General features: G+C 45.2%; 1 protein-coding gene across 1 annotated transcript; it reads right to left on the reverse strand.

The window, feature by feature from the left end:
• Positions 1 to 48966: 48966 nt before the first annotated feature.
• Positions 48967 to 87771, reverse strand: LOC147749182 (maestro heat-like repeat-containing protein family member 1). The gene is made up of 14 exons (XM_086936543.1): positions 87711 to 87771; positions 87003 to 87064; positions 86008 to 86127; positions 77100 to 77207; positions 75774 to 75894; positions 73090 to 73130; positions 72659 to 72800; positions 71702 to 71754; positions 70278 to 70385; positions 66860 to 66979; positions 65782 to 65880; positions 52281 to 52364; positions 50648 to 50719; positions 48967 to 49011 (listed from the first exon to the last, which is right to left on the reverse strand). The coding sequence occupies exons 1-14, from the start codon at positions 87769 to 87771 to the stop codon at positions 48967 to 48969; spliced, it is 1236 nt and encodes a 411-aa protein (XP_086792669.1).
• Between the last annotated feature and the right edge of the window lie 56408 nt (positions 87772 to 144179).

Raw genomic sequence — 144179 nt, forward strand, 5'->3', positions numbered from 1 at the left:
AAACATTTTCTCCAGTGCCTCCCAGAGACAGGAGCCTTCTCATCTGTGCCCTCATAGAACACGAGTCATGTGTTCTGTGTTTCCTCCCCACACCCACCCAGCAAAAGCCCTCTTTTAAGTGATCCCACGACAAGGAAGAACTGTGACCACCTGTCTGCTACTTACATGGGCCGTCCGTGAATTCTGTCTGTCAGTCGTCTGTTGATCTTTGAACAGATGTCATTTGTCTGTCCTTTTTGGCACTTCCGGGTCGCATAACAACCAATCCCACTGCTGAACATACTGCGAGAGTCGTTTAGGGGCGGTGGGAAGGATACTGTGTGAGGCGACCTAGGATTGGACCAATGGGGACCCCACAGCCAATCCCAGTGTGCTGCACATAATTGGAAGTGACTGGGTCTTATTGCATCATTCCCTCCAGCTGGTCTACTTTTGTCTTCTCATTCAAGAGTTCTGTGCCAGGGTCTCGCGTGCTTTTTTTTCTTCAGCGCGTGCGCTCACACAACTCCCGGCCCGGGCATGTTAAAAGCTAGGGGACCATTGGTCAGGTATTGTCCTGCTGTTAGGTTAAATTCTATGTCAGTCCACGGAGGCTCAGATTATGCTTCTCTTCACTTTACTGACATAAACAGCAGCCAATAAAAACTTTAAACTGGCATGACCCCGGAAGGACAACCCCCTCCAACAGTATGCACCAATCACTATCAAGTCCAATGTATAACTGTCCATGTTTATCCATACGACCTCCTCTTTCTTTGCTGCTGCAGCAGCGAGTTAAGTGCCCTTTACCTTTCTACTTTATGGTGGTTAATGGTTGGAGGGCGGTGGTTGTGAACGGCGCGGGTTCGTGCCCTTGACTTTGTTAATGTTGATGTGGTTTCATGCCTTAGCGCTCATTGACTGCAAAGTCTTCCGTTGTGCTGTGTACCCCTCGCACGCTACTTCGCGTTGCGGAGGTGTGTATTTTGAATGTTCGCCTTATGACTCAGGTTATTTTGTGACCCGCTCGGGTCTGTGCCGCGCGTTTGTTTTGCCCGGTGACCGCGAGTCGGCGGTGCGCGTGTCTCGCTCGGTAGGGGGCGGTGGAGAAGGAGGAGACAGATGCGAGCCTCTCGCGCTCAGGAGGCAGTCAAGTTCGGCCCCACGAGCGACGCGCATGCGCGAGGAGCCGCTTTCGTTTTCAGCAGTGCCGGCTCCTCGCACATCGCGCGTCTTTCCGACTGCATCAATCCTGGTCTCAGTGAACGCTTACCGGAGCGTGTCCGGATCAGAGCCTTGCTCTAGGGGAGCGTTTGTGTGATAAAGGGGTCTCCTTCCACCTACATCTTGGCCTCTCAACGTGGTGACCTTTCTGGATTACTGTGTGTGTGTGTGTGTTTGAGGCACCCCTGGGCTGCTCCCCCCTGTTGAAGTTCCTCCACACCTCCCTGCTTTAGCGCTATGGCGTACTACGCCGAGGAGGATAACCAATGGGCAGAATATAATGAATACGAGGAGTATGAGCCACAGGAAGAACAATTGGAGGAAAATTTGGTTGAGGCCCTGGATACCCATGTCCAAGGGTCAGTGAATAAGGCATTGATCAAGGCTCTCAAGCCTTTTACTCACACCCTTCAGAAATATGGCAAGAGGAAGTTTAAGTCAGCCCGACAGGGTGATACCTCTACTCAAGCCTCGGCCCAGGTGTTAGCACAGATGGCCAGGAATGTTATGAAGGATCATGGCTAGATGGTTATGGATACATCTGGGGATTCGTCCCCGACCCCGCCTGTCACTTCTGATTCTGAGGTGGACTCGGTGACGTCCAGGAAGAAATCGAAGAAGGTGAAACACACCGCCTATAAGGCTGATGATAGTCAGGCGCCGAAGAACCTTCTGTTTGATCCAAACAACATTGTACACCCTAGGTCCACGGAATGGGTGCCGTGCCCGGACGTGGCACACTATGTGGGTAATAACCTGCGACAGGGTTTCGACAGTAGTGTCAGAGCCACGCTCAGATCTGAATGTCCCAGGCCATCCATGACAGGAAAGGTGGCTGATACGCCGGACTTGGACCCCGCGATGGCGGCCTTTATGAGAAAGTTTTCGAAAGATCCGAAAAAGGGATTAGATAGAGCCTGGCGGGGGTGTCAGGACAAAATGTTGGACGTAGCTGGACCCCTCACAAAGATTCTGGACGCAGCAGTCAAGGCAAAGGATAGGAAGGTGCCACTGGATGTGTCAGAGATCCTTGAATGGGCACAACGTGCCATGTGCTTTTTAGGGAACGCAAATGTGGCCCTGTCTACGGAGCGGAGGCGCACCTTTCTTATGAGAATCGACTCCCAGCTGGCGGAAATGGCCCCTACCGAACCTGGTTCTCTCGCCAATGGTATGCTTTTTGGAGACAAATTTGTTAGAGAAATGGGCAAGTACGTTGCCACCTTCTCCGCGCTGGACCGGGCGCAATCAAATATCAAGAAGGTATTCCACACTGGTGTTTTTGATAGGGCCGGACGCCCACGAGGTCGAGGGTCCGGCCGAGGTTATGCACAGACCTCACGTGGAGCAGATCAGAGAGGCAGAGGCAACAGACGCTCCAACTTCTACCCCTCTCGCGATAGAGGAGGAAGGGGCAAAGGACAGAGAGGAACCTATCGTGGCCAGCAGAGTGGTTCTGGAGACAACTCCTACTCAGGTACGACTTTTGTGTCCGTCAGATCATATGGTGGGAGGCAGACTGTCTCTTTTTCTCCACAGGTGGCGCGCGCTCACGAGCGACCCTTGGGTGTTGCAGACAGTACAGGGATTTCACATAGAGTTCTATGCCTCCCCGATCCAACGGCGGAGACCGAATGCCCTGCATTTTTCCCAGACAGAGCAGAGTTTCATCGACGTAGAGATATGCTCTTTACTCCAGAAGGGCGCGATTGTGGACACCGTTCCGCACGACCTGGGCTTCGTGAGCACTGTCTTCGTGGTCCCCAAAAAGGACCAGGGGTATCGGCTGGTGTTGAACCTCAGGGAATTCAACGGCTGGGTGGTGTATCGACACTTCAAAATGGAAGGTATACACCTACTGCGCGACATCCTACTAGAACAGGATTGGATGGTACGCCTGGACTTAAAAGACGCCTACCTGGCGGTGTCCATTTACCCCCCGCACCGGCGTTTTCTACAGTTTCAGTGGCGCGACCGGTGGTTCGAGTTTTCGGCCATGCCCTTTGGGCTGTCGTCCGCCCCATGGTGTTTCACCAAGTTGATGAGACCCGTGGTACAGCACTTGAGGGAACGGGGCGTTCGCCTCATTATTTACCTCGACGACATACTGATTTTAGGTCGGTCACCGGAGATGGTGTCACTCCATCTGTCCTGGACGATTCAACTTCTTCAGGACTTGGGTTTCCTTCTGAATTTACAGAAGTCCATCTTGCAACCTTCTCAGGTGATGGAATTCCTGGGTTTCCAGGTCGACTCGGTGAAGGCTCAACTACTCTTGCCCCTCAAGAAGAGAGTGGCTATCAGGAAGGAGTTGAGGAGAGCGCTTGCCTCTCCGACAATCTCCTTGAGGATTTTGGCGCGCCTGGTCGGACTTCTAGCGTCATCTATCCAGGCGATATTTCCGGGCCCTTTACATTACAGGGCCTTGCAGCGTTTGAAGGCATTGCACTTGCGCAAAGGTCTGACTTACGCTCAACAGGTTTCCCTTTCGCCAGAGGCTCGTACGGAGATGAACTGGTGGTTAGAGCATATGGATGCGTGGAATGGCAGAGCCATTTTCGCGGCCACCCCGGAGGTGGTGATAGAGTCAGATGCCAGCCGCTGGGGCTGGGGAGCCCGTTGCGGCTCGGTGGAGACGGGGGGTCGATGGTCCAGCGACGAGCTGAGTCTCCACATCAATTGCCTGGAACTTCTGGCGGGTTCCTTTGCGATTCGCACTCTGTCCCCTCAGAAAGTGTCATGCTGCATTCTCCTACGCATGGACAATGTGTTCGCGGTGCGATACATAAATCGCCTGGGATGAACCAGATCTCGCCTCCTGGCGGAGATAGCGAAGGATTTCTGGCACTACTGCCTGGCCCATCAAATTTCGGTGACGGCGGAATATATTCCGGGGTCTGCCAACGTGACGGCGGATTGGAACTCTCGGTACTTGAGAGATGCGAGCGATTGGAGACTGCATCCTCGGATCTTCGGGGCATTGAACCGCAAATGGGGTCCGTGTGTGATGGACCTTTTTGCCTCTCGGCTCAACCGGCAACTTCCCCAATTTTACAGCTGGCGCCCGGATCCCTTGGCGATCAGCTCGGACGCCTTCCTTCAATCGTGGACGACGGGCATTCTGTATGCGTTTCCTCCGTTTATCATGATCCCGAGAGTTCTGGCTCAGGTTCGGAGGCAGACAGCGGAACTGGTCTTGATCTCACCGTGCTGGAAGGCACAAGCGTGGTTCCCGGTGGCAATGAGTCTCACCTGTGCACCGCCAGTGCGGATTTCATCGTTTCCGGATCTTCTCACGGACCCGGTGGGTCTTCCCCACCCGTTGGTCCTTCAGAATCAGTTGTCCCTCATGGCGTGGAGACTTTCCGGCGACGTTGGCAAATGCCGGGAGTTTCACAGGACACTCTCTTTTTCTTATCTCAGGCATGGGCACCTTCCACCCACAAACGATATGAGTCAGCTTGGAGACGATGGGTTGGTTGGTGTAACGAACGGCAGGGAGATCCGGTGGGATCCGATATCACTGTCATAGCGAATTTCTTATCGGAATTGGCGCGATCTGGCCTGGCTTATCGAACAGTGAATAACTCCCGGTCGGCGATCTCTGCGGGACACCCGCATGTGGACGGTAAGCCCGTTGGGGAACACCCTTTGGTGTGCAGAGTTGTCAGGGGGGTCCGCTTAGTGAAGCCCCCTCAACCCAGGTATACTGAACTCTGGGACGTGTCAGTGGTCCTACGTTTTTTGGCGGCCTGGCCGGCTAATGAGGGTCTGTCTCGCAAACAGCTCTCAGCTAAACTTACACTTCTCCTCTGCTTGGTTTCATGCAGGCGAGTGTCGAATATTCGGGCCTTGGATTTATCAGGTAGAGTATTCACTCCCACGGGAGTTTCTTTTACGATCTCTAGACGTACGAAAACTCATACAAAATGTATTGCATATCCTGCATTTCCTCATCACAGTAAATTATGTGTAGTCAAATGTTTGAAGGTATGCGAGGATTGTACTAGAGAATTTAGAACTGGTTTTGGTCAACTGTTGATTTCATTACAGAAACCTTTCCGCCCAGTCACCAGTGCGACTCTGGCCAGGTGGGTTACCTGGTTGTTGGACCTGGCGGGTATTGATACCTCTAAATTTGGGGCTCATTCTGTGAGAGGGGCTATGGCCTCAAAATCCTTTGGTGCCGGCTCTCGGCTTCAAGATATCATGACTGCGGCAGATTGGTCTTCTGATTCCACCTTTAAAGTGTTTTATCATAAGCCTATTGTGGATGTGGCCTCGGTGGTGGTGGATAAACTTTAAACTAGCATAATCTGAGCCTCCGTGGACTGACATAGAATGAAAAATTGTCTAGCAGACGCGACAAAGAATTTTCAATTCTATTAAGGACACGGAGGCGAGGATTATCCCACCCGGGCTTGCAGGATGGTATTTCATGCAATATTGTATGGTTGATGAATTATTGTACCCACCCGAATGATTGTTATTGGCTTGTTGTATTTCCAAGTTTGGGAATGGCCATTACGACTTATGTTCTTGTTTCAGGAGATCAGCACAAGCAGACATGAGATGAACAGTCTATGCTCTGGAAATCTATGACGAGGTGCAGGAGGTGCCTTCCTCGACGTTGGATGCGATGGTTGCCACGTTGGCCTCCGGTCTTGTTGGACTGATGATGTGTCGCAAAGAAAGAGGAGGTCGTATGGATAAACATGGACAGTTATACATTGGACTTGATAGTGATTGGTGCATACTGTTGGAGGGGGTTGTCCTTCCGGGGTCATGCCAGTTTAAAGTTTTTATTGGCTGCTGTTTATGTCAGTAAAGTGAAGAGAAGCATAATCCTCGCCTCCGTGTCCTTAATAGAATTGAAAATTCTTTGTCGCGTCTGCTAGACAATTTTTCATCCTTGACTAGCTCGTCAATGGACAATGAAGTGGGTTTAGCGTACTTGTCTTCGAGTTTGATTATGCCAGCTCTAGTACGGGTTTCAGGCTTTGTTTGCACACTAATTTTCTTGAGTTCTGAACAGAGCTGCAGCAGAGTATCAGGAACATACATAGGCCGCCGTTGTCTTTGTTTTGGACAAGCATTTTCTCCAGTAGTACTTTGCCAATGCTAATAGTCTGGATGGACCCTGCTTTCGGGACCATTATTTAATACTTTTGCCACCAACTGCCTGCCACTGTTAGCTACACCTCTGTATTTAATAGAACAGTGAATATGCTCCGCAGTGGTTTTTAACCAGGAAATGCTAAAATCGCATATTTTCTGTCAGGTGGATATTTTAAACATAAATGAAGGCCCATCGAAAAATCATTTTTTTATGTTTTCTATCTGATTCTTATCACTATCTATACTCGAGTATATGCATGTAGGTATTTATGTATGTTTGCGCGTGTTTGCATGTATATAGTACACACACATAGATGGAGATCTAGATCGATAAAGTATTCGTTTTTGAACCATGTTTATTGACAAATTAAATAGTAATTTGAGGGGTTTCTTTCAGCAAAACGTCAGCAGTTGGAAAGGTTTGACATTCCAGCAGTGCTGTAGTTCGTGGTTTTCCCTCTCGAGATGAGACTGGGTTCACATGTGAGTGAGAGGCATTCTGGAAAGTCAGTCTATAACAACACCTAGGCTGCACATATTCTGTGCTGCTCTGGTTTACACTGACTAGTGATTATTCTGTTGGAAATTGAGATATAATATTGTTCCAGATCGAAGACTACTCTTCCCCAAACACATAGTTACATTTGGTTTAGTGTTAAGTGTAATGGCAGAGGTTTTTTTATTCGTTGAAATTTTTGAAAATGTGACATTTCCACGTTGCAGGCAAGTAAGCCTAAGAGTGCTCTTTAGTATTTTTATGTTTAATGGTTTTACATTCAGTCAGTCAGTAAAGCTTATTACAATGATATTCTCATCCAAGAAGTTTATACATTTGCTGCATGTATTAGATATACTCTAAGGTATTGAAATAGCTAATTGACTTATGGACCTCCAACATTTAGAAATTGGGTTAGTCTGTGATTTCCAGTTGATATCTGGTTTGCATTCTATAAAGTAATTTTTTGGAGGGGCTTCTTGAGAAAGGCGACTTTCACTGAATTAAGCTTGCCCAAACTAGGTGATTACACAAAATTCCACAATAGTGGTGAAGCAAAACAGCATTTAGGGCCAGATGTAGGTCGCCAATTACCGGCCAGTAACGGCCGATTTCGGCCATTACTGACCGGTATTTGGGATTTGGCATGTAGGGGGCATTTTATTTCCAGAATCGGTATATTTACAGATTTGGTAAATTTACAGAATCGGTAAAATACCGAATCGGTAAATTTACTGATTCTGTAAATCAAGATGTAGGTGGCACTGTAATCAGTGCCACAGGCCCTTACCGAATCGTTATTTACCATGGAATACTATTCCATGGTAAAGAACGAATTCCAGTTTACATGCTCCTCTGTGCATGTACACCTGTGCCATGTGGCACACAGACATGCCCTAAGGGCATGTCTGTGTGTCACATGGCACACAAGCCAGAAACAGGGGTGCAACAGGGTGTCAAAGTGACACCCTGTCACCCTTGCAAATTCGGTAATTTTACCGATTCTATAATTACAGAATCGGTATTTGCCATTGATTCCTATGGGCTTCAAGGCCCATAGGAATCAATGGCAAATACCGATTCTGTAATTACAGAATCGGTAATTACCGAATCTTACAGATTCGGTATTTTTACCGAATATTTTACCTACATAGCAATTACCGAATCGATAAAATTCGGTATTTACCATTCGGTAATTTGCTATTACCTACATCTAGGCCTACGTGTTATATTTTAGTGCTGAATGCTTACATTTTGGAGGCAAGTGTACATTTTGGGCCCGATGTAGGTGGCAAATTCCGGTCGGAAACGGCCGAAATCGGCCGTTTCCGACCGGTATTTGGCACTTTGAGATGTAGGGGGCCTGTATTTACCTATTCGGTATATTTACCGAATCGGTAAATTTACAGAATCTGTAAAATACCGAATCGGTATTTTTACCGATTCGGTATCTTTCAGATGTAGGTGGGACTCTTCTGAGTTCCACAGGCCTTTCAGATTCGGTATTTTAACACCCAATCCAATTGGGTGTTAAAATACCGAATCCAGGTGTGCATGCACATGTGTGCATGCACACCTATGCCATGTGACAGACAGACATGCCCTTAGGGCATGTCTGTGTGTCACATGGCACACAAGCCAGTATTGGGGGTGCTAGAGGGTGTCAAAGTGACACCCCCTTTACCCTTGCTGGAATCGGTATTTACCGATTCGGTAAATACCGAATCGGTAATGCCCATTGATTCCTATGGGCTTCAAGGCCCATAGGAATCAATGGGGGATACCGAATCGGTATTTACAGAATCGGTAAATACCGAATCTTACAGATTCGGTATTTACCGAATCTGAAATACCTACATCTCCACCCCTCTAATTTACCACTTCATAAATACCGAATCGGTATGATTCGGTATTTATGAAGTGGTAAATATAGATTTACCTACATCGGGCCCTTTGTGCTTAAAAAAACATGAAAAGTAGAAGTGCCATGAACAACTGCCACTCGAGGTTTGGTCATACATTTCGGGCCAGATGTAGGTAAATCACATTTACAGATTTTGAAATACCGAATATTACCGAATTTTACATATTCGGTATTTCAAAATCGGTAAATGGGATGTAGGTACCAACATCTGGATTTATTACCGATTCCTTAAAAATTCGGTATTTACCGATTCGGTAAATACCGAATCGGTATTTGCTATTGAATCCTATGGGCCTTGAAGCCCATAGGATTCAATTCAAATACCGATTCGGTATTTACCGAGTCGGTAAATACCGAATTTGTCAAGGGTGCAGGGGGTGTCACTTTGACACCCTCTAGCACCCCCCAAAACGGGCATGTGTGCAATGTGGCACACAGACATGCCCTAAGGGCACGTCTGTCTGTCACATGGCACATGTGTACATGCACAGATGTGCATGTACACAGGAATCGGTATTTTACCATAGGATTTGTATTCCATGGTAAAATACCGATTCTGAAAGCCATGTGCCAATGGAAAATTGGCTACCCACATTTCAATCTTGCATTTTCGGTAAAATTACCGAATTGGTAAAATTACCGATTCGGAAAAATTACCGAAAATGTAACATTTAAGGGCCCCTACATGTCAATGGCCATTTATCGGTCGGTAACGGCCGAATTCGGCCGTTACCGATCGGTAAATGGCTATTTTCGCACACCTACATCTGGCCCTAAGTCCTGCGCTAAAACGTTGCCGCAAAGGGGGTATAATTACACCTCGTGGTGTAATGGTGGAATTTTGCGTAACAATTACTTGCAAGATTACGTCTGCATAATAGACATTTTGCCCAGGTGTAGCCAAAACATTTGTTGACGTGTTAACCAAACCCATACAGCTGAATTTGCTGCACAATAGCAGTTAACTGCCTGCTGAACATTTAATGTTTGTGTATGATAAAGATATACATATTATAAGACATTATTTATCAGCCCCCTGCTTAGTTAGATACCATTTTGACACTCCTAGCAAGAAATATACATTTTTATGATGATTTGATTTGTGCTTTATCCTGATTTAGATTGTACTCTGTATACATTGGAAAAACTATTACGTTACGTTTGTGGGATACTTGTGCAGTTTCCTCGTCCAGTGTCATCTGAAATGGGCTGCGTGTAATCTTTGTATACTTTTTGGTTCTGTCACAATACATTGATTACTATGGAACACATACATTTATATTGTTATCTACGTGTTAACTTCATTTGGCTTGGCTGGTTGCTTTGGGTATTGGATGCACACCTCTGGGTCAGACATTTTTTTGGGGACACTGAATGTAAGTGACGGGCAGACTTTGTAGTTGTGTATAATTGAATACAAGTGCTAACAATTGACGTGAGTTGTTAAAACTTGAATGGAGCGCTCCTTTCTACGCAAGTGGTGGTGGCAGTGTTCTGTACCTTCACTTGTGTTGCTTTCTTGGAAGGGACGACTTGTGAAAATTCTGCTCCGGAGTTGAGCAAATGGTTGAGCGTGAACAAGATTACAAGGTACCAAGGAGCTGCATTTAAATTGAATTGTGCAAGTGGAATGGTTTATAGCAGGAGAGCATGCAGCTGGATTGAGAGACTGCTGGACAAGATCTTTGACCAAGCAGCTTAGTTCTGGGGCCATGCAGGGGATCAGGTCGTGCGTGTATTCTAACACAGTCCTTATTTCATTGTGTGAACTAGGCATGTCAAAAGAAACACTCTATCCCCCTTACCCTTCCCTTTTAAAAGTGTGCAGCATTCACTTTTACAACTGTGTGAACAATAAACTGCAGGGCTCTTAGAGTGATGTGGATACGTCCACTTCATTACTGGAAACAACTGGGGTTCTTTGTGCATTTTATAATTTCGCTATAAGATGTGGTTTGCTCTTATATACGTATGTTGCATTTAAAAGGCGGTTAAACATTTTTTATTTCACGAAGTAGGAGGGGAGCAGCACGCATCCATTCTTCCCCTTCATGTGCAGGCCCAAAGAGTGTGCGTCACGCAATAACTCCACTCCACGCTGTTACTTGAAGCGTAAAAGGCCATTTTATTAGGACAAGGTTGCAATCATTTAGACTTATTAACAGTACATCAATGTAAGAAATATACGTTCCCACGCATTCTCCATTCTGCCTTCTCAAAACCATCTCACCTGTTTGACTCTTCCCCATTTACTCGATAACCTCCTTCCTTTCCCCATTCTCACCTTCACTTGCCCTCCAAGCATCCTCTGTTGACTTTGCCTTCATTGCTCATTGCCTCCTGTGCCCCGCTATCAGTCACCTGTATACCATTCTCCCCCCACCCGAGGGGTGGATCCGCCCGTATGTGACTCCCCACCCCTCCAAAGTACAGCCAACCAGGGAACCCCCGTGGGGCGGTTACCTGCCCCACCCCCCACACTGTCCTGTGCACCTTTCGCCTCCTGCCAGCCGACCCTGCGGCCTCCTAGTGGACGACCATCCACCACCTCACCCTGTGTCCTGCAGCAAAGTAACATTCTTGGTACAAACGTGAATCGCGAAAGGTGCCCATCCAAAGCGGGCCCACGTGCCCTTCAGTCCTGTGCGCTTAAAGGCTGCCCCACTCTGCAGCACCTGGTGAACGACCATCCACCTAAACATGCATCCCCTGCAAGTCAGGAACGTTCCCGGGACAAACCCCAAGAAGAAAAGATGCTCTCAACGCGGTGATAGTCCATCACCCCACCTGTACCTGCGTGCCGGGTAAGCAAATAACATCCCATGGGGCCACTCCCTGCCGTAAACGGCACCCCCCAATGTGGTGAACGACCATCCACCACCTGGACCAATGCCCGTATAAACCAGCAACATGTCCGGGCCCAATCATTTGACCGAAAAAAGGTGCCCCCTCTCGCGGTGAACGGCCATCCACCACCTGGCCTGCATCCTGTGGAACTGGTAACCTTGCAGGGCCAATCTCCGTCCGCAAACAGACACCTCCCTCGCCGTGAACAACCAGTCACCACCTGGACCTGTGTCCCATGTTCATGCAACCTTTGACGGGCCCAATCCTTGACCCAGAGACAATTGCCCCCCTCGTGGAGAACGACCGTCCACCGCACGTACCTGTGCCCAGCAAAACAAGCAAACTTTCTGGACCAATCTATTGATCACCCAAGGTGCCCCCCCTGAACCTTCGAGGTGAATGACCATCCACCCCTTGTACATCCGTCCTTTGCGTCCCTTGATAAACAATAAGATTTTAGACCGCTCCTTGTCCATAAAAAAGTGCCCCCCAACGCTGTGTAGCATGTAAGTTTGTTTCCCTTCTATATTTAATTGCATCGCATCTTTAAGGAATGTTTAACCTTAGAAGTTCCTGATGACACAGAAGTATTCTAGAACGTGTTGTGATCTTCAGAGGATTGCAAAGTGAACAAACTTTGGTCTTTGTTAAGAATTAAACTTCTGCATGTTAATCTTTAATTTGTCTCTTATATCTTTGTGCTTTGGATATTTACATTTGGATCCCGCTACACGCAGTGAACGACTATTCACCACCCGGGCCTGCATCCCGTACACAGAACGTTCTCGGGCCAAACTTCGTCCATGAGAGGCGCCCCCCGTGGACGACCATCCACCACCTGCACCTGTGTCCAAATGTAAGTGAGTAACAGTCCCCGACCATTCTTGGACCGTGACAGGTGCCCCCCCTTGAAAAAAGACCCCCCTCAATTTCACCTCAAACAGTCTCATCACCAGTGTGCCATGGCCTAGACCTCCAAATCCATAACCCCCCAACCCGTCCTCTAGCAACCACAATCCATGCGCGTGACCAGGATGCCCCATGCTCCGTTCACTTGAAACACATCCCCAGCTAAGCATCCCAGGATAACGCCAGACCTGACATATCCCAGTAAACTTCTCCCCCGCATGTATTCTCAGATCGGGGCAACCTCATATTTTCTGCGACCCAATGTCAACCGTACTGGCAACAAACATCCCCCCACAAATTTAATTTGACTGGTTCCCCCATCATCTCACAGCCTGATGATTGTGGTCCCTGCCCCAGTGATGTCTGCACACCCACTAATGCGCCTCCTGTGCTGTCCAAATGCCGGGAGAAAGACCACCCCCATCCAGGCGACTGCCCTGGCTCCCGCTCTACTTCCAGATCCTATGGTAGAAAAAGAAAAATTAGTTCTGCAAGAAATACATCGTGGTCCCCAGCCCCCTTACGGCAGTCGTCCTAAACACCTCTGCAAAAAACCCATGCCCCCAGTACCTACGTTGCCACAGACACCATACTGTACTCCTGTCGCCCCGAGTCCGCAGCCCCCCAAAGGATTAGCCTCCACTGCTCTGCTCGAAATGCCTGTGCCTCATTTTTGGCACCACCAACCGCCCAGCGCAACCCAACCTGCCCCCCCTACAGCCCCCTTTTATCCGTAGCTCCCTCTGAACCATAAACTCCCGCCTCCAGGGTGTGCAGTACCAAGCACGCAGTTCAACGAAAAAACTCAGACAATATAACCCAGCGGCTCTATACCTCTACCACAGCGTTCCATCTTCCTGCCCCACCTCGGCCAACCCCGCACAAAACCCCACGTTAACCGCCCTTGTCTGATCATGCGCACTTGCCCAAACAATGGCCACCGAGCCGCCACCTGCACCCCTGCACACATGCCTCGCCTTCAGAATCTCCTCGTTCCCCTGCCAAAAAACACACCTCCCCCTACAATCCCACCAAAATACCCTGCCCATGCCGACGTGTCAGTCACCCGTCACCTTATTACTTTCACCCACGAACCCCTTGCGTAGCACCATCATACCCGTGTTCGCTATCGTAGACTGTGCCTTCCATCCTGCACTCGGCTCACGTGACCCCCACCCCGCCCCCAGGAAACTGCAATGCAACAAATCCCGAATACTAAAACCTTTTATCATCCGTTATAGCCCATCACAACTGCCCCCCACCCTGGTGTGGATATCCCATCTGACAAGCCCCTACCCCGCACATCCGATGAGCCATGATGTGAAGCATGCCACCTCCTACATCGTACACCAAAAAACCTGGCTTCCTCCCAGGAGACATCTAGCGCCATGACCCCATGACCCCCAGTTAGCCAGGAAGGACCCCCCAGGCCCCGAACCTCAACCCGCCTGCGTCACATCTGTGGAATCTGTCCCCTTTGACCCCCGGGGACCTGTCCGGCATAATACCTTCTGCGGAAACCTACTCCCCCTCCCCCAATCTGCCCTGTCCCCTTCTCTGCTACTTCATTGAGCCCACGTAATGCTGCCAAGCTCGCCAGCAAGCCATGCTGTGGGTAGTGTCTGCATCTTGCGAAACACCCCCCCGCCGCAAGGGTAATTGTCCAACCCCTGAGCCCCACCATCATATGAATGCCAATGCTTTGCCACCAAATGACCGCTTGTGAGCCGATCGGCCACCCTTGCTACCCCAGTTGCCATATTATCCTCTCTGACTCATGCCACCCAACGTTGGGTTCCCATCGTGACTCCTGCCACAGCAGCACTTGTATCCCCACAACACCCCCCCCCCACACTCATAGCACACCGCTGCTGAACTGCCAGTGTCCCCGCCAAAAGCTTTCTGCTTTCCCAGGCCTCAGCCGTAATCACGTAGCTGAGGGTTAAACCAGTACATTTTACGTTTGTTCGTAGCTGCCGTGCCAACAGTGGCCGTACCCACAGGTCATTAAGTAGCCGCACTTGACCCCTGCAACAATAAGGAAACAGTCCAGTTACCATGCACCCCCCTCCCCCCGCAGCAACCCACTCAGCCCCAGCCCTTCTCACGACAACTTCCATTCCCCACGGCATCCCCATCACACACCATCCCAGAGCCCACTTCGCCCTTCACAACCACGCCAGCCGACCCCCACTTTTCCCTCAACATCCATGGCATCTCTCACGCATTATATTCGTAACATTGTCCGACTAAGAAAGCGGTATTGGTCGCTGCGCGATCCCCCGACCGAGGGCAGGCCGCCGCGGCCCCCCCTACTGCTTCTGGCCAGCGCTCGGAGGCCGTTGTGCGCCCACTGGCATCACACCTACTGCCGGGCTCGACCTCCGGCCTTGGTTCGCCCACCTGGTCGCCACAACCAGGTGGGCCCAAGCACCACCGGGCCTCGTGCCGTGCTAGCAGTCCCTCAACCTTGTCCCGTATACCCTTCACAGCGCCATCTACAAACTCCGACAGGGACCCGTCGCCCGACCCCCCCTCCATCCCTCCCACGCTGTAAACCCCCAGCTGTCTCCAGTGCACCATGACCAACTAAATGGTGCAGGTTCCAAGAATGGATGGGCTCATACCTCCACCTCGCTGCTAGAAAAAGATAGATGCCTGATGGAACCACTGCCGGCTCCGAGGATTGTCATTAAAAAATGCTCACAGTCCACTACCTAACCACATTAAAAAAATTCCCTCTGCAAAATTAAGGTGCCACTATCTGAATTAAGGAATGGAATGCCACCGAAAGACGGCGAACAGCTACCACAAAAACTCATCCCTGTGCTTAATCTGGGCCCGATCACGCACCCCCCTGGCACCCCGACTCAAGCCCACCAAGCCTGAGGATGCAATGAAACCCCCCCCCTGGCTACGGGGCCCCCAGCAGCCGCGCACGCTGGCTCCAACCCCCCTCCCCCATCCCTACCCCTGCGGGCGAAGGCAGCATGCAACGCAACCACAGATAACACCACAGCAGATGACCGTTCAGGATGACTGGGCACATGTGCAAACTTACTTTATCTGTGACTCCCTGGGCCTATAACAAAAGAGTCACGATCTCTGCGGTGTCGACTGAAGAGATCGCCCGCGTCATCGCAGCTTTTGAAGATAGAGCTGCAGGGGCTGGCCAATTTAATTGCCAGGGCTGTCATTGGTAGCGCTGCTCGATTGATGGCCCGGTGACCCAGTACACTGCAGCCATGTAAGCAGCAGGTGTGCTTGCAGTGCACGTAAACGCTGCAAGTCCATTGCCCAATCATGATGCACAGCCATTCTGCGCACGCTCAAGAGGATTGGAGGTAACTGCCAGAGCGTGACAGCCCACTCTGGTGAGTAAGTGAATTACATTTGGGAGATATGGCACTTTAGGGATTGGGCAGCAGACTAAAATCTTTTTGTATAATAGAAATGTTATTTTCCAAACATGGACAATATCCGAAGAGGTTTCTTTACGCATAGCTGCCAAGGTTTCAGATTGCTGTGTGTGACATTCTCATAATTACAGTGTAATTATGAGTGACATTTCAACGAGTACAAGTGACACTTTCTTACAAGCAAAAATCAAGCAATGACGACGAAGTAACTATAAATATCAGAAATTAGACTCATTTAGGCATAGAGAAACTCTAAGAAGATCTTAAAACTAGGCCTGGGCAAAGCACTACGCTACGCTTGCGTTGTTTGCGAAGTTTTTGCTACTTCGCCCTACGCATACTGCACGTAGCACAGTGCAAACACCCGTAGCGGTCATTTTGACATGCCGGCGAGACTTTTTCCTCGTTCGCAATCAGCAACATCAAGTTGCTGAATGCGAGTTTGGAAAATAAACCTCCCGGCAAGATTCTCAACGCGGGGAGGTCAGGTTTCTCATTGCAAGTGGTCACGTATGCTCGCGACCGCTCACGATGAGAAACTACCAGTCCTTGTTGAGAAAGCTGCCGCTCAAGTAAAAATCTACTTGAGCGGCAGAAAACTACAGCTCGCACTGTGCAAGATGCCGTTTTCTATGATTGCACAGTGCCGGATGCTTGTCCGCACTATGCAATCATTGAAAACGGCATCTTGCACAGTGCGAACCGGCTACTATGCAGTTCACGTAGTGCTACGCGTAGCTCGCGAAGTGCACTTAAAACTGGTGCAAACGATGCGCCCGCTGATGCATGATTGCAATGAAATTATTAAACTGTCACACATAGCAATCTGAGACCATGGCAGCTATGGTGATTTAACCACTCAGTGCATTCTGGGAGCTGTAGTCTTGACATGCCTCAGTGGAGCGCTTTGTATAAACACACTTGAAAACAAAGATACCTAAAACGAAAGGCTTGGATTGTAAACATGGTGTGCTGCTCTTTTTTAGAGGAATGGGACACATTTTTAATTATTCAGACAGGGTACGGGATAAAGGCGGAAGAAAAAGGGGGGAATAGGAAAACTGTAAAAAAGGAGAAAGCATAAACAACTAGCATTGGCATAGCCAATAGGTCTCGCCTTTGGGACCTTATAAGTGTTTAGGTATCCAGCACAATATCCTTGGTGCAACAACATCAACTGTTGCATGGCTAAATCTTATAAGGTCCCACAGGGGCGACCTATTGGCTATGCCAATGCTTGTTGCCCTTGCCAAAAAGACACACACATTGCTTGAAACGTACTGTCTGGTGTGGCGGAGGCGGTGGGTACCATGATGACAAGGGGCAACACTTTGCCGTTGTAGAGCAGGCATGGGGTGCATGCTGTCTGCCTGGTGGCCCCCATGCCTCCCATTCTTCACGTGCAGGCTGCTTCAAGTCAGCTGAACTGGACTGCTTTTGAGGATGTCTCACTGAAGAGAAGGCTCCTGTTTCTGGGACAGTACATGTGCTCTTGTGTCAGCCCATGCCAAGGTAACTGGTGCGGGTCCTCCAGAAACACCAGAGGACTACCCCAACAAAGCGATCAGATCAACCCCCCGGTCTTGCTTCCACCAAAACCACAAAAAAACATTTTCTTCCCCACCCTCGCTGTCGATTTTTGGTGCAGTCAGAAAGGAAACACGCCAGCCGCTGCCTTTTGCTGAGGTGTGCACAGGGGGCATCGGCCAAACCATTTACAACCCCCCCTTCAAACACAAGGTGAAATCTCCACCTGCGACTACACAGCACCACCCACTTTCCATTTCACAGGACAGGACCCAACCTGGTCCAGACTCTTATTTACCTACCCTCAGTATGCCCCGCCCTGGCTCCACCTCCCGCTATACATCCACCGGCGGAGGAACCTGTCAATCAGTGATTCCTAGAATGTGTGTGTGAGTGTGTGAGAGAGCGAACGTGAGCTGTCAGCTTTTGGCACCTGCATATCTAAAACAAGGGGCAAATGTGTTTTTTGCTTGTTCTGTTTTGGGTTGCCTCAATTCAAAATATTTATCCTGAAAACTAAAATGAGACAGATCTTGCAGCACTGGTCGAAGAACAAGTTTCTTTTTCGTGTTTGGGAAATAAGCGATGCTAGGGCAGGTACACCCTGGAAGCCCAGCAGACATGGGTCGCGTGCCAAAAGGGTGGGTAAATCTACTGCAGAACAGTTCAGAAATTGTTACATGTCCCGCAAGAATAAATAACTATTTGAGCCCAGGTATTTACCTGGTCCAATTACAAGTTTACTGCTGATTTAAAACAGGTGGTGTGGTGTAAAGAATGGCCTCACAGCAGCTCCTTTGGAAATTCCGATGGCGCTATACGGAAGAAAATGTACGCCTAAACAATGAAAATGTTAAGTACATTTGCACCATGTATAGGTCCGGCTTTACTACGTTCTGCGCGACAATAATTACACTACCATCACTATAGTCTGTATTTCAGTAGAGATAAAAGGAAATACTTTCCGGCGTACCTTGAGAATGAAAGCAAGTGTACCCCTCGCACGGCAGCAGGGGAGGGGGCCTGCGCGATTCCCTTGCGGGAGCGTGCAACCATATGGCGCTGCTCGCTCCCTTAAGGAAATTGCCAGACGTGCACGCGTTGCCATTGCAAGCAATGCAACACGTGCACGTATTTGCTCCCCAAAGCGGTGCCGATGGCATTGGGTCTCTCTCCTATGCAGTGCATGTGCGTTGCATAGGCGAGACCTAAAAATGAACCTATAAATGAGAGATAAAGAGACACGCAGGGTTGGGGTGGAAAAACAGGCATTAGTTATCTACAAGGCACTCTAGCATATTACTGCTCCTGCAGTGGGCCCCTAAGAACATCTTTGGGGCCCTGTGCTTGTTATTTTTTAGGTCTCGAACTGATCATGCGCTGGTCTGGCCGAGACATTTAGTAGCTGCTTTTAAAAGTGCTACCAAAGCTGCCACCAGCTTACTGTCACGGGCACAAGCGTGCGAATCCCTAGCGTGCTTTAGCACGTCATCGCGATCGTGATCACCTGCGCTATCAGAGTGATCGCGATGACTTTCACTTTCACGGCCGCGCAGCGTTACTTTTACTGCTGCGCAGCCAATGCTCGTTTGGTTATCCTGTCTCTGCTCCTGTTAAATGCTTAGTTTGGTTTACTTCCTATAAGCCTTCCCAGCCGCTTTATTATTCTGCTTGCCCATGACTCATCTTCCCGATCTCCCGTGCCTTGCCCAACACCATCTCACCGCTCCCACTTGCCCTCCGAGGTCACTGCGTTCAGTGACCTCTTTCCGCTCCACTGTGTATTGATTTCCTCCCTCCCCTTTTGCAGTTTTATACAAAGCGATCTCGGCCCGTAGGTATTGGAGCGCTTTATACAAGCATCAGTTTCATAACACACGGTAACATTCATTTTTTGGTAGGGCCGGTATTGTTTTGTGTGTGCTGAATTGTTTTAACAATCAATGTTGGAGGGCGTTTCGACAGACCGGTAAATTGAGGTCTTCTTCAATTGTTGGTGCTTGAGGTTAGAGCGTGGGTTTGCTGGCAGAAGCCACTTGAAAGCTCAGTCTCTGTCTGGAGCTTTCCGTGGCTCCGCCACATATACTTAAATTGCACAGGATGTTCCAGACTTAACAGAGTTCTTGTAAACAGGCACCTACGACAGCACATACTTGCAGCACCGATAAAGGACATTGTTTACAGAATAGCTCTAATAAGTGACAGCTCACAATGTTCCACTTTGATAGCTGCATCTAATGTTTCTCACTCGGCACCTCTTATAAACGCCCCCTCTGATAACTTTGTGTGATGTTAATTCTCACATGCCATTGCCTATAAACAACCCGTAATGTTTTAACTTCTCCCTCGCTGTCTAATGTCACATGCTTCAGCGCCTCTTCTAAACAGTCCCTGGATATCAGCCCTGCCCCAAAGTACATTCTTGCAAAAGAGCTGTATTTCATGTATGGAGCAAATGTAATGTTGCTGCAGTCTTGCTTAGCACTGTTTCTTATGTCTCTTTCCCGTTTGTTTTTTGGCATTGTTTCTTATCTCTTTTTCCCGTCTATCTCCACTTCACTGGCTCCCCACCCTCCCCCTTCACTCTTCCTCTCTCTCCTCCCTCTCTTAAAAACCTGATAAAACACTACAGTTTACTTTATCTGCATATATTTTCTTTCGTTATTATTTTTCAGGATCCCTGCCCGTGCTTAATTGCGAACTCGTACTTAAAGGCACATTTCGTATCTGTGGGGGAGATCAGCACCTAAAAAGGATACATCAAATCCATTTTGTGCACCTCAATTAGTGAAACCAACAAATGGATCACTAGGCACTTACACAGCCCCCGCTAAACACACTACCATTGCTGAGGCTTACAAACCATTCATTCCTGCTCTGTAGGCTGTATGTCAGGAGGCTCGATTTGCTTAAAGTACTTTTTGGAAATATAAAAACTGGTGTGAGTAGCTGTGTACAGTACTGCACAAGTAACTAATTGCCACCACTTTGGTGCCAGCTTCTCAACCATTACATGTACAGACATCACACTGTACAAAACATTTCTAAAAACAGTTTGAAGAGTTTGTGGAGGGGTGCAAGAGAGTAGAGGTGGTAGGGTTTTTGTATCAGTGAAATCTAGGCACCAGCTGCGGGGGCCACTACGCACTAAGAACACTTTGTCATAATTAAAGCTCAAGTTAAAACCCGCAGCTTCACTAAGAGGTTTACCTTGAACATAAGGGTTAGTAGCAGCATCAAAACTATAAATTACCTTAAAATGAGAAACCCACTGAGGGTCTGTGGTTTGAGTACTTATTATAGTTAAAATGCAATCACTTACCCTAATTGAATTGATCGTCTGCTAGAAGATATTTGGACTGCGCCTCTGTAAAACCTAAAACCACGATCCCAATTCTAATGCTTAAGCTCTGTTTTGGCCATTTTAAGGGCAAGTTTATAATGTGCTCAACCATCTATGTTTCTAGGTTTTGTAAATGGTCCCACCCACAAACGCCTACTGGCAAGGGAACATAAGGCATCATACCATCGAGCTGTTGCCTAATTGCCTTATAGGTAGGGCCACTGGAATTATACTGCAGGAAAGGCCAAATTATGGGGCAGGACTGAGTAAATTATGCGGCAAGAAAAGGCAAATTGTGCAGCTTAGTGCTGCTTATTTTGTAATAGTATTACTTCATTATTTAGTGAGGTCAAAAATAACAAGCATTGGTATAGCCAATAGGTCTCACTTTTGGGACCTTATAAGTATTTAGGTATTCAGCACAATATCCTTGTTGCAACAACAGCAGCTGTTGCATGGCTAAACACTTATAAGGTCCCAAAGGCGAGACCGATTGGCTATGCCAATGCTTGTTTAATTAGGCACTTTCTCTCTCTTTACCTCTCCTTTTCAAGAGTTGACAATCCATGCTTCCCTAGTTCAGACCGCCCCTCCCATGTGGATAATTTGTCCTCGCTCCCTGGGAGACCTGGCCTTCACAGGTGCTCTGTGAGGGCTCCCCGACTCCTTCCCTTCCCGAGATTATATTGGGCTCCCTATCACTGTCTTTACCCGCTGATCTTTTAAGTACAATGTGGAACGCCTGGAAGTTCTGGAGCATCTCGCCCCTGGGTTTGTTGCCTGGTTTTGGAGGCCTCGTTCCCTGGCTGCAGCTTCCAACTCGGTCTTCAAGGCTCTCTAGGATTGTGGGAAACACGCCTGCCAGCTCGTGGCCTTGCTGGTGCCGTATATAAGGCCACCTCAAGAAGCATACAAAGCAGGAGAGAAGGAATGTGCGGGAGGGGAGGTCCAGACAAGGAAGACTTCGGCAGAGAGGACACAATCCTGGGACTGTATGCCATGAACATCCCCGGACACAGTTCTGGGAGTGTCTGCAATGGCTGCCATGGATGGACATCCACACAGCGGACGCCATTGTGCTGTTTTTGCTGCAGCTCAGCCTCACTCGAGCAAAAATTAGCTATTGCTCAGTCGCCCAAAAATGAGGAATTTCAGCCATGCCAAAACTCTGTGGCTAACTGCGCCGAAAACAGTCGAACAGCAGCATAAGCAAGTAGGATTTTGTAATGAGACACTTACTTTCGCAGCAGTTGCTGCCAATGAGCCTGCTCCTTGTAGCCGCAACTACACGGACTGCTGCTGGGCCACCCTGCTGCGATGACTTTCCCCTGAAACAGCTCCGACCGTGGTCCAGGCCTCGAGTCGAGGACAGTGCCAACGCAGCATTGATAATGGCCTCAATGCTGCTGGACACGCTACAGGTTGCAGTGTCTGCTGATGCACTGTCACTTTGGTGGCAGACGGGTTGGTGATGACGGCGTGGGCATGTTATGGTACATAATAGTCTGACGCAATATGCGCAGTGTGAGCACTCAGCAGAAACGGTCTGCGCAACCTCGCGCTCGCGGCACAGGTGAATTAGTTAAGTTGTAACCCCACCTGCTTGAGCCTTGTGCGAGTTGAGCCAGCCCCCCCAAACAAGCCTGCAAGCTGCGCGCTCCGAGTGCTGTCAGCTTTCTGCCTGTAGTGTTAATTTACAGCGCTCCTGTTTGTTTTGAGAGCCCAGGAGACGCTATATAAATGCATGACTTTCCATTTCAGTGCGGTGATGCGCACCACACTGAAATGCATTAGTCTAACACCTGATGCGTGATACTTAGCAGGCCTGCAGAGTTAGTCGGACTATTGAAGGAATAAGATTGATTCATGGGTCCTTTCTTTTAAGGGATGATCTCCTGGTTGCTGAAGTGGTAGAGTTCTATATTCTGTGGCATGTTTTTGCTGGTTAAAGGTTTGGTTGTAGATTCAAAATCAATTGTGCTGGAGGTTTTTTTACCCTGGCGAGTATACTTCAGTGACTGTGAGACACGTCCTAGGGTAATTGGTATTATTTGTGTCACAGAGCTTCCAATTGGTGCTCTTGCCTCGAAATGACCTTGTAGATCGAATCGGTCACGTTCATCACCACAAAGCCACAGCACTGTTCGTTTGTCCAGTTCGAATCCCCTCCGAAGTGATAAAGATGTCTTTTAATTGAAATCCTATATCCCAATATTAACAGATTATTTGAAACAAGCAGCTTTAATATAGCTCCGCGATTATGCAGAATTGTGTGGGGTTGCAGTAGTCTCATATTGGTAGACCCTTCTATTGCATACTGAGTGGCACCAGCAGAATTCAGTTTTTTCAGGTCTCCTTTGGCAGTGCAGCATTACATCTTGTGGGATCAACCGAAATAGCTTTAAGAACGCTTCTGAGAGTGGTGCTTGGCTCTCCCATCCATATTGGTTACCTTGAGTTCAGTATTTGAGTTGTACTTCAGAAGACACCAAAAAACAGTAACTTGTCAACCTGCAGAAATGTATCAGGGAAAAATGTCTGGGGGAAAAAAGGCAAAGCGTTTGCAATTTGGTGTGTTGGAGGCTAATTATGTTGGGCGTTGTTTTCTTGTTGAAAACTAGAAATAAGAGGCATTTACCCTGAATGGTAAATACCTAACCATACGATAATGTTATTCACGTGTGGTAAGTATGCCGCCCAATAGCTTAAGACGGTCTTCCTCGATTCAGGATGGCTCCATTTGAAGGTCTTGCAGAGTATGCAGAGGGTGTTGAATCATGTGTGTAGATCTGTCAGTTCATGGTCAGGGAGGAGTTGAGTATGATGGCGAGGTTGCGGGTATGGTCCACGGGCATGGGAGTGTTTTCGAGGGCGGCGGGCCTCCAGGTGTCGTCCCACGAGGAGGGGGTGGTTTTGAGGATGATGACTTCTGTTTTCTCAGAGCTGAGCTTCAGGCAGCTACTGCTCATCCAGGTGATGCTCATCTAGTATTCCTAACACTTATATTTATGTGACACAGTTTTCAATAAAGCATTGATGTTTTGAAGTGCTTGATCTGCTGTGATTTATGAATATCTAAAGAAAAATGTTCCTTAAATGTAGCTATCAATGAACCTGCTTCGTGCGTATGGGTCTGCTGCAAGTTAAGAGCAAATTAAATATTGTAGGGGTACGTGCCCACATTTTTGCAATGTTTTACCTGCGCCTGATAATTTGCAGCTTGTGCGTGTTCAGAAAGCACAAGCTGGGCTGGATGTCTGGAGGCGCCTCCATGGGGATAGTCGGGAATTCACCTATTTATCCGCAGTACATTACCCGTTCTCCAGAATTGACTATCTCTTTGTCCCCAGGGTGACAGTGAGTGCAGTGGTGTCAGCGGACATTCTGCCCCGGGGCCTGTCGGATAACTCCCTGGGGGCCCTTACACTTCAGATGGTTCGAGGGCGACAGCCGTTTAGGTGGCCTATGTCTGTGTGGTACCTGTAGAAAGATGACTATAAGGAGAGCATGAGTTAAGCTATCTATCACTACATGACTGTTAATGTGGGGTCCGTTTCCTGTACTGAGACACTGTGGGAGGCACTGAAACCCATGCTGAGAGGGGTGGATATTTAGTGGTGTGCAGCAGCGCGTAGGGAGCGTAAGAAGGAACTACTGCAAGTGGAGGCAGGAATAGAGGTGCTTGAACGTAGGAGCCGGGAGGTAGAGGGGGGCCCAGTGAGGTGGCAACTGTTAGTGGTACAACAAAATTATGCGGCCCTCTCAATGGATGAGGCCCACCAAGCCTGGCTGGCGATGCGTAGCAGAGTGTATCAATGCGGCCCGGCGGGAGAATCAATTATCGACTCCGCGGCTATTGCCGAAAGCTTGGCTCCTTATTCTGCTGAACTTTACGCTTCAAAAGAATGCTGTAATTTATGAATTAGCTGCCGTCATAGGTAAATTTATCGATGATTTACCGTCTAAAGATGTGTTGGTTGAGGTGCGAAAACAATTGGAGCTGCCACTGACAGATGAGGAGTTGGGTACTGCGCTGGGAGAACTCAACCCCGGGAATTGCCGGGACCCAACGGATTCCCCATTGATGGCTCGCTCCCCCGGACTGGAGACATGTGGAGGTGGTGGTATTCCACAAACTAGGTAGGCCCCCAGAGCAGCATGCTTCATACCGTCCCATCTCCCTCTTGAATGTGGAGGCGAAGGTTCTGGCCAAGGCTTTGGCCAACTGTCTTCTGCCCCACATTTCCACTCTGGTGCACCCCGACCAGGCTGGGTTTATGCCCCAGAGGGCGACCAGGTAGGTGGGCACATGTGGCGGCCAGCGGGCAACTGGAGGAGCCAGCTGCACTGTAATTGGCCAATATGAACAGGTGTTTGACTTCCTGAGCTGGGTGTACCTTTTTGCCTTGCTGCGAAGGCTCAACTTCGGCCCGCGCTTTCTTTCCTACCTAACTCTACAATACGCAGACCTGACGGCGTCGGTGCGGGTGGCGGGAGCACTTTCTTCATCCTTCTCTATTAAGCGGGGTACACGGCGGGGCTGCACCCTGTCCCCATACTTATTTGCGCTAGCCATGGAGCCGCTGGCAGCCTGGGGGCGCATTGACGCTCAGATCTGGAGATTTGAATGGGCGCTGGACCTGTTCGATAGGATTGCATTATACGCGGACAATGTCCTTTTCTTTCTCACGGCTATAGATAGGACGGGGCTGCGGCTATTGCGCATTCTGCAAATCTTTGGGGACACTCCAAGACTCTATATGAACCCTCATAAGTCAACACTATGAATTTTAGGGGATCACACTGGAGTAGGAGCGTGGGAGTCCTCGGTCCAGCTGGCGGCGGGGGAGCAGCAATACCTGGGCATGTTTCTATCAGATATACCAGCAATTTCCTGGGAACGCAATCTGGTCCCAGTGTGGGAACGCACTCGGGAAGATCTTAAGTCCTGGTCCCATATGCCTCTGTCCCTATACGGGATGGTGGTGCTTCCTCTGCTCCTCTACCAATTGCAGAACCATCCATACCAGATCCCACCCCGATGGTTTAAGCAAGTGAACGCACCACTGGGTCAGTTCCTGTGGGAGGGGGGAAAGGTGCGGGTGGCCTTGCGCAGATGTTTCCTGTCCACCTACTGTGGAGGGCTGGCGTCCTCGGATGTCCTCTCTTAATATCAAGCTTCACACTTGCTGGTTCTTAATGAGTGGTGGTACGGTGACCAGGGCGGCCCGGCATATGCAGTTGAGCGGCAGCTCATGGAGCGCCATTCCCTACATATGATATTATATTTGTCGCTGCCATCAGTCATGCGAGCAGTTTTTCTGATTTTGAGGCAAGCTCTACGCCACATGGGGTGGTGGAACATTTTGACTCCTGAGACCCCCCCTCTGGGACAATGGGCTTCTGCCTCAGCTAGCGGCCTTACAGGGTTTCCGGGGTTGCAACGCAATAGGTATCTCGGTCCTTGGTGATGTCATAAGGGGCCGGACTCTCAAATCTTTTAAAGACCTGCAGAAGGAATCTTCGATGCCGAAATCCCAGTTTTACCGCTACTGCAATTTAGGCATGCCCTATCCCCTAGTTTAGAGGGCCTGGAGTAACTGCCGGAGTTCAGTCCATTAGCGGTGAAGGTCTTCATGGGAGATCTCACTGACCTGAAGATCTCTCGAATTTACCAATCCCTGGTCAATCACTGCTACCCCACGCTACAGAGGCTTCGGAAGGCTTGGGAGGAGGATGTGGCACATTGGAGGAGGAGGATTGGACTGAGGCCTTAGCAGCCCCGCGGGGGCGGCAATAGCGATGCGCCTTCGGCTGGTGCAGTTCAAGTACCTACAAAGGGTCTACTTCACCAAAGTGCGTTTGGGCACATTTATTCACACGTTCTGGAACTGTCCGTCTCTTAGTCGCTTTTGGAGTTGGGTATATTCCAGCCTCTCTGAGGTTCTGGGATGGGGGCTCCCCCGCATGCTGCAGCTTGCCCTACTGCATGTTCTGGAGGAGGTAGGGGGTAATAACTATAAGCGACACCTCATGCAATTGGGCTTTACACTGGCAAAAAGGGATATTGCCAGGACATGGAAGGCACCTAGGGCCCCATCGGTGGCTGCATGGAAGAATGGGCTGGACTTCTGTATGGGGCTAGAACAACCCATTTTGATTGCTAGGGGGTGCCCGCGCAAACACTACAACATTTGGAAACGGTTGGGAGATTATCGGGGTCTGATGTTGGAACCGCCGCCGGTGGTAGAGGCACATTTGTCAGAATTATACATATGCATACTTTTAGACCAGGGGGCAAATTGTGGGAGGGCTCAGAGGGGCTAGCATTTCCTGCTGTGTCTCCAAGTGGTGGACAGGTTTATGTGGAATTGGCGCGATCTGGGGGGTGGAGGGAGGAGGGAGGAGGAGGTAGTTGTTAATATGTGTTTGGTTATTAAATGTCAAAGTCATTATCACTGTATGGTTGAATTGTGCAGTTGTCTCTGGGGTGCAGAGCCCTGCAATATATGTGCAACTTGACAAATAATATTTGTTTAAAAAAAAAGAAGGCACAAGCTAGTTCAAATGGTCAAGCCAAATAAATATTATAGCACTTAAGGGTGACAAATGAAGGTGGGCTTCTATGCGTCTCAGTCATTGTATGTGGAGATTGTTCAATGTATTACTGATAAAAATTCATATACTTTTACTTTATTGTAATCTTAGGACTTTTGAAAATAAACCAAATAGTCATATGAACAAACGGTCATCAGTGCTGAAATACTTTGACCATTAATTCATAGTAATATATTAATTGAGGAAGTTGTGAGATCCTCCAATCTATGCATGTGTAATTAGAAAGTATCTGCTAGTGTACCTGTTTATTTGTAAATATTATGATATATTATTAACCTAGCCATACCGTTCGGTTTAGCTTTAACAGTTTGGACACAAAATGCTTTGAACATCTTTTTAATATTTAATAACTAATAAGGTTCACAATCTGCTACTATTTAGCATGCAGCTTGATTAGAATGTTAATAGTAGTCTGGGTAAAGTCCAGTAGTATTCAAATTGTTTGTATTCACTAAATGTTCTGCATTGTAAATGAAGACTATACGGTTAGCAAATAAGTATTTGCTTAGTATTCTGTTAGTGTTTAAGAAGTATCACTCACATATCATGCCACTATGCAGACTTTTTCAGATCTCCGTGCTCTGTGCGGAGCTCAGAGTGGGAAAAACTCAGTAAAAAAACTCCTCAAGTGCAGCAAAGTTTAGTGCCCAGCTAATAAACAGAATTATTTTCTTCATGTTACTTCTCTTGCCCATGTCTGAGCCAAGCAAATTCATAGACGAGACCAGTGTGTCCCTGTGTTTCAAATTTGTGAATGTGATTTAAGGAACATGTTCCATCCAAATCTTAAATTCTGCATAAAAACCTTGCTTAGAGTGATTTTTCAAGAGTGATGCATTGTGTTGCAATATGCCCCACACCTACTTAGTTTTGAAACTCTATCTTGAAGGATTATGCCAGTCATGTAGCCAAGAATATACGATAGCTCTCATTAAAGGCAAGAGTATTTGTTTTCTTCATTTTTTTTATTTAGTGCCAAGGGTGCTTAAAATGCATTAAAAAAAACAAAAAATGTACAATGTTTACATTCAGTGGTCTGGGTAAGAACATTCACATTACATTTATTTTAAAGAGTCAGATTTACTTTACAAATAGTAAGCAATTTCATATTCATCATAGCTGTACAATAACTATTTATTAACTGCTTAATATTGCTCAAGTTGTGATGAACCAATGTTTCATGGCTGATATTGGAGAATGATTTGATGTAGGAGCCCCAGACTCGAGGAAGCAGTACTTCATTGTCATTGGAGGTGATTCTAAGCCGTTGAGATGCTGTCGTCATTCTTCGCCAAATCACAAAAGTCGAACCTTCATGTTTCTCTACAGCTGGTGAAGCTTTACTATTCAATGATTTCTAAATGTTCTCTGCAAGTCCTCTGGTGGGACATGGCATTTCAGCACTGAATGCTTCTCAGAAAGGAAATGGCGAGGGATCCTCCATAAATGTTGTCAGTGATATCAATCACAGTGGTCAGAATCAAAAGCTGAAGAGATGGAATTTAGTCTGGAACCTGAAAGTTGAAAGGTACAAGGTCAGATTGGTCAAGTAGGCAATTTCCCATCCTTACAGTCTAGCAAGCAACGTGGAGGTACCATGGGCTCATAAAATATCTTTTGCCTTGTTTTAAACGTTGGCTTGCAAAGAACCTGAATAACTTTAACCAATGTAAAGGGGGAGTTAGCTGGGAAGAGATTGGGCCTCTTTAAACACAACAAGAGGTAAGACAGTTCATAAAAATGTGCTGCCATACAATATTGTACTCCAGTAGCTGCGTCGTCTCTTCTCCAGTGTCACAACCTCTCCCATGCAGGAGCTACTCCACAGAATTCTAACACTCTTGGAAGTCTTTAAACAGCCAGTAGGTGTTTTGTAATCATACAGATTATTTATAACAATGTGACCGCGACCTGATAACCACCAGTCTTAGACTCTAGGGGGCAGATAATGTTACTTACCCATTGTGTCCCCCTTGCATCTGACCTAGATTTGCAGAATTATTTTGCTCTTCTGTGGCAATCCCAAAGCATCCATAGTGGGATGACAGCCAAGCTCTTGGGGGTCCATTCCCACGTGATGCACATAATGAATTCATATAAACAAAGTCTTTCTCTTTTAAAAGGTTTTGCACCCAATCTTAATCAACATAAAAGTGTTTCTTTGATGATGAGGACTTGAATGACCCTACCCCAGAATCGCTCCTCCTCAAGCACCAATGGGATTTGAGCCTCAATCTCTCCATGTCGTATGTTGATTACATTTTTCCCCATGACTCTTAAAAACCTTTGTATTTCGTTCTTTTTCTACACAACCAACTGTAATGTAATTTAAAACATTAATCAAAGGTCTTCTATCAGAAGTGGCTCTGGAATTCTGAAACTATGAAGGGGCGATTGTATTTTTGAATATATAGGACAAGAATATTGTGGCACAGTAAAAGAGTGGACAAAATATCGAGGGACAACATAATGAATGGTAAATGCATAGAGGAACGTATACATTTGCCATTCTTAACGCCACATAAATGAAGATATATGTGTATGTTTTTTTGGTACACCGATGTGGAATTAGGTGCAGAAAATCTATACACATACCTTTTGATATTTTGTCTCTCGATTTTTTGTCAATGATATTAGTGCTTCACAATATTGATATTCAGAGACACATTTGGAAGGCCAAATTATGGAACACAGTGAAAATGATGCAGCAAATGTAGTGCATTCTGTGACAATAATATTTTGCTGTTTCATCACACATTAATGCTATTCTCGCAAGATGTTCTGCCTCTCTAGTACCAATTTAACACGGGTGAAACAATCAGGCGAGTAGTTAACGTTTGCCACGGCGCAGCACCATGTGTGATTTTTGATCCTTCTAAAGTAGCAAAACAATTCTTTGTGGAAAACTGCAAAGTGTGTATCATAGGGTGGATTATTTGGCAAGTAAAGCAAACCCATTATTGTATGGAAGAAGCCCCTGGATACCCTCTAGGGTGACAAGCACTGCTCTACAAATCCACCTTACATTTACATTACATTCCAGCGACCTCATTGAATAGTGACGGTTATTTGTGTGATTCTTTCAATTAGATAGTACTCACGCTCTCTCTTTTTGACAGAAAAAAGCATCAAAATCTTACCTCGCTCTATGTAGAAAGTATTAACTCATAAAACCTGAGAGTGCTTTTCATCATTTTGATCATGTTCTCAAGCTGATAGATAGAGAGAATGGAAACAAGAAGGCTATTTAGACATGTAAAACAGTTGATTTATTTTTCTCTAAAATAGCAAACTGTGGGCATTACCAATAACCGGTTGATCCTAGGTAATAGGATAGGATAGTATTTATAAAGCGCACTTATACCAGCTGATTTCAAGGCGCTAAGTGAACAGGGAGAAGTAAGCACCAACAACCTGCTAGGAGGCAAATAAACAGGGGCCTGGTGTACGACCCGGGCATTTAGTGACTCGCAAATTGCTCTCAATTGCGAGTCGCAATTTGTGAGTCGCTAAATGCCATGTACAACAGTGTCAGAGACACTGTTTGTCATTCCCAATGAGGTTGCACATAGCATGCCTCATCAATATTCATGAGGCACTCATAGTTTGCAACCCCAATAGGAATGGCTGGCCTTCTCAGGTATGGCGGCCTGCTCAGCTCAACAGGCCTCCATGCCTGAAACTGCTTTTCAATAAAGCATTTTTTTAATGCAGCCCGTTTTCCCTAAAGGAAAACTGGATGTATTTTAAAAGAACATGTAACGTTTTCATTTTCCCCTGCAATTGCAAAGTGGAAGGGGTCCCCTGGGGACCCATTCCCATTTGAGAGTGTTTTATCACCCTCTTGAAGAGGGTGGTAAATTGTGAGTGTTTTGCAACTGCAATTGCAGTAGCAAAACATTCTTACATAAGGTAGCAAGTCGCAATTAGGAAGGGGCACTCTTGGAATGCCCCTTCCGATAGTGAGTTGTAAATCCTATTTAGCGAGTTGCAAATAAATTGCAACTTGCTAAATAGGGTTTGTACATGGCCCTATTTGTTTTTGCATGCGCAAATGAGTCCATAACCCGTTTGCTCATGCAAAAATGGGTCGTACACCTGGCCCCATTACTTTAAGAGCTTCTTAAAGACCGGAAGTGAGTCTGCTTGGAAATCGGAAGGCGCAAAGATTTGCAGAGTTTTACGGCTGCCAAAGAGAAGGAGCAGCCACCCCACTTGCACCTGCGAAATCTGGGAGTGACCAATTTTTTAAGAGAAAAAGATTTTTTTATTCTTTGCTCAAAGCCAATGCCAGCCGAATCTTTTGCTTAATTTAGAAGTGGGGCTAAATTTGATCCTAGAGTGAAATGGAATTTTTGAGCCCATAGTTTTTTGCTCGTCCACAAGTAGGATCAACCCTGTGTTTTTTATTCTCGTCTCGCACAGAAGAGGTTAGTCTAGTAGTCAGAAGGATGATTGTTTTAATTAATCCCTGTTTCCAGCAGGAGATAGATTCCACCTCTGTCTGTTTACACTGTGCACTAAAACCAGCTTTGAAATTAAGAGATCAGCTGTAGCTCTCTAAGGGTTCCAGTGGATGAGAGACAGATTGAGTTGCTACACCATTCACTCATTGCTAGTACCGTAAAGAATTCCTTTGTTTCTGAGAATGGAGCGCATTTTCCACAGGCAGTTATTCCTGTGATATCTTGCAAATTTACTTTGATTTGTGAAGATAGAATGGAAGAAACATAGTTTGAGAGAGAAGGAACATGAACATGATGGTATGGTATTTTAAAGAAGACTCAAATGTTTCTCAGCTGCTAAGGTGGGGATGTTGAAGACATCCCTGTGTTCCGGTGGTGTTACTTCTTCAAGTAGTTTATATGGATACTGAAAATATAATAAAAAAGATCAGCATTACCAAGACCATTGTCAAAAAATGTAGACTGTCATGAGTTTCACAGAGACGGAAGTCATGTAACGCTGCACATCTCAAGGTACTAAACATTTTAAAAACCATTTGTACAAGTAACTACATGCTATGCTTGCTTACCATTTTGGCATTTCACATCCATAGCACTTTGTGTTTATCACCTTCTAAAGTAGAAGATAGGTGTGAGTGAAATATTTCTATCTGTGAGTAATAGATCAAAGATGCAGAAACAGTGAATAAGGGTGAGCTGGCTATGTACAAGTGTGCTGCTACCAGAAGTGCTCACTCTGCTCTTTACCCAAGAAATCTTGTGTGACTCCTTCTAAACAATACAGTTTCTACCTGAAATGAGGCGCTAGGGGGCGCACAGCGGAATGGATTGGTGAGACCGCAGCTCCGCCGGACAACCGAAGGAAACGCGGTCTGTGCTCGCCCCGAGGCCTGCAATGTCGCCGACGGAATATGGCCCCGACGTGTGAATACATCAGGATGGTGAAAAAGCGAGTTTGAACGCCAATATCACGAGTGGAGTAGAGAAAACTGCGGACAAAAGAGAGTGGGACTGTGCGGCGATTCAAGATGGCGGTCGCCGCGTCTGCTGCCGACTCGTACAAGCCCAGAACTCCGAAGTAAGCAACGCGGAGACCAGCAACACCGTTAGCGCTGTACGTGTGGGCTGTGACATGCGGGCTGAGACGAGCACCGGAAGGTATGGATTCAGTGCCGGACCGTAATGGCTGGGGTACGGCTCCTTTAAGCGCCCGGGAATGCACTGAGGCAAAATGGCAGCGCCCGTGTAACCTGTGATCCGCAGGCGAGCATTGCACTTACTATACGACCAACGTGATATGTGGGACTGGGGGAAGACTGCTCACTGTAAACCAACCCTTGGATGTGTAGGCGGCAGTGGCGTCCAGAGCACGCGTGGTGCTTCGCGGCCCAGGAGGCGATACTTCGCCAGGCGCTATGGCAATGAAAGGGCGCGAAAACGCACGGACTGGTCAACCCTGTATGCAAGCGAAGCCTACGGACTAGGACGATTCGCTGTGGTGCCATTGGGAGGATACGGACTTGCAGTGGCTTTTGATGCGCCGTGTCGCTCCATTCATGCACCTGATAAAGCCAACACTGTACTCAGCGTCCAATGATTCATCAGGGCTGAAGGCTGCTCGCCCTTAAACAAACATCGTGGGGATCAGCCATCCTGCTGGGTATTGCAGTGGTGCCCCCCTCAGCCCCATTACAAGATAACACTTTGCACCCCACCAGGCAGCTCAAACCACGCCTCGGTTGGACATCGGGAGCGGCGGTGCTAGGGACCCTGATTTGCACGCGGTGCACATAGTTAAATATCGCTTGGCAGCAACGACGGCGGCATCAACCAGGATCACCAGGTCCTCGCTTCAGGATGTGGAACCAAGACCACCACTGCCAGTGAAGATGGTTAAGCCAGACAAACAGCAGCAAAAGATTTCATTTGAAAGCAAAAAAGCACCTAAACCCACGGAGCAGATGGCGGACGGCGAGGTGTCGACCGACCTGGCGCCGAGTAACAATATGGAGAAGATACTGCTTTCCATTCAGGCGAACTTACTGGACATTAACGGCAAATTGGACAACTTGACATGCACGATGGACGGCATGTCTGACAAACTGGAAAAACATGGCGAGAGGTTGGAAACGGCCGAAACCAGGATATCAACAGTAGAAGATGAGTCGCGCGCCACGACCAACAAATGCGCCGGCATGGAACGCATGTTGGAAGTAATAAAGGCGAAGGAGGAGGAATTGGAAGCGTGGTCCAGGCGCAATAATGTGTGTATCACTGGCCTTCCTTCCGGAAACAACAAACACCGGTCGCATGGAGGTATACATAGAACAGTGGTGCAAAGATCTCTTCGGTGCAGACGCGCTATCTCCGATCTTCATAGTTGAGAGGGCTCACAGATCCCTCGCGCCTCGTCCACCGCCGGGAGCTCCACCACGGCCCATAGTGGCGAGAATTCTTAATTATCGTGACAGGGACACCATCTTGAGGCTCGCACGTGAGAAGGGAACGATCACCCATCAAGGTAACACTTTAGAATTCTACCCGGACCACACTGTAGCGGTACAGCAAGCAAGGAAAGAATTTGCGTCTGTGAAGGCCAAGCTCCGAGATCTCAACATCAGTTACTCCATGTTATACCCGGCAAATTACGTGTGTCTTGGGAAGGTAAAGCTGTACTGCTGTCGACCCCTAAGGCCGCGCAAGAATTTGTGAAAAAGGTGATGAAACAGAATAAACTTAATGCACGAGTGGAACAGAAACCGGATTCCGACTGAGGGGGATGGACAGATGGGCAGTACTCCCGCGAAAATTGTGGTAAGACGATCTCTGATCATTTGTGGTTTGATGTTCCCAATAACTGGTACGGTCATGTTCACGGCGTGCAAACCCCAGGTGGCATCGACTGCCAATTTCCGTGGCCTGCACTAACTGTTTCAAAGGGCTGTCAGATATGCAAACTATTGCTTTGGGTGTAATCGTTGGAGGCCGCTGGGCGTGACAGGACTAGAGACTGGCCCACTGTGTAGCCATGAGAACTGTATCATTGCTACGCTCATTAACAAGGCGTTGTTATGCATTAATCCTAGCCTCCAGAGGGCCCTTTATCGCTATGGGTTGCACATCACTGGCATATCTGCATTACGACCCTAACTTACTTCTGATGTAATGAGGAAGTGCCTTGCTGGCTGATTGTTAGTGCTGGCCAATGGGTCTGCACACGCCCTCTATACTGTCCTGCTCCACTCGGGACTGTGTCACTCTGCATGATAATGTTTCACGCTCCTATGCGTCCTGTAGACCACTGCCCGTTTGACGAAAGGACCAGGGTGAACAATGGCAAAGGAGCACATGACCTGTGATTTGTGGTGCGGCCATTACGGCCTCACGCAGTGTCATAATACGGAAGGTTCGATATGACCGGGTGAGATATATGTGCACACTGTATACCTTGTTATCAGCCTTACACAAAGCCCCCTAAATCGCTGGCATCTTCATGCTGGACTGTCATGCTCTACGAGGTCACTGATGTTGCTACTCAAGACTGTATCCAGGTTCCTGTTGGTGGTGGGTGGGATAGGGGCAGCCAGCCATACCACACATGTGTGAATCGATCGATAAGTGAGTCGTCCGCATCCATTAAGTTGGGTGTTGAGTTGTGCGCCAAGCGGACCTCCGCAAGGGTATCCCCCCACGTAAGTTCTGTTAAGATGGGAATTGTTCTGAAGCTCTCTAGGTTGAAGGGTATGTTTCAGAAGGGCAGATTTGGGTTGCTGGAGTGGGTGGGGGGAAGGGTAGTGGTATTTTTCATGACAATGTCAAGTTCCTGTGTTTTGTATGGCAAGGGGCTAATAGGTCACACGTGACCGCACACATTGCAGTGCGTATGGATTCTGATCATGATTGTAAGTTGTTGCTAGCTTGGACTCAATGGCCTTATCGATGACTCCGGAAGGTAGAGGTACAGGTAGAACACATTTAAATTTCCTCACGTGGAATATCAGAGGCTTTACACAACCAAAGAAAATAAGACAGGTGTTTGCCTACCTAAATAGATGGGACATAGATGTGGCTGTGCTGCAGGAGACACACACATCGCACCTAACACACATCAGCACATAGGCAAACGCTGGGCGCAGTCGTCCTACACTGCTACTTACTCCTCTTATTCGAGAGGGGTGAGCACACTGATCCGGAGGGGTGTGAACTTCACAGTACACCAATGGGAGATATGTTATTGTGTCCGGCACATTACGTGGGCAACGACTAACGCTCCTTAACGTGTACGGTCCGAATGTGGATGCACCCGAATTTTTTCAAGAAGTGTGGGGGCATTTACAGACACTCACAAACACACACATCATATGCGGGGGGTGACTGGAATGTGGCTATGGTGGATGGTGTAGACCGTTCCTTACACTCCTCGGAACAGCACAAGCAGGCAAGGACGAAACTTGTTCATATGCTGACGGACCTGTCGTTAACAGATCTTTGGAGACACAGACACCCTGACACACCGGGGGCCACACACATTTCAGCGATCCACAATAGTTGGTCACGTTTGGATTACTGGCTGGGCACGGATAGCATTGCACTGTGGGCACAGGACTTGCGCGTCCTACCTAGAACACTGTCAGACCATAACCCTGTATTGTTAAAACTCACGATACCGCATTACGCACCACCCCCGTTTCACTGGAGGTTCAACTCACGTGCTCTAGCTGATAATGTTTACGCTAAAACCATCAATAAAGCGATTAGGGAATATTTTCAGATAAATGCACCAGTGGTGGAGGATCCAGGGCTGTTATGGGAGGCATTTAAGGCCACAATACGGGGCGTGTGCATGAGCACTACAATAGGCATATTAAAGGACATTAGGCAACAGATAAAGCGCTGTGAGACGCGCATGAAGGAGCGAGAAATGGCCTTTGAGACCACTCACGATATCACCCTACTGGGGGAACTGCGTCTAATACACACAGAACATAAAACATTTGTTGACGATGAAATAAAGTATATAGATCGAAAACACACGGCTAGATCTTTCGGTGAGGGCGGTAGACCTGGCGGCGTACTGGCAACCAAAATATGCGAGGGCAAGGGACACACGGCTATACTGCGCATCAAGTCTAGGGATGGTACATTACAGACACAAGCCACGGACATTCTGAATGGCTTTGTTGACACTCACGGGGCACTATACAAATCACAACCGATAGCATCGGCGGAGGAGATTTTTAGCTATTTGGAGGATGTGGCAATAGGTTGGCTGTCGGACGGCCAGTGTGGTACTGAAAATTCTGGACCCCGCTATTGTGTGGTACCGAAGCTCTGCATCCGTGTCATAAATATCATCGTACCATGACGATTTTGGTATCGGCAGACCGGTAATGATTGGGATACTATACATCAACATTTGCGTCATGATCGAGTGATGCAATCACCCTGAAATCGTAGTTTTCCTCTTTGAACCCTCGGGTTCCATTTTGTGAGCAGCATCCATTTTGTGATTGCCCTTACCTAGTCAAAACGACCAAAGGCCGAATTCGATCTAAAAGGACACGTACACCTTTGCTGACTCCTCTGTGACCTGGGCGAGTTGACTCCACTGCCTCAAGCCAAACCTGTTCGGGCAGTTCCTTTCCCAATGGCCGAACAAGATTAGTATCAAGGCATAACATGTCATAAACCGTTCATCGCATACAAGCTATGTTTTATCTCACACACACCTTTCCCTGTTTCTTCTTTATGACCTGTTTTACAAGGAGGAGGTGCCCGATTTTATTAGGGGTCTGTCGATATCTGATGAAAGTTCTGGGCCTTGCCGGGTAATCTATCACGAACTGGACAGACTGAAATGTGGGCTTGTCATCGTGACTCTGCTTTTTCTTTGCAGTGAAAATATGTATATGGTCAAACTGTAAAACAAGGAGTTCTTGCCTGAAGCTCAATATTTTGTATAAAAAGAGAAGGCTGGTTCTGTAAAAACGAGCAGTCTCCTGAGAACATACATGCGCTTCATGCTATTGTACTTCTAGGATACCTGTTACTGGTTGCAGCCAATAAATACGATCTTTGCCATCACCTAGAAGACTCTGTGTTTCTGTGGTCCAAAACAGGAGGGACTCGAGGTCTTTGGGTGTTTCCCCCGGCACCGCCGGGTCCATAAAAACCCGGTACCTCACCAGAGGGAATATTTGGCGTTACCCATTACGGTAGAGGAAGTGACTGACGTGATCAAATCACTTCCGAACGGGAAGGCACCTAGCCCAGACGAGTACACAAATGAATTTTATAAACAATATGTAGATGTGCTTGCGCCTTATATGGTAGAAATGTACGGTGCAGCTTTCGACCGGGCAGAATTACCCCCTACACTTCGGAAGCTGTGATAATCGCCCTTTTAAAACCCTCCAAAGACCCGGAATTGTGCAACTCTTACAGACCGCTATCGCTTATCAATACTGATTCCAAAATACTCGCGAAATTACTGGCGGTTCGGCCAACTCCACTGATGACGAAATTGGTCCTCCCGGACCAGGCAGGGTTTATCCCTACGCGGGCAACATCCCATAACACTAGGACACTGTTTGCCCTCTCGCACTATCTTCAGCCTTCCACGAAGGCAGTGGCAGTCATGCTCAATGCCGCCAAGGCTTTCGATTCTATTGAATGGAGCTATCTGATTGCTATTCTGCAGAGAATGGGCTTCCCCAAACGTTTCGTACAATGGGTATCGTTGATATACACCAATCTGTGCGCCCGAGTTCGAGTGAATGGTTACGTCTCTGACATCTTTAATATAGAGCGAGGTACCAGGCAAGGGTGCCCGCTTTCACCCTTGCTCTTCACGCTAGCACTGGAGCCATTGGCCTGCCTGATCAGACAGAAATACAAATCGTCGGCCCTGCAGTTCCCTTCCAGACCACTTCATATCTCGCTGTACGCAGACGATATGTTGTTATACGTTCGCGATCCCAACACACATTTAAATCGGCTGCTGTGAGAGTATATCAAATTCGGGGGACACTCGGGATTGGCCATAAACTGGTCCAAATCCTCCATTATCCCTCTAACGGATACGACGACTCCCTTTGACACTGAATATCCGCTAGAATGGCAGAAAGATCCCATACGGTATCTGGGTGTGATGTATCATAGAGGCCCTGAGGTGATTATCAGGTCGAACTATGGGTCAGCGATCTCCAAATTGGAAGACAAGGTACAGCGTTGGATACAATTGCCACTATCTTTGGCGGATCACATAGCGATCGTGAAAATGAATGTGTTACCTAAACTATACCTTTTTAATAACATTCCTATCACACCCCCTGGAGAGGTTTTCCGCCGCATAAAATCACTCGTACTAAAGCTCATATGGGCAGGCAAACAGGCTCGCGTGGATCTAACTCTTCCATATATCCGGGGAGGTTTCGGGGTGCCGGACTTTCTATTGTATTATTTATGTGCCCAGGCCCAATATGCTGCTTATTGGTACCACGAGTTACCGTACATCGCTCATACTGCCATTGAGGAAGGGGACGGGGAACCAATCCCATTGACAGCAATCCTGTCTCATGTCAGACAACCCCTTCATGCTCAAGACATCAACACTATCGACACCACAGTCAAAGCCTGGCAGAAACTCGGGCAACTGGCGCATAAGACCCCGCTATATGCACCTGCAATGCCATTACATCACCATCAGGCGTTGTCGGTCACAGGTGAAAAAGTGGGCATGTCACTATTACAACAAGTGGGCATAGAAAGAATGGGTGACCTGTTTCATGAGGGCACATTTCTTGACATTGAGGACCTAACATATATTCAAAACAAGTCGCCCATGTTCCACTTCACGCACCTCAGATTGAAACGCGCACTGAAAGAACTTTATCCTACATTCCCCAACGAACCAGATAGTTTAGACACACTACAGCTGCTCATTGAAACCCAAGACTTATCGCACCTAGTATCAAGACTATACTCCACAGCACAGGCTGAGATACCACACACCACTGAGAAGGCTAAAGCAAGATGGGACACGGTATTAGAGGATTCACTGACAGACCAAGAATGGCAGCAAACTTGCGCATTAACACAAATCCTCACTCCTAATGGCAACCTCAGAATTATCCATTAAAAGTTTGTACATCAGGCGTACTACACGCCTGCGCGTATGTGTAAATTTGGCCTACAAGTAGAAGACAGGTGTAAGAGATGTGGGGTGGAGGGCGCAGATTTCGCACACTTGGCTTGGTCATGCCTAAAGGTCCCAAACTACTGGGCGGAGGTAACCACAACACTCTCTACTATGATAGGGGTAGAGGTAGAATGCACAATACGGTCCTGCCTGCTGGGAATCGTACCACATCTTAAAGCCGCCAAACGCAAATTTTGTGTGATTTCCCTACTGTTGGCCAAAAGACAGATTGCACAATGCTGGCACAGTAGGAAAGTGCCAAAAGCATCCAGATGGCTACACGACATGTCCAGCTGTAGAGATAAGCTGTTAACATACGAGGAAGAGCTACCGGTGAAATCTAGGCCCAAGAACTTTTGGGACTACTTCACGGATTATATGGGTACACTGGATGTGGACGCGCGTGAGTGATCCATATACATGAGTTACAATGTAAGGGTCGATGTTGTGATGGTTGTGTGCCGTACTGTTCCGTCGGATTGTACATGTCATGAATCATACAGATTACACTGTTGTGACAGCTGGATTGTAATGGTCTCATTTTCAGGTTTCTAAGTAATTGTTTTCTGTTTGTCGTTGGACATCTACAAAAGAACCATAAAACTGTAAGACTTCATGTAATGCATTAAGCCGCCGGACCTAGCGTTGTCGGCTGAAGGGCTGTGTAACTCCTTCATTGGCTTGTCCTATTTCTTACCTCGCAGCCGGCCCCAGGGTTGTAGGCTCCTGGCTGTGTACGATTATCAAATGACAATAAAGGTCTTGCAAAAAAAAAAAAGAATACAGTTTCTACCTTATCTGATAAATACCATCATGTTTGCAAAGGGCTCACCTACCATTATATATCACTCTCCTCCCCTACATTGTAAAGAGCATCAGGAAAGAAATTACTGGTGGGCGTGGCCAAGCAGCCTAAAATGGTGGCCGAGTTTTAAGCAAGCTGGTGTCAGCTCTGAGAATCCTGCTGAATCTGACCCTTAGGCGACCTTTTTCGGTCGCAAGCACCCAAACAATGGTCCTTATTTTCACCCCCTTTGACTCACCTGAGCCCATCCAGGGAGCCTGTGATGAGAGAGATAATTTCGGTGATCGACAACATGGGTGTGCATATGACCTGCCGGAAGACTGCCTGCCGGTGGCTAATACCACCTGGAGCTGTGAACCCACAGTGGCGAACACCCCTTTGCATCAACTCCTGGATGAGCGAGGGAGAGAAGACAGCTGATTAGCCGGGGTGTGGGACAAAGCTGTTTTCACTTCCAAGTTGTAGCCCGTAATACCGGAACGGGTACATTAGAGTGGAGGAGATGGGCTGCCTGGACGAGCCGACTATGGGGCAACCTTTTCTCTGATACAAAAATCCATAAGGTGGCTCGAACCCTTGTCCCCTTTGGCTTACCCAAGTCCATGCTGGGAGCCGGGGACAAGAGAAACGCATTAGTCCATACAACGCCCTGCCGTGAGACTGGCATGCCGGCAATGGACACAACCTGGAGCTGCAATCGCACAGTAGAGACCCACCTTTACCTCAGCATTGACTGTTGGGGCACAGCGAGGCTGAGGAGTCAGTCTCAAGAAGAAGAGAGATAAGGACCCCCTTTCACCTTTAGGCAACCACAAGAGTTTGTGACAGCCCAGCTGAGCTGATGGACAAGGGTAGATGAGACAGACTGAGCAGCATGAGACTCCAGGACTACGATTGCAGCCTGGGTGGGTGGAAACCCACACAAGACATCTCGCCCCAAAGCCAGAAGACCTGCACACAGCTTCCCCCTCAGGAGGTGACCACCCCAGGAGCCCAAAGGGCCTGCGACACTACTACAGAAAACACTGGGCTTTGACGGTCACACAAGTACAGCAATACTCCATCTCCCCATGGTGTCTCAGGAGGATAGAGGGGGTGGCCCCTGTCCTGGACCCTCAAGACATGGCATCATAGAGACAAGCGTAACCAGATGTTCCCTGTATCTGGTGTTATGGGGGGACCCTCCTGTGCCCTTATGGCTGATGGGCCTGCCAGAGGACACGTAAGACCATCACCTGGAGAAATTCCTCATGGAATAGTACAGACCCTGGATCCTGGATTGTGAGTATTTCCCCTACTTTGTTGTGCAAAGGGCACACAGGGTGCTTGCCCTAAGGCCTCTACCGGGGGGACCTCCTAGAGCCATTGTCATCAGGGTACTGAATTTGTGAACTGATAATCTATCCTGTGGCAGGTACACCAACATCTAGACATCCATTGTATCAACTCCAGGGTTATGCTCTTCTCCGATTACACAACTAAAGTGCAGCTGCTTTGTAAATTATTCCTAGAGGTTAAGTAGAAAGTCAGGGCTGTGGACATTCAATATATACTGATGCAACCTGCCAAACTGAAATGAATGTCTCAGTGGAGAACCATTTTCTTTGAGAGCCCGGAAGAGGCATGGGACTGAGCAGCGGAGAGGAAATAACTGCCCATATAAACATAGGAGCCAATGACATCTCGGGAGACCGTAGGGGGTCAACCATCCCACCCTAGAAGGAAATGCAGCAGACTGATAGGAGGGCAACTCTGGTCACAACCAGAGGACAGACATAGGGCATCCTCTTCATAGAGCTCGGGTGATCACCGGGAAGGGGACCCTACTAGTAGATGATGAGAAGTTATTCAGCGTTATAGAGGGGAAGTTTGGTCCCCTTCCTACCTTTCCTCCATGTATAGCTACAGATTTCTTCTCATTCACTGATGGAGAAGAGACACATTGCCTCCTGAGAGAGGGGCTTGCATGCGGTGAAGCTATACAAGACTATGGTGATTACTTTCTGCCGACTTCCCCCCTCCCACCCCGTCCCACCCCACCGCTGTTACCTGTGCCAGCGAACCCTGAAGTTGGGTACTTTAGGGCTGATTTCAGTTGCAACACTATGCCTCACGCAAGACACATTACACGGCCACGGGCCCTAGTCAAACGGGCTCAACGACTCGCCTTTACCTCTGACAACAACACCATTACAATGGGCTTTGCACAATGCATTTCCGTGGCGGCAATGCCACCACGGAAAGGCATGCGGAGACTCCCTGCGGGGGCCCCTTGCGGGCCCCCTCGGAGTCCGTGGCTTGGGGGGTGCACATGGGGGGAACCATGTGTGCAACATGGCAGGCACCGTGCGGTGCCTGTCATGTTGCGCTTTGCAAAGTACAACGTGCACTTTTACCATTGCGGTGGGCGGAGATTCCTGCTCCGCCCGCCGCAATGGTAAACATACAGGATGCGCCCGCCTGTGTGGCGGGCGCATCCTAATGCCATTGTTGGGACCCCCGCACTGTGAGCGGGCGGTCCACTTCTCCGTTAGGGTGGCGGGCGGCCAAAGCCCGCCCGCCATCCTAATGGACCCCTAAAGGTTTTCTCCATGTACAACAAGAATAAATCCCATATATAGGGGGATCTATTATCTATTATAAGTTATCTATTACAAGGTCTAGTCTTTTAGCAATCTAATGCTGGGCAAGGTCGTATTACAACCATCATATTACAGCGAGTTCATATGGGGACCTAGGGCAACATCCTTTTGCGGATTAACACTGTTTGTGAACAGACCATAGGTTTTGTATATTGTACAGTTCTCTGTAAAAAAAACGTAGCACTATCATATTGTTCTACAATTTGCACACAATCAAATCTCCTTAGGCCTTAAAGACGGGTGCCCCAAGAGGCAGTTATAGGCCTTTAGTGAGGCACTATGCTCTATAACATGAGTTTTCATATATCAAGTAAAGACGAAGTAACAAGGTGCATCATGAGGATAGAAATCCCTCCCGAGCGTGCTGTATTAAGCCTGCCATAAAAAGCACCAAACCCTCATTCTGCTCATCAGATCCCATCCCTCCCAATTTTATAAACAACAAGAAAATTCTCTATAAGTGTTGGACTTGGCCCTTTTTGCAGGGTCATCCCTAAACTTTTTGCCTTCCTCCTCTATTTTTTCTGACCTGTTGTTGGCTGTTTTTTGACTCTGGGCACTTTACCACTGCTTATCAGTGCTAAAGTGCATATGCTCTCCCTATTGTAAATTGATGTATGGATTAGTGATTCCATGATTAGCAGATTCGGTTTACTTATCAGACCCTAGTGCAGTGCACTGAGTGTGCCCAGGGCTTGTAAACCAAATGCTGTTAATGGGCTTGCAGCACTGGTTGTGCCACCCACAGAAGCAGCCTGTAAAAGTGTGTCTCAGGTCTGCCATTGCAGAGCCTGTGTGCAGTCTGCTACTGCCATGTTGACTGGGCAAGTGCACCCATTTGCCAGTCCCTAAACCTTCCCTTTTCTTCATATCAGACACCCTTATGGTAGGCCCCAGGGCAGGGTGCATTGTAAGTATAAGTTAGGACAAGCCCTGTTGTGTGTGGCATGTGTCCTAATAGTGAATTACAGCAATTTTCGTTTTTCACTATTGCAAGGATACCTGTTCTCCATGTGCCAGAATGGGCAGTTAGATTAAACCTCTTATAATTCTAACTGACTCAGAGGACATGGTAGAAATTCAAGTTTAGTACGCCTGAACTCAGAATGATAAAATACATATTTTTAGCGAAGTTGGTTTTAACATTCTGTGTTTGAAAATACCACTTTTAGAAAGTAGGTATTTTCTTGTCTAACTACCCAAGCCTGCCTCTACTAGTTTGTGTATTCCTTGTCTGGAGTTTGAGTGACAGGGCTGGGGGATTCCAGGAGACAGGATGAGTCAGCCCAGTGGTGAATATAGAGATCTGCATCTAGATGGGTGGGAGGAGTTGCACTTGGGACCTGAATAGGGCTGTGCCTGCCTTCCACAATGCCGGCTCCACCCCCTGTGGTGCGTCTGATGTTTCTGCCCTGCACTGTGAAAAGAGAGAAGGAGTCATGCCAACAGATGCTCCAGGGCTGTGCCTTTCCTCCACAATGCTGGCTCCAACTCCTGTGGGGCGTCTGATGTTTCTGCCCTGCACTGTGAAAGGAGAGAAGGAATCATGTCAACAGAGTGCTCCAGGGCTGTTCCTTTCCTCCGCAATGCTGGCTCCACCTCCTGTGGGGCGTCTGATGTTTCTGCCCTGCACTGTGAAAGGAAAGAAGGAGTCATGTAAATAGAATGCTCCAGAACTGGTTTGGACTAGGCAAAACCCCCTCTGCCCTCAGAGGACAAATAATTTTGGGGTATAAATATTGGGACCTCATCCCAAGAAATTAGATCACTTTTGGACAACAAGAAAAAACCTTTGCTGAGGAGAGGAACCTGACGAAACTGAGGAAAGATTATCCCTAAGCTGAAGTGCTGCTTGGGGGACTGGCCTACAGTGGTTGCCTGACTGCCAAAGAAAGGTGAGAGGAACTTTGTGTGTACTTTCATCAACTTGTGTAAGGCTCTCCAAGGGCTTGCAACAGAGCTTGCCTCCTGCTGAAGTCTCAGGGACGGCAATTGCAAAAACAACAAGTGATGGACCGAATGTGGATCAATGTCACACATTCACCCCAGTCAAAAGATCTGGGCCCAAATCCATTGTTTTTTTGCACTCCACACCACCCTGGGTTAGACAATGGCGATATGCAAATCAGCTCTGACCCTGTTGCCCCATGGGAACAGTCCAGTCCGAACTACAAAAGCCATGTCCTTCCCAGAACGGAATCAAGCATCCGAGGAACGGACCGGTTTCGAGGTAACACCTCTCATCAGCCCGGCTAGCTTGACTCCAAGTGGTGTGGAGTGCCTGGGACCCACGTCTGGGCATCCCCAGCGCACATAGGGCGGCAATTGCAAAAAAAACAAGTGATGGACCGAATGTGGATCAATGTCACACATTCACCCCAGTCAAAAGATCTGGGCCCAAATCCATCGTTTTTTTTGCACTCCACACCACCCTGAGTTAGACAATGGCGATATGCAAATCAGCTCTGACCCTGTTGCCCCATGGGAACAGTCCAGTCCGAACTACAAAAGCCATGTCCTTCCCAGAACGGAATCAAGCATCCGAGGACCGGACCGGTTTCGAGGTAACACCTCTCATCAGCCCGGCTAGCTTGACTCCAAGTGGTGTGGAGTGCCTGGGACCCACGTCTGGGCATCCCCAGCGCACTTAGGGCGGCAATTGCAAAAACAACAAGTGATGGACCGAATGTGGATCAATGTCACACATTCACCCCAGTCAAAAGATCTGGGCCCAAATCCATCGTTTTTTTGCACTCCACACCACCCTGGGTTAGACAATGGTGATATGCAAATCAGCTCTGACCCTGTTGCCCCATGGGAACAGTCCAGTCCAAACTACAAAAGCCATGTCCTTCCCAGAACGGAATCAAGCATCCGAGGACCGGACCGGTTTCGAGGTAACACCTCTCATCAGCCCGGCTAGCTTGACTCCAAGTGGTGTGGAGTGCCTGGGACCCACGTCTGGGCATCCCCAGCGCACTTAGGGCGGCAATTGCAAAAACAACAAGTGATGGACCGAATGTGGATCAATGTCACACATTCACCCCAGTCAAAAGATCTGGGCTCAAATCCATCGTTTTTTTGCACTCCACACCACAGCAGACTTCACCCACTGGCTCCTCAAGAGTTCTCCTGAAGTGCCTGCAGTTGTGTTGGACTTTTTAGGGACTTGCGCGTCGCAAGGAGCTGGTAGCACGACTCAAGATCGAGAAGTGTGTCGCAGAGCTGCCTCTTCACAACATGAGGTGCCTCGCATCGCCAGAGGAGAGTATCGATGTTGCAGCAGACGCCGCCGCCTCACCGGGAAGCGTGTCGTAGGAGTAGAGGATCGACGTTGTATCAGTCGCCGCCGCATCTCCGAGTAGCATGTCGCAGGGCCTGTCGCCGCTCATCGCCGGAGAAGAGGATCGACATTGCAGCAGATGCCGCCGCATTACCGGGAAGCGGGTCACATCAAGGAGAAAGCACCATCTTTATTTCTTTGCACCGGATATTAGCTGCATTTCCATCGTTGCAACACTTTCGTTGCCCTTCGTGTCGGATCTTAAGGTACATAGACTCAAAGTGTTGCATTTTAAGAACTAAAGAGAACTAAGCTAAAACGACCATCTTAATTTTAGGATTGTGAATTTTTGTTGGTAGTGGTCTTGTGATAAGCCTATATAAAGAATACTTATTTTTTATATAAATCCTGTGTGGTATCCATCTGTAGTGTTGTCACTTGATTACTGTATGTGTTCACAAATGCTTTACACACTGCCTCTGAGATAAACCTGTCTGCTCGTGCCAAGCTACCAATAGGGTGAGCAGGGGTTATTTTAGGAGTATACCCCCCTTACCCAGACTAGAGGCAAGGGGCCCTATTTGTCACAAGTACCTACCTGGGCCAACTACAGACCCCCAAATCTAACAATAAGAAAGGACATTTTGAGACACACAGCTACGGGGTTTGTTTACTAATTACCTTGTCTCTTACTTATGCCAGAGAAGCCATATGATCCTCAGGTACATCTCTTCCTTCTTAGAATGAGTCAGGAGTCGAAAAAATCATTTGGGGTAAAAAGCGAAAAATCTCCTACGAGTTAGGGGCTTAGATACTCTTTCACTTTTTTTTTACTTTGTTATTTATTTCCCCAAGAAAGATGTATGGGCCCATTACCCTGCTCAAGGACACTACATAATAATTGAAACAGTGAGATTATTTTTGACCATTGAAACATCCCAAATAACGAAGATGGTTAAAAATAGTTGAAGAAGATTCATAAATGTGATCAGCATGGATTTCGTTTTTTATGGTAATTTGTGTAAATGTGGTTTCTTAGATTCTTCATGTCTTTTTAATGGCTGGCATAAGTGTTTACATAAACAAGGGACAAATTAGTAGGCTTGAGTGACAAAAAATTCCACAGCGCTCCATGGAGGTCCAGAAGCAGCAGAAGAGTGAGATAAGTCATGCTGCTGATTTTTACCACAAGAAGTAAAACAGCGTGAACAGCACCACAAGCAGAGCAAGAGGAGCAAGCTTCTTTCTGCCAATTGAAAACATGTTTAACTTGAGTGGCAGCTTCCTCAATGCAAGTGGCCCGTTTTTCAACATGAGCAGTAACGATCTGCTGTGACCACCCATGTTGAGGATTCTCGCCAGGAGATAGTCAAGCCTTGGTGAGCCAGGAGAGAGGAAATACTCCACTCCATGCCACTTTGCAGAGTTTTTCAGATCTCCGTGCTCTGTGCGGGGCACAGAGTGGGAAATACTCTGCAAACTCCGGAAGTGCAGCAGAGTTTACTGCCCAGCTAATAAACAGAATTCTTTTCTTCATGTTGCTTCTCTTGCACATGTCTGAACCAAGCAAATTCATAGACAAAGACCAGTGTGTCCCTGTGTTTCAAATTTGGGAATGTGATTTAAGAAACATGTTCCACCCAAATCTTAAATTCTGCATTAAAAAACCTTGCTGAGTGTGATTTTTCAAGAGTGTTGCATTGTGTTGCAATATGCCCCGCACCTACTTAGTTTTAAAACTCTATCTTGAAGGATTATGCCAGTCATGTAGCCAAGAATATATGATAGCTCTCATTAAAGGCAAGAGTATGGATTTTCTTTATTTAATTTATTATGTTCCAAGGGCACCTTAAAATGCATAACAAACAAAAAATGGACAATGTTTACCTTCAGTTAAGTGTGGGTAGGAACATTCACATTACACATATTTTTTGTGTTGAAAATTTGTATTGAGTTTTATAATATAATACAAGTTAATAATAAGGCATCAATAAGTGGTTAATAAATACAATACTAAAAAAAGGTATCAATGCAGGTATAACATTTGCTGTTGAATAAAACAAATAAATATGGAATACATAAATAGGTATATAATAAATGTTTATTTAAATAAATATGTAAAGAAAGGAAATGGTGAGGGATCCTCCATAAATGTGATCAGTGATATCAGTCACAGTGGTCAGAATCGAAAGTTGGCATTTCGGCTGGAACCTGAAAGTTGAAAGGTACAAGGTCAGATTGGTAAAGTAGGCAATTGCCCATCCTTACAGTCTAGCAAGCAACGTGGAGGCACCATGAGCTCATAAAATATCTATTGCCTTGCTTTAAATGTTGGCTTGCAAAGAATTTAAATAACTTTAAGTAAGGTAAAGGGGGAGTTAGCTGGGAAGAGATTATGCCTCTTTAAACACTACAAGAGGTAAGACAGTTCATAAAAATGTGCTTCCATACAATATTGTACTCCAGTAGCGGCCTCATCTCTTCTCCAGTGTCACAACCTCTCCCACGCAGGAGCTACTCCACAGAATTCTACTACTCTTTGAAGTCTCTAAACAGCCAGTAGGAGTTTTGTACTCATTCAGATTATTTATAACAATCTGACTGCGACCTGATAAACACCAGTCTTGGACTCTAGGGGGCAGATAATGTTACTTACCCATCGGGCCCCCCTTGCATCTGAACTAGATTTGCAGAATTATTTTGCTCTTCTGTGGCAATCCCAAAGCATCCATATAGGGATGACAGTCAAGCTCTTGGGAGCTCTATTCTCACATGATGCATGTAATTAATTCATATAAACAAAGTCTTTCTCTTTTAAAAGGTTTTGCACCCAATCTTAATCAACATAAATGTGTTTCTTATATGATGAGGACTGCTTTGAATGACCCTACCCCAGAAACGCTCCTTCTACAGCACCATTGGGATGTGAGCCTCAGTCTCTCCATGTCGTATGTTGATTTAACTTTTTCCCAAGACTCTTGAAAACCTATGCATTTACTTCTTTTTCTACACACCCAACTGTAATGTAATTTAAAACATTAATCAAATGTCTTCCATCAGAAGTGGTTCTGGAATTCTAAGACTATGAAGGGCCGATTGTATTCTTTAATATCTAGGACAAGAATATTGTGGCACAGTAAAACAGTGGACAAAATATAGAGAGACAAAATATCGAATGGTAAATGCACAGAGGGATGTATACATTTGCCATTATTAACCCCACATAAATGAAGATATATGTGTATGTTTTTTTTGGTACACAGATGTGGAATTAGGTACAGAAAATCTATGCAAATACCTTTTGACATTTTGTCTCTCGACTTTTTGTCAATGATATTAGTGCCTCACAATATTCATGTTCAGAGACACATTTGGAAGGCCAAATTATTGAACACAGTGAAAATGATGCAACATAATGTAGTGCATTCCGTGATAATACTATTTTGCTGTTTCATCACATATTAATGCTGTTCTCACAAGACGTTTTGCCTCTCTAGTACCAATATAACACTTGGGTGAAACAATCAGGTGAGTAGTTAACGTTTGCCACCGCGCAGCACCATGTGTTATATTTGATCCTTCTAAACAAGCCAAACATTTATTTGTGGAAAACTGCAAAGTGTGTATCATAGGATGGATTATTTGGCAAGTAAAGCAAACCCATATTGGATGGGAGGAACCCCTGGATACCCTCATGGGTGACAAGCACTGCTTTACAAATCCACCTTACATTTACATTACATTCCAGAGACCACATTGGTTAGTAACGGTTAGTTGTGTGATTCTTTCAATTGGATAGTACTCACACTCTCTCTCACATTGACGGACAAAAGCATCAAAATCTTACCTCGCCCTCTGTAGATAGTATGAACTCGCACAACCTGAGAGTGCTGTTCATCATTTTGATCATGTTCTCAAGCTGATAGATAGAGAGAATGGAAACAAGAAGGCTATTTAGACTTGTAAAACTGTTGATATATTTCTCTCTAAAATGGCAAAACTGGTTGATCCTAGGTAATACGATAGGATAGTATTTATAAAGCGCACTTATACCAGCTGGTGTCAAGGCGCTAAGTGAACAGGGAGAAGTGACAGCAACAACAACCTGCTAGGAGGCAAATAACCAGGGGCCAGATGTACGACCGGGGCATTTAGCGACTTGCAAATTATGCTCAATTTCGAGTCGCAATTTGCGAGTCGCTAAATGCCATGTACAACAGTGTCAGAGACACTGTTTGTGATTCCCAATGGGGTTGCACAATACATGCCTCATCAGTATTCATGAGGCACTCGCAGTTTGCGACCCCAGTAAGAATGGCTGGCCTTCAAAGGTATGGCGACTTGCTCGACTTAGAAGACCTCCATGTCTGGGACTGCTTTTCAATAAAGCATTTTTTTTTTTTAAATCCAGCCCCTTTTCCTTTTCCTTAAAGGAAAACTGGATGTGTTTACAAATTAACGTTTTTGTTTTCCCCTGCATTTGCAAAGTGGAAGGGTCCCCTGTGGACACCTTCTCATTTGAGAGTGCATTATCACCCTCTTGAAGAGGGCGGTAAATTGTGAGTGTTTTGTGACTGCAATTGCAATCGCAAAACATCCTTACATAGGGTAGCAAATCGCAATTAGGAAGGGACACCCTCGGAATGCCCCATCCTAATTGTGAGTTGCAAATCCTATTTATCAAATTGCAAATAAATTGCTACTTGCTAAATAGGGTTTGTACATGGCCCTATTAGATTTTGCATGTGCAAACAGGTCGCTAACCCATTTGTGCATGCAAAAATGGGTCATGCATCTGGTCCCAGGTCTTCAAGAGCTTCCTAAAGACCGGAAGGGAGTCTGCCTTGGATATCAGAAGGGGCAAAGATTTCCAGAGTTTTACGGCTGCCACAGAAACGGAGCGGCCACCCCACTTGCACCTGCAAAATCTGGGAGTGACCAATTTTTTAAGAGAAGATTTTTTTATTCTTTGCTCAAAGCCAATGCCAGCTGTTTCCTTTGTCTAGTTTAGAAGTGAGGCAAAATTTGATCCTAGAGTGAAATGGAATTTTTGAGCCCATAAGTTCTTGCTTGTCCACAAGTAGGATCAACCCAGTGTATTGTTTTCTCATCTCTCACAGAAGAGGTTAGTCTAGTAGTCAAGACAATTGTTTTAATTAATCCCTGTTACCAGCAGGAGATAGATTCCAACTCTGTCTGTTTACTCTATGCACTAAAACCGTCTTTGAAATGAAGAAATCAGCTCTAGCTTTCTAAGGGTACCAGTGGCTGAGAGGCGGATTGAGTTGCTACACCATTCACTCCTTGCTAGTATCGTAAAGAATTCCTTTGTTTCTGAGAATGGAGTGCATTTTCCACAGGCAGTTATTCCTGTGATATCTTGCAGATTTACTTTGATTTGTGAAGATGGAATGGAAGAAACAGAGTCCGAGAGAGGAGGCACATAAACATGATGTTATGGTATTTTAAAGAAGACTCACATGTTTCTCAGCTGCTAAGGTGGGGATGTTGAAGGCATCTCTGTGTTCCGGTGGTGTTACTTCTTCAAGTAGTTTATATGGATACTGAAAATATAATAAAAAAGATCAGCATTACCAAGACCATTGTCAACAAATGTGGACTGTTATAAGTTTTCAGAGATGGAAGTCATGAAACGCTGCACACCTCAAACAACTAAAAATGGAGAAAAAAAATTGTACAAGTAACTGCATACTATGCTTGCTTCCTGTTTTGGCATTTCACATCCATAGCACCTTGTGTTCATCACCTTTTAAAGTAGAAGATATGTGTGAGTGAAATGTTTCTATTTGTGAGTAATAGATCAAAGATGCAGAAATAGTGAATAATGGTGAGCTGGCAGTGTACAAGTGTACTGCTACTAGAAGTGCTCACCCTGCTCTTTACTCAAGAAATCTTATATGACTCCTAAACAATACATTTTCTACCTTTTTCTACCTTATTGATGAATACCATCCTGGCTCCAAAGGGATCATCTACCATTGACATATCACTCTCCTCAACTACATTGTAAAGAGCATCAGGGAAGAAATTACTGGGGGGGGGGGGGGGGGGGGGGTGGCCAAGCACCCTAGGATTGTGGCCACATTTTTAACAATCTGGTGTCTGCTCTGAGAATCGTGCTGAATCCAACCTTTTTTCGGTTGCAAGCACCTGAACAATGGCCCTCATATTCACCCCCTTTGGCCCATCCAGGGAGCCCGGGAAGAGAGAGATCATTTTGGTGATCGACAACATGGGTGTGCGTATGGCCTGCCGAGAGATGGCCTGCCGGTGGCAAACTCCACCCGGAGCTGTGAACCCACCGTGGCAAACCCCCCTTTGCATCGATTCCTGGGATGAGCGAGGGAGAGAAGACAGCTGATTAGCCGGGGTGTGGGACAAAGCTGTTTTCACTTCCAAGCGGTAGCTCGTAATAGCGGAACGGGTACCTTAAAGTGGAGGAGATGGGCTGGGCGCTATAAGTAGCCAGGACTGCAACTGCATCCTGGAAGAGCTGACTATGGGGCAACCTTTTCTCTGAGGCAAAAATCCATAAGGCGGCCTCCGCGCTTTTCCCCTTCAGCTTACCCAAGCCGGGGACAAGAGAAACGCATTAGGCAAACAACGCCCTGCCGTGAGACTGGCATGACGCTAATGGACACAACCTGGAGCTGCAATCCCACAGCAGCGACCCACGTTTACATCAGCATTCACTCTTGGGGCACAGCGAGTCAGAAGAAACAGTCACATGGAGAAGAGAGGTAGGGACCCCCTTTCACCTTTAGGCAGCCACATGGGCTTGTGACAGCCCAGCCAAATTGGCGGACAAGGGTAGATGAGACAGACTGAGCAACATGAGAATCCAGGACTACGATTGCAGCCTGGGTGGGTGGAAACCCGCACATGACGTCTCACCCCAAAGGTAGGAGATGGGCACACAGCTTCCCCCTCAGGAGGTGACCCCCCAGGAGCACAGAGATCCTGGGAGACTACTACAGCAAACACTGGGCTTGGACGGTCAAACAAGTACAGCAATACTCCACCTCACTGTGGTGTCTCAAGAGGATAGAGGGCGTGGCCCCTGTCCTGGACCAGCGTAGGCAGATGTTCCCTGTATCAGGTGTAGGGGGTGACCCTCCTCTGCCCTTATGGCTGGTGGGCCTCCCAGAGGGCATGTAAAACCAGCACCCAGAGAAATTCCTCATGGATCCTGGATTGTGAGTTTTCCCCCTACTTTGTTCTGGAAAGGGCACACAGGGTGGTTGCCCTAAGGCCTCCACCGGGGGGGGACCCACTAGAGCCATTGTCATCAGGGTACTGAACTTTGTGAACTGATAATATATCCTGTGGCAGGTACGCCAACATCTAGACATCCATTGCACCAACTCCAGGGTTATACTCTTCCCTTATTACACAACTAAAGTGCAGCTCCTTTGTAAATCTTTCTTAGAGATTAAGTAGAAAGTCAGGGCTGTGGACATTCAATATATGCTGATATAACCTGCCAAATTGAAATTAATGTCACAGTGGAGAACCATTTTCTTTGAGAGCCCGGAAGAGGCCTGGGAGTGAGCAGTGGAGAGGAAATAACTGCCCATATAAACAAAGGAGCCAATGACATCTCGGGAGACTGTAGGGGGTCAACCATCCCACCCTAAGAAGAAGTGTAGCAGACTGATAGGAGGGCAACTCTGGTCACAACCAGAGGACAGACGTAGAGCATCCTCCTCAAACAGGAGAATTTTGGTACCCTTCCTTCCTTTCCTCCATGTATAGCTACAAATGTTGTCTCATTCACTTATGGAGAAGAGACACATTGCCTCCAGATAGAGGGGCTTGTTTGGAGCGAAGCTACACAAAACTATGGTGATTACTTTCTGCCGACTTCATCCCTCCCACCCCTTCACACCCCACCACTGTTACCTGTGCCAGCCGCGCCTGAAGTTGCGTACTATAGGGCTGATTTCGGTTGCAACACTATGCCTCACGCAAGACACATTTCACGGCCACGGACCCTAGTCAAACGGGCTCAACGACTCGCCAAGACCTCTGACAACAAAACCATCCACTAAAAGCTGTTGTCTTGCAATGTCAGTGGGTTGCTGGATAAAATAAAATGCACAACAATTCTCAATAGGTCCACAAGCTGACCCTGGTGGTTCTATTGTTGGAAGAGACATATTTGCTTGGGAGTAGGGGTTCCTTTTTGGTACAGCATGGCTTTAACTGCGTATATCATGCAGGGTTTACTAAGTGCTCAACAAGAGTTACCTTTCCCCTGATGGTCACGCATGCTATCTGAGACACCATGGATAGATATTTGGTGGTTACTCAATTCCTGAATGGCATCCTATGGATGGTAGTGTCTGTGTATATTTCACCGAACCTGCAGGCGACCACAATGAAAGATCTGATGACAGTTATCACCACAGTCTCGGAGTGGGACCTTATTGTAGCAGGCCACTTCAATAATGTCATGCACCCACAACTTGGTGTGAAAAGAGAGGCTCAACCCTGGTGCCATGGGTGGAGTCCCTGATGCTTTGCAATCAATGGAAAGCAAAGAACTAGTCAGTATGTATTATTTTCACTGCTGGACTCCGATTTCTCAGAAGGGTACCATTGGACCACTGACCGATTTAACTAATTGGGGATGCCTAGGTCTAATACGCACTGAAACCTTCAGGTTGGGTGACTGAAGTATGTTAGATTTTTGGAACACATGAAGGTAAAGATATACCTTTACCTCAGAACAAACTCCACAACAGATGTCTCCCCAATCACATTGTGGGAGGGAAGGAAAGCAGTTCTTCAGGGGAACACAATAGCAGACCCTGCATGGGCAGCAGTGTCCGATTCTCAAAAACAGCGAGAATATGGGAACATTGCTACACAGGTATGCAACCAACTCTGGCAGACAGGTTTGTCCCATAGACACGGGGCCCGACGGTGAGGTGACAAATGTTGCTGAGGCAATCGGCAATGACTGCACACATTACTATGAGAAACTTTACCAATCAAACACGTTGGGCACGTGGAGCAACAACACCCCATAGCTGCGGACCTGATCATGCTGCAGGACTTGGATGCACCTCTGTCGAAGGAGGAATTATTTTCAGCCTTGCAGGAGATGCATTCTGAGAAGGTGCCCGGTTCAAGTGCAGAAAAGGTTACACCAACACTACTCTCTCACTTCTTTACAATGGTGGAAGCTGCAGGTACAGCTATGATAATTCCCTATCATATCTAGGGGGCCTCAGTTGTAGTTTTCCCCAAACCATATAGGCCACCTACAGACTGTGCATTTTACAGCCTGATTCCCCTAAGTAATATTTAAACCAAAATATTTGCAAAGGCCGAGGCACCAGGGTACTGAAACAGGTGAGATTCCTAGTGATGCAACTGGACTTAGAGAAGGCCTTCGACTCAATTGAATGACCTTTCCTCCACGCATCATGGAAAAGATTAATTTTGGCCCTAAAGTCCTTCAGTCTGTAAAGATGTTATACACAGTGCCATGTGATAGGGTCAGAGTGAACACCATTTACTCACAACAGTTCCAGCTAGGCAGAGGCCACTGGCAGGGCTACTAGTGAAGTAGTGTGGCTCACTGGTTAGAGGCGGCAGACCCGAGAGCAGAGGACGGCCCGGGACCAGGGTTCGATTCCCGACGCGGCAGGTTTCTAGGACCAGGGTCAGCGGACTCGATAATTCTCTCGCCTCGGTGCCCACTCTGATCAGCGATCACACTCGGCAACTCTGGGCACTAGCTTGCCTCATCTTCACTAACGGCCCCATCAGACCGCCGGGGATGCCTGGTCTCACCCCGGAGATACCCATTAAGGGACCATCTCTCAGGGAAGCCAGGAAGGGTTTCGCAGCGGTCTAAGCGCGGGGACACTCCGGTGCGCGTAAAAACCCAGCGCTATATAAATGCCCCTATTACTATTACTATTACTATATCACCTGCTGTCTACTCTCCTGTTCGCTCTTGTGATTGAAACACTGGCCAAATAGATTGGGGGATGCGCAGGTTTGGGGCTTGAGGTGGGGTGTAGAATTAGGGTACTGCATCTCTTTGTATGTGGTATGATGTCCTCCTTTATATTCAGCACCTAAACCAACTGATCCTACAGCTGATTTGCATTCTAGAAATCTACAAAGAAGAAACAGGCCTGAGAGTGAACTGGGGGAAATCAGTCATAATCCCTGTGGTGGCCATTCCTCCAGAGTTACTTCCAGGTGATCTGGAGCATTTAAATAGTTGGTGTTTGACCTGTCAGCCCGAGGGTGGTCTTCCCCAATCTTTTTGCCTCCACATTTGGCTGAATCTATTGTTGGTCCTAAGACTCTGAGCGCTTTACCACTCTGAATCAGTGCTAAAGAGCATGTGCTTCTTCCTTAAACATGTGTATAATTGGTGTATACTTAATTGACCTGTTTATTTAACTTGTAAGTCCCTTGTAAGGTGGTATATCATATACCCAGGGCCTGTAAATATAGTGCTACTAGTGGGCTGCAGCTCTGATCGTGCGACCAACAGAAGAAGCCTTTCAAACTTCTCTCAGGCCTGCAACTGCAGTGCCTGTGTTTGCAGTTTAATGCTACTTTGATTTGGCATTTAGAACTACTTACTAAGCCTTAAACTCCCCCTTTATTACTTATAAGTCACCCCTAAGGTAGGCCCTATGTAGCCCTAAGGGCACAGTGTATGCAAGTAAAACGTAGGACATGTACTTTTCTGTTTTGCGTGTCCTGATAGTGACAAACAGCATATTTCACTTTTCACTACAATGAGGCTTTTTTGTGTTTCGTATGTTTGGAATGGTAGTGATAAATCCTACTTACTGGTGAAGTTGAATTTAACATTGCTATTTTGGAAATGCCGCTATGCTTTAAGAAAGTATGCAAAAGAAACAATTGCTGGACAGAATGCTGGACAATGCAAACATTCACCCCCGGTCACAAGGATCTGGGTTTAATCTATCATTCTTTTGCTTACCACACCACCCCAGTTTGGACCCAGCCATATGCAAATCAGTCTTGACCCTGTTCCTTATGGGAGCAGTCCAGCCTGAACTGCCAAGCCAGGTTCAAGACTGATTTGCATGTAGCTGGGTCTGAACTGAAGTGGCGAAGTGAGCTAAAGAATGATGATGCATTCATCCCAATCTGTGACAGGGGGTGAGTGTCTGAAAAGTGTCAGCGCTCCGTACATCATTTCCTTGTGTTTGCTTTGTTCACAATAAGAAAGTAGACATTTATCTGCACATACTGCGTTGTGTGCCTGACAGCCCATCTCCAATAATTGGAGTAAGTGACAGCTACACTTTTTGCATTCCCTCTCGACAGCCACAACCAAGAAAAGATAGGTGTGTCTGAGTAGCCATCAACATGCATTTGTATTCTGATGGCCTTACCTGGGCAGAGTGCAACAGAGGGTCTAACACTTTACTTGAATAGGCAGTGGCCTGTCCCCACACAAAGGACTGATTATCCCCTATAGATAGCCTGGAGGACAGGACTGGGCTGAAAGAGGAAGCTGTGCACTTCAGAGAGCTGCTTTGAATTCACCAACCAGCATCAAAGGCACTTTTGGCTATAAGTCTGGGTCTCTGACCAACACGCCCCACTCAAAATCAGGCACTTCTGGATCTTGAACTGAATCTATGTCAGAAGGACTGCTGTTCTGCTTAAATGACTTATCTTTGGCTTGCAGGCTTGGAAGGCCTGCTTTTCTCTGGTGTTTCTCTGCTGTCTGCTTTTCTCTGACTGCCCTGAAGGAGAGCTGGGCTCTGCCTATCCTCCAAGTGATCTCCAAGGGCTTGTTGGCTGGCCTCCTATTGCATGAGACTGAGGGACATCAAAGTCTCTATCCCTGCTCCAGTACCTGAACTCACTGGAAGTGGCCCAGACACTTGTAGCATGGAATTTGATGAATTGTATGTCTGTGTTTAACAGAACTGGCGCATCAACCAGTTGCAGGAGTAAAATGGGCACAGCGCATCAGAACTAGCGCTTTGCCCTCAGAGATCGATACATTAGACTGCGTATCGCCTCGGCGGCAGCTTGGTAAGATCGATGCATCCCCTCGACTGTGTCGCAGAATCCGATGTGGCACATCACTCAACACATCTACCACCCATTTTCAGAACTGACGTATCGCCTTCACTACGTGGAGCAGATCAACACATCTCACTGTTTGAGACCAGGAAAGGTACTTTTTTCACTTCTTCCTGCCGGGGTTCTGTAGCTGGCCTGCGCTTCCACGCGTTTGGCCTGAACTTTGACCCGATACAGCGCAACCTGAAGTAACCTTTTTAGAGCTGCTTGCTTCTAGGTGCTCTAATGCATTTATTCATTTAAAAATGTTATATATCTCAACTTCTATACATTGGATTTTTGTCATTTTAGGCTTGTTTTGGTTATAATATAATTGTCTATCATTTTCTAAACCTGTCTAGAGTCTTGTTGTGGTGTATTCATTGTGTTACTGTGCATGTGTGTGTGTTGCACACATACTTTGCACATTGTCTCTTGGGATACCCCTGAGTGTTCTGTGCCAAGCTGAGCACAGGTTATCTTTTAGTGTGTATCTTGCTTATCCTGACCAGGATTATGGCTTCTGCTTGGACAGGGTGCGTACCTGTGCCAACTAGAAAGCCAATTTCAAACACTGAGGCATGCTCTTATCAAGAGACCCAGAGGAACGCTGGGGCAGGAATATAACCCCTTTGACATGCAAAATTAAGGGACATATGGCAAGATGGAACTCTCTCCCCCTGATCATGATGGGGTCTATAGCCCTCTTCAAAATTGTGGCCTGGTCACAGCTGTTGTATGTTTTGCAACACTACCCCCACAAAATCCCTAGCCTTTTGTTTACAACCCTAGAGGCCAACTTCAATAGCAACAAGTAGCGAGGATTGTTGCTGTGAATCTCCCATAAGAACTGCATACAATCCCCTTATGATGGTGGACTAGGGGCAGTAGACATCAGACTGTATTACTTTACTGGGCTGCCCAGCTGGTTGTGGTTATTGATTGGATCTTTGGTGCACGGGGACCCACTACGAGACGCACATGGACTTTACCAGGCAAGCACCAGGGTTTTGGCTGTATGGGGAGTCCCTCCTACCCACTCCCCCGGCCATTCCAGCCATTCCAGCCATTCCAGTGATTAGCTGGAAAGAGGCATTGCAATGGATATGAAAGTGGAGGGTGCCCACTAGGAAGAAGCCATTGTGGAAGGGTACATGGCTGTGGAAAACAGTAGGGCTCAAGTACACTGAAATAAGTTGGGGATCTCAAAATTGGGAGACGTCTGGCAGACACACCATATGATGTTCTCTGACCATCTCAAAGCTGAATGCCATTTACACAGAACTTATTCCCGGGTTGGGACAGGTAAGGGGACAAAAATTGATGGTTGGGATCAGTTATTTTTTGGCTAAACATCACATAGCGGGCCATTGAGGATCCGGGGGGCCCTCCCAATCTCAAAGTGGCTAAGAGGGATGGATTTCTTCTTTTCAGCTGAGGAAGCAGTGAATAGGTCCAGAGGGGGACCACAAAAGTATGATAACATCTGGGGACAGTAAAAAGCACTTCACAAAATACCCAGAGCGGCCCACCCATAGGAAGTTGTTGGGGAAAAGCACACAGTTGACTGGGGCACAGACCCATCTATAGTGCACCGGACTGGTTGCAGTGGACTTGACTGTGGTCTACTTCATGGTATTTTGGAACTGAATGGGATATTAAGAAAGGGGAGAATCAGGTGGATGGCGAAGCAGTGTCACAGTATTGTGATCTTAAAATTGTTGAAAACTAAGTAAAATAATTTTTTTAAAGAAATAAATTACTATCCAGCTACAGGAAATACAACAAGAATTATCTCTTGTGCAATAGCTACTCTCGAATCAGAGTAAAATGCAGCAATGAATCTCCACCAATCTGTTCACATCACAGTCAAAGCTGACCCTGCAGATGTGCCGGCTGAATTTCTTCACAACTTTTGGTATTATTGACCCAAGTCCTACAAACTAGCATGGGATTTTCAGAGGGAAGAAATCCCTCAATATGGTTGGCTGTATGTCTGCCAGTCAGTAGAGTACATGCCACCACTGTCCTGTCCAAACGGAGTACACTATTTGATGGTCTGGCCCATCCATCAACACTACAATATTTATGAAGTTCAGATTATAGAAATATCTATGCATACATACATGCAATATCAGTGTAGAGTGTTAGGTTACCTAGGAAGAGGTGGGACTGCTGTTGTGACTGATGTATTCTAAGAGAATCAAATTACATGTTTCTAGATTGACAACTATTGGTTAAAGTAGGCACCTCACTTCAGCCTTTGTATGTGCTGTTGCATTTCTCTAAACTCTTCATCTAGTCTGAGCCTTTCATTGTCTTGCTTTATTAGCCACTGATCATCTACATTATCCCTTTCATAACCCTCAGCCAATGCACAGAGACCTTCACAGTTATTGGATTGCATAATTTAACAAGCATTTGCAATACATTAGGACTCAGATTTTTGATATTTAGAGCAATTGACGTACATGACAATGCCTTTTACCTATATATTTTGGTTTGGAGTGAAGTGGATGCATGTGGTGTAGAGTGGAAATATGTGGGTTGTATTGGAAATTGTTAGTTTTGAAATTGTGTTGTGTATTTGTGAAAGGGAATGTTGTGGCATAGTGAATAGATAGGGATGAGAGCTGCACAGAATAGATAGAAAAGAAGATCGAGAGGAATAGGTAGTTTGTGCAGGAAGAGGTGATTGATATTGAGATAGGGTAGCAAAAAGAAGGGGACAGCAGGCCACAGATGCATACAGTGGGACCACATGTGTAAGCAGAAGACACCCAAAGAAGAGGAGGAGAGGATGGGTTTGAGGGATTGAAATTTTGAAAAGGCACGAGAAAGAAACTGTGCTTCAAGACCTGAAGAGAACCATATGAGAGAGGCGGTAAGCGTGTGTGAGGGAGCGAGAGAGAGGGATGAGAGAGAATACAAGTGAGAGAGAGAGAGAGAAAAAGGCATGAGTGGAAGGGGCACCCATGGGGGAGAAGCGGACCAGTGCAGAGCGTGAGGAGGTACAGGAAGGTAGCGTGTGTGAGCAGGCAGTATAGAGAGGAGACAGTGAATGTGAGGGAGGGATGAGAGGGCAGTGGTATTGCAAGATGAGAGCGGGTACTGTGAGTGTGAGGGAGAGATGAGAGGGGCTGTGGGTATGTGGAAGAGAGATGACAGGTTTGGTGGTAGTGCAAGTGTTGGATTGAAATTGTTTGTTGTGGAATTGTGTGGCGTAGTGTGAAGTTGTGTAGTGGAAATATGTGGCATGGTGTGCTGTGGAATTATGCGGATAGAATTTAAGAGTGACAAAGGTTTCAGCAAATTGGAAGCCCATGGGCAGGCTGAAGCCTATGTAGTAGATGCAGTATTTCTTGGTTTGAGACAGCTCATGTGTGCTGTCTAGAGCCAAGACCTAAAAACATGACTTAATCTAACTGTGTAATTTACCATCAGAGAGATACCTGAATAGCGGTGCAAGGCTTTGCCTGTACCAATGCATATATGTTTTCTTCGCATTCTCAGAGTGAGGCATAGAGCAAGATAGACTGACCAAGCAGACACTGTGGTTTATGAGTAAGTGGGAGCAGTATGCCTGACAACAAAAATGGCTGCGTGTGTTTTGGCCACGGTATAGGGGTAGTGGACAAATTTGTAGATGCAGACATAAATGTGCAATATGGCATCCTGTCCTTGGGGTATGCACACAAAGTAGCACACATGTGTACAAATGTAATCCTAGGAAAATCACATGTACATGCAAATATGGTGTAATCCAATATAATAAAAGAAACATATGTAACAGGTTTCTTCAAATTAGATGAGTGTAAAATGACTCCGATGGTTCTCAAAATGTTCATAGTGTAGTACCTTACAATCTGCCACTCTTTTCGATCACATACCAACCTTTCGACCCACAGTTACGTTCTGAGAAAAGTAGGCGTTGTTCCTATTTTATTGAAGAGGTGGCACACGGATTGAGAGGTTGCTTCAGTGCGGCCCACACTGCAGTGAAAGGCCCCTCCTGCAGAGAGCCCAGGTACGCAGTGGCAAGGGACACATAAGCTTTTGCATTTTCAAATCCACTGGAGTGTGAGAGGGTACCTAGCCCCAGGAGTTAGAAAGAGAGAGCAATAATAAGGGCACGTTATACAAATGAAAAAGCCCAATAGGGACCCATCTCAGCACCTGTTTTTTAGTACTGCTGGTGCACCGTCAAGACCCAGCCCACTTAAAGCCCTGGGACTACGTGATATTTATTTGTGCCTACCCACCGGATGCCAGTGCACCCATTCCCCTGAGCTGCATACTCCTCAGCATACGCTCCCTGCACAGACATGCAGTAGAAATCTGGGACTTACTCAGCGGAACCTAGGCACCGCTACTACACCTACAACCAGCAATGCCAACCAGCCTACCATCACCGCATGGACCCCTGTCACCACAGAAGACACAGCTAAAACCATGAGAAGCATACACTCAGGAGCCCCCACTGACCCCAGCCCGACGTACATCTACCACAGAGCCGCCTCCCCTATAGCACCCTCAAAACAGGCATGTTTCCCGGTGATTGGAAACACACTGATGTCAAGATCCTCCTCAAGAAGCCCTCCGCAGAGCTGACAACCTCCAGAACTATAGATCCATCGTTCTCCTCCCCTTTGCAGCCAAAGTCACCGAGAAGATCGTCAACAACCAGCTCACTAACTTATAGAATCCAACTCAATCCTCTACACTTCCCAATTTGTATTACGTAGTAACCTTAGCACTGAGACTGCCCTTATAGCCACCACGGGCAACATCCGCACCCTCCTCGACCAGGGACACATGACTGCCCTCATCCTATTAGATCTATCAGCAGCCTTCGACACCGTCTCCCACAGTTCATTAACCGCCAGTCTCTGCTACGCCGGAATTCAGGGGAATGGATCCGTTCCTTTCTCACCTCGCTCCTCCCCTTCGCAGCCAAAGTCATACAGAAGATCGTCAACAACCAGCTCACGAACTTTATTGAATCCAACTCGATCCTCTACACTTCCTAATCTGTATTCCGTAGCAACCTCCGCATGAGACTACCCAACTAGCCGCCACGGGCGACATCCTCACCCTCCTTGACCAAGGACACATGGCTGCCCTCATCCCACTAGACCTATCAGCAGCCTTCGACACCGTCTCCCACCGTGCACTAACCGCCAGACTCTGCGACGCCGGCATTCAGGGGAATGGATCCATTCCTTTCTCACCGGCCGAACTCAAATAATCAGACTCCCGCCCTTCCTCTCTGAACCAACAGAGATCAGCTGCGGAGTACCCCAAGGATCCTCTATCAGCCCCACGCTCCTCAACATCTGCATGGTCCTTCTTGCCACCATTGTCAGAAAACACAGACTCAGGATAGTATTCCACGCTTCCGACACCCAGCTCATTTTCTCATTCACGAACCAGGTACACGAACTGCAAATCCGATGCCTAACGATAACGCTATCCTCATCAATTGCCCATTACTCTTATGCAATGTAACCCAAACACAAAACCCCTAACACTAGCAGCATAATTTACACCTACATTCCATAAACCTAAACCTAGTTCAATCCTGCAAAGTATCCTTAACCTTAAGAAAATCATTTACCAATACCCTGTATCAAACCCATACTTCATCTCTAGCCATAAAGGTATCCCTAAGACTAACATTAAACAAAAACTGTTCCATAATTGGCACAATATACACAACCTGGAGTCTATCACTGCACCTAACTTTAATGTGTCCCATTACTCCTACTGTAGCTCTTATTCACACACACACACACACTCTCTGGTATTAACACTACAGTCAACACTAAGGGGAGCGCCCTAAGTGTTGACTGTAGTGTTTACACTACAGTCAACACTGAGGTAAGCACAAATTGTACCATGATACAGAGGAGCAAACTTATCTGGGTCATGATGCAGTGTCTGGCCATACCCTTTTCCCTGCCAGACTGTTTTAAATGGCCTCCTCTATAATTTATCACATGTTCCTAATGTTCCTTTTTGTAAATTTTGCATTCCAGCCCATTTATTACACTTCATCCGGCCTGAGCTGGAAAGAACGACTCAAAATGGAGAGTAATGCCACAGCTGGAGAGTACTGCCCCAGCCGGAGAGTAAGGCCTGGGTGTGTAGAGTCTGGGACAGAGGCGAAGATTCCGGCCCGACTGCAAACGTATAGATACGACTCATAAATGACCTCTTTGAATACCAAAAGTCATAAATAACTTCTGTGAATACCAAAAGTTGTAAAGTTAGACTTTTGTCTCAGATTGCCTTTGCTATTCGGCCCCAGGATGTCCTGAATGTAGCACAACACACCAGGGCCAGTGAAGGTTGCCTCCTGGCTTAAGCCAGTCACTATTTCAACTGGAGTTATGAACAGAGCCCTTCCCCTTTCCTCAATGTAACTGTATTGTGTATCCTGTGGATACAGAGCCCAGCCTTTAGCCAGGCCTGGTGTTTGATCCTGAGTACTCCGCCACCTCGGAGTGCAGGGACCGGTCTTAGACCCTGTCTTGTATTGATTCCTAAATGCGAGTCGCCTTGGAGGGCAGCCTTTCCCTCTGTGCTCTATCACTTCTGAAATCATGAGTAATGCAAAGGAGGAAGTAAAGGTTGAATGTTCTTGTTGTTTATAGTGAATTTAAGACATTGTTGCATTTGGTATCATAAGCCCATTCAAAATAAATATTTAAATTTCTTTTGTTTTCGGTATTGTAGACCACCTACGCCTTTAGACATATTTTTGCTTTTCTTTCTTGTAAACTGTTATCTAATTGCAAATTACACTTTTATAGATGTGAATCGCCACTGCTGAGGAAAGTTGGAAATATGAGACAAAAAGAGATGCATGGTTCTTACCAGGTCAATAGCAAAAAGGTAGCCTTTGTACTCTTCAATCACCCGACGGCTTTCGAATGGATGAGTCTTGGCACATGTTTGAAATCCAATTATTATATCCTGCAAAGAGTGAAAGACAACTCACAGCATTAGGGAAACATTAACCAAACACAGGCATTTAGGAATAGAGATTCCATATTCGAAAGAAATTATAATGATACGGTTCTTGATTGGACCTTCAGTGTTTACAACTGGCAATTACAAATGGTTCTCCACTAGTAAAGCAAATATATTCAGTTTCCAGAAAGCATGATTTAAGGATACCCCCTATACAACTATGCTGGAGTGTCCTTACCATGCAACTGAAGAAACATCTATGGACAATAAGATGAGAGTTCAGTCACTATTTGTGTTCTGTAACTTAGTTCTTTCTGGTTTTCACCTAAAGAAACTGCAAGGACTTTTTAGTACACAAGCATTTGGGAAGAAGGAGTGCACTTTCTTTAGAAGGAATGCTTATCCTCTCTTCCTCAAGGGTACTGTGCAGGGATTATACCAGATTCTGCTCTGTCCTTCATTCTTTGAGAAATCGCCCCCCTCTGACAACAGGTAGAAACAGACAGCTCTGTTATCTATTTGGGCCTCTCTGAAAGCTTCACAAAGCTTTAGAACTTCATCCCATTTATCTGCTACATTGATTAAGCTTGATTTATATAAATAATTCACTTGTGTCCATCAAGACGGATCACCTAAAGAGGCAAAAATAATCCCTGATGAAATGCAGCAGTAGTAACCCGAACAAAGGCGCTACACTTCTAGTTTCAGCTAGCTTAGTCTTCACCCACTCAGCGGAGGGTTTCCACTCTGATATGATTTGGCTATCCATGGGGTAGATATCACACTTTTGGGTGACAGGATGTGCTAAGTGAGGAAGGTGTTTCCTGTTATCATTAATTTACCATCAAGCTCCTTTAATGAAGTTACAATCCAGAACAATATAACCCAGATGTTCTTCAGTTCCTTAAGACTCCATGTGCTTGTTCTGGTCATACAGGGTCAAATTTTACCTAAGGGGAATAGAAATACACTTGATACTTACTGCATGGTGAGGAGTTGTAATAAACTTAGTAGAGTTGAACATCTTTCGAAGGTAACGTAAGATCAGCTCAGTATCATCGCATGCGGCGAGGCACTTCCCGAGGCACCGGAAAATAAAACCCTAATATAGGAGTAAATTAAAGACAGTCTGAGTTAAGAATGAAAAGAAACTCCTGCCCACTCTATGAGAGTAATACTTATAGAGGAGTATTCATCTTTGATTCACTCTACACATGTCTTCAACTCACACTATGAAACAACTCTTAATGAGTTGAGCGAAATGTTTGTTATGTTATGTCATGTTATATCTTCTGGACATTGTAGAGATTTGGATATGGCCATGAATATGACTCAAAACAATGAAGAGGGAGGACTGGGAGCCAGTAAAGGTCCAGTACCTATGCTCCGAAACTGCTAATCCAAAAAGCAGTTGAGGTACTGTTCCTTTCAGGAAGCAAAGAAGAAAGAAAGGCTGACAAAGAAGGGAGAATCCCTTTGATTATATCTTGGTGCCATCACACATCCATGAAGATGTACTATATCATCATAGGATGTGCTCCTCATAGGGCTGGTGCTGCAGTGCCCCACGAAGGGTCGCTTTAGCAAAGACCTTTTTAGGTTTGCTATCTGATGACATGTGCCAGTGTGATGGCATTTTGAATGTGTGGGGTGGAGTGAATGGGTATAGTGAAATGAAGGGAGACTAAAACAGTCTAAGAGATACCACGCAGGACTTTAATGTGATGGTTCCCTCTGCAAGATTGAAAAACGTAATTTGGTAGGGGCTATTACAGGGACGTAATGTATCCAAGTAGCCTAAATCTGTAAGTGTGGTCAGGTCAACATGTTTTGCGCATGATGGTCCAAAAAGGATCCAAAGTGCTTCTTCAGAACCTAAAAGGGGGGGTAACCCTACCCCACACCTAAGACGTAATATGCAGTGTAGGTATTGCCCTAGAAAACAACTTCTTGTTCAAAAATTTTAAAATTGATCATCCAACCTAGAAACTAAATTAGAAAATAAAGAAGACACACTGTAAACAAATTTGTTTCATGTATGGCAAGTAACTCATGTAGTCCTGTTAAACTTTTCAGAAGGGAGCAATGGTGTATTTTCTGCCTCTCCATGAACAGCAAAGGTCTGAATGATGAAATCCCTTGGTGCAAGGTGTAATTCCCATGTCAGTCTCCTGCTAAATCAGATACTCCCTTGCAATGGATTTATTGACATGCCGTCATACAGGGGATCTGATCTACCATTTCACCATTGAGACCATGTAACATACCTGCTTTAGAGTCTCATATACCACAAAAAGCAGTGCTTATGATAAGCCTTTTGCGACTTGCCATGGGTATCTTCTTCATTACTACAAATGTTTCTGTGGAAACAATGAGGTGGTACCCTTCATAAGAAAACATTTAACTGTGTTAGTCTACTGTTTTAGACGCCGTTTTACTAATATAATTGATGACTTTGGGCCAGCCCACATTTAACCGCACCACAGACTCCAGGATGGCCACCACTGAAGGATGATACTTCTGTTACACCAGCACATGAGGGTCTCACTCCTATGACTTCTAGCACACCCCTACTCTTCTCTCTTATCCTCATTAGCCATTTGCCCAACAGTGCTCTCCAAGCATGCAAATCCATTGGCAGTAGACCACTTAGCCGCCCTTGTTACTTATTAAATGTGACCGCCCATATTTACAACATGAACATAGACGCCAATATGCCTAGAATAATCCATGAGGGATGGCAAGCACTTATGTGCACCTGACTTGCTTCCCGTCACTATATATGCGTGAGCACTTAGGTGCCCCATACATTTCTCTTACCATCACCTTCCATTAAGAAAACCTTCAACTGTCTTAGTTTACTGCTTAGATGCCACCTTTCAAAAACCATGGTTGACTTTGGGTCGGCCAGCATTTCAGCACTACACACTCTGAGATGGCCGCCAATGAGGGATGATACCTCTGTTACACCAGCACGTGAGGGGCTTGCTCCTACTGGCTCAAGGTTACCCCTCCTCTCCTCATTGGCCATTTGGTCATCACTTCTTCCCGCAAATGCACACACCACACCTGTAAAAATCACTCCAATTGCCTGCACCTTAAAGCAGAGGAGAATAGACTCTTGTGCTTTTGAACTATGGGGCATAATACATTGTATCAAAGTGTAAGACCCTGCACTCACACCTGAAGACAACCAATCACTCATGAAGCGATGTGTAACACCACCAGAGATTGGTTTTATGTTGTCTGTTCCACGTATGTCCACTTGCTTTATCTGTTATATTGTAAGTACAAGTGTGTTTTTCACATTTTTCACATTGTGGTGACTGATCAGCACCAATATGAGCATGAACATTTGTACCTTTGGAGACAATGTGATACAGTGAGCTGGAAAAGCGATTCCAGTGAATCATTGGACCATATATACAAAACATTTGCTTACTGTGTGTTTTTTTTTATATTCTCATTTATTTTCTAGATTGGATGATCAATTTTTAACTTGTTGAACCGGGTATTTTCTTTTGAGGGAATACCTATACTGGATGTCACGTCTTAGGTGTGGGAAAGGGTTATCCACCTGTTTTTTAGGTACTGAAGATGCATTGTGGATCCTTTTTAGGCCATTGGGCGTGAAACATACCGACCTGCCCACACTTTAGGCTACTTGGGTACATCACCCTACTAAATTATGTTTTTTAATCCTTGCAAGGGACCCATCACATTAAAGTCCAGTTTGGTATCTCTTAGATAGTTTTAGTCTCCCTTCCCTTCACTTTATACTTTCACTCCACCCCTCACATTCAAAATGCCCTCACACAGACACTTTTCATCAGACAGCAAAAATAAAAAGATCCCCGCTAAAGCGACTCTTTGTGGGGCCCATAGAGCATTGCGGTGCTGGCCTTACAAGGAGCACGCCCACTATGAAGCATGACATCCTCATTGATGTGTGAGGGCACCAAGAAATAATCCTTAGGGTTCCCCCTTCTTGTCTGCCTTTCTTTCATCCTTGCTTTTCAATAGGAACAATAGCTCCACTGATTTTTGCATGAATATGACCTTACATCCACTGAATGGGGAGTGGCTCTAATGAATAATACCTATTGGCTAAAGAAGATCCATTAGGGCAAGGAGTATAGCCCTGGTATGTGGTGTCTCCTAACGAGCCAGGTGGAGAGGAATTACCTCATGGTGTTTATCTCCATCTGACTCTAAGAAGGTTGGCTTTTCCAGGGAGTTGGAGAACCATACCTGATTTTCCCAACTGACTAATTCCAGTGCTGTGCACCCATAGTATACAAGTGTAGTTTACCAATCACAGTGCGATTGGAATACAAAGTTATATCCTTCTCTGACTTTGTATTAAACTGCCTTTCCAAATGACCCTTGAGAGCACTAACCTCCTCATTCTCATGATGGGCAAAACTGTCAATTTGTGCGGTGAGTTCTTCCATAAAAAAGGCATGCCATTTTCTGTATGGTGCTTGCTTCAGGATAGTCCCCAGGAACTAAAAAGAAAACAGTGAGAGACTTTAATGCAGTAATATAAACATTAATGCAGTATCCACAGCTGATGTTTGCAGTGACTTTGAGAAGATATGGGAAAACAAACTTCAGCTGACAACAACCTCAGTAATGATGAAATAATGTGTGGACAGAAGAACCAGAGAACACATAGAGCAGCACGTAAATAGTGTGGTGTGAAATCAGTGGTCAGAAGAAATAGGATGCCTTTACAGTGGCAGTGATTTACACAGAAACATACGCACCAAAAGCATGCTACCTGCAAATTATTGTGAAAAGAGTTACAGTGCAGCCATCCAGACAGAAAACACATGGGGATTTTGCAGCTATATCATATACTTAGGAGCAGAATGCAAACCTCTAGGGGCTGATTTACAAGCCCCTTGAGCCACTTTTAACATGGGAAAAGTGGGAAAAGTGACGCAAAAGGGGCGGACAGGGTTGTAAATCTGCTCCATATACCCTTAGATCACCAGAGTTAGGGCTGAATGAAAATGTAGTGTTAATAAGGGTGAAGACTGAACACAAGGAAAAGAAAATTACCTCACAGGAGCACCATAAAAGCAAAGTGAAGTGTGATGACCTGGCAAAGAATAAACTGTTACAAAGGAACCAAGTAGGAGTGCGATAACCAAGGAGTGAATAGAGACAGTTATAACCTGACCATTCCAAGGTTAAACTAGAACAGTGACAATTCAGATGAATATGGGGAGCACTGATCACATGCCAAACTGATTGCAGAATATAAAAATTCTGATTATGTGAAAAGCAGTTGGCAGACCCGGAAGAGTGATATTGTGACAATCCAGGGAAAGAAGAATGTTGTGCTAGTGTGACTATCCTGGGGACAAAAAAAGTCAGAGGACCTGATTTCCAACACGGGGCTACATTTCTAACCCTGTGTAAAAACAGTCAGATTGATTTAATGCAATAATCACTGCAGTGCCTGTAATTTATGTAGGTAAAACATGGAGATAAAATCTTATACATGCAGGACTATCTGCAGTAAGCACGTAATTCCAAGGTTCTGAATGTGAATATGGCCAATGAGGTTTTAAATGGTTCTGGTAAATATTGCATTTTAGGAAAAAGTTGTGTACCGAGATTGGCTTCTCCCTCACCGTGCCCATTCACAATCCAGAGAAACAATAGGCATATGGTGAACATATTGCAACCACATAGCAGAACAGCACTATGATGGGGTGAATTTAATATCTGCATTAATTCACTCTAAATGAGTGAATATGAAAGACAATGCGTTAAGAGCCATGTGTGACATTCATTAGCAATTAATCCTTACTGAAACAAGCGCGCATTTCCACTGTTCCAAGTCAAAGTTTCTTTCAGTTGCAGCTGAAATAGCAGTTGGGAAAAAAGAAAATATGTAAGTAAAAGTGAACAGCAGGCAACATTTCAAATGCCATGGGCTTCAATACCAAGCACTAGCAGAAGTAGAGTCACACAATTCAAAGTGTGCAAAATCTGGCTGTTGGCTCAGCCTGTCCTGGGATTTGAATTCAATGTCATCAGTTGTTCATGTGCCCTTGATGTCACTCTTACATCCTTATATCTGGTTGTAATTTTAGGTTTATATATTTTTGTTTCCTTTCTTATATAACCGAAAGGCTGCCACATCACTTGTTTGCAGAAGATCTATTTTTACAGAGCTTTAGCCTGAAAGCATTTGGCTGTCAGATGCAGCCTTGATCACATAGGGGATGGCCGTCGTGGTTCAGAGATAAAAAGTGCATACCTGCTCTAAAATTACATACATATAGAAAAATACTCCTTTATTATAACCAAGACCAAAATGATTATAACACTTCATAGTTCGACCTCCTCATCTGTTGACCTATTGTTTCATATCATTCACATTCTCTTCTGCCCTCCACAGCATTCATCATGGGCCAAATCAGCCTTAAGCTAACTTCACTGTAAGTGATGGCATTCTGCTTTTTCAATCAATCAATCAATACACTTGTAGAGCGCACTACTCACCCGTGAGGGTCACAAGGAGCACATCCACAAAGTATTTTTCTTTAGTTCCAGGGACTACTAAGGGAATGTGGGCTTTTTGAGTACCTGGCATCTCCTCCCAAAGTAAAGGCTTACAAAAACTGTGAAAAAAAACAAGCGTGGACAAAGCCTAAAAACTAGCAGCCAACACCAGGCTTAATAGCTTTGTCAATGCTTGTTTGAAATACCATTAATTCTTGTTTAAATTGGGTGCTCAATGGCTTGTGCTTTGGGAACTCACCTTCCAAATATGTTATCAATGGGGGGATCTTCATTCTGATGAGCCTCGCTAAAAATGGGTAGTTTGCAGGAATCAGGCGTTCGAGAAGAGCCAAGACAGCGGTTCCCTTTTCGACATCCCAGCGAGGATGTGAAGAAATGACCTGAAAACCCACAACAAAGAATTCAGCAAGAGAATACTCACTGGTCTTTAAAGCATATGGAAATGCTACCTTGTTTTCTATACAGTACTTAATACCTCATTTTGGCTGTTTCTGTGTGATATAAATAGTATGTCTTACTGATAACCAATTGACTAGAAATAAAACCATCAAGTTCAAAAGGATAAAAGCCGAGTTGAATGCAAGCTCTCCATGGGCAGGTTGCATAGAAATGCCAGCAAAGAACTTGAGGAGAGGGATCTGTTGGAATATGGTGGGGGTGGATACTCACAAGCAATCTTATGAAGAGGCTGTGTATTGGAATTCCTTTAGCTGTTTAGATACAAAAGAAAGAAGACATGTCATTAGGTTTCTTTCATGTCAAGAAACCTAATGGTGTTAGCTGCGCCTTACAAATTTCTTTAACATAACATAACATAACATAACATTAACATGTCATACTCAGTCCATAAAATACTGAGCAACACTTGCCAAAGGAAGACATGTGGCTGACAAACACACTTAAGACACTCAGTAGTATCTGCAAAGAAGAGGATGGAGTGATGGGTGGTATTTCAATAAGGCACTAGAGGTCATGAGGATGCTTTAATGTCCCTGCAGATACTGACAAAGACAACCCCACCACAAAGGATGCTGCTAGTGGTATACAGTACCTCAATGGTCTGTGCTACAATGCTCCACCTCCCTACCCCAACAATTGCTGTCAAGGAATGACAGCCGCAGAAGATGCTACCTAAGCTGTCATGCAATGGTACTGCTTCAGCTGTCATTGAGTGACAGAAGACTACAGTGGGATAAGAGAGGATGCAACAGGAGCCGTGGACACGCCCTACATATTGAATGGACCATGCTAAAGAGGAGTCATTCTGCGACAGCGGATATCCCAACAGAAAGAGGACACCAAAACATGTTCTTGCATAACCATTTTCTAATAATGTTAACCACCTGGGGAGCAGGCTATAATGAATACATAATTGCCTGTTCTGTTCTGCTTAGGACCCTTTACATGAGTGACAAAGAAATAGACTATGATACCATCTGCCCAGGTTACTTGTACTTTATCAACATATTCATTGGAAAGTTGAGTGGGGACTGCTAATTGGAGCTCTGGAAATGTAGTTTTCAATTACAGGTTCTCACCACATGATGCAAATCTACTTCTTGACCTTGGAGTCAGTCCAAATAATTATTTTCACTTACCCTCATTGAGTAGGCCTCCCTGTCTATCAGGTCCATATGTCAAGTGAGAGCCAATAACTAGCAATTTAGTCTGGATCTGAAGTCCAAAATAATGAACCAGAAACATTGAAGAGACAAATATCATAACCAAAAGTAACTCCATAGAGAAATAAAATACATCCATTTTGCGGCTGACTAAAGTAAAAGCGTATAAATAGGTACCATACCTAGAAAGGTCTGATCACCATACCAGAGATAGGTAACTCCATGGAGAGCAAGAATACTCCAAGGTTTGAAGAGGACCATTAGAGGCCTGAGAAGTCTCACAGAGTGTGGAAACCTGAGACAGTCAGCACATTGCATTTAAGTGGTGAGGGTAATAACCAGATGAAGAGCTGAAACCAACAGAAAGTAACTTTATGGCTGACAAACTACAATAAGTATATAGAGAACAAGGCGGCGGACCCTCCCATATCACCGGGCACATTATCTTTAAGCGACCAGGGGAGGCATCTATGCTAGTCACAGATAGAAGTACAAAAGGGGGTGGTAATGGACGGAGCATCTGAACCAATCAAACACTCACACCCAGTCAAAAGATCTGGGTTTAATCCATCACCGTTATTTAGCCCACTCTGCCACCCCAGTTCAGACATGGCTATATGCAAATCAGTCTGACCCTGTGCCTCATGGGAACAGTCCAGTCCAAACTGCCAAGCCATGCCTTCCCTGGACCGGAAACAAGCTTCCGAGGACCGGTTTCTGGCATTCCAGCCGTCTTCAGCCCGGCTTGCTTGAATCCAGTGGCAAAGTGAGCAAGGGACTAACGTCTGAGCATACCCTGCCACACTTATGGCGGCCAAAAGCAGTACAAAAGGGGGTGGTAATGGACGGAGCATCTAAACCAATCAAACACTCACACCCAGTCAAAAGATCTGGGTTTAATCCATCACCATTCTTTAGCCCACTCTGCCCCCCCAGTTCAGACATGGCTATATGCAAATTAGTCTGACCCTGTGCCTCATGGGAACAGTCCAGCCCAAACTGCCAAGCCAGGCCTTCCCTGGACCGGAAACAAGCTTCCGAGGACCGGTTTCTGGCATTCCAGCCGTCTTCAGCCCGGCTTGATTGAATCCAGTGGCAAAGTGAGCAAGGGACTCACGTCTGAGCATACCCTGCCACACTTTTGGCCGCCACAGGACACCTTACACTTTGTCTTCTTATGTAAATATTTTCCCCACCCCAGGAGATTGATTCTTAGGCTCCTTTTAAAAGCCATGAAATTTAGACAAGCCTGGGTTGTAGTAATGCATTTGCAGCTTTTGCCTAACAACCATACCCTTTTTGTTGCCACAAATTTCCTGAGGGATTCTTTTAGATCAAGAAGCTCAAGATGCGACTGATGTCAGCTTGGACCATGCAAATTTGCACAGTATCTCTTTTAATGTAATGAAGTTCTTCTTATAGTTATATTTTATATTTTTTCGAATCTTTTATGGATGTGACTACTTCCGAATGAAGATTTATTATTATATAGAAAGCAGCAACATCAACACAGATACATATATCACTAAAGTGAGAGCAAACACTGTTATTGAAAGAATGACACCCACATACTATAGTAAATTAACCAAACTCCTGAGCTAATGGACTGGTTCTTCACCTCATGCCAGATCATTACTAAATATGAGGGAATCTGGGGAGAGGAGGAGGAAGCATTAACCACCTTCAATGGTAGATCCCACGGCATCAATGAGTAGGATGTTTAAGACTCACCACATTCCTTAAAGTTGATGCTTGCTTTCTTATCTACAACAAGTACCATCTGGCACAGTGCTGGCACAGATGAAGTATAGCCCTCTTCCAGCATGTAGAGCAAAATCTCTTTCCAAAAGTCCTGCAAGAATGAGTGGTGAACGTGTTATTTGTATCATTAGCATTTAATAAGGCTTTATTCCCACAGATAAACAATCATGGCTGGTGGGAGGGTTTTTGGCATTTTATTTAGTTCATAGGGCATTTTGCAAGCTCCCATATCCAAGAGATGGGGCTATATTTGATTCATCCCCTTGCTGATACAATTCCTCGCTGATGGGGTCCAAGGCAGATGCCTAGTATTACACTGATGTAGCACTTACTGTGTTTAATGCTACAATCTGGGATTCTGCATCCAATCAAAATGAACCCATTATGTGCAGAGAATGTGTGAAACATGTTACTTTCCAAAAACCCTACAAGTGAGCTGAAGTTTGCAAATTAGCTCATTATCTGTTGGAATCTTCATAGAATCATCTTTAGGAATGTGCCAGAATACGAAAAGCAATGGCTGGGAATGAACAACCATGTTGATATGAAATATTGGTGCCTGATGTATCATGGGACAGGTAGCAAATAGGAGATGCAAATTGAGAAGCAAAGTTATGCAATATAACCGGTGTACCATTAAGTCTCATTTCAGTCTATTTAGAAGAAGCTGCAAACCCTTCTGCCTCATTCTAATGAATGAGGTAGGATTCAATTGGTGCTCTTGTACAAATGCTCCAAACCCTGGGAAGTTCTGCATGGGACAGCAGACCTCCATTCCTCCATCAGAGGACACAACTTTTACATCGTATCTCGAACCACTGCGCGCATTAACAATGTGATCCAACTCACTAATGCATCTTTACAATGTATTCCTTTACCACACAGGTAGTTGCGATGCCTCTCCTAAAGGAAAGCGTTGTTGGACTAATTTTGGACTTTAAGGCCAACACTTTCCCTACTGTTGCACATAATGGAGTTGGAATAGTACATTTTACTATTCCAAAGTCCAGCGCTTTCCCTAAGGCAATTCATTGTAACGACTTCTCTGGTAAAGGAATGCGTTTCAAACATGCAATCGTGGTACAGAACACGTTGTTAAGGCAGGTGTGATAAATGCCTGCATGGTTCCAACATACAACCCTGCAGCAGAGGGAGCTTTACAAAAATGTGCTTGTATTTGAGCCGGAGGATAATGAAGATCACCCGGGAATTTAGGAGTCTTTGGATATTCTGCAAGTTATATTTTCTATACACCTAGTTAAATAACCCACCTTGTTTCACATCCTCCTCGCTTACCTCATCAGTATTTCTATGGTGTAATGCAATTGTATTGAGGAGCTGAGAGATTTGGATGAGGATGGTCTCTTCCTCAACATCAGATTCATCATCCAGGTGACTAGCGATCTGTGGAAATGTGGAAAAGAAAGCAAAGTAAAATACGATGTATTTGCACATAATTTTAATTGTGTTTTCTCTCCTTATGGAGGGACAAGAGATTTGAGAGTTAAAACATCACAACTTTCTAATCAAGGTTGTCAAGCACAAAGAGAACCTCTTGACAAATCCAAATGTGAAAGCAAAACTACTAACCTCAAACATGTAAATAGAAATGTACAAATGCGGTTATGCTCTCATGCTCCGCTCTGTTGAGTATAAAAGTACCCAGCCATTAGGCGTGGGAGGGTATAGCATTCATATACAGTCAAAATACCGGTGGACTCACTTATAATATATAAGGTTCTGATACATGGGACACTACCCCTGAGAAATTGCGCCTCTGGCACCACACAGTAGTATCTCGTGCTCACCACACAGATTTGCCCTTCCCCTATGACTTGATGAGGAAGTATGTGATACCTTATGGGACTTAATACACTCAATAAAGACTAAAGAATACCAGGAACCACGTTTATGGTAGGCAGTTTTTATATGAAATACTGATTTGAAGTATGTTCATGCTACTTTGCGCTGGATTTGGTGGTTTGCCATGTTAGGCATTTAAACTGTAAAGTGGGGTATGCAACAGAAAATAACCCACTAGATAAAGCACTGTCAGTGAAAAGCCCAGCTTATCAGTGCAGTAGCTGAATGCCCATGTGCCTTCCCCAATCACCCCAGAAATAGCCCAGTTAGCCTTGGTAAAGTCTAAGGGGTAGTTGGATCTCATAGGCTGGATTGTGTGGTTGGCCTCTGTACTGCCTGTGAGCACTGATGTTGAGCCAGTCCCATTCCCAAAGTGTCTGAGCATTTTATTTCTTTGCGCTTAAGCCAGTCAACATGTGCATCAGGTTAACTAAGATGGGATCTAGGTGTACAAGCATCATTCTTACAGTGCGATGCAACACAAGGACAGGCATCTGAATTGTCCCCAGCATCAGACCTTGTTAGAATAAAATTGTTTTTGCTGTTTTGATTATGCACTTATTCATGTAAAAATTTGCATTTGCGGCACCATTTTATCTTTGGCCACCATTTTGAATCATGACCAAAACTGACCCTTGCCTTTCCAAAAAATGGCTTTTCATAGGTTTTGTTTTTTTAAGGTTGGCCCTTGCTTAACTGTCAGTCAACATGAGCTTTATTCGACAGATGTCACAAAAGCAATTCACATAAAAACGATTTTTCAAGTTATAAAAAAAATACAATAAATTGAAAATTTCAATAAAAAGATAGAATCAAACACATTAAAAGAGCATATACTATATGTTGATAGACAAAATTAATGCTACTAATTGATAGATAGTTTAAAAAAGTGTCCAAGCATTAAAATATAGCATATTATTATTATTATCGGTAGGAGACTTCATTTACAGAGGTACAAAAGGAGCCTAGATCCAATTGTCCACATCCATCTCAAAAACGTTTCCACTGATACTGCGCACTGGACTGATGGATCAGAACACAATATTCTCATTGCTACACTTAACAAGTGAGTACCCATGTTCCTACAAATGGGTGTCAGCCAGGCTTTGCGGGGAGCAGCGTACGCCGGACAGACAAACAGCACATGCGCGTATGATTCTTCAGTGTCAGTGCAGTTTAAACCTTTGTCATCGGCCGCAGTGGACCATGCAGCTGTAAAGGACTTCAAAGGTAAGCAGCCTGCTCTAAACTGAAAACACAGTTTGCGATCTAGCGGCTTAGTACTAATTACGTCACAGTAAAACATGGATTTGGTTTAATTTGTTAGAACTTCCCTGTTAGAGAGGTGGGATCGCTCATTCTATTTGCTTCTTGCACCATCGGTTCCCAGTACTTTTGCTTAATTAAATGTTTTGGTGGGAACCCAGTAGCACTAGGATCATCCCACAGTGATGGCATACCCATGCTAATTAGTAATGATCTGATGTTGCATAGCCAGCCAATCTTGTGGAAGTGATCTGCCTCCATTATATCTTTAAGACCGTCTGCAAAGATGGCCAATTCTGGGGTACGCCAGATTCTACGCCAGAAGAGAATAGGGCATAGCCTTGCAAGGTCTACTATGGCTTTTCTGCCTAAATCATAGGGGTACTTTGATGTAGGCTTGTTATCCCACTCAGGAACTTATTCTCGGAGAAAGCTAGAGGATGCATTTTCTCTAAGCCCCATAATATAGATGTGCAGTGCCGGGGTAAAGGGGCTTAGTCAGTGATGTCTTATGTTCCTTTTTTTCATGGCTCCGGCCAACTGCATGTGCTTTAAGGCCATGGTGTCAATATGCGGCCTCCAGCTAAGTCGTTTATGCAGGGTGATGCCTAGATAAGTAATGCATCAAGCTGATCCACGGGTTGCCCATCCATTACCCCCCATTAAATGACCTATGCGGTTTAAAGGTCATGAACTTTTATTTGAACTATTGACTGTTAGGCCAGGCAATAAGCAAAATTCTTCAAAATGCAAAAGAGAATGCTGTAGCCCACTCAGTGTTTTAGACAGTATAAGCGTATCGTCCGCAAACATTATTATGGGAATTTTTGTGCCTGCTAAAACTGGAGCATCTGTGGAAAAGGAAGCTAAAAAGCTAATAATACCATTAATAAGGAGTGAGAATAACGTAGGTGCTAAAACGCAACCCTGACGTACTCCCATCTTTACCGGGAACTGGTCAGTCTTGTTTCCTGGCGCCCCCCAACAAATGTGGTCATAGTTGTATTCGTAGAGGCGCACAATTAGGAAAAGTAGGTCGGGGGCAAGCCGAGTTCCTGCAGTACCCTCCACAGTTTGGGCCGTGATATCAAGTCAAAAGCAGACTTAAGATCAACAAAGGCTGCATAAAGGCTTCCTTTTCCAAGTGTTACTGTCCACAGATAAATTTTTATTAATCGGAATACTTTATAAATAGTGCTCATATTAGCCCAGAAGAGGACTCAAAATGTCATTATCATCAATACAGGTTTAAATTTTTGCCAAGATAAGTTGAGCTATGACTTTCTGGATTGAGTTTAACAGGCTTATTTGCCTGTAGTTCCCGGGTAAGGATGTATCTCCTTTTTTTATAAATCGGGATGATTTCCGCCCCTCTCCAGGTATCCGGGATCAGAGCTCCATGAGCAATTGCATTTGCTAAAAACATTATGTTTTGATTCCATTGTCTTTATCCTGGAGAAAAATATCTGCGGGGACCTTGACTATGCCTGGCGCTCTCACAATGGTAACAGTGCTCAGCGCCATTGTCACATCAGCTAAGTTGAAGACAGTATCCGATGATTTAAAATAAACCCAAGAAGGGTCATAATCCATTTTATTATTAGATGCATATTGATCTGAAAAAACTTAACCTACAGAGCAGGCTCCACATGATTTTGCAGTGATTACATGTGCTTCCTGCACCCCATTTTATCAGGCTCCAAAAGTGGTGCATGTTCCTCTCCTTACAAGCTTCAATAAGGTCCCGCCATCTTTCACAGTGATCAAAAAGGACATGGTACGTTTGCTGTTCTGGAGGGATTGGGGAGAGCATAAGCAACTGTGGCCTACTCTCACAGGGACACTGACAAAGCCAAGTGTGCTGCAGCCTTCAGGCACCATGCCACCTCCCATTGCCCATGCTTTCACACCATCACCTGCAGCCCCACAAACACTGGTGAAGGGCACTGATCCAAAACTCATTCCCGTCCCCTAGTCAGATGACAGGTGTTTCTACAGCGACTAGAGATATGATCAAAGTGTAAGCGTCCATAGGACTTGAGAAGGTCCAAGAAAAGAGAAGAGGCAGAAGACGTGCCCAATACAAAATCACTCATTGGATCTGTGGAGGAAGAGGAGGGCAAATAATTAGAATGAGAATAACTAAAGGATATAATTGGACCCTTTTCTGATGTGCGTTGTTCACAACATTGAACAATTTTTCACACCACAAGAGCTTGATGAAAGCCATCAAAGGATCAGAAGGGCCACAGTCCTACTCAAACCAGTGGCAATGACTCTTATTTGGGGACACTGACTGCACTTGTGTTTGACATCAAAACTCGGACCCCACAATAGTAAGGGTACACTGTGTTAATCGTTTTGCAATAATTGAAAAACCATGGATAGGGTATACTTTGGCTGTCTTAGTTTTAAACCTATAATAACTGATAAACCCTCACCAGTTTAAACTTATAAACACTGAAAAAACACCTGTGTACCACTAATTAAATGCCATTCAAAGAAAGGAAAAGGAGAGTGAAAGAGTCATTTTTTCCTGAGGGGGCCTATACAATATAACTTTGTTATATAAGGTGGCAGCAAGAAAGACTGGGCTAACATTATTCTGCTTGAGTTTTGCTGTTGAGGGATGTCACTGAAATAATGTTTTTTCTTCCTTTTGCTTTTTGCAGTTTTGTGGTCTTTGGTCTAAAGATGCAGAGTTTAGAAGCATGTTTTAGGTTGTGTTTAATAATTTGATAAACTGTAGAGAATCAGGAAATATCAAAATCATATTTGATATTTTGGCTGTGTTTGATTCTTTCACTGATAGGTAAAATGGCTGGTTTCATACAAATCTGTCCCAAAATGTGCCATCACATTTATCCACAGAGAATGGGTAAAAGCCCTTGATAGATCAGCCCCAAGTTTCTAGTGAGTCAGTATTGATAGTAGGTGAATTGACAACACCACAGGCTTTAAACATTCAATGCAATGTATAATGACAAGTATATGTGAAAAAAGTGCTATCGCCAAGCATCTGGGATAGTGGTGAAAACATGACAGGATGAAACATGGATCGCAGTGTCACTCGGTATGCCGCTGCAAAATGTTTCTTTCTAAATTCAACAAAGATTGGAGTGATTTTGATTGTACTTGCAGTGATTCAGCTACATATATAAAAAAGCTGTGTAATGACCTTTCAAAATTGATACCTGTAAGAGATCCTTTCCACTTGTTAGATGGTATGCTAAAAGCATCTTTACAATCTTCAGAGTTAATGAAGAATGCTATTGACTTTTTAGTCCATCCTAGTGCACTGTTTTGTTGTGCGAGGGGACTAAAACACAAATATTTCTCATTTTGTGCTTTGTGTGGCATCAAAGAAAAAGTCATCCCACTGTGAACTGTGTCACTTAGCTGATGGTTCTTGGACCAAGGGGCTGTGAAATGCTATAGTACCCATGTGGAAACCGTTTACAACATGTTTGCTGAATGATGATGCCAAAGGCAAGAAATGTGAGGATATTTGTTCACAAATTACTAGTGATGTGAAAAGAAGTATACTCTACTAAAGTCTTAGATGTTTACAGGAAAACATAACTGCTGTAGTGGACATAAAAAAAAATAGAGGCGGAAAACACCCTGGTCTGCCAAGTGTTCTGCATACTTGGTGTAAATGTGAAACATCGTCTTGAGAGTTGTCTGGGTGACACCTTAAATTGACTTTGGCACTGCAACATGTTCCATGTTAGAGTGCTTGCCATATGGTAAACAAATCAGTGTTGAAGAGCAATTCAGGAACTTTTATTTTACAATGTACGAGAAACGGCTTGACATAGAAATGTCCCTTCATCAACCATGGCATTTGAAGTCAATAAATCCTCACTGTGGTACACTGTGCAAGTTCTAGTTCCCTTCAGTAAAGGGGAATTTTCTCAGTAGTTTCAAAAGTGCTGCTTTATTTTTGACCACTTCAATAACTCGGAGGACAGAATCGCCCAGTTCAAAGCAAATGCTGCAGAACCTGTCCAGAGAATTGCAATCTTCAAGGGCACAGTGTAGGTATAGAAAGCTATGTCAGTGGCCAGCGTTAGCAAATAGTGTACTGGCTGTCTTGTCATTGCCCATTTCAAGTGCCAATGTTGAGAGGGCCTTTTCACAGAAAAAAGGGACATGGGAAGGAAAAAGCGAGCGCACATGACCAAAGACTCATTGAAGTCTCTGGTCTATGGTGTACTACAATACGTTTGATTTGCAAAAATGTATTTGGACCTCATATACACTGTACATACACTGTCTATATACCATGCATTATCAGTGTAGAAAGCAAGCAATAATAAAAGCAAAATGTTCCATACACACCAGAAAAACACTGATTCTGTTGCTTTTCATGGCGCGAAAAAGTTGTAACCCCTGACACCACTGATTAGGTCTCAATGAGTCAGCGCGCATGCGCTGTCCATATAGTAGCGGCTTTGGGAAGTGCTCCCAAAGCAGCCACCAGCTTGCTAGAATGCGCACAAGCATGCGGCCTGCTGCGCACGCATCCCTTACGTGTTTTGGCACGTCATCGCAATCACTTTCGTTTTCACAACGATCGCGATGACCCACTTTAGGTTGCTGTGCTTCATGTTTAAACATCATTTGCACCTACAATGCTTTTTCGGCCACCACCTACGTGCTTTTTACAAAATGTCCTTCAGATGTTTAGCATGCGCGCGGGCACTCTCCCACCCCTCCCTCTCGTTTACTTCTTGCCTCGTGCGCGCACCACTCGTGTGCTGCTGAAGCTTGTATTTTTTTCTGTTTCTTTCACTATTATACTTTCAATGTTCATCTATAATGAAACCAAGTGAGATACATGTGGCGTCTCTGTTTCTTCCAGCATGCAGCTGTATGCTCTCTGTTATGTGCCGGGCAGATTCTAAAGCAAATGGTAGAATACAAATGCATGGTTTTGTTTAGTTCCGGTTGTTTCTAGTTTTCTTACATTCTTTGGCGAGAAGGCCCTGTGGGAGTCCATGCTCAGTCTGCACCACAAGGAAGCTGTGATGGAGGTTAGGCTCCACCTAGTGGAGGTAGCGAGCAGAGAGAACCTGCCTATCAATTCGAGCATTGGTATGTTTGGATTATTCAGTGCTGCATTTGACTGGGTAAACGTGGTCGCTCGTCGCTTAACGTATGTCTTGTAAAAGACTGGCAATAGATATTTACTCTAGCTGTGCAGGATGTGTGACTGTAGATTTGTAATGTGTTTGCTAGGCTGGTAAGCCCTGGAAGTAATTAAATATTGGATCCCACAGAGCTTCCAAACAAGCCCAAGCAAATGAGTACTGGGGTACCAGTCTGTCAAATCGCGTCTTTGCACCTTTCTAGGATTTTGAAGTGCTTTATAGGTGCAACGCCAACTTCTGATCTACAAAAGTTTAACAGATAAACCATATTGTTTTCCGTATCCCCATAGTCTCTATTTTTCCCGTTATTGTTAAAAGTAAACAAAAGCATTGTTAAAGCAGTGCAGCTCACAAGCCACTGTTGTTCCTCACTAGTAGTCCATTTTGTTTAGCATACTCGGTGCTCCAGGCAAAGAAGGAAAGCCGTCTATTTTAATGGCCTTTCCTTGATTTATTGCGCCACCTAGTCCTAATACCCTAACATTGCTGCCTCATTTCGCCTTATGCGAGTCATGGTCCTGCTGCATGGAACTTTATGTAATATTAAAACCGCACTATCTGCCCATTTATCATGAACAACTGATGAAAAGTGTGGGCACACATCTTCTTTTACATGGAAGTGCGAGATAGTTGTTTCGGAGCTGGGCCGGTGCTGCTACCCTGCTGCAGGACTCCATAAATCATAATAATTCCGACACATTTGCCCAGTCCTATCTCGTCCCTTACCAGTCCTGGTGTAGCCACAGATGGCTTTAAGCTGCTAGCGTTCTGTGAGGAACTCTGCAGCCCACCTCTGCCAATTCTTTCCACCATTATGCTCCATTATGCTCAATAAATTAACACATTTACTCCCTTTGGAAACCCTTTTATCAGTAGTTCTTAAACATCCTAATCGGAAAGGATGGTTTAGGAGCTCATTGCGAGTGGCCTGCTGGGGATGTGATATTTATGGCATTCTTTTACATCTAACACCACGGGGATCGGAAATTAAAAGGTGCCATCATTTTTGCCTGTTACAAGTGGTGCCCTTTAAAAGAGGGCATAACAGGGATATTGGTGATTTGCACAGCAGAATTTACATTTACTCCTACTTACCGGGTGTTTTGCTTGGGAAATTGTGGAGATATGAGATTTTCTAGGAAAGCTGTAATTTTGATCATTGTATAAACCATTGAGAAGGGATTTTAAAACAAGCATTGGCATAGCCAATGGGTATTTCCTCTGGGACCCTATAAGTGTTTAGCCATGCAACACTTGCTGTTGCACCAGGATATTGTGCTGGATAACTAAACACTTATAAGGTCCCAAAGGTCCCAAAGGCGAGCTCTATTGACTATGCCAATGCTTGTTTTTTAAAGGTATTGAAATAACTTGAAAACATTGAAAAAAAACACAAGAATGGACCACAAATAGAAACTGAAAACAGGAAAGCCTAGGTATACTGAAAGGATGACTGTCCAAGTGAAGCTACAAGTAAATATACTGGAAAGCACTTGAGTGGCTTGGTTCACGTCATGGGCACCCTGAAAGAACAAGACATAAAGAAATGGCATATACAGTGTTGACACTGGTAGTCAGCAGCTGAATTTCAGGTTCAAATGTAATCAGCCTGATGGAGCAAGGGAGACCCATACGGTTGAGGGAGGGTGAAAGACGCACTGGAATGCAAGTGGGGAACATCAGGCTCAAATGGAGAACATGGAATGTTAAGTGGGCCTATGTGAACTAAATAGAGGTACATAAGGTCTATATTCCACCACCAGGGGCAAATATGGAACACTGCAGATCTGTATTACGTGGCAAACAAGCTACATTGGGGCACAAGGGGGCTAAAAGGTCCACTTATTTCTTTTGGGCTGACTACGGTTGCTGTTCCCCTAACACATTCACCCACCCAAATATGTACATCTGCCACTTACCTGTTCTTCAATGATGAGACTGTTTTTCCTAAGCACATATTCCATCAAAGCTCTTCCATTCATATCATAATATCCTTTGGTTGTTAAATTGGATATTAAACTTAAAGTGGCAAGAATAACCTGTGATGAAGCAAAAAATGGTTAGTGAGAAACCCTTTTGATGTATAAATAAAACCAAATCCCACATTCTGGTGAGGGAGCAGCACGGGAGTGTGAGAAAACCATACAATCTCTCCTTCCTTTTTGTTCATAGAGGAAATAGAAATACACTTGTATGTGTGGAAAGCTAGTACCTGGATATAGCCTTTGAAAAAATATTGGAAAATGGTTATTAAGACACTCTGAGAATAAAACTTGAATCAATTTAATTAAACTGTTTTTACAGAATGTCTGACCAAAGCATGATTGAGGGAATATTCAAACATTCCAGGTGGTGTACGCCTTCTATAGGTGATTGGAACTTGGTAAAAGATTGAAAGATACATTGCAAAAGATGTCTAGGTAGGTTACAACTAGCAAAGAAGCTCTCAGGACCTTGTATTGATTACAAAAATGCAAATGAGAAATCAGTAGGCTGTAGATTCCAATAATGTGGAAATGAAAAAAACCTAGAGTAGTCTGTGGGAAGAATGATGGCCACTGTCTAACTCAACCTGCAGGATTTAGCAGACCTACACTATACTATATATTGGGTCTGAAAATGAGTTGACACAGAGAAGGACAGGAAAACTTGGATATGTCCACTTGAACAGGGAAACAGTAGACACAAGACACTGAGGAAACACACATGGATGGAGGTTGCATGACCCAACACCTGCACGAAAGACCAGCCTTAGAAAAATACAACAGACTGTGGTATACGCACCACTGCAATGAGTCCACGTAAGTAGAGAATACTGCACTATTCAAAAAGTGCATAACTTAAATTAGATTGTGTTGCTAATTATGAAACTGCTTGACCACAGAATGCTGCACACATAATAACTTGATGGTACCTTGTGATTGTCATCCTCAAGCACGTGACGGACAGCATCCAGATAAGAGGCACCTTCTGAATCTATGAAATGAAGCCATACATCAAATGTTCATAACACATAGATATTGTCTTTGTCTAGTACGATCAGGAATAATAGATAAGTAGATGAAGCTTCCATTATTACATGTGCCTACCTACCTGAGGGTCCTGTCAAGTCTTGGTGTGTGTGTCTGTGACTGTGAGCCTCATGGGCCTATCAATGTCTTCCTGTTCTACTGTGCATGTCTGTGCCATCATGTACCACTGAGTGGGTCTGTGTCTTCCTGCCCCATATTTTATGTCCCTTTTTGTTCCTCACCGAAGTCTATGTCAGGATCTCTTTCCACAGTGTCCCTGTCCCATTATTGGCTCACAGTGGGAACAATTTATCAAAAAGACAGATGTGGAAATGTTTGACCACTACTTTATTTCTTCACCACGACTCATGTTAACGATGGGAGGATTTATTCTTAAATTACAGTGCTCTACCAGGAACTGTTGGCAGTCAGTGTAGCTGAGGAATATGAAATTGAAGTGATTTGCTCATAGCTGCACCATGTCGGTTAAGTAAGAGGGTAAGTTGGAATTATAACTTAGGGCTCCACATTCCATGAAAGCATTCAGTCCTTTAACTATCTTCCATGTCTATCGAAATCACATGCTGCCACCCACCCACTGAGAGGCTTACCAGTTTCAGCAAGAAGCTTGCAGAGCAGCTTTATTGTTGTGGCACGGGACTCTGCACCCATATGGATCAAGCTACTTCCAAAATATTTAAGGACCTCACTAGAGCTAGAATGGGCTGCAAGAGTAAAGTGAAGAGAAAAATAGACATACATGAAAAATGACATACAATAAAATCATGCACGGAGGAACTAAACGCAGGGGAGCAGGTCATCAAGGCCAAATGTAAGGAAATTTTCAACCCATATCCAGGAGGTACAATATCAATAGTTTACAACATTTAATGATGATCGGTGGAGCACATGGTACTCATGTGACTACTATAGCTGTATATAGTAAATTGTACAACGTGTTCTAATGGAAAGCTAACAAATGCACTGGGAAGGGAGGTAATTACTGAAGCAACAATAGCTTTTAAGAAGATCAAGTGATGTGCAGAGCAGTGGACAGAAATTAATGTTTCGGAGGACCCGATCACTGGTAAAGACCGTCATATACTTGCAGTATCACATATATACATTTATGACCAACTCACCCAGTGACAGGATAATGGCCGTGGACACCTTGACTGACTCTTCCCTTTCATCTGAACCTCCACGGTAGGGTGCGCAGATCTGTCAATAACAAAGCCATATTAAACAATAATGGAAGCTAGGCTATTTGAAAGCCAACCCTATACATCTGGAAAGCAAATTCCATTCAGTGGGGAAATGACGGCATAAGAGTTTGTCAGGATTTGTGGGGCCATGATGGTGGAATTGCAAATTCTCAGTTGCCATTCTAAGATTAACGCCTTAGTTTCCTATGGTTTCTGCATAGTTTGGAGACTGAAGTCTCACAACATTGCAGCAGGCAGTCGTACTGAATGCTATTTAACACAGTTGGCACTAGTGACAGCGTCTGCTGTTCAAGGAAATCAAGACAGAGGCTGTTGTTGCACTTCAACTTAGTTTATCTCCAGGGACTGTAAGTGCGTTCCCCCTTTGCATCTCACAGTGTCTGGCTAGCAAGGTGGGTTGCATGCTTTTCAGAGCGGGCCTCTTTTGTGCACTTTTCCTCCCTTTTGTGTCCCCAGTTTCTGGTTGGCAGAGTAGTGAGCGAGTGTTTCTGTTGGTGCCTGCATTAGGGTCTTTTTCAGGTCTCACCGCCACTCGCTGCTTCTGCCGTACTGCTAGCAATAATTTCTTTTTTTTTGTTCTTTGCTTGCATTCAGTTCTCGCAGATTGGTCCCCATCAGAGCTGCATGTCTTTTTGGTTCCTGTTCATTGCAAATTCCGCACACCAGCATTGCTATTTAGAATTTCATGCCATGGTCGTCAAGTTGTGTATTTCCTTTTTTAGGTCTTGTGACATAGGCAGCGCATGTGCTGCTCTCGTCTTACGAATCTTCTTGGAATTGATACAATTCCAAAAGCCTCGTCTTAGCTCCACCTTCAGCTTTGATTCGTGCGCGACGTTTGGCATCAAAATTATGCCGATAGCAGTGCAATGATTGCATGCAAGGCATGTAAATCGCTGCTTGTTGCCATCCTGTCTCCTTTTAGCCATGCCTAGCGGGATTGGATCTCTTACCCGTGGCGTGACACAGTAGATATATTATCAGCTTGCCACACTTTTTTTGTAAGCTTCTTTATTCTCTGCCGCCATGACGGTAAGCGTATGCTTCTCATAATTATTTATTTTGTTCATTGCAGCACTTTTTTTTGTAAGCTTGTTTTATGTAGTAGCTATTAAGTGACACATACTTTTGTAGAAGGGAATACTGAATATTACTTTAAGGGTGATTTGTCATCAATTATTCTGGCTGAACGTGCCACACCTGAACCGGTCATTTAAGGAGTTGTGACACTGGTCTTCGACTCCAGCCATTCTGATGACTGGTTGGTGCCATAATTGCGGGTAAGCAGCCGCACGGAAGATGACTATGTAGGTCTGTTAGTAGGGAAGAGCATGATAATGGGAGACAACAGTTACAACGCGGTCTTTACACCGCGATATGTTTAAAACGCGGTCATTACAACGCAAGTCGTTACAACGACTTGCGCTGGATGGCGCTATATAGTAAGGAATAGTATGAATTACTATTCCAATACCTTCCCTACTGTTACGTAGCTGGAGTTGGAATAGTAAATCATACTATTCCTAAGTCCCTCGCCTCTAGCGCAAGTCGTTCTAACAACTTGCATTGTAATGACCGCGTTGTGAACGTATCGCGGTGTAAAGACCGCGTTGTAAGGTCATACATTCCATGATAACAGCAGGTATGTTTTGACATGAGCACGACATCTTTGTAAGTCATCTTTGAACACGTGTGAAACCTAAAGCAGCATCTTGTAGGTGATTGGATGAAACCGAAACAGTAATGGATAGAGCGACTCCACTGAACAGTGGCATTTCCTTCTAGAGACAATTGGTAAAACCCTATGATACTCGTGGTTCGAGGTTCATTGCAGGGAACTTGATTCTAGGAGTTTGACATCATGGGATTTTGACAACTTGGCTTGTAGGTATGCTGCTTGCAGGTTAAAGTCCGAGACGGGGACAAGGATTGTGACACAATAGGAGATATAGAGAATGACAAGACAGGTACATGCATTGAAAGTTGGTATGTCTGGGACGCATGAAGATGCTCTTTAAGCCTGAAGGATATTTCACAATAGCCTTGGCTATTCGTCTGAAAAGGCGAGACCTGTGACTTCAGATGTTAGAAGCAAAACCCAGCTAAGATGCGTTCTACCCCGATTGATGCCTGACACCATCCGGGTATGGTGTGCGACAAGGTGGGTTATGAAGAATGACACGCAGTGTATGAGGGTTATATGTATTGTTATGGGTGGAGGAAGAGAGACTAGGGCATGAGGACTTTGACATGGCGTAAGGGAGACGGCTTGATGCATGATGACAACTGCTAGTAGCGGAACACCTGCACATTGAGGCTTGCTACCGGGAAGACACAGCGTGACACATGAAAATACTGAACAACTTTAAGTGGGTGATAAGCATGACACTAGTAGGAAGGGGTTAGGAACATTGCATATGTTGAAGTGAGGCGGAATTGCCACTACAATTAAGTGGTGTTTAAACTTTTGACATCTGTAAACAGAAACCGACTGAATCACTACTAGAAGCTGGACCCTGCCTGAGCACAATTGCTTCGATTCAAACATCTAAACAATACAGGAAAATAAAGAAACAAGTGTACATCAAAAAAAATACACAACATATGCAATTATTTCACTCACAAATAAAAAACTATGAAAAAGTTGACATTTTAATTGGAAGGTTGGAACTTTTCAAAATGTGTTTTTATTTCTCTGATTCAAAACAATATGCTAGACTGTTGCAAATCACTTTCTTTTTTGTTCCTACTGCTGGCGTTTTTCGTGTCTAGCAGTGCTCCAGTTGAGGCCACCATTTGTCCAACTGGATTCTAGTTGCTGTTCTTGTGCTGCTCCCACGAATCGTGCTAACAGTACCAACTTAATTTTTAGACTCCCAGTTGCAAATTCCTACTAATTTATAGAACATTAATACATTTTCGATGTTTAGCTAGGTTTGCTTAATTAATTTGCTATTTGATTTGATTTTCTATTGTGGGCAGCCTGAGTAGGTGTTGCAGAATCCAGGTTAAGAACCACTGCACTAGATGGTAGAATCTATATTACCAGGCTGGAGGCATGGCTTTGAAGAGCAATTTTCATGTAACATGAGCCAGGTTGCCACCACGTCGATAGTTACTCCGGAGACCGAGAGCATATAATTAATTAATAGATGTGAAGACCTAGAAAATAGGTCCAGACAGGCAATCTAAGAGGCTGTAATATGGAAAAGGAAAGGGAGAAGAAGGAGAATATGTGGTGGAGTGCTTGAACAGCTCTTTAGACTTCCCTATAGGGATTGAAAGAGACCACAAAGGGGGAGAAAGAGCTATATGACAAAGTTAGACCTCAGGACATTGTGGCAAAGATCATCTTGTGTTTGCCAAGATACCACATACCATCTGAATATATTAATTCTTGCAGAGAGGAGCAAACAGAAGACCATTCAAAGAGGAACCTGTAAAGGGATGGTTTTCCAAGATTTGATACACGACTCTCGGAACAAGTAGACTGTTTATGGGATAGCATGGTTTTGTCTAAATATAAATAAATCTAAAGCACTTGCACTGATGCCTGCACAAACAGAAGTGAAGGGATTTAAAAAATAACTTCTATTACACTAAATATTAAAGACTTTGCATCACTCCATCACTGCCAAAGATGGTCCCTGATAAATGGTTAGCATTAGTAAAAGATATTAAGCAGGATCTGAGTAAATGTAGTATGCTCCCAGTCTCTTGGAAAGTACTCATAGCAGCAATAAAAAAAACAAGCATTGAAAATGCATAGGTCTTGCTTTTGATTAAGTTAAAGGCATTAGCTTTGCTAATGCTATTGTATAGCAAAGCGAATGGCTTTAACTTGATTTTGAATTATGCATTTGGATTGTTTGAACTTATTTGTAGGGTAGTTTCTGTACATATTGACTTTAGGAATCCCAGCTGGATAAATAATGAATTTACTTTGATCGATGACATTAATCAGATGTATATGATATATACTATTTATCATTATTTATATAAGTATATGTTATATAGTAAAGTCTAGTTGGACAATTGACCCTCAGAGATAATCATTGTTAGTGATTATATATTTGTTTGTAAACCATTGTTATTGGGCAAATCTTTTCTTTTTCATGTCTCCATCCTTGGTGTACCTCCCTGTGTCCCTTCCCTTGTCAGGCCACTCTGTTGCTACCTATTATCAGAGCCAGAGTTGCTGAGAGGTAGACTTATGGGTGGTTCCTGCTGATGACCTCTCAACGCTGAAAGATCTGACAGAGGTATTTGCATTGTATTCTTTCTTTGCATCCTTGAAGCAAATTGGTTCATGTAGGCTCTTTATGGGTGATCATTTAATATTTTATACAAGCGAGTTCCCAAATGTTCCCCTCTAAAAATACTCTTACTATAAATTGGATTAATGCAGGACCCTCTTTGTTAGGAAATGTCAGTTGTCTCCTGCTGAAATACTTTGCATGTCCTCATGTATATACTTACCAGGTGATGCAGAGCCGTAAGCACGGTTGGCACAGTTTCCTTCAGTGCTCTGCAACTCTTGGTAACAGCTGCCTTCATGCATAACTCAAGGGTCTGCAAGGAGATAAGTCAATTGAGATGAGGCCAAAGGGCAAAATTGAGGACATGGTGAGGGTCAATGGTAAATGATAAACATCAAATTATAAATTCTGTATGAATGCTAGAGTGAGTTTGTGTGTGAACAAGCTCTCTTATGTACTAATTCTAAATACACATGACCACAAGTATTTTTTGAAAGGTGACCATTAATATGTCTAATTGTTTCTTCATTGATGGCTCTGTTTTTTGACTCACAGTGCCTCACACAGGAGTACCCTTTTATAATTAATGCCTGTCAGCAATCAAGATCTCTAATGTCCATAGGGATTTCTGTAGAGGTTACCTAATGGAGTCAGATTTTGGATTATAGACCTTCAAGGAACCACAAGAGGACACATGCAGCATTTAACTGGTGTAACTGTAATAAATGATGGATGGAATGCTGAATGATTCAAACATTCTCCCCCAGTCAAGAGATATGGTTTAAATCCATCATTCTTTTGCCCACTATGCCACCAGAGTTTGGACGCAGCCTTATGCAAATCAGTCTTGACACTGTGTCTCATGGGAACAGTCCAGAAAAAATCGCCAAACCAGGTCCTCCCTGGACCAGAAACAAGCATCCTGGGACCGGTTTCAGGTTATGTCACCCTTTATCAGCCAGGCTAGCTTCAATACAGTGGCACAGTGAGCAAGGGACCCATGTCTGTGAATGTCCTTCCCACTTAGGGTGAAAAGTGTAACTGCAACAAATGATGGACGGAATGCTGAATGATTCAAACACATTCCCCAAGTCAAGAGATCTGGGTTAAATCCATTGTTCTTTTGCCCACTGCTGCACCCCAGTTTGGACCCACCCATATGCAATCAGCCTTGACCTTGTGCCTCATGGGAACAGTCCAGAACAAACTGCCAAGCCAGGTCTCCCTGGACAGGAAACAAGCATCCTGGGACCAGTTTTATTTCACCCTTCATCAGCCAGGCTAGCTTGAATCCAGTGGCACACTGAGCAAGGGGCCCACGTCTGGCGCATACTCATCCCACTTAGGGCGATAAGTGTAACTGCAACAAATGATGGACGGAATGCTGAATGATTCAAACATTCTCCCCCAGTCAAGAGATCTGGGTTTCCTTTGCGTATGTCACCCCAAGTTGGAAGGGTATGCCCAGACGTTGGTCCCTAACTCACTACACCACTGGATTCAAGCTAGCTTGGCTGATGAAGGGTGATGCCCTGAAACCGGTCCCAGGATGCTTGTTTCCGGTCCACGGAGGACCTGGCTTGGCAGTTTGAGCTGGATGGTTCTCACAAGGAACAGGGTCAAGACTGATTTGCATATGGCTGTGTCGCAACTGGGGTGGTGCGGTGAGCAAAAGAATGATAGATTTAACCCAAATCCTTGTGACAGGGGGTGAATGTATGCATTGTCCAGCATTTCGTCCATCAATTGTTCCTTTACATATGTTGCCCTAAGTGGGTGGGTCCCATGCTCACTACACCACTGGATTCAAGCTAGCCTGGCTGATGCAGGGTGATGCTCTGAAACCAGTCCCAGGATGATTGTTTCCAGTCCATGGAGGACCTGGCATGGCAGTTTGGGCTGGAAGTTCCCACAAGGAACTGGGTCAAGACTGATTTGCATATGGATGGGTCCAAACTGGGGTAGTTTGTTAGCAAAAGAATGATGGATTTGACACAGATTGTTGTGACTTGGGGTGAATGTTTGCATTGTCCACCATTCTATCCATCAATTGTTCCTTTTGCATATGTCGTCCTGAGTAGTACGGGTATGCCCAGATGTGGGTCCCGTGTGCACTACACCACTGGATTCAAGCTAGCCTGGAGGATGAAGGGAGATGCCCTGAAACCGGTCCCAGGATGCTTGTTTCTGGTCCAGGGAAGACCTGGCTTGGCAGTTCGTGTTGGACTGTTCCCTCAAGGAACTTGGTCAAGACTGATTTGCATATGGCTGGGTCCAAATTGAGGTGGTGTGGTGAGCAAAGGAATGATGGATTTAACCCAGATCTTTGTGACTTGGGGTTACTGTTTGCATTGTCCAGCATTCCGTCAATCAATTGCTCCTTTGCATATGTCACCCCAATTGGGAAGGGTATGCCCAGACGTGGGTCTCGTGCTCATTACACCACTGGATTCAAGCTAGCCTGGCTGATGAAGGGTGATGTCCTGAAACGGGTCCCAGGATGCTTGTTTCTAGTCCATGGGAAGAAAGGCTTTGCAGTTCAGGCTGGATGGTTCCCATAAGGAACAGGGTGAAGACTGATTTGTTTAAGGCTGGGTCCACACTGGGGTGGTGTGGTGAGCAATAGAATGATGGATTTAACCCAGATCCCTGTAACTGGGCTTGAAGGTTTCCATTGCCCAGCAGCCCGCTCATCAATTGTTCCTTTGCAAATGTCGCCCTAAGTGGGAAGGGTATGCCCAGACGTGGGCGCCGTGCTCAATTCACCACTGGATTCAAGCTAGCCTGGCTGATGAAGGGTGATGCCCTGAAACTGGTCCTAGGATGCTTGCTTCCAGTCCAGGGAGGACCTGGCTTGGTAGCTCAGGCTGGACTGTTCCCACAAGGAACAGGTCTAAGACTGAATTGCATATGGCTGGGTCCAAACTGTGGTGGTGTGGTGAACAAAAGAATGATGGATTTAACCCAGGTCTTTGTGACTGTGGGTGAATGTTTGGATTGTCCAGAATTCTGTCCATCAATTGTTTCTTTTGCATTTAACTGGGGCATGCCCTAACGCATGTAGCCTAGAATCACTTCTTGTCATTGTGGGCCCTGTATTCCTAACCACAGTTGCTGAAGGCCCTCGTTTTGGTTGTCCTAGTTCTCTTGGTGATTCTAGTTCTCTGGGTTGTCTGCTATGCCTGCTTCTTATGGCACTCTTGTCTAGATCCTCTTGGCCATTATAGTCCCTCCCCCCAGTCATGGTCTTCTTGTTCCTCATCCTCCTGCTGGTCTTGATGGTACTAACTAGTTTTGTTGCTCTCCCTTTCCTTTTTCAAATCCTTATTCTGCATTTGCTACACCCATCCCTAGTCCTCCTAATGCTTGTTCTCACGATTCTCTTGTTGCTTGTATCCTGGTCCTCCAGGTCATGGTCCACTGATTCTCTTGGTGGACCTGGTAATCCTAGTGCTCCTAGTCTTCTCGGCTGCCCTGGTCCCTCTGCTCCTCCTGGTCATTCTCCTCATCCTGGTCTTCCACCAGCAGGTTTTCCTCTTAATGCTCCTGGTTTACCAGCTCTTCCTTTTCCTAGTTCTCCTAATTTCATGTTGGTTTTCAAGCTATCCTTTTTTCTAGATCTCTTCCTCCTGATTATCTTCTTAATCTACCTCGTAATTTTCCTCAAACTCATACTTCTGGTCTTCACCCACATATTCTTGGTCCTGATCTTCTGGGTATTGATAATTGGTCATAAGTGGCCCTCATCCTCCTGAGACCCTTGTCCTGTTGGTAAATATTATTTTTACCATGGTGCTTCTTGCTGTGTCCCTCCTTGTTGTTCTTCTGGCGATCTTGCCCTGGTGTTCTTGGAACTTTTCATCCTTCTGTTCCCAGTCCTGCTGGTCCTCATGATCTTGCTTGTCCTTGTGTTTATGGTCCAGCTAGTCTTGGTCATCCTCTTCCTAGTCCTCTGGATCCTCTAGTGCCATTCCTCCTAGCGGTCCTGATGTTGACCCTCATGGTGATCATGGCGGTGACTGCTGTTCTGTTCCTCCTTGCCTCCTCTTATTGTTCCTTCTCTTCCTAATTCTCCTCCTTTTTCTGTTCCTGCTCCTCCTGGTTTTCCTCCTTATTCTCCTAGTCCTCTTGGAAGTCCTTTTCCCAGTCCTCCTGGTCTTGATCCTCTTGGTTTCCCTAGTACTTGGACAAGGTATTGGCCCCCTGTTGGTCAAGTGACCCAAATCCTTCTGGTGGTCCTGGAGTTCATAAACTTCTTAGTGGTCCTGGACCCCCTTCAACTCCTCTAGTCATCCTCATGGCCATCTTCCTTCTCCTCATCCTGTGTGTGGTCTTTGTAGTGGTCTAAGTCCTCCTTGTGGATCTGGCCGTCTTCTTCCTTCTTGTTCTTGTGTCCTAGTCCTCCTGATGCCCCTCGTTTTCCACTTGCCAATCATTCTCCTCCTCTTTGGCCTCCTGGTTCTGGTATTCCTCATTCTAATTCTCCTCCTGGTTTTACTGATCCTTCCCTTTGTCTTGGGCATGCTGGTCCTCATGTCCTTGTGGCCTCCGTCATTCTAGCAGACTTGGTCTTTGGTGCCTGATCCTCCAGGTCTTTTTCATGGCCCTACTGATATTGCTTTCTCTTCCTTCTTTTGGACATCCAGTTCCTAACCCTACTGGTGGACCTGGTCATTCGCCTCCTCCTCCATTCAGTTGTACTGGCCCTTTTTCTGGTCCTTTGTGAGATTCTTGTACCCTTGTCCTCCTCGTCTGTGTAACCTCTTCACCCCTTAGTTCTCCCTCTTCATCCCACAGGTCCTCTGGGTATCTGCCTGATTCTGCAAGTGCTTCACCAATATATCCTCATCCAAAGTCAACCAGATACAGCCTCCAGTCAGAGGACACACTGAGATTGAGAATATTTAGATGGACACCATTGAAAGGAAATTAGCCCCTTGTTTACATTTAGACAGTAAAATACAGTCATAATTTGGATATTCCCCTAAACCCTGGACCTAGGTGCCACTACACCTGTTTCAGTATTAGCATTAGTGGATAAGGGATTTTTCAATGTCCCTCTTGCAGCCCTGCACATTGTGAACCAAGGGAGTGCAGATGTGCCTAATAGGGGGAGGGGTTGCTTAGAAGAGACACAGAGGTGACTTAGAGGCAGTAGCTGCAGCACATAAGATGGGTGACTGAAAGTAGATTTAGGAACACATTTAGGTTCACAGATGTTAATGAGGAGAATGATCACCTGCAGTGAAGGCTCAGAAGACTCATCAGGGGAACAGCCTCAAATGTGCATGGCCAGTAGGGTTTACACCAAAATGTTGTCATTTGTTTTTGGTTTGTAGCTGGCTTTCAAATTTTTATTCTAAGTGGAGGCTTTCAAAAGAAGGCCCATAAGGGAATCGTAACACCCTGTCCTTTGAACTGTAAGAGCTCAGACCAGGCAGAAACTGAATCACTTTGGACCTCAACATTAATCTTCTAGTCTCAAGGCTCATAAAAGTATATTTCTGTGCAAATGAAAATTGGCAGATTCAAGAAGTAATGATTCCAATAGCGAGTCCACCAAGGTCTGTCTCTCTTGCTTTTCCAGCAAATATAATTCACACCCCAGTAACTGTAGACTATTTAATTTGCAAAAATATTTTTTAAGTTCACATCGCAACCACAAATAGTATTCAATAATGCAAACACATTATTGATTTCCAACATGGTACATTTCAAGGGCTCCTCTTAAGACTGCTTTGTTTTACCTGTTTGGTCACCAGGAGTGTAATGCAAAGTCATTGTGATCTTTAGTGAAGGTCATTTATACATTTACTTGGACTGTCTAACTTTTATTTCAAAGGGTGTATGCAGCTCCTCAGACTAGAGAAGATACAATGGCACACAGTTTCTTCTAAGAGGTCTTCTTCTTCAACCAACTTTATTTCGTTTCAAGAAACCATAAAAGTGCACAGGACAAAAGCAATATAAATACATAAAAGCACAACAGATACGAATTACAGGTCATAGCAGTGTAATATATAAAACAATTACATTAATAATACATTGATTGTGAAAATGCTAAAACAATACTAAGACGAAAGCCGAAGGGACAAAAACCTCAGAAAAAAGTTCTAGGAAGTGGGCTCATTAGGGGTCGCCTATGTTACCTGTGTTATCTATATTATTGTCTAGTATGAGGAGGTCAAAAATATTCACTAAAATAGGTGGGGTACTAATGAGCCCTGCAATGATTGAAATAATATAATTTTCAAGCAATAAAACATAAATGGATGTCATTATACTGATACATTTCACCTAGCTGCTCGTCCTAATATAATGATAGGAGACTTATATTCGATTTTGCGATACAATCATACAAGTACATAAGAGAATCCATCACAGTAAAAAAAAGTATATGAATAGATTCATATGGCATACAATACAAGTGGTATTGTCCCCTATCGTACCACTTTATGAACCCCTCATATGAAACATTGATACTTTATAATATATTAATTGTGAATTTAGAAGTTGTAAAACAAAAAAGTTGCCCTGTCCCAATCAAAGGAACCAATTAAAAGAAGTGGATTTGAAAATTTGTGATGGAGATGTTCAAACATAGGACATATCATCACGATGTGCAAAATATCACTTTTAAAAGACAAATTACAGGAACAAAATGGAGAATCGGTATACTTAAACCATTTTTCCTCTGGATTTAACAACTGTTGAAACAGACCCAGCCTAAAAAAGTTAAAAGACAGTACTGGTGAACAGGCATCCCATAGAGTAAGTATGACTGGAACTGTCTTAAACATGATAATTTTTTTAAATAATGGTTTGGCCAGTGATAGAGCTTCTCTCTCAGCAGCCTGGAACTAACTGTCTGTTGGACTCCTCCCTGCGGTCATGTGCATTCTTGTCAGCAAGCGAGTGAGGCTGCGGTGTTGGAGAGTGGAACGGCCGTTTGGAAGTGACATTGCTGGATTTGCCTCATTGTAGCCGTAGCCGTAACCGTAACTCCTCTGCCACTCCTCTGAGGGCTGTGTTGGGCGCTCCCGCTGCTGGTGCTGCTCCTTCAAGAACCAGGCGGTGTGTGCCATGGTTGCTCACGGCCTTTTGCAGCCTCTTGCAGCAGCAATTGCAGTTGCAGCTGAAGTGATATGAGCCAAGAGCCCTTGTGCCGGCAAAGAACACGGAGCATCAATGTCATCTGGAGGTGAGGAGAAGAGAGAGGGGTGAGCTAAGCTGAGGGGAGAGCCATGGTCAAGTACTTACTTTCGCTTAGTTGCGGCCCACTCTTGAATCCCACTTGACCCTCTTGGCTCTGCCCAGTCCCTCTTCAAACCCTGATGGCCATAAGGCCCTATTGCTCTTTCTCGTCCTGCTGCCTCAACTCTTGACGAATTCCTGCCCGGGGACCCGTGCAGAGGAGTAAACGGTAGTCAGGAGGACTAAGCCCCCTGAAATCCAGAGATGCAGCATCAGCCACAGTAGAGCAGCCGTCAGGCTAATTAGACGGGTCGCGGGACCAGCAGGTTGGGAAGCCAAGCACAAGCGCAGCCACCATTAGTAGGTGGCTGCTAAGTGAGAGACCCGGTAGCCAGCAGAAGCGGCCCGAACAGGACCGGGTGCAGCTTGCAAGCGAACTGCATTGTCCCCACTTGTTGGCCCCGATTGCCTCCCACTTCTCCTCTTGCATTCAGGAGCAGCATCGCAGAAACAGAAAGGAGAGCAGATTAGCAGCAGAGAATAAAACAAGGGTAAAGCGGTGTACAAAGACAACCAGAGACGGTAGCAGCCCTGTGGGGTTAAGAGTTCTTTCTTGTCCTGTCGCTGGGGGTTGAGAGACTCGGGCCCACGGCTTCTTACTGCACCTAGTCCAAGAGGGGTTCCAGTAGGTGTTTCTCAGTGCACTTAGTGGTGGCTGACCAGCTGTCCTCTGCTCTCAGCGTCTATTCCTCCTTGCTGGTGAAACTGTCTGGTACACTAAGATGCAACTAGAGCCAAGAAGCAGATCCACTGGAAGTGAAACTGTGAGAAGTTTGCCTGGCATATGCTGTCCACTATTCTAGTGGGCACCTTGCACCAGTCCAAACGACCCTTATTGATGGTAGGTTTAAAGATAACCTATATAGAAAGCTATCCTAGTGGTAGCTGTGGAGAGCAACCTTCAGGCTAAGTCTTGAAGGTATGTAAACCAGCTTGTTTTGCCAGTCTATAATCTCATGAATGACCAATTGAAAGGAGAACCACACTAGGTATATATATAGCATATATGTATTTATTCTAAACACATCCCTCTAGTCTCTTTATGAGGCTAGAGGTGAAAGTACATTTGGTAAACTTATTTAGCACACAGTAAATTAGCACACTATATGATTAGCCCTAGGGGCGTAATAAACCATATACTAAGAAAGTAGTATAAGAACTACAATAGACATAGAGACAAGGCCTAGGGCCTGTAAAACCGCTGGGGCAACCAGGAACCATCCAAGGAAGTGACAGAGATGACCCACGGGGCACACGTGCAGTGTCTAAACACAGCTGAGAATCACCATTGACTTCTATGGAGAAAGTTGAGGTTAGAATTTTAAAGATTAGGGACACTTAGAAGTGGACTTGGAGCAAGCCCATTTAGAACTAGGCAGTTCTAGAGTCAATACCCACGTGAGCACCCGAGTACTCGAGTTACATCACCCGTGGAAGCCGGGTGCATAGGTGTCTTTTTGTGTCAGGTTTCGTCGTCGTTTTCTATGGTGAGCTGCGGAAAAGAGCTGCAGCGACCAAGTAGAAAGTGTCCGGATGGATCCAAGGGTGGATCAGAGAGATGAAGAACCTGAAAGCAGAGAGGACAGAGTCTGGGTTACTAGACAGTGACCAGGAAGGCGATGAGCAGATGCCCACCGATGTTCGGTGATTTCAGGTGCAGAAGGTGAAGCTTGACTCTTCAGCAATGAGGACCAGGATGCCTCAACAACAATACGGAGCTGGATTTGAGCAGTGCCATGAGGGATGTCGAGTGCTGTGGTGTCGGTATCTGGATTGCACCCAACAAGCCTTGGCAACAGCAACTCATGTAGAAAGCAAATAAATTGGCTTCGGTGCAGACCAGAAAGGTCTGAGGGACTCACATTTTGGAGGGGAGTCGGGGCGCATCTGGAGCAATCAGGGAAGCCCAAGAAACAAAAGAGTTACCTTCATGGGGACCCACCAGTCGACGGCCCAGGGATCGCAAAGGGGGCTCAAGCAGAAATGTTTGAAGCGGGCTCACGGAACACTAGAGGAGTGTAGGCCCACAATCTTCAGTGCAAATGGTGCTCGGGGCTTGGACTATAATTAGCCCAATGCACAACTTTGGGAAAGCTTGGTAAGTTGATGCACTAGCAAATGTGCATAGTGTCCAGGAGTTCCGATTTCAAGTCACTTGTGAGGGCTGCGGGTCTCAGCTTTGCTGGGATCTCATGTCGGCCTCGGGGAAGTCTGGAAGTCTGTGTCCTGTGTTGCAAATCTGTCGGGATCCGGCGGGAGCCTTGGAAATGCAGACCCGCAAGATGCTTCTTTGGTGCCGGTTTGAACAGGGGAGTCACTCCTTGACCACAAGGGAGATCCTTCCGTCTTCTAGTCGAAATAGAATGTCAAAGTTCCAGGATATATGTTGTAGAGTTTCGTCCAGGTATATTCCAAAGTATTAAGGACTGGGTTCCTATACTTATTCTAAGTTTAGTGGTTGGACTTACTCTAGGGTCCCAACTACTGGAGGACCCAGGGAGGGGGTGGTTACACCCCTTTCCCCTTGTCCATTTTCGCGCCAGAGCAGGGGCTGAGTGCCCCTGCAACTGGTTTGAACTTGGCTATGCACAGGGACACCAAGTGTGTCCGCAGCACTGTCTGAAAAGCATTCTATAAATGCACCCACCCAGCCCCAATACACTAAAGCCTACCTGGGAGGTGGTTACACCTCCCTGTGACAGGAAACCTATTGCCCAGGCCTTCCCTGCTGGAGTTTGGTCCAGCAGCAGGAGGTCAGGCCCGTGTCTGTGGCTGCAGCATCCATTTTGTGATGCTGGGGTTCTTTTAAACTATTACCAGTTAGGTAAGTGTGTACATGTCTTCTCCCTCTAGAAGGGTGGAATTCTACCCCCGCCGCCAGGACTGGTGGGGTGTAGGATTCCAAAGTGTTTGACACCAAACACATGTTTCCATACAGCTGTTCCAAAGTTAGCATTTACCGCGAGGTTATAATGCATTTAAGAGTATATGGTCTGGCCGCATCACTGAACAGCATCAGAGAATAGATTCCGAAAGGTGCAGAGTGGCTCAGCTCATACTTGGGCACCCTCTCACACAAAACCAAGCACTCTGCCTTCAGGATTGATAAGGCCTGCCAAGGAGTGACTTATAGGTTTATAGGTGGCAGTGTAGTAGTAGTAGTAGAAAAGCTTTATTCGATTTCACAAAATATAAAACCATAAAAGCGACAATTCATTTGTTAAGTCAAACATTCCAATGAATTACAGATGAGAACAGTAAATAGGTTCATAATAGTTTTAAGAGCTAATTAAACTATTCCTTTTCATCAAGATACTTTTTAAAAAACCTGTCATTGTTCCAACACAGTATGTATCATTTAAAGATTGTAGAAACAATAGAGCCGGGCGACATTGATGCCATGAACCTTGTTTTTTTTAAAACGGTTTGATCAATCTTGTCCTTTCTGTTGAATAAAATTTACCAAAACATATTACATGCAGAGTAGATTGGTCTGATATATTATCGCACGGGCATTTGCAGAGCATTCTGGACCAATCGTTTACTTTAGAAAATGTAGTTAAGCGAAAGAAATAGTAGAATCTAAATCTTGTCAGGATATACCTATCATAGCCCTCCTGACACTAAACCAAATAGGGTTGAATTGAGGCCGAGACCAGGGTGAGTTGGTGTTGTAATACCGTTTTTTTATTTAATTCCACTCCTAGCCTTAATGTTTCTAGATGGTTCCAGCAAAGTGACTTTAAATCTTTCCTCGTTATGTTGTTTAGGGAGTCTGGCTTATGGTAAAACTCTGGTGTCCCCAAGTCAATTGTAAACTTGCGAATATAACACAACCATGGAATGTTGGCGGCCTGATCCAAACCCAAGGAATCTTTATTTATATCTCTATTTAAAACTAGGACAGGTGAGGTCCAGGCTCTGTGCTATAACAGTATTGGTTGCATGCTTATCAAGTCGCTGACATGGCCGTGCCCAGTTCAGAATGACAATTAAAAACAGGAGTACATTGAGGAATAGCTAAAAAAAATCTTTAAAAAGCATTTTCTACTTTTTGAATGGATGAGCTATCACAGGCTCCCCAAACGCCTGCTCCATAAATAGCTGTGCTCATGCACTTAGCCTGATAGATTTTTAGCAGGATTTCTGGGGGCCTTTTCCCCATTTTTCTTGCAAATATCATGACTGCTGCCATTGCTCTTTTAAACGACAATGTCCTGCTTCTAATAGCTGGTCCCCAGGATCCCAATTCTTCTAAAATGATGCCTAAATAGGAGAATGTTTTAGTGGGTGCAAATTTTTCATTCCCGGCAAACAGGGCGCAGGATCTATCCTTGCCCCTCCCACAGGTCATAACAAACTTTTTTTAACATTAAGTTTCAAGCCCCTATTATCCATAAAGTTTATATAGGTGTCTAGTGCCGTCTGATGGCCAATTTGTGTTCTCGCCATTAAGACGGCATTGTCGGCATACAGGAGTGAAACCATCTGTTTATGGTTAACCTGGGGTGAGTCTCGTATTTTGGCCACCAGTTCTTTTTCCAAATCGTTGGTATATAAGGTAAAAAGAAAAGGGGCGAGTACGCAGCCTTGTCTGTCGCCTCTCCTCCCATGAAAAGGCTTGGTACATTTACCTTTTAAACCAAATCTCACCTTGGCTGTAGCACCTGCATAGAGTTGTTTTAAAAATAATATAAGTACCTCATCCACCTTCATGTCTGATAAAATCTGCCATAAACGACTATGGATTACGCAGTCAAAAGCAGCGCTTAAGTCGACAAACGCTGAGTATAATTTGCCTCCCTTAGCCTGAGTATATTTTCCATGTAAAATGGAAAAATTTAGCACCTGCTCTATAGTGCCCCGCCCCTCCCTAAACCCGTATTGTACTGGACTTAATACGTTAGTATCTTCTGCCCATTGTTGGAGGCTGCTCAAAATAACCCTGCCAGTAACTTTCATAAAGGAGTCAAGCAGGGATATAGGACAATAACAGGAAGGATTATCCTGGTCCCCCTTTTTAAATATAGGGATAATTACTGATTCGGACCAGGTTTTAATGAAGCCCAACTTGCAACTTGATTCAAGAACTCGGGTTAATAGTGGGGACCAAAGTTCAACCGAGTACTTTAATAAGTCGATCGGGGTGCCGTCGGGGCCCGGCGCTTTACCTCCCTTACTTTGTTTTATGGCTTCTAATATTTCCTTGTTACTGATATTAATTTTAATTTGTGCACATTTTTCTGGACCCTCCTGGGTTGCGATCCCCGTGTATGCAATTTTATCAGTCCTCCCAGGATTATATACTTCTGCGAAGAAGTCTACCCATAGATCTTCTGATATAGCCACCTCAATTCTCGCCCCATCCCCCGTGCTAAAAAACGATGCCTTAACTGCTCCCCAAAAGAGTGAGCTATCCTTCTTTAACGAAGCATCATATAGATTGGTCCAAGCCAGCTTGCATCTCTTTCTTGCTAAATAGTATTCCTTCCTGCAACTCCTAACTTCTTCAGAATCCCTCCAGGTACTATGTGAGGCCTTTTTATGTTGGGAGTAGGCCCTTGTACAGTCAGAGTCGAACCATCCATTCTTGTTGGATTTAAAATCTCTGTTGGGGCGCTGTAGGATTTTTTGGATTATCCTTGTAATATCGGCAAAAGAACCCAGTATGTCTAAGTGTGATGCCTCTTCCTGCAGACACTTTAAAATTGGAGTTATGGCCTCCATGATTATTTTCTTATTAGTGACCTCAGGGTCGCTCTTAGCCCATTGAAGGGAAACCCATTTTGTCTATACAATATGCACCCTTGAGTCCAGGCTAAGCTCTCTACCAGCGAGCTTGCCTTTTTATGAGGGAATAAGATGTTAATACTGAGCGGGAGATGGTCACTGATCCCAACTGTATGGGTAGCGAAATCCGCTACCCAGGTTGCGTAGCTGTTTGAACAAACAATGAATCGATCAGGGTACTGAGTCCTCTCCCTACAAATGTTGGACTAAAATCAACAGTTAGAGAAACCTAGGTTATGTGTTGCCATGACTTCGTTAAAGCTGTCGCCCCCATTAGTGTGGATAAAGTGGGGCTGGTGGTCATCATCATCAACCTCACAATCGCCACATCCGCTCAAGAAATGTTGGCAGAGGTTGTGATGAAAATCGCTGCCCTATATGAGGATGCAATCCTTCCCTGAGTTATCGCTCACACTCTTAAGGTCCTCGTTGAGTCACAGAGCATATCACAAACCTGGCCCTTATCCAGATTATTATACATGTTAATGATTGTTAACTCAACCAGTGAGGACATTTTGATGACAATAATTTCGTAATAACTGGACGCTTTCACCATTTTTATCCCAACTGCCCCCAAAAGATTTGTGACATACACACAGATCCCCCCTTTATTCCTTCCATGACTTGAGTAACCCGCAGGAACATGAAACGTTTTAAAACCGCTAAGATGAATTTCCTCCAAAGACCATGTCTCCTGCAGGCAAAGGATGTCAAAATTTTTTATGAAATCTACCCAAATTGGGTTAATAGTCTTGGAACGAAGACCCGAAATATTCCAAAATACTACCCTCGCCCGTCCCTTTACAAACGACTCTTGGGTGCCATGGGTAACCACACTCCCTGCCCTGTGTTCCTCCCCGATTGTTACTATGGAAACCGGGGTGACACCTCCATCACTGCCAGAAGTTCCAGGGCCTAATTGCGGCAGTTTGTTCAGCAGTACTTTTTGTGCCTGTTCTGAGGTGGTCATTCCCATGTCAGCATCCACGGGGGGTAGAAAATGGGGAGCAACCAATTTTAAGGTTTTGTCGTTAGCATTCCTAACCTCGTAAATGAATACTCCCTCATGCCCTGGGTCTTTTATAATTGGGGGCGTTGGGTAGCTGGTTGAAATACTACATTCCCGGAAGACCCTTGCCAGTATAGGTAAATCTACTTCATCTAGCGAGTGTAGAGGGGCAAACCTATTTGTAACTTCCAAATTATACCTCAGTGGATTGTTAAGAGGGTGACCAAACGGGTGAATATTAAAATTATTTGGCATTTTGGGATAGTAGAAAAACCAAGTGGGAGCACATTTATGCCCGCCGTCCGGCTTCTATTATCCCCGTCCCGATCCAAGATTTCTTTGACTAAGGGTGGGGAGGCAAATGATAAAACTAAGCAATCCCCAACAAAGGACTTATTATTTGGGGCAAGCCACCTTACTCGCTTTGCCATTTTAAATGAATGGAACATATCTCATGTTAATCCCGTTTTCTGACCCAGGAAATGAATAGCTGTGTTTCTCAGTGTTTCCCAGTTTTCCCTCACCCCGTCCTCCACTATGGGAACGTTGGCCAAAACCAACGTATAAGGAGCTGCCGCGGGTGGGAGGTTCAGATTTGGCAAAATATAGCCGCCATCTTGGTAAGGAAGTGTACTACTCCCCGTTTTTCCAGGTCCATCTACCGTGGGCATGGAAGAACGATGCCCACTATTATTTTGACTGGCAGAAGTGGGGGCCTAACTTTGTGCGGACTGCAAGGCCGGCTAGGCTGAGTGTTGCTACTACTACTAGGAGCAACCTGTTTACTGTGTACCTCTTTCCCTTGCACTGTGAGTATTGTCAAAGTGGATTCTATCTGTCCCAATCTGTTCCCCATCAAAGTTATAGCTTCTTTCACGAATATGGTGAGATCAACTATTGACTTCATGATGTCTCCATAATCAGTGTAGTTTTGGCCCTTGCTTAAGCGTTCATCGTTAGTGGATTTTGGACACATTTTTCTTTTGTTCCTTTCTGCTTTTTTTTACCTCTTTCCCTATATGTGATTTACTTTTAATCTTTAGGACATTTGGGGTTGCTGGAAATTCATGGATCTGAGGTACTAAAATAGTGTGGGGAGGATTCTTGGACACGCATACTCTTTTTTGGCAGGGGAGATCAGAGCCCTCTAGGTCAATTACAGAAATCTCGTCGCTACCTTGCTGTAAACACACATTGTGGTGATCCAGGGGAGATACATTTGCTATAAAAATTGCAGGTACATCACTCAACTCGTTTCTAACAGGTTCAATGATGCTTGTTGCGGACAGCCCTATATTGAGTTTTTCCTCTACGTTAGAAATTCGCTTCTCTATGGCTCCTACTTCACCCGTCAAATATTTCATTAGGGTCGTACTCGACTCTACAATAGACGTTTTCTTGCCCGGTGGGCTAGTGTGTAGCTTTCTTTTCCCCATTTAACAAAAGGCCAGTTAGTAACTGCTATACCCTGATCGGTTGATGGAACTATACCCTTGCTGTTGTTTCACAAAGTTGGTACCTACTTATGAGTAAACAGCCCTGCACGCCCTCGCCACTCACATGTACAAACTAGACACAAAAGACAGAGTGCACAAGTAAATATCCGGGTATTTAACTTACAGTGCGGTTGATAATTATCACCAGCTTTCTTTCCTGGTCCCCCTGTTGGCCCTCTTGGTTGATTAGCAGACCCAATAAGAATATGGGGTTGCAGACCCCGAGTCGATTATGGGTTATTGCAGACAGCAAGGATTACATACAATAAAGTCTATAGTGTAATTTACCCGTGGTTCAGTATTTCAATCCGGTCCAAAGCTAGTGATGAAACCAAAAGACCTGGTCCAGCCCAGCCCAGCCCAGCCTCCTCCGGCCTGTGACGGGCGCGGACGGGAGGCGCCCTGATCTTTTAATTGCCTCCGGGCGCTTAGAGGTGATGTCAATAAGGTGCCCTGCCCCCAAAGCACCCTGGGAGGTGTAGTCTGCTGGTTCCGGTGCTGCGTGGGCGGCAGTTCACTCCGGCAGGCGAGCCGGACCAGCAGCGATACTGCTGATGTCCCCAAACAAGTAGGATTATCCAGAGAATGCAAGTAAAAGTGTTCCGCGCCGCAGGAGGCGCCCTGATCTTTTAAACACCTCCGGGCGCTTAGAGGTGATGTCAATCAGGTGCGCGGCCCCCAAAGCACCCTGGGAGGTGTAGTCTGTGGGTTCCGGTGGTGCGTGGGCGGCAGTTCACTCCGGCAGGCGAGCCAGACCAGCGGCGATACTGCTGATGTCCCCAAACAGGTAGGATTATCCAGAGAATGCAAGTAAAAGTTTCCTGCACCACGGGAGGCGCCCTGATCTTTTAAGCGCCTCCGGGCGCTTAGAGGTGATGTCAATCAGGTGCGCGGCCCCCAAAGCACCCTGGGAGGTGTAGTCTGCGAGTCACGGTGCTGCGTGGGCGGCGGTTCACTCCGGCAGGTGAGCCGGACCAGCGGCGATACTGCTGATGTCCCCAAACAGGTAGGATTATCCAGAGAATGCAAGTAAAAGTTTCTCGCGCTGCAGGAGGCGCCCTGATCTTTTAAGTGCCTCAGGGTCAGGATCGGACGTGGAGGGAGGCCCTCGCCTGTTCAGCTCTGACGATGAGGGCAGTGACGCACCTGCATCTTGACAAGGCTCAATGACGCCTCCAATAGTGACTCCTCAAACAGCTGACACATTGATATAACAGTCTAGTGGGCACCCAGGACACACAGTGTGAGTTGCATGGCCCGGAACTGAACCGCGTGCATGCGCAATGGCATCCAGTCACCGGGATGTAGAGCGGCGACCGTCAGGACTTATTATGATGATTATAACACACTCTAATCCAGTGAAAACAATCAACATTCACTGTGATGCAAGGGGGCACATTCCCGCAGTCTTTTATGAATGTGCGGCCGCACCGGCAGAAGTCAAGGAGAGAAACCGCCACTACCCCACAACAATGAACTAAAGTCTACCTATGATGACCAGTTTGAACGTATTGCATCCAGCAGTAGGTCCCCCAAGTTGGGACTGTTCCCCAGAGTTGCCGTTTGTCCCCCTTTCTTTCCTAAATTTCCCAGATATCCTTAAGCGGGTGAGATGTGAAGAGACTGGACAATACAGAGTTCTCAGAGACGGTGAGCGGTGGGGGCGGGTGGGGTGGGTAGGGGGAAGGGGACAGTACAGCTAGAGAAGAACGCGGATTGTTCGTGTGACACGACACATAAAACACCAAACACAGACATAAAATTTGTCACACTGAACGTCAGGGGTATGCATACAACTACAAAACTTTACTCTGTCTACGCCTATGTTAAGAGGCAACAGACCCAAGTGGCCCTCCTACAGGAGAATGAAAGGGTTATTACTGGACGCACAGCTATTTAATAAAGTTTCAAATCTGTGTGGTGCTCCAGAGAATCGCCCTCTGGCTGGGGGCGTGGTAGATACAATAGGGTAGCACTCTCAAAATTGAGAAATGTCCTCCGGGCTCCTCAAATGTCCTTATATAAAGGTTTCATTTATGATTCACATAAAGTAAACGAAAAAGTTCATATTTTGTAATGCTCGTATTTTTAATCTTGTATTCTTAATGCATCTTGTTGTATTCACAAGTGTATATTCAATGGTAACATCCAAGTTGGAAAAATGCACTCAAACCATCCCAATGCATTTCGGCATTTCACACATGCCTTCTTCTGGGGATATATATTCTGTCAACAAAGAGAAACATTGATGTACTAGGGGTCTGAATGGCTAAAACAAACTAGTTAAATGCGAGACTCCGTGAAAAGAAAATCATGCTGGTGGACGATTGGTGAGAAAGTGTGGCTCCTATCGGTGCTCAGCCCCGTGAAACTTTGCAAAGGCGGCGTGTAATATACGATAAAAAATGGCTGTTTGGAGCGAAAAGCCTGGTGTAGAATAATATACAATGAACCCAAAGTGCTCTGGTGAAAGTATAAACAAAGGAGAATGCAGGCGCATGCTGATTAATCTCAAGAGAAAGTAATAATTACACGAAAACAAGTGCGGTTTACCGTGGCATGCATGGACGGGTTTAATCGTGGATGTTACTATTCTCGACCGGGTTTGGGCGTGACTAATCCCCGGATGTAGTTAAAACCCAAGAGGTTGCGGGGCAACGTCTGGCGCCTAGTTAAAGGTACAGGGTGTCTATTGTGTAACGCTCGTGAGTAACTGAAAAAACTCGAAGAGTGTAATGAGAAGAGATAAAAGATAAAAATAACGAAAGGAAGTGGAGGTGATGTCATAAATATAACAGGATATGTCGGATTAAGCAAAATGTAACAAACTCTAAACAGTTAGGTGGTTTACTGAACAGTACCGAATGTTCTCGGATCTGCTGATGAATTGCCACATTGTATAACAAATAATATAACATAAAATCTAACATAAAATCAACAATGCTAATTCTCATCATAGCTAACAGGATAAAGTATAACCATAGAGTAAGAGAGCTAGTCACTACTCGCATTCTGGGAGCTGTTAACTTGAACACAGCGTTTTACAAATAACATAAGTATTCCACGCGGTCATTAAGACCATGTGGCTTCATGCTGGATAGTGTGAAAATCCAATAGTTCTCTCTCCTTAGCAGTTCAATATGATTGTCTTTGCCTTCTTGTTTGGTAACTGTTTCCAAAGCGCAATATCGTATTTGACTAATGCCGTGACCTGCTTCTAGGAAATGCTGAGCGACAGATGATTTGGCTTGTTTGGTTCTAATGTTGGACTTATGTTCATTAAGTCGTATTTTTAGTTTTCTCTACAGGAGACACATCTGACAGAACAGGAAGTAGGCCGCCTGCACAAAAAATGGCGGGCATACTCTTGTGCCACTGTGTACTCCGCCTTCACCAGAGGTACACTTATATGGATAAGACCAGGGGTGCCCTTTAAGGAACAAACTCAACACATAGATAGGGAAGGGTGATATGTAATCATGACAGGGCTATTAGAGGGTCAACCTATACTCATAGGATGTATATACGCCCCCAATGTGGAACAAGACCAGTATTGGGACAAACTTACAAAAGTGCTAGCTCACTACACAGCCATCCCATGGCTCCTAGGGGGAGACTACAACTGCGTACTAGATTTACACCTAGATAGATCACATCCACCACCACTATACTCGCCTGCGCATAAACAAACTGACCGCTTCCGTAGATGGGTAGAGCACTGGACACTAGTGGATGCCTGGAGGGCGCGGAACCCAGATGCCAGGATGTACTCCTTTCACTCCATCCCTCACAACTTGCGAGCTAGACATAATAGGTTCCTGTGCTCCACAGACCTCTTACCCAAGATGCAATACGCTTACTATATGGGAAGGATAGTGTCGGACCATGATGCACACATAGGGACCCTTAGATGGAGACCGCCCCAACCCCCAGTCCCAACATGGAAACTGCCCCAAGACTGTCTCACTGATCAGGCCTTTTGCCACATCCATGGGGAATATATCCAGGAACATTTTCTACGGAACGCTGGCTCGGCCTCCTCCAGGGCAATAGAGTAGGATGCATATAAGGTCAGCGCCAGAGGACAATGTATCCAACAGGTGGTGGGGGTACGGAGAACACTAGAACAGACACTAAACGGAGCGGAGAAAACATTGGCAGACATGTCCCGAGACACGGACCAGGGGATGGCCACACTAGCGCAGCTCTCAGTGGCAAAACTCTTACACGCAGAGGCGCTACGAGACCTACGCAAATACAACTTCGGCGCATATGCAACCAGGGCACACAGGGAGGGCAATAGAACGGGAGCGTTACTGGCATGGGTAGTCAAACAGGAAACGGCGTCACATCCCATCACAGAGCTCACAGTCAGGAATGGGCACCTAAAACACTCCCAAATCGACATCTTGCACATAGTTCAGGACTATTATACAGAAGTATACCGTGCCCCGACACCGAAGACACCAAGTGAGCTGGCACAATTTATGGACCCATCGCCTATGCCCACAATCTCCCTGGCAGATAGGAATGATTTAGACAGCAAAATTACACCCTCCGACATAAAGCATGCAATCGGGCCGTTAGCAAAGAAAAAAGCGCCGGGTATGGACGGATTCCCACTAGAGTACTAAAGCACGTTTGCTGCCCAGATAGTGCCCCACCTTGCATCCACATACGACGACACCCTAATCAGAGGCATTTTACCGGAGTCGTTCTGCGAATCGGTGTTGGTGACATTTCCGAAACCCCATAGAGACCCAACACTCCCGGCCTCTTACAGGCCGATAACACTTCTGAACGCAGACTGCAAGATCCTGGGAAAGCTGTTGGCCAATCGCTACAGTCAAATTCTCCCAGCCTTGGTACATCCTGACCAATGCGGCTTCGTGCCACGATTTAATACTTCGCATAATTTACGTAGACTGTTTCATATACAGGACAGGGTAAAAGACAGATTCCCACTTGCGGCGTGCCTGATCCTTGATTTAGAAAAGGCATTTAACACACTGACATGGCCCCCTCTGTTTGAAGTCCCTTGGAAAATAAATATTGGCCCAACACTGATGGCATACACAAAGCTCCTATACAGAGGCGTCACCTCTAGGGGGAGAGTCAGCAAACTTATCTCAGCCCCATTCCCGGTGGAGAGGGGGACTAGACGGGGTGCCCCCTCTCCCCCCTCCTTTTTGCACTGGCAGTGGAACCCCTGGCCATACGATTACGACGAGAGGGGGAAGCATGGGGTATCCCGATAGCGGAAACACTACACTGCGTATCGCTATACGCAGATGATCTGCTGATATACGTTCAGGACGTAACAGGCAGCTTCACCTCAATATGGGCAGCTTTACAGGAATTTGGAGAGACCTCGGGTCTCAAAGTCAACTGGGGAAAATAAACAGTTTACCCACTCGGTCCGCAATTGGCGCCACAGAACATAGAGATAGGCACACAGACATTGAAGTGGAGCGAAGCGACCCCGGATATCTGGGAGTACGCCTATATCACTCCCTGGAGGACCTCTATGAAGGTAACCATTGCGAAGTGTTAGCAGGCCTACGATCAGCGGTGGGCTTCTGGAAGACACTACCCCTGGCACCTATTGGTGGGTAGCTATAGCTAAAATGATTATGGTTCCCAGAATGCTATATTACTTCACAAATCTTCCAGTGATCCCACCTCGTTCCTCCCATGATGCGAGTGCACAGAATGTTGAAATGGCGGCTGCTATACTCCCCACTGCTTCCCTTGGTGGGCCTCCCCCGAAAGGAAGACTACTACACCGCGAGAGCCCTGCAGGTATGGACCGATCACAACGTGACGGAAGTAGAAGCTCTGTTCCACGAAGGGCAACTAAAAACATATGAGCAAATGGTTGAATGGTACGACCTCCCGCAGGGGCAATTCTTAACACAAAGGCAACTCTTGGATAGTGGTCGCTAATGCTGGGACCTACGAGATGGGGAACCCCCAACACACCCGGTACTGCACACGATATTACGAATGGGGGCAGGCAGACACCTGGTAACATGGCATTACAAAGCGATCGGGGAATTGACCAATGTCTCCCTGGACAGATTGAGACATTCGTGGGAGGACGAAGTGGGTCGAGCCCTCCACGACAAAGAATGGTCCCTGGCCTCAGAACACCCTAAAAAGGTTTACAGGAATACACGTTTCAAATCATACAGTTTGATATCCTGACACTAGAGGCGAACTTCAGACACATGTTCTGGGACTGCCCATCCATACAAGGCAATGGGGACAAAATACATCGCACACTACAAACAATAGTCAACCTGCCACACATTACCACATAGGAGGAGTGTGCCTTTGGAATTTACCGAAAACAAGTCTGATAAGCTGCAGTGGCGATTCGCATCCCTAGCTATCCTCCTAGCAAAAAGAAACATAGCCATGCACTGGAGAGCCCCTACAGGACCCCCAAAAGCAGCTTGGGTGGGAGCGGTGGCGGGCTCTCTGAACAATCGTGGAGTGTAGGCACACAATCTTTGGTGCAGATGGTCTCGGTATTGTACTATAATTAGCCCAATGCGCAACTTCGGGAAAGCTCGAGAAGTCGATGCATTAGCAAATGCGCATGGTGTCCAGGAGTTCCGGTTCCACGTCACTCGTGAGGGCTGCGGGTCTCAGCTTTGCTGTGATCTCGTGTTGGCTTTGGAGAAGTCTGCAACTCTATGTCTTGTGTCGCAAATCCATCGGGATCCAGCGGAAGCCTAGGAAATGCAGACTGGCAAGATGCTTCTTTGGTGCTTGATTGAACAGGGGAGTCACTCCTTGACCCCCAAGGGAGATCTGTCTGTCTTCTAGTCGAAATAGAATGTCGAATTTCCAGGATATATGTTGCAGAATTTCGTCCAGATATAATCTAAAGTCTTAAGGACTGGTTTCCTAATCTCATACTATGTTTAGGGGTTGGACTTACTCTAGGGGCCCACCTATGGGAGGACCCAGGGAGGGGGTGGTAACACCCCTTTCCCTTTGTCCAGTTGCGCATCAGAGCAGGGGCTGAGTGCCCCTGCAACCGGTTTGAACTGGGGTATGCACAGGGACACCAAGTGTGCCCCCAGCACTGCCTGAAAAGCATTCTATGAATGCACCCATCCAGCCCCAATACTCTACAGCCTGTCTGGATGGTGGTTACACCTCCCTGTGACGGGAAACCTATTGTCTAGGCCTCCCATGCCGGGGTTTCATCCAGCAGCAGGAGGTTAGACCCGTGTCTGTGGCTGCAGCATCCGTTTTGTGATACTGGGGCTCTTTTAAACTATTACCGGTTAGGTAAGTGTGTACATGTCTTCTCCCTCTAGAAGGGTGGAATTCTACCCCCGCCACCAGGACCGGTGGGGCGGAGGGGGGGGAGGGTAGGATTCCAAAGTGTTTGACACATGTTTCCATGCAGCCATTTCAAAGTTAGCATTTACCACAAGGATATAATGAGCTTAAGAATATATGGTCATGCTGCATCACAGAACAGCCTCAGAGAATAGATTCAGAAAGCTGCAGAGTGGCTCATCTCATGATTGGGCACCCTTTCACACAAAACCAAGCACTATGCCTTCAGGATTGATAAGGCCTGCCATAGGAGTGACTTATAGCTTTATATGTGTCAGTGATTGAAGGTCGATATAGCTAACCTATATCCTAGTAAGGGGTGCAAGCGCCACCTTACCCAGGCTGCAGTAGTAGACCTATGGTGCCATTTTGGAAGGCTTCCCAGAAGTGGCATAGTACATGCTTCAGCCTCTGGTAGGCCTCTTGGGTACATATGCCCTTGGTGCCTAGGCACCACATACTAGGGACTCACAAGGGTAAACAAGTAACCAATCTGGAGTGTACCTAAAGTACATGAAATCAAGTTAGAGAGGAAGCAGCTGGGCTGGGGTCCTGAATAGCAGGGTCCCAGCTAGACTTAAGTAGAAAAACAGTGAAACACCAGCAAAAAGTGCCATAGTAAGCATATCCTACTCTCCTACAGAAACGAGTAAACATAACCTGTTTAAGGCAAATACGAAAACTCAACAGGAACTCAAGGAAGGTAACAACCTTAAAAAAATATGTGATCTGGCAAGGTCAGGAAGGACCAGGCGACAAACCAGGAGCCCACAAAAAAGGAACTAAAGGAAAACAAAACACTAGGGAAGCGTCCAAAACAACCGGCGCTAGTACTACATGAAGGAGTCCATTGATCTCACCAATAGCCACTATGTTTGGAAGATCGACTAAGAGCACTCAGGCAATACGAAACACCTCATATTTCAGTTGCTCAAGGACCCGGGTTTAGTAATCTTTGCAGCAACAGGAGATACTCCAGGTTTAGTGACTCCCCATTTGCTGCCACTCAGTCCAATTATAACAAGAGATAACATCTCAACAACAACAGCTCTTGTACACACAGACTGCAAAGAAAACAATATAAGGGGAACCCATGTCCAGCCACTTAGGCTAATAAAAACTGAAGGAGACAATATCCCAGTAAGTCTAGTCACTAAACAAGAGAAACAAGCACAAGACATCCCACCTGGGGCACTCTCTAGGACTCCCAGAGCTCACTGTAATTGCCAGTTTAGGTACAAATTTTCCACTCAGACCTAAGGAAAATGCCAGACAAATTCCCCTAACAGACAGCGGGGCAAGGACCACGACACAGATTCCGATGGAACTCATACCCCTGTTGCTGCAAGCATCAACAGAAACTCTGATTATGCAGTCAGACAGGCTTGACATTCAAATAGACCTAATAAACTTTATTGCATCTTACATTGCAGGTATAAAGTCAAAACCATCCATTGACTCCACCCAGCCCACTTCATGTGCATGCGGCCCAATACTAGATAAGGTAAGCTTTCTACCAGCTTTAATGGAACAGATTCTTTGTCTTAACAAACACATGGTTCTCTTTAACCCCCATCCGGAGAGTATCATTACAGATCATACCGATTCAACTTCAAACAAGCAGCCTCATAAGTAGTGCCAGTCTCCGCACTTGGAATTAATAGCACAACCCAGTCTTCTACCGCAGAAACTGGTGAATATGCAAATGCGGAGCAATTAACAAAACTATTGCTATATCCAGGTCAACCAAACACACTGTTGCAATCCAGAAGGCAGAAAAAGAGAGTAAGGAAAGCAAGAAATAGAATAAAGGAACATCCTACTGAAAAGCTTCACCAAACTATACCCAATCTTTACTACATCATGTCAAACTAAAAACTTAGATGAGAGTCTATCGTCATCAACACTTGCAAATCCCCCGCTAATCCAAACTAATTCAATTAAAGAGACCGGAGGAATGAATACAGAAGGCTCTGGGTCTCTTAAAAACAAAACCACTGATACCACTGTCTCGGTTTATGCTATAACCCCAGGAGGAAATGGAAATACACAAGTCAGTTGACAGAGCTGGTTTGTGTGCATCAGAACTCAAGAGGCGAACAGACAGAGAAGGATCCAAAAAAAGGGGAAACCAAGCTCCTTTAAACTTGCATCTCTGATCAACCGCACACTCACTGCCTCCAGTTCGGAATCTTTTACCCAGAATAACAGTAGGTCCTAAACCTGTCAACTAATCAACGACGATACACTGGGCTCCCAGCAGCAGGAAATAAATAATAATACAGACCCACCAGAGATTTCCGGAATCATTGCCGTAAGCCAAGAAACGATAAAGGGAACCCAGCTATCACAAGTACCACTACGATATCATATTGCAAGCCAGATAAACCCTGTATCAAAGGAGAGTACACTTAAGGAAAGCTTAAGGGACATAACTGAGCTCAACAGCCCAATTTAGCAGATAATATGGACTCCAGAATATAATTTACAAGGCAGCCATGATATCTTGAACAGAAGTAAGATACTAAGGCTCATGGCTGTAATCCCGGAACCTAAAACTGATACATACAACTTAAAATTCTGGCAGTCCAGTTCCTTACAGCAGACCGAAAAGACTCTAGGGAACAAACATTAACTACATGGCAATCAGCAGAAATTTCTCAGCTAATAATAAACAGCTCCCAACAATATGCGGACTGCGGTATAAAACTATCTATACCAACAAGCCCTTGCTACCCCTCTCCACTGATTGATAATCACTTACATCAACCTAAACAAGATCTCAACAATCTTCTGGTTACTAAACAAGTTTATTCCATACTGCAGAGCTCTAAGGGACGCAGCAGTTCACATGCAACATTGGACAGAATGGCCATAGATCGTCACTCAGTAAACAACTGAAGCTTAAATGAATGACACTGGCTTCCGGGTACACTAGCCCCCCAGTAACAGAGAATGACAAAGAACAAACAAAACTAGAAATCCTTACGAGAACGAGATTCACATTCTATCCTGGAATATAGCTGGGGCAAATACATTTCTTGAAGACGGTCTTCCACTACAAGAGTGGGTCTTCTGTGACATAATTAACCTTACAGGAGACATAGGCATTGGAAGACCTTCCTATAGTTGGATTTGCTCATTACACAGTGGTGGCAGAAAAATGCAAACAACATGGCTGGACAATAGGGTCCTGACAGTTTGCATTTGCTCTAAACTTTACCTCTTAATAGTTGAATTCTCCAGATTAGAGTATTCAACATATTAAACTTACATACCATTGCTTGGGAAAAAGACATCAGCAATATTGATCAACTACTACACGCAGCCGAATGTCCGCTCCAAAAAGAACAACAACGCACTTTTACTTAAAACCATCGCGGAATAACATTGGGCTGAACCAGCATGGGATATAGTTCTAACTGGGGATTTCAACTAAACTTGTTCCACACATCTGAAGAAGATGAAATTCTGGGATCTGACAATATTTTCTGGAGCGTACTGCAACAGCTCTCAAATAGACCGACTCAACAGGACAAAATCAGCGACAGCTGGTAAAAGCTCTAGAATACCAGGGAATGTGTGTGATTAATGGAAGATCGGAAGAAGATACCCCACCCAAATACACATACCACGGCCCAATGTCACAGCCGACACTAGATTAAACGATCATAACGCTACCATTAACACCACTTCTTACTCATTATTATATTGAATACACCACACTGAGCGACCATTCAATTCAGCACATTGTTTTTAACTTGAACTTGACACGATTTCAAGCCTCTACATCTCAGTAAGGCAACCTGAACACAATAAAACTAAAATGCCTCACCTTGTCAAGTGGAAGCAATCAGCTGCAATTTACAACAGCGAAAGTGCAACTCGGTGAGTCTACTCAAGCAACTGTAAGGATTAAACCTTGTCACAAGATACCATGCTTCAACCCACATAAAGGATTAACAAGTGAGGTACAACAATTAAGAAGAGACTTAAATAAAACACTAAGGAAGCTACAAACAAAAAACAGTAATGCCCTGCATGGGAAGCATTATAAGAGCAGAGAAAACATTATTAAAAAAGCTATGGGGGTACAAAAGATCAAAAGCGGATAACTTCTGGGTAAAACTATTACACAACACAAGAAATCATAACTCAAACAAATGTTGGCAAACAATAAACGAATTGAATCGGCCAAGGAACACTCTAACATTAAATATGCAGGAACAGGAATGGACAAACTATATAAATCAGAAATTTGGAATACAGCACCATATTTCCCAACGGACACAGACAGTGCAGGTTCACATAAGTCATCCACAGCAACCAAGTGCTGACGACCAACCACCTTTGCATATGCCACAAACAAGATCTTTGGCAAAATAACGGAATCTAATACAAACAAGTCCCCTTACACAGCAGATGCAATAAAAAGTATAAAAAAACAAAGCAAAAGAGATGAAGCAACGGGGCACAATGGTGTCCCGTAAGCCTTTGTTAAACATGACCCAGCTTTCTGGAGCTCAACACTAGAGAACCTTTTTTTTAGGCTGAGCTCCTAAACCAAATTCCAGAGAGCTGGCAAGGATCTATTTTTACACCAATATACAAAGAAGGAGAACAAACAAACCCATCCAACTATAGGCTAATAGTACTGCTGGATGTCGAATCAAATTACCTTGCCTCCCTGATCCTGGGAGATCTGATTAATTGGTCTAACAAACTCAATCTGATTCCTGCAAATCAACCAGGCTTTAGAGAAGGGATAGGAACTATATCTAACATTTTATCCATCTCCCTAATTGCAGAGAAATGCAAGACAAAACAAACAGAATCTGCATCTCGTTTTTATTGATCTAAAAGCTGCATTTGATAGCGTGGACCGGAATCTTCTGTGGACTAAACTGCGAGCATGGAACATTCTAGAAAGAATTCTGAACGGACTAAATGTTATTTTATACTGATACATGGGTAAGAGTATAACTCGGGGACAGTTCAAGAGTCTCAAGAAAAATATATATGAACAAAGGCCTGATGCAGGGATATGTGCTGGCCCACATCTATTTAATCTTTTCATATCTGATCTGTCAATAAACCTTAATGCAATTAACTCTCATTCCCCATATCTTGGCACCTTAGCCCTATCACACCTTGCTCACGCTGATGATATTGTGTTAGTCAGCTTAACCAAGATTGGCCTAACCAGAATATTAACTGAACTTGCACAATTTTTTTTTTATTTTTTTTTTATTTTTAAACAACCTTTATTGTTTTCTTTCAATGGATGTACACAGCCTGTAGCCTACAACCCAGGGGGGCCGGCAGCAGAGTATCTGGAATCCAAAACAAGAAACTTTACAGTAGCATGACACAGCCATTTAGCCGACAACCCTGGGGTTCGGCGGCAAACTGTTCATTCAGAAATCAAGTCTCTGCTGCCATTGCAAAAGTAATGGGGCATCCCTAACCCTCTGTTAACACCTTGGCTGCTATGGATTTCACCTCCTGTGCTGTTACTCCAGATTTACCATTGTTCATGACGAGCTCAGCTCGTCATAAGCACAGCTCCACTGTGCCTCATGACGAGCTGAGCTCGTCATGAGCAGGGAAGGGGTTAATCTTGTGTCACACTGAACTTATCCCCCAGTGCGTATTTATCTAGCCCCACTAGGTGCTATTGCATTCATGTTATGTTACCGTCTAGAGAAAACCATGTAGCATGTATTAACTATCCCCTCCCCCCCAACTGCCCTGCGCTAACCTACTCCCTTCCCTGTGGACTTTCCATCTAGGATTGGAGTCCAAGTGCCCCCAGATATCCCTGTGTTGGCTTGGTAATCAAGTAGCATTCTCACTTATGTCTGCAGCCGGACAGTGCCGCACAGTGTAGCACGAGCCAACTCATGTCTCTTAAATGTGATCATGACCTGTTGGTCTCTGTCTGCCTCTCCGAGTTGCTGAAAACCGCCACCCCCTATCTGCGAATTTCTCCCATGTGTCGCCTCAAGTACGTTACCCCGTAGCGTTGGTGTGTTGTGCATCCCCTGTGTGTGTAAGTACATCAGGACTCTGTCCTTCCCCGTTCTGGGCTATACCTGCATCATCGTTTGTATCCCCAGCCTTAAAATGCGTCAGATACAGGCCCCAGAAGTTCTTGGGTTGGGACATGGGGAGGAGAAGGTCGCTATAAAGCTCAGATTGTGTACAGCAATACAGCATGTCATTAGCCCATCTTTTGGCTGTTGGTAGTGGCCCCCTCATCCAGCACCTCGCCACAACTCTCCTGGCTATTAACATACCCATATCTGTGAGTCGTCTGACTGCTACCGGCAAGCCTCTGGAATATCCTAGCAGCGCAAGCGCCGGGTCTGGGGTCAGCTGAAGGTCCAGGATCGTGTTTATGGCTGTGAAGATATAGACCCAATATTGCAGTACCCCTGGGCAATACCACGCTAGGTGCATAAAATCTGCAACCGGCTCATGGCATCTTTCACATTCAGCAGATTGTCTCAGGCCATATCTGTGTAGATGCTCCGGGTGTAATAAACCCTCTGGAGAAACTTGAAATGCTCCAACCTATGCCTACCATTCAGCGACACCTTCTTAGTGTTCGCACAGCAGTACCTCCACATGTCATCATTGATTTCGACTTGCAGGTCAGTTTGCCATGCCGTTCTCGCTTTCGTGAATTGAGACCCTTTGTGCTCCAGAGCAAGTTTATACAGCTTAGTGATCAAATTCCTGGGGGTCTCAGCTCTGATCACACATGTGAGTTCTGGGACCTCCGGCGGTTCCGCCATGTCAGGGCCTAACAGGTCCGTTAATGCACTATGCACCCTATGTTATTGGAAGCGGTATAGCAGGGGTACTTCACCTCCCTCCATTGTTATTTGCTCGCTTATTTTCACTGTCCCATCCGTGAATAAGTCTCCCGCCATCTTGATGTGCAGTTTGCTTAACGCTTGCACCACGCCTTTTTCTCTCCCCGGCGCTATCCACAAGGCACACTCAATGGGCATGCTAGGAGAATATAAAAGCGCGCACCTCCGAGCCTGCAAAAGAGAGTACCATGCATGATTGGTAGCTGCAATGGAGTCCAAGACACCCGTTCTTCGATCTACTGGTCTGAAGACTGTGGCTGGGAGTGGCAGAGGGTCCGCAAAGAGCCTTTCCATGCGGAGGTGGGGGATCCTTGCATCTCCGTGGATCCACGTGTGAAGGTGGGATGCCTGTGTCACTCTGTAATATAGTTCTAGATCAGGGACACCCAGTCCGCCATGTCGCACGGCAGCGTAAGCAGAGTCCACTTCGCTCTGGGTTGTTTGTCTCCCCACGCTAGCTTAATCATGAGTTGTATCATGGTCTGGAAGAAGGTTTTAGAGAGTACCATTGGAATGGCGCTAAACAAGAAGAGGAATCTGGGGAGGACCACCATTTTCATGATGGCTATACGTCCTAGGATGGAGAGCGGGAGCTTGCACCACGCTTCTACATCGTCCTCCAGCCTACCATATGCCACCCCATAGTTTTCTCGTAGTAATATTTCTGAATCTATGTGCAGCTTGACTCCTAAGTAACGAAACGGGTCTGTGGACCACTATAATGGATATTCCATGTCAACCTTATAGGTCACTGGGGTGAGGGGAAATGCTACTGATTTCGTCCAATTGACTCTAAGACCCGATAGAGCTCCAAAATGTACCACGTCTCTCAACATTGATGACAAATTATTTTCTGGGTCACGAACATACAGCTGTGTGTTGTCTGCGTATGTCGACACAACTATCTTATATGTTGGAAAGCTGACTCCTTCATTCCCATGGTATTCCCGGAGCGCACAGGCAAGAGGCTCTGCCACCAGCTTATATAACAGGGGAGACAATGGGCAGCCCTGCCTAGTACCCCTGCTAATAGGGAGCGAGTCTGTCACCAGATCCCCCAGTCGGAGCCTGGCCGTTGGTTTGTGATATAGAGCGCCTAGCATTTGGAGAAATGGCTCGCCCAGTCCCATTCGTCGCAGTACTCTACTTAAGAATGGCCACTCGACGGAGTCGAAGGCCTTCTCCATGTCGAGAAAGAAGGCGATGGCCTCAGTGTCCTGCCTGATGTGTTGCATAGTATCTAGCACTGTTCGAATATTATAGGTCAAATTTCTCTCCGATATGAAACCCGCCTGCTCCGGTGCGACCAGCTCGGGGGCCAGAAGTGCGAGGCGAGTAGCCACTACCTTCGCATATAGCTTAGCTTCAACATTTAATAACGAAAGTGGCCTATAGGAGCTGCACTCATTGGGAGCTTTTCCGGGTTAAAGAATTGTGACTATTAGAGCTTCTCTCATTGATCGTGGCATGCTCCCCTCCACGCAGATGTCATCAAACAGTGTGGACAAGTGCAGGATTAGTTTCTCCTGGAATGCTTTATAAAATCCCACTGTGAGTCCATCCGCTCCCGGAGCACTGCCAGAGCGCATACCCGACAGGGCCTCAACTATTTCATCTTTGTCTATGGGCTGCATGAGGAACTCCAGGTGCGCGTTAGTAAGCATGGGCAATGATATGTGTTCAAGATAGTCTGAGATTTCATCCAATAGGTCTCCGCCTCTGGAGGAGTACAGGTCAGTATAATAGTTCCTAAACTCAGTAGCTATCTCCCTCTCGTCTGTAATTACTTTACCATCTGTCGTCTTCAACTCCGAAATCTGAGACCTCCCCCTGTTGCCCTTCTGTATTCTGGCTAGGAGTGAGCTAGGTCGGTCTCCCTCTCCATACGTTCGTGCTGTGGCATATTTGCCCATGTGTTGTACCTCTCTGTCCGCCTCCTTGTTGTATTCGATTATAAGTGCTTTAATTTCCTCAACTATCGCTAAGTCCGTGGTGTTCCTTTGTCGTTCCTCCAATATAGCTAGTTTCTTTTCTAACAATGACAGTCTTTGCCGGATGGATTTAAGGACGCTCGAGTGCTTGGGCATAGGTATGCCCCTAATGTATACTTTAAAGGCCTCCCAGATTGATTGGAAATTGTCTACAGACCCTATGTTAGCTTCAAAAAAGACATTGATCTCTTCTGCAAGCTCACCTCGGAACTGTGGGTCTAGAAGTGAAAACGGGGGGAAGCGCCATGTGAACGGGGGAAATGCCTTTTTAGGGGACTCCAACTCCAGCAGAAGCGGAGAGTGTTCTGAGAGAGTGCGCGCCAGAACTGTGCAAGCACTGACGCGCCGCAGCAAACAGGAACTTGCCAGCCAGTAGTCTATTCGCGTGTGAATGTCATGGTAGGCAGAGAAGTGCGTAAATCCACCCTGTGATTCGTGTTTATACCTCCATACATCTTCCACGTCATGGCTAATCATTTCAGCTTGCATCGCCTGCGCTGCAGCAGAAGGTCTACGTGGTGGGCCAGCTGATCTATCCAGAGCCGGGTCTAGTATTAAGTTTAAATCTCCCCCCCACAGCGACTGCGACGTGGGAAAGGTGCGAGCCACACTGGCCAAGTTACGGTAGAACTCAGTAGTTAGGGCCATACACATTAATGACTAGTAAATCCAGTCCCATCCCTGTACACCGTGTGATCACATAACGGCCCTCCCTGTCTGCTTGTAGTGGCTTCAGTATTTACAACAAGGGGTGGTGAGGGACAGAGTCTCTGAATTAAGCAGAAAGCTCTCACCCAGTCAAGAGATCAGGGCTAGATCCAACACCGTTTTTTAGCTCACTGCACCATCCCAGTTTCAGAACCTGGCTGTATGCAAATTAGTCTGTTCCTGTCCCAAGCCGGGCCGAAGAAGGCTGAAATGCCAGAAACCGGTCCCCGGTAGCTTGTCTCCTTTCTGGTGAAGAATTGGCTTGGTAGTTTAGTCTGCCCTGTTCCCATGATGCACTGGGCCAGGGACAGACTGATTTGCATATAGCCAGGTTCTGAGCTGGGATGGGGCAGTGAGATAAATAACGGTGATGGATCAAGCCCTGATCTTTGGACTGGGTAAGAGTGGTCTGTTTAACTCAGACACTCTGTTCATCACCACCCCCTTTTTGTAAATCGTTTGTAGTGGCTTCAGTGTCAGCTTCGATCTAGGGTTGACCCAGGTTAACACTCCCCTGGAGTGCGACGTGAATCCTGCCGCCGCTATACAACCCACTAGACCTCTGCTCTGTAACATCTTGCTTGTGAGTGGTAGGTGTGTCTCTTGCGAGAGTGCTAAGTCTATCCTCTGTCGCTGCAAGTAGCTGACTACCTTCCTAAGCTTCCGATAGTCATTGAGGCCACGTACGTTCCACGTAAGAGCCCGAAGCCTAGTAGGTGAGTCGTGTGTGTTCGAGTTAAGTGCACCCAACATCAGGTCGATCGAAGTGTGAGTTGAGTGGCAGACAGTGTCGTGAGACCCCAACAAGGAATTTGCTATCTGTCAGGAGCGCGTGTAACATAGGTGGCAGAGAGATGCTTAAGCCCAGTGCAGGCAGTGTGCGCAAACAATAAATTCCCCCTCAAAATAACAATAACCAGCAGTAACCTCCCCCCTCCTACAGCAGACCTCCCAAAACCTGATCTTGCCGAACCCTATCCCATCCCCCCTCCCTCTCTTTCCCTCCCCAACCGGTTCCAACTCCTGAGAGTCAAATAAGAGCATTAAGCGCTGGGGCCGAGGTTGCCATGTTGTCAGCAAACAGTGCTAAGTCGCACTACGCCGGAGACATGAAACCCACTGCCCACAACGGTGTTAATCACACATCAGCAGTTCTAGGGGGGAACTGGTCACTCACACTTAGAGTAGGTGAGTGCAAAGAAAAATCTGCAAGCATAGTGCAACAACCCCCATCCTTGTGAGTAATCATAGCAAAACTACAGCATAATATTGCATTTCAGACCCCATATCAACAGTGCGTAGCCTGTGCGCATAGAGCACTTCCCGGACCCTTAATCTCTTGTGACTGCTGCTGTAAATTCACTTGTAACGTTAGTCTCTCCACAGCAGCTTTGAAATCTGCGCAGTCCTTCAGGCAAAATCCCCCCTCCCCTCAATCCCTGGCAGTCTGGAATTGCTCCTCCATGAGGCACTACCCCTGTACCTCACCGTAACACAGGAACAGTTGTAAGCGGCGAATCATTCCTGCTCGTCCAGTTGACTGCTCCCTTCAGCCTTGCTGCCTGGTACGTCAGCAGCCTTGCGATTTTCCCTCGACCAACCTTTTAGAGCCTGCTGCAGGGCGTGTGGGTCTGTAAACAGGTGAGAGTGCTATTACTATTGACCCTTAGCTTCGCCGGGTACAACATCGCGTAGTCCAAGCCTAAGTCTCGCAACTGTTTCTTATATGGAGCAAAATGTTTGCGAGCTTCCTGTACTCTGGTGGTGTAATCCGGGTACAACGAGATCTCCGATCCCTCATATTGGAGCGTTTTCTTGTTTCTGGCTTGTCGTAGAGCCGCGTCCCTGTCCCTGTAATTCAGCACTTTAGCAATGATTGGGCTTGGGGTGGCACCCGGCTTCGGTCGCGGTCCCAAGGATCGGTGGGCGCGCTCGATCACAAACAGCGGAGAAAAAGTTTCCTCACCAAGCAGAGTGATGAGTAGCTTTTCCACAAATCTCTTCATGTTTCCCGTCTGTGTTGTTTCCGGAAGACCCGTGATCCGTAGGTTACAGCGTCGAGACCACGCCTCCAAGTCCTCAGTCTTGTCCTGCAGGGCCTTCATCAATGATTCAATTTTTTGATGCCCGGTGTTCAGCTCCATGTGCGCTTCCTCCACTTCAGTTAGCCTCCGCTCCGACATATCAAGTCTTTCTGCATGCTTGTCTATTCTTTCAGCCATCCGGTCCATTCGGTATGTAAGGGCGTCAATTTTAGACCCCAATGCCGCCATGCTATTTTGAAGGCCCTTGTCCATCGCTAGCAGCATAGATTTTATGTCAGCATCTCCGTCGGCGCCTTCACCCTCCTGTGAAGCGCCATTTTTCGTGTGAACTGCGTCCTGTGACTTAGACCGCCGTTGATCAAAGGAAAGTTTAGTCTGAGACTTGTCTCCTCGACCCATCATGTATGGCACCTGCAGGGGTAGCCCTCCCCGCGATGCAAAATGTGTACCTTTGATGAGCGCACAATAGCCGTGCAGCACTCTGGGCTAGGGCAGTGTTTATCTGGTGCTGTCGTGCCCTTGCCTTAATGTTGGCCCCAACTCTGTCGCCGCCGGGCGGCTCCGTCTTCCGGATAACGATCCGGGTTCGTTACAGCCTAGTATCGGGCTATCAGCGGGATTAGGTCGCAACTACTGCCCTAGTGCTTGGCAACTATCAAGCAGGGCCCCACACCTCCGTTGTTTCGGCTATCGAGGAGTGGAAGGCTCGGGTCAGGCACCCCATGTGCATTCCAGAGCACGGACCCGCTAGATCCGTCCTTAGTGCCCGACTTTCACCTCCAGCCAAATTATGCCCAATTTATTATGTATAAGCTCCAGGAGTTCAGTCCCGAAGCACAGTAAGGCTGTCAATTTAGGCTCACCCGCTGGCGTCCGCCTTCCTGTCTTAGCAGGTGCCCAGCAAACTCCAAGTTATGGGTTACTACCCCTGGGCACTTTCGAGGGTGAACACTGCCAACGCCGACCGCCTTAGTTGACTCGGGCCCCGCAGTCAAACCCCTCAATGTGGCGCCCAAACCAGACAGCAGCAAGCGCCGTGCTACGCTCCCCCTTTCGCCAGGCCTCCTTTGTTCTTGAATCGCCTCAGCCGCCAAACACGGTCTATCTCGCGGTGGAAGCTCAAATTAAGTCCTCCGGCTTCGCGGCAGTGATGCGCCGTCACAAGGCAGTCTCCGCCGTTGTCCCTCAGCACCCGTTTCGGGCAGTTGGTTAGGGTCCGCAACACTCCCGGGTGGACGTCACTCCTCGGCTGCACGCACTGCTACAGCGTGCAGATCGCCTCAGCACTCGAGGCTGCTGCTTCTCGGCCCACCGCAGCTCGGCCCTGCCTACTTCTCGTTCGCAGGGATCCAGGGTCGGCGCAGAGTCGGGATTCCCACTCGGCACAGCACAGCTCTCCTCCGGACAGGAGGTCAGAATTTGCACGCTATATTTACTGCTAATGTAGGATTAGTGCAGGATAATTGATATCACCGAGCGGAGCTCGAGGCTTATGCGGCCATTTTCTTCGCCGCAAGCTCCGCCCCCCGAACTTCCACAATTTCTAACAGCAAACAAGTTAGAACCCAACACAACAAAAACAAAAACCATGCTTATTAGTCATCGGGTAGCCCGCCTGTATAACATCTGTCTGAAAGAAAAATCCTTAGAAAATGTGTCTAGCTACAAATATCTAGGATATTACATTGGCAATAAACTGACTCATCGCGAACAGCAGAATTATATGGATCAACAGGAAAGTGCACTAACTTTTGCTTATAATTCACTTGCAAAAAAACTGGAGGGCCAATCATTCAGACCACTGATTTCAGTAATGGCAGCCAAAACACTCCCAACTTTAATGTATGCCAGTGCTGCCCTTTACGAAAAGACTCAACTTTTCTGAATAACTTAATAACTATTATTTTTAAAAAGGTCTTCCAACTCCCTTAAACCGCTTCGCCAGCTCAAATGCCCTTACAATTTGGCCTAATTAATGAAACACTGGGCCGACTTTACTCATCAATAAAAGTTTGGTATTGGATAAAACAATATGTGGAAAATGCTAGCCTTAATGAGGCATTGTGGCAAGAACTCGAGAAAGGGAATAAATCACCATACACTGTTTTTTGCACAACGCACTTAAATACTCTTGCACTTTGGGCCTTTGGAATAAAAATCTTTCCTTTTTAACAATTAAGTTAGCACCAAACAAAGCTGCAAAACTCCATTCTTTATGATTGAACAAAAGTACTTTTAGTCAAAGATCTCATTCCTGGACAGTACTCAACAACTATAAAGTCCTCAAACTAGCGGCTTATTTAGACCTAACTTTTTAAGTCCACAAATAAAGGCTGATGGCACTACGGTTTGGAAATTATCCCTCACTATCAGGCGCTCCCAGGTGGAAAAACATTGGCTTAAAAATGCGTTGCTTGTGTGGTAGTCATCAGGAAGATCTTACACACCTGATATATACCTGTCAGAAACTTCATCCAGAATGTGTCAATTTACTAAAGGAAGCCTTCTGGATTAGAGGAATATGATCCCCCAGTGCCGCTGTTATTACAGGGCTTGATCCATCTGACCCTCAGATGAACCGAAACTGGTTAAGTTTCTTCATATACATGATCAGGCTCTGAAGTCTTAGCCACCATGTGAGGGTTCATCCACTGAAGAAACAATGCCTACAGCAACCGGTCCTAATGACTAATATAATAGACCTAGGGCCCCAACATTTAATTTATTAATTACTCCTATCATAAATGAAACTAATACTTTTGTCACCCATTATTTGATGGTTTTCCATGTCAGTCCCAAACAAATCAATAGTCTTACATAGTTTACATACCAATTTTGAGAGTTTCTGCCAACACTGATAATTGAGGATTTTTGTTTTATGACTGTGTGATATTATATTGTGACATATTGGGTTGATGAAATAATGTCAATGTATGTTTTTAATCAAAGTTGATACATGTAAAAAAAAATGGTATGGTTTTAATTAACTAAACAATAAAGAGATTACATGCTTCTCGCTCAGCAGCCACTCTTACATTAAAAGCTTCCTTTAACCAGGTCCTGTCTTGTTTGGTAATGTTGGATGGATTAGAAAATAAACCTGGTCTTTCTAAGTTTATAAAATTATCTCTGATGTAAACCAGCCATGGTATATTGCATATATTGCCTAATTTCATGCAATCAAGTATGATTAATCTGTTCAGGCTTAGAACTTCTTTTAACCAAACGCTACACCAGAGCTGTTAGAGCTGTGACCTAATATAATCCATAATGCAACTGATACTTAATTCCTAATGTATAATTTCAGTGATGATATATTGTCCCAATGCCAAAAGTCCTCTGAGATTGTTATTCTCTGCTATCATTAGTTGTTTTATATTCGATTACCCCATATTTCACTGCCAAAGGTTGCAATTGGTATGCATTTGCCTTTGTATATATCCAGAATAATTTTCAGAGGTTTGTGGCACAAACAGGAGGAGAATTCATTAACACCTGCACATGCTCTCATAAAGGAACATATGTTCTTTTTAACTAATGGTTGCCAGCTAATACAATACTTAAATACGGAAAGTTGTCCACCTTACTTAAATATGGCCCTGGGGCAAAAAGTGGCACTTTTTATGTACTTTAGTGTCAGGTTCATAACATGTGATTTAATAAAATTGGTCGCAGGTCCAAGCTATTCATAAAATCAACAACAACAACAAGGGTTAAATGCTGCTGTAATGATCTTGCTGTATGCACAATTAAAACAGCATACTTTCAAGAGCACACTGAGGCTTCAGTAAGCCTCCCAACTGCTCAGGATCTATCACAGGGCTCTAGTGTCTGAAGATTTGCTGTTTCGTTATGATCAACGCACCAATATGGAGCGTCAGTATGCTTGATTTCACTTCCATAATCACATTTTACTTACTCAGTATCACAACAACAGGTGGAGAAAAATACTGCAATGCTAATGTTTATTTAAATTTCAACACCACTGTTTGGTTCATATTTATTTTTTATTTATCCCAATTTCATATGTAACAAATAAAAATTTTAGTTTTGCTTCTCAGGCTGCCTTCACGTATTGTGTACAAATCAAAATGTATTTAGTTCAGTATTTAGACTGAATGCTGGAAAACTATATTCCCCCTAATCCCTTAATCTCCCCAAACAATACACCAGATCAATGCTTAAGAAACTACCATGCTTGAATGTGTCAAATAGTGGGGTACTACAGTCTGAATTGTATAGTATTTCTATTTCTCACGGGTACCTAAGGAGCAAGCTTGGAATCATGCATTTTTCTTACATCTCAAAATTATTGATACCCTTAACATTTGTACTGTCAGGTGTGGAATACCAATGTGATGACCTAATAGTCACATGATGGAGGCCTTAACCATCTCGGACTCTAAATGTGGTGTAACTGACTCACCAATAGAACCCTTTAGTTCTGTATTCAGCCCTCATTTCTCAATAATGTATTGTTTCATTGCAGCTAATCACTCACTATAGGAGACGGTGTTCATTATGAGTGGATCACTTGGGATTGGTTGCAGTGACATGCATGGACAGCAAATAGAGGTCACACTCACCGTGAGCAAACGAAATGCCATATCAGCAGGCAGTTGGGGCTGGAGCCTTTTAACCTCATTGACCAACCATGGAAGCTCTTTATCTAGTTGCTCCTCTGGCAGGACGGGGGCCAAATGTCCCAGAGTGGTGATGACCTGTCTCCAGACCTGTTAAGATAAATCACCGCAGGTTTTCAGTTCCACACACTAGACATTAACTACTAAGAAAACATGAGCCATATGTGGAAGGTGGGGGTTCCCTGGAGAGGCAGCTGCACTAGACATCTGTTACCTAGGAGGTGATTCTGCCATGCAAAGGCAGTGGTTTGTTTTTACTGGCAGCATAATCTACAAGACAAATTTGAAATGTTATCCAAGAATTTGTTTCCACAAATATTTCAAATAAATTATAGTACCAAGTTGTTATATTTATAATAATTATTGAATGTAATATCAGAGTAATTGCCTCATATTCCTTTGCTAAAATTGCATTGATCCTTTTGTTCGCCACCATACCTTCCTATGCTGCACCCCTCACAACCCTCTCTTGTTTTACTTGGATGAGGGTCCCCACCCACCCTCTTTGTTTTCTCCCCCTCATCCATTCTTTAAATGTATGTATTTCCCCTGCCACTCCACCACGTCTCTCAGCTGTTTTTAACAATTTCTACTCCCCTACTTAAGTCATCTCTTCCCAGAAGCTCCTCATTACAACTCCTGCCATTAACCCTCACAACCACTTTTCAGCTGTGCCATAATTTTATCCCAATGTCCTCTCTGACTCCTCTTCATGTACAGGCTGTGGTAGACATAAAAAAGAGACTACTGTAACACTTATTTTATTAAATTGCCATAGAATCTCTCTATGGCACTTTCGTTTTTCAAAAATGCCTATTAGACTTAAAAGTGTTGCTTAATACTTTAGTATTATAACATGGTTTAGCTTTGATTTTGTCTGATATAGCGGACCTGATATTCTTTTGATACTTGGTGTGGTACAATAAAGGTTTTTACACATTTTAGTTATCTACAATAATGGAGATCACAAATGTGGGTCAAGAGAATGAATTTCCTTTTTTTGTATTTCATCAAATGAAGTACATATGCAAAGGTAGAGGAAGGGGCAGTCAATGTGTATGCATCAGTCATCTCACAAAACGTAACAGCTCTCAACCTTCATCCACTGCGCTCTGTTCTTTTCCCACTTTCCCAACTTACCTCCTGGAGATTGGGGATGGTTTCTAGAAGAAATGCCTTACAGGTTGAGTAGGCTTCAAAGAAAAGTGTGACTACAGGAGTGTCTACACTGTCAGCAAACTGGCCTGATAACATCTCAATGACTTGCAGAAAAACAGAAAATCACAGTTAAAGCTCAAAGGCTTAAGTGTTGCATTTATCTTCATATTTCCCACCTTGCCTGGTAGTGCATAGGACATACTGAGCAAAAACAGTGCAATGTGTCTGCTGATATTAAACGATTATTCACAGGTAATAGTCTCAATACACATAGCTTTTCTCTGACTCTCATGGGTCATGTAATGGTTTCCATTTCGCTTCTGCATCCTATTGCACTTTTGTAGCATTCTAGACAATACATGGTAATAATACCACATTAATGCAACTCATTGTTTTGAACTCAAAGGAAATGAAAGGCCGAATTCGTGTCACCAGGTTGCTTTCTACTTAAAATTTGTTGCAAAGCAATTCCATTTTGCACAGTATTGTTGTTTTTGAAATAAGAGTGGATGAATCAGATTTGCACAAGTTCATAGTGTATGAAGATATTGGCCCTCTGGGCAAAATAAAAAAAGTGCATGTAAAAATATAAAAGATGATGCATTAAAACATTCCTTATTAGTAATTTTGTGAATCATTTTATGTGGTTAACAAAGAAGTGCTGATTCAGAGTAAAAATGTGGTATAGTGGTTATACACTATTTTACTGCTCAGGCAGGAAGAAACTGGACTGATTTAATATCACATATCTGAAAAAACACTAATTCACTCAATTTCCTATTTTAAACATAGCAAAAAGTGTGAAATTACATTTCTCCTTTTTATGTCCTATTATTGCACATGTTTAGTTGGGTGCAGATCTTGCTTCCTGCATTCTTTATTTTTCCTGTGGGAAAAATGGTTAAAATATGTGTACTCCCTGATTTGCACCAGTCTAAACCTTTACTTAATATGGTGCAGAGTTTGCAATTGTGCGAGCTGTAGGTTGCAACTAGATGTCTGTGCCATGGAAATGAACAATGACCTCTTGAAATGTATGTACAATTTCTACAGGCTTTAATGCTCCTCTTTCCATGGATGTGATTTCACAACATAAGGCCTGTATTTGTTTAGTGTTATATAGCGCATACTAGACCCAAAGATATCAGGTACCAGAGTGCTGTACATGAGCACCAGTTTCATTACACAAGGACATATTCATTTTGTTAGGCACAGGGAGATTAAGTGATTTGCCCAGAATCACAGGATGTTCAGAGTCGTTGCCGAGACTTGAACCCTGTTCCCCAGCTTCAAGATCATCTGATCTAGCCATAAGGATACATCCTCTACAGATGGGTATCCCATCAAAAGCATGACGGGATAGCCCCTTCCGTCTTATTACAAATACAATATGGTATAAAGAACTTATAATAAATCAGTTGATGGAACATACGTCACGTTTGTGATGGAGCAACATGTCCCCCAAAACTTTAAATCAGACCCTTAGATTTTTGGTACGGAAATTAATAGGGTGTCTCTCAGAGGTGTACTCTTCAGACAAGAGATGTGTTCCAGTCATGACATAGCAAACTTGACACAGCAGCTCAGCATGCCAGTTCAATATGCAGATGTACTAGAAAGTAGGGGAGTTACACTTTATGCAGACCAATGTTGCAGTTGAATTCTGATTTGGGCAACAAATGAGAGTTCAATGTAGATTAAAAAAAAGATGAATATGGACTGGTATTCGCTGCATCAAACAGAAATTGCATCTCCTTGCATGAAGGGTGTTCTCAGGTAATGTTACAAAAGAGAACTTAATAAAGGTGTACTCTCCCCACACTCCCCAAGCATCAAACAGAGCCCCACCGTTACACCATTGCAAGTACACACCAAGGCTAAACCAAAATTTCTGGTTGACTGTAGAAGCAGTCTTCATTACAGGACAGAATGTTCTGAGAATAAGACTGAGGCATTGTTCCATTTCTGGTTCTAAAAGAGAAAATAGAAAAAACATCAATATTAAAAAAAAAGATGAATAAAAACTTGAAATGAAGAGTGTGCTGTAAAGCTTATGTTTTTGTATAATACATTTTGTAAAATAACTTGATGTATTGCTTTCTAAATGTTCTACTCAGCAGACCATAAAACTTCAAACCCTCCAGGTATATGGGAACCAGGTTTCACCAACTTTGATACAGAGAAATGAGGACCTTTCTTTTCTGACAAAATGACTGCAACTCTTCCTTAACATGACTCACACAAGTAAGACTTTACTACAATTTTTGCATCTTGGTGTAGTCGACACTTTTCTGCATGTACAGCAACGTTTATACTAACAGTTCTGGAGAAAGCAAGTAGGGAGTCTAGCCAAGGGAGCCTCTGTTGCCTAAGCCAAGCCAAAACAATGTTCCCACAATGCATCTTTTCACAACGCACGTTACGCAATCGACCTTTATCAGTAGGCAGAAAAGAAAGTTTCACATTGTTTTTTCCCTGGATTCACTTGCACCTTTTTATGACGGTGATTAAGGAGTTCAGAATTATAGCAGAGTTGCTGCATTTCCTTGTACAAATAAAGGCTTAATAATAATAGTTAAGTAGCTGGTTGGTGTAGAGCTGTTTTACTTTTTAACTGTTTTTTAGCAAGCGACATAATGAAATAACACTTGTAAGGAACATCTTCTGCTGGTATGTGGTGCTGAAATGTGTATCTGCAATTTGAAATTACCACAAACGTCAACAAATCTAAAACAATATTCATCATTTTAACATAATACCCAAAATAGCAGCAATACATTTTGTCCTTCAAAAGTGGCTGTCAGTGGACCTGTATTTAGCTAAAGTTACAACCATACACTTCTAAGGCCTCTTGCTGGAGTTGCATATTTTGAAGCTTCCTGATGGCATGCTTGTTTCTTTCATGAGCACTGTCTAAAAAGGAATCATTTTAGAGTTTATGTGTATACCCATTATGACACTTGGTAGAAAAGCATAGTAGTGATGTTTTATTTCCTTCATTTCAGTTGTCACATTCCTCACAAATGAAGTGTTTTAAATATGCAGGTTAAAATGACAAAAATGCATGGGCCTCTATTCTCAATGCCGCCATTGTTTGAAATATTTGTAGGAGAGAACTTAAAATTACTGTGTATGGCTTTTTTCTGCTTTCAATTTGTATTGTATATGCAATGCTAGTGATTGACCCATTTTCAATCACCACTATAAAATGTATAAATCCACAATACTGTCATTGGTTTATTCAATATGCGAAAAACCTTTCACAAGCAATGTATTAAGGGACCTAAATGAACAAGCCAACATCTGTTGGAACATGTTTCAAAGCCCACTCTCTGTGTATTTGAGTGTGGTGATGGCATGAGCCATAGTAAGATCACACTATTTGCAGCCAGACCTAAAAGTAATGTAGATTCCAGTAGATTCAACAAACAAAGAGAACAAGATCAAAGCTAAGTTTCAATCAACCCAGTCATCATGGTCATCAGAAAAAGTCTGCCTTGCAGGGAACCCATTTGGTTTATCGAAGAAACCTCACCCACCAAACTAGTTGGTGGCATGCTTCATCATACGGTTCCCACCCAGGGGGCAAGTGCCTCCTAGGTGTGCTTTGACGCCTCATTACAGCTGAGCTGTTTAGGTTTCGACCTGGCGAGGGGCACGAAGTGCCCCTCCCAGTTTGAAAACTTTTGTTTTCAGTAGGGATGTTCAGACCGCCTCTGTTTCCAATTGGCTAGCTCCATAAATGGAGGCTAGCCATTGGGAGACAGAGGCTGTCAATCGCGCTTTCTCTTGAAAACGCGATTCGGGGGCGTTTCTGGTGCTTTTTTAAGCCCCGCCCCTTTGTCCCAGGCCGCGCTGTGATTGGCTGCCGGCCCGGGACACCCCGTGATGTCATTCCCCGGGCCGCGCTGTGATTGGCTGCCGGCCCGGGACACCCCCGTGACGTCAGCCAATCACAGCACGGCCCGGGACCTGACTTGTTTTTTTTTGGTAATTGATTGGCCTTCTGGCATCTTCCCCGAAAGAACGTTTAGCATAATCCATGACAAATCAAGCATTGATAAGCCAAAGGGCAGAGGCCAACACTAGACCCATTGGCTGTGCCAACGCTATATTTAATTCCCGGCCTCCAGTGGAATCACAGAAAGAAGGGCTCAAAAGGAGGCTCGGGCAGAGAGCACCGGAGGACGATTCCCTGCTTTTATTTCTGGAAAATTGCAGGTCCTCCAAGCCGGGAACGGAGTTTGACAAAAGCGAGGGGGAGATTACAAAAGAAACGTAGCCGAGAGCGGGGATTGTGCGCTGCGAGGCGGCGCCTCGCTCTCTCGGCGCTTTTGTGCTGGCTGCGGTTGATTTCAATCTGGCGCCGGTGAGATGGAGGCATCGAGGCGGCGGTGATCAGTGCAGGGAGACTGAGCCCCCCCCAGCCCTCGCCCCCTCTCTTCCATCACTCCTCCCGCGGACGCGCATCCCTCCCTGGCGAGCACTTCACGGCACCGCTCGCCGTCCAAAGCAAATTCATTTACAGCGGAGAGACGAGCCGAGCGGTGGAGGGAGAGGGGGGCTTCTTTCACAGGCCTTGGGGAGGGGGTGGGCAGGTGAGGGGGGCGACGAGGAAGGGCTGCCTTCCCTGTCCAAGGACATCTTCAAGAAAAGACGAAACAGCGACTGGCCTGCGCAATAAAAAGTATATGTTTCTTCAATTTAACAGTGCTCACCTCTGACCTTCTGAAGTTTCTAGGGAAGGGGGCGTGAATCGTCTGGAATGAATCCCAAAGCATAAGCCAAAAGTCACCCAGTTCTCAGGGGCACCATCGGTACCCAGCCTGCTCCCCGACTTCCTACCCTAAACCCCTCGAAAAGAATGCCTAGATGCAAAAATATGACGAACAGATCACTCGAACTACAAGCCCCACAATGCAGTGTGTTGTTGAATAAAACGTGGCCACGTGTTGTATCCGACCTTGTGTGGAACACGTTTGCCGCAGGACAGGCTAGTCCATCCAGACTGGGGTTGGCCTTTACGCCACACCCAGGGCTTTTCCTCCCAAGTTAGAGCTGGGCGCTAGACTCGTTCTCGGTGACCCAGGCCTGAGATCCAGGGATGTATGGATGGGTGCAGTGGTCCATGTCGGATATCAGAGTCCGGGCTTCCAAGCGCGGGGTAACAGTGGGTGCGGGGAAACCTCCAGCTGGGTGCGCTCACCCTCCCATAGCGGCTAGACTTTCAGAGTGGGAGCAGAATGGAATGCGCAACCTTCCCCCCTCATCCCTCTTCACACTCCATCCAAGAGAGGCTTTTGCCTCACCTTTACCCCATGATAACTAGCTAAAAGTAATAGAACGCTGGTCTAGGCTGTTTGGTGCCACAGAACCCCGGCCCAGGTCATAGAAACAAACGAGGGACTATCTCCCCCCTCTCTCCGGGAGAATCTTGCTGATGGGAAAAGAAATGTTGTGGGACGCTGCTGAAGTGGGTGTATAGAGCTGCGTTTCCTTCATTGGTACGTCTACTATCTTCAGGGCCATTGAAATTATTTGGCTGCAGTTTTTTTTTCTCTTATTAAGGATTTGCCACATAATCTTTGCCCAGACATCATTACCATGTGCAAACATTACCAAATAATGAAATACTATCAAAAAATTGACTGCATTATGTTTCCTAATATCTTGCCTCATAATTCATTCAACTTTTAAACATAATTTGTTGCTCCCCTGTCGCATGATTCGTTGCTCTGTCTGTGTGTGTTGCTCTGTCGGTGTGTGTTGCTCTGTCTGTGTGTGTTGCTCTGTCTGTGTGAGTTGCTCTGTCTGTGTGTGGCTCTGTCTGTGTGTGGCTCTGTGGCTCTGTGTGTGTGTGTGCTCTGTGTGTGTGTGCAAATGCAATAGGTCTCACATTTGTGAGAGATTAAGCTATTGGCATTGTAAATGACAATGCCATTTATTTATCTGCTTTCAAAACCAACACATAAATACAAAATTTGGCATTTACAATGCCAATAGCTCAAACTTTTACAAAGGCGAAACCGTTGCATTGTAAATGCTTGTTTTATTGTTGTGTTTCTTTTTGGTGAGGAGTAAATACCGTGAGAGTGAAAAATTAAGGTTAAAACGATCTCAAGGGTACCAAATTCTTTATTATGTGGTCCCTGGGGTAGGGTTCAAAGCAAGTTATTTGGATGTGAGTGAGAGAGTGTGATCTTGCACGTCTCTTAAAGCGTGTGAAATGGTCTACATGTTTCAGCCAATGCGTTTCCAATTAATTGTCTTTCTTCAGGGCCTGTGGTTCAGAGTAAAAATAGCCCTGAACCTACATGAACTAAGCATACATGCTAATGTGTGCATAGGTGTGTAAGGTACATAACTTACGGTCAGATTTGATCATTTATGCATGAGAAAAGGAGACACAACATAATTACAAACAATTAAAAGGTCCCCCATGGTAGGGACCTGTCATCCATGCATGTGTCCCGGGTAGTTAATTATCCTCTACTGATAGGTGTGCCTGTGAGAGTAGTGGTTGCATCGTCTGGCATGCAGCACTGAATGCAGGAGGGCTCTACTAGGCCTATGGCCTAGTAAATAGGGGCTATCAGATGGTAATTCAGATTTTTGAGAAAATCCGAATCACACCTCGTGTGCCATCGGATTATAAATTAGCCTGTTATTACCATTTATTACCATTTAAAATTAAAACATCAAAATGCCCCAGCACGTCAATTAATAAGGCAGGGTGAGTCAAATAGACTGAGTACCTGGGCTGAGGAGAATAAGAAAATCTTGGATATCCAGTACGGGTTCCTCCCAGGTCACTCGACAATGGCCCAGTGCCTCAACCTTTATCTGATCCAGGGTAAATACACCATCGCCCGCCCTGGGACGATCTACATGGCCTTCATGGATCTTTCCTCGGCCTTTGACTGTGTCAACCGAGGAAGGTTGTGGCAGTCCATGGAGGCCATGGGGGTGGAGCGATCTCTGGTGAATTTCCTAAGGGACCTTCACAGAGATACCAAGGCCAACATCCGATACTCAATAGACCTGAAGGTATACAGGAATTTTAACACCGAAAGGGGGGTACGACAAGGGTGCATTTTGGCGCCCTTTCTTTTTAATCTATATATTAACAACCTAGAAGGAGTTTTGCTGGACACGGGGATGATTAGCCTTATGTAGGACAGAGAGGACTGCCTGTCGTGCTCTATGCGGGCGATGCAGTCCTCCGCACACGCACCCCTAAGGGTTTACAAACCCTACTTGACGCCTTTAATGGATTCATGACCAAGCGAGATCTGGCCATGAACAACACCAAATCTTACATGATGCAGGTGGGGTCTAGTTCCAAAAGTAAGTACATTTTTGCTGTGAATGGAACCAGAGTGCCCACCTGTTCAACCTTCTCCTATTTGGGTGTTCTTTTAGATCACCGGCTTAACTGGGTAGCACTCCTAAATAAAAAAAGGCGCAAATTTACAAGGGAAAATGCCGCTTTATTCGGATTTGCCAACAAAATGGGCAGTCGACCAGTGGCAGCTTTGTTAAAAATATATTGAGCCAAAAGTCTATCGATAGCCAGCTACGGGAGTGACACATGGGGTTACACTGGCCTTGTAGGCCTACAGGTGACTGAAAATAACTTTTTTAAACAACTACTGAGCATACCAAAAGGGACAGCGAATCTGTCAGTCCGCGAAGAAACTGGTTTACCCTATGTAAGTGACACGCTGGCCTTACGCCCGTTGACCTTTTGGCCTCAATGTTGGCTCAACAAGCACCTAGGTCTTACACATAACCTTATGAGGGACATTTTAAACTTAGATCACAGGACCAAAATGCCCTGGATCAAGTATTCAAAATGATCTCCCTATTACCTAGCTGTCGCTAACACCAGTTAGCGACAGCTAGTAGGAGATAGCGACCATCTTGGGCCCCGCTTTGCATGTCAGTGATATTTATCACTAATGACATGCAAAGTGGGCGTGCCAAGATGCTAGCGACTGGAAACAGTCGCTAACATCACTATCTCCTATTACCAACTTTTGGAGATATTCGCGCTAAGCGCGAATATCTCAAAAAGCTAACACCTGCCCCTGAGCAGTTCTTAGCCATGTTATCCAATGGTAGGTGGATAACATGGCTAAGAGCATTAGCTCGGTAATGCATGAATATCGCTGACTTTTCAGCGATATTCATGCATTTCGGCCGATTTTTATCGCTTAGAAGATAAACCTTGATAATAGCAAGGTTCCTAAGCGATACAAATCGCCGCAGCTCGGCGATAAAAATATCGCTGCTAAACCAACATAGCGATAATTATCGCTAGTTGTTGGTAATATGCCCCTAGTTTTAACAATCTGGGACGTCTGGACTTATTCACAAAACCTGAAGGTATAACTAGAAAGGATATAACGTTCGTAAAACACTCCTTTATTCTCAACAAAACCTGACGCTTAAAACCTCCCCAGATATGGAACCATATCTGTCCTTGCCAATATCTGCATATGATCGTTTTCTACTTACTAGGTTTAGACTAAATCTTTTCCACCTGTTATTAGCAGTACCAAGGGAAAGTCACAAAGGGAAAGTGTTAGCATCCTGTGGCTGCGACAACAAGTCTCCACAGGATCTGCTCCACTTTACGTTCCTCTGTAAATACTATGAAATGCCCATATCCCTTTTATTAAAACCCATTTTAAAAAAGTTAAATTTCCGGCATATACGTCCAGCTCTTTTTTACCTGCAGTTGCTGAATCCTAAATGTGTCCCTTTTGTGGCCGTTTTTTTAAAAAGTGCAATGAAATGTAGAAAAAGTCTAGATTTTTAATTGGATATTGTATTTTTAAGGTTCTTTTTAATATGAAAATGTTTTTATGTCACCAACATCTCTACAACAAAGTAATCAATTTCCTGTTAATGTCTTGCCGTAGGGTAACGAAAATGTATTATGTGTTTGTACTGTATCTTGGATTATTTAACTTTTATGGTTTCTGAAAATGAAAACCGAATAAAGTACTTTTGAATTTGAATTTGAGTCAAGGAAGGTGCATAAGGATATTATAGCAGACTGTCAGAATAAAATGCAAGTGTCAGCAAATGGTTTTTAAGTACAAACTACTTAATGCACTAAACTTTTTCACAACATAGTTCCCGGTGGGAGGCGGTGCCTATTGTCACACTCTGTACATGGTAGTAAGGGTAAAAAAAACAGGGAAAAAAATGGTTTTAACACAGGCTGTACCTGTCATGTGACATCTCAAGTGAGTGGTATTGTGCTTTAGTTACTCACTGCATCAAGGTCAGCCGCCTGTATACTTACCTACTCATTCGTCTCTTCTGGGATCTCGGTGAAGCAGTGTTCCCGGGAGGTTTAAAAGACTACATCATCCTTCCTACAGTAATGAGCGGTGCACATTGACAAGGGGATGAGGCTTTCTGATCAGTTGGGGTGAGCCCCTCTGGTGAATGAACCTTTACCTCTCAAGGACAGTGGAAAATCACAAGCCATCTAAAAGCACTTTTGTCATCCTTTGGGCCATAGAACCAAAGCGGTTCAGTGTAAGTTATGCACCCTAAACACCTATGCACACCTTAGTGTGTATGCATAGTTCATGCAGGTTCAGGGCTATATTTACTCTGAAGCATAGATCCTGAAGAAAGCCAATCAATTGCAAAATTAATTGGCTGAAACATGTAGACTATTGAACACCCTTTAAGAGACGTGTGAGATCACAATCTCTCACTCATGTCCAAAGAACTTGCGTTTAACACTACCCCTTAGACCACATAATAAATAATTTGGTACCCCGGAGGTAGTTTTAACCTTAATTTTTCTCTCTCACGGTATTCACTCCTCACCAAAAAGAAACTCAACAAAAAAAAATATCCGCTGTAATTAGGCATCGAAGCACACCTAGGAGATACTCGGCCCCCTGGGTGGGAACCCTATGATGGAACATGACACCAACTAGGTTGGTGGGTGAGGGTTCTTCCATAAACCAAATGGGTTCCCTGCACTGGAGAGTTTTTCTGGTGACCCTGATGACTGGTATAATTGAAGCTTAGCTTTGAGTTTGTTCTCTTTCTTAGTCTAATTCAAGGTTAGTGGAGACGAACGAGCGCCTATGTTCCCTCCTCACTTTTCTTCTTTTGTTAAGTAATTCCAGTAGATTGCCACAGATCACAGTGTTCCACAACTAAATAGCATTATTTCAAATTACCGTATAGAATTGCCATTTGATGGATGGCCCAAAACACAATCTCCTCTTGAATAGATGGCACCGTAAATAGATTTACAATCCTAGAAGTTATTGAACGTGGTATCCCCTTGGTAAGCGCAATTTGACACATTAATGCCATCCTTTCAAGTTCAGCTGCATTCTCCTAAATATGCAGAAAAGGAAATATTGGTAATTTGAATGATTTATGACAAACAAGAAGAGACAAACAAACCCAAAACAAGAATTAAGTAAAACGTATCACGCATTGAGCAGTTATTGTGACACAGGAGAGGCTTAAACCCATCATTAAGGGCCTGATTATGAGTTTGGTGGCTGGGATACTTAGTCACAAACATGATGGATATCCCGTCCACCTAATTAGATCCATGGATATAATGAAGTTGTAATATTGCAGACAGGCTATCCCTCAAGTTTGCGGCACACTAACCCTTCCCGGCAAACTCGGAATCAGGCCCTACGACTCAATCAACAATAAGACAGAACCGGAGCAGATAAGAGAAATATATTCACTCCTTGAAATACACCAAGTAGAGCCATGAGTTGCCAAAACAGATTGAAAATAAGGATGTAGCCTAAGATTTCTTGAGCACTAGCAGCAAGAAAGTGTATAGGATAAAGATGGGTCATATATAGAATAAATATAGTGGTGCACCCGTTAACAATATCAGAAATTCTTGCCTCTATTTCACATCCAAGATAGTTTTATTTTTGATAAATGTATGTCTTTCTGCACTGCAGAGAATACCAAAAGCGATTGATACCATTTAGAGTGTGCACCAAATGTATTTCTAGGGACTGGCTGGGAGGTGTGAACTATTTTCATAGCCACTTTCTGTACTTGAAATGGGCATTACAATCAAAAGTAATTAATTGCATTTGGCTATTCTCTAGACTTGTATTAACTTACAGGTACATGCATCATTGTTGGCTTTTGCGATTTCTTAATTGCGATTTTTAAGGCATCGCAATTAAGAAATCGCAAAAGCCTATGCATGAAGAAATCGCTGAAAAATTAGCGATTTC

Source organism: Lissotriton vulgaris, chromosome 1_1 (genome assembly GCF_964263255.1).
Source record: "Lissotriton vulgaris chromosome 1_1, aLisVul1.2, whole genome shotgun sequence".
Lineage (NCBI taxonomy): Eukaryota > Metazoa > Chordata > Amphibia > Caudata > Salamandridae > Lissotriton > Lissotriton vulgaris.

Excerpts from the sequence above, each read along its gene's own strand:
- LOC147749182 (XM_086936543.1), bottom strand. The coding sequence starts at position 87,771 with ATGGGTGCAGAGTCCCGTGCCACAACAATAAAGCTGCTCTGCAAGCTT. Across the intron at positions 86,128-87,002 it reads TTGAGGATGACAATCACAAG|GTTATTCTTGCCACTTTAAG; the intron begins GTACCATCAAGT and ends GCTTCATCACAG. Across the intron at positions 77,208-86,007 it reads GTCTCATCATTGAAGAACAG|ATCGCTAGTCACCTGGATGA; the intron begins GTAAGTGGCAGA and ends ACATTTCCACAG.